Source organism: Phaseolus vulgaris, chromosome 11 (genome assembly GCF_051622355.1).
Source record: "Phaseolus vulgaris cultivar YP4 chromosome 11, ASM5162235v1, whole genome shotgun sequence".
NCBI classification, from domain to species: Eukaryota; Viridiplantae; Streptophyta; class Magnoliopsida; order Fabales; family Fabaceae; genus Phaseolus; species Phaseolus vulgaris.
This window is the reverse complement of record NC_143508.1, coordinates 9,985,216-10,129,394: the sequence shown is the minus strand read 5'-3', so window position 1 is coordinate 10,129,394 and position 144,179 is coordinate 9,985,216. Positions and strand designations below refer to the sequence as shown.

Here is a 144,179-nt window from a genome sequence, read left to right as displayed (position 1 = left end):
ACCTACCCAATATAAACCACAAAACAAACCTGTAAGGAAAATTATAAACTGGCTAATAAATAATTTCATTGCATCATTTGGTTTAAAATCTTAATTTATGTATAAAATTCTATTATATTATATATTTACCATCATCTATTTAAAAAAATTCATCTTTTAATGAAGAAAACTCAATTTAGCAAGCCTAAGTTAAAAAGCATATTCAAATTTAATCATAAAAAAAGTTAATTATATATTAAATAAAATAAACGCTTAAATATTGTTTTTAAACATATAAAAATATATTTTTGTTATTATAGAATTTAATTAAAAAATCTCGATTTCTAAATATATAATAAATAAAAAATAAGAAAGTTTAAGTCTTCATTCCTAAGTAAGTCTTAATTTGAAAAAAAATTGTCTCGTGCAGTCAGACTTAAAAAAATTAAAGGTGACCACTTCTTACCAACAACAATAAAAAGAAAATCGTCATTTGGAAATGACTTCTTAATAAAATTTTATACCCAAATATGCTTTATCCGTTTTCCTAAAATTTTAAAAATTTATCCAAATCTATAAACTAATATCAGATTTACACCGTTTTGATGAAAAATCCAATAAAACACGGAGAGGGGATTATCCGGTGCGGTGAAGGTAGAATAAGAATGGAAAAGTTAGATTAATGAGATGATAGATTAACATGGAGGATTATTTTATCAATATAATATAATTTCATAAGTTTTTTATAGAAATTAATAAAATTTTAAAAAGTCATTGAAATTCTTAGATAATGACAACATAAAACAATTTAATTATGGAAAAGTAATGTAAGTGTGACATCACTTTAAATTGGCAAGTCTAATCAAATTTTAATTAAAGTTATATTAACTTCACACAATTTACTCATTTAAGTAATTTTTTAAAATTTTACCTATCCAACTAATTAATTTGTAGAACTACACCACATTTGATAAAGCAAAATTGGTAAAAAAATCCAATGTTGTGAATATCACATCATTGGTCATGTTGGAAATGACATAATAACATATTAAAAAATTAAAATACTGATTATTATTTTTAATTCCTATACCAAAAATTTTAACATCATACAAAATGAAATATGGAATTGAAAAAATAATAGTTATTAAATTATTGTTAAACTTTATATTAAACATTTTGAATTCTGAATCCATTAACATTAATCTGGTTTTGTTTATATCAGAAACATTAGAGAAAACAAAAGTAGAAAAGTAAATAGAATAAAGTTATAATTTCACTGTAGTTTATTTTCTTTGATTGGGATGCAACTCTAGACATTTTGATTGAAAGCATAGCCTTGATTAACATAGGTATATGCCAAAGGGAGCAGAAGCAGTGCATGCAGCAAATCCAGAAGTTCTTGTCATTCTTTCTGGTCTAAACTTTGACACTGACCTATCATTCATAAAAGAGGAGGCATTGAAACTGAGCTTCAATGGAAAACTAGTGTTGGAGGTGCACTGGTATAGCTTCAGTGAGGGTAAATCATGGACCTCAAGTAATGAAAACCAAGTGTGTGGGGAAGTCACAGAAAATCAAATGAGAATTGCAGGGTTCTTGTTGGACCAAGGATTGCCATTGTTTGTCAGTGAGTTTGGGCTGGACTTGAGAGGCTCAGATGCCAATGACAACAGATACATAAACTGTTTCATGGCCTTTGCAGCCCAACTTGACTTGGACTGGGCCCTATGGACACTTGGTGGGAGTTACTACATAAGAAAAGGAGTTGTTGGAATGAATGAGTCTTATGGTATTCTCAATTCAGATTGGAGTGAGGTTAGCAACCCTAGTTTCTTGCAAAGGATCTCAGCTATTCAAATTCCTTTTCGAGGTATCACAAACAATTATAATCATTTTTCATACATTACTTCATCTTTTTTCTTCCAAGTTTTATGAAAGCTTTATCAAAATGTACCCATTGATAAAACAACACATCTTAATAAGAAGAAATATCATGTGCATGATTGCAACCAATTTTCGTGTGAGAGAGAATTAAGTTCTATTAGTAAATTGAAGATCTGTAATAATTTCTCATTAACAAAGATGATCATGTACTGTAATGTATAATTAAGTATCATACTATTTTTTCTTACAAACTGAAAAATGCCTCAAAAAAATTAGTCAGAACTGTCAATAATTTCATGCGATTACTGTATTACTCACATTTTTCATTTTCATAACACCATATTTTCACAACTCTTGATCCTATATATATAAGCTTGTTCAATGTAAGTGTATTTGTCTTGACATATTTCAGGGCCAGGTTTATCAGAAGCAAAACCATTCAAAGTGATTTTTCACCCCTTGACAGGTTTTTGCATCATAAGAAAGTCACTGGTTGAGGCATTGAGGTTGGGACCTTGTTCTAACTCTGATGGATGGGAGTACACAGAGCAAAACATACTATCAATAAAGGGTACCAATTTCTGTTTACAAGCAGAGGGAGAAGGGAAGCAAGCAAAAATTGGGAATATATGTTTAGCTCCCAATTCAAGATGGGAAATGATCTCTGATTCAAAGATGCATCTATCAACTCAAATCAATAACTCTTCTGGTCTTTGTCTTGATGTAGACAACAATAACATCATTGTCACCAACACTTGCAAATGTCTAAGCAAAGATAACACTTGTGAACCTGCAAGCCAATGGTTTAAAGTTGTTGACAGCACAAGGAATAATTAAGTCAGCCTCTACATTATATATTTTTTTATTACGTTTGTTTTGTTGAGCTTCTTTGGGAAACGATATTTTCTAGAAATTAAGCATTGAGCTCAAGTACTCAACACAAAAAGTTGAACTCAACAATATGAATTGTAGATTTATCTTGACCATGTATGTATTCTTTAGTTGGGTGTTGTGCATGTACCTCTCCTTTGGCTAGTCAAAACACATTTAGTTCTTTGCTTTGCAGGAAGATGATATGCAAACAAATTTACTGATGCACACTGAACCATAAAAGGATGTAATCGTTTTACTGAATCAGAAAAAAAATTAATGAAATGTACAAAGAAAACCTTGATCAAGCTATTTACATGGGATATTCAAGTACCACGAGAATGGAATTTACACTAACTCAATCGTCCTAAAGATATTAGTGTGACATCGCATGCATGGAATGGAAATCCATGACAAAATACAAGAAAAATTGAAAAGTAGAATCAAGATTCAAAGCAAAAGAATTGCTCAACGAGGAGTGGAACTGGAGCTGCACTCACAAGAAGAAGGATCAACAACAGTAACACGCCAAGCCTAATCTTGTGAACCAAGGCACTGTAAACATCACACGATGCAAGAAAGGATGGTGAAACATTGATGGCATCATAGGAAGTGCATAGTTCAAACTTCACCTCACCACAATGGCCCTGCAGCTTGTCCCTCTCAGCATCAACGCTGAACCACAAGTCCAAGTAGGCAAAACCACACGATGATGCTCCAACAGCACCACCCCACTCATCAACTGTCAAAGACACATTGTGAAACTTGGCTTGTAGAGGTGGTGGTGGTGGTGTGTCTTGATGGAAAGAGAAACTCGAGAGTCTTTGTTGGCGGTGGAAGAGTGAGGCCTTGAAAGAAGCGTAGTTGATGGTGCCACCTAAAGAGTTGGTGTGGTCCACGAAGAAACTCACACCCAAGTTGGCTGTAAAGTTGTTTTGGGGTGTTGTGGTTTTGAGAAGGGAAGTGGAGGTTGATTGCAGAGTGAAGGAAGATGTGAGGGGAATGAAGAACAAAGCTATTGAAAAGGTGATGAACAAGATCATCCATTCACCAAGAAATGCAAAGAAAGTAGTGGCTGCAGTTTTGGACGTGAAATCGTCCATGGTAGAAAGATTTGGTGCAAGAACCAAAAGGAGATTAAAAATTCACTCAAGAAGTTCTCAAAATGCAAGATGAAGATATATGCACCAAACTGTTTGATACAAGTCTAAGGATGGAGAAACTATCATTTTCCTTCAACTATTTAAATATATTATCTCATAATATTTTAAAATATCTCAAATTATATTTTAGAATTTTTTCTATTTTCTATTTTAATTTGTTTACTTATATAATGTGACTTTTAAATTCCTCAAACGCTCTTTTTAATATTGTCATGTGCGTTTTTCTAGCCAACTGGATTAAGAATAAATTTTGCTTCTGATTGGTGAGTCTCTGTAATTTGATGAGCTTTCACTCCAAACAAGAATTTAGAAATTTATATAATTTTTTAGTATTAATTTAATTAAAAAAAATCTTTATAAAAAATAACTCAATTTTTCAAATAAGCTAGCTAAGTTATAATAACTTTATTTAAACTAATTCAAGACATCAAAATAAAACTATAACACAATAAAGTTTTGTGAGAGAAGTGTAGAAGTGATGTTTGAGTAATCATTCTAAATTCGCTATTAAACTTGTATACAAGTTAATTAATTTTGGTGAGACCAAGTTTAATTCAATTATGAATAAATCTTGATCAATTTAATTGGGTTACATTGAATAAGATTAAATAATTGGTTAACTCGGCCTAATTTATATCTTAAAAAATATGAATTCAAAATTATTTTTCTTTATTTTATTTATTAATTTAACTCAATATTTCAAAATCTAAATAATATAGTATCCCAATAGAAATGATGATAGCTCCATAAAAAAATAGAAATAGTTTCTCTCTTTGATGTCAATTGTTTTCATGAGTTAACAACTTATTATTATTTGATTAGAGGAGAAAATAACAATAAAAAATTGTTGAAATTTAAATTAATTTTAATTTACTAATTTAACTTAGATATAAAATTGTATAGTGATGTTTTAAAAAAAAAAAAAAACTTAGTAGTTTAACCTCATAGCTGTATTTTCTCCCAAACTATTCCATCTTTGCAGGGGTGTGCAATTATTTTCCTGTGTTATATATGACGATCCAACATGAATACAGTGTTCTTTCGATTTCTTGAAGGTGTTACAAGTATATTGATGAAAGTTTTTTTTTTCAAAATGGAATGACCTATATGTGATAAAAAAAAATCTTCAAATATTTAACTCAAATCCATACTTAGATTCAAACTCAATACTATTTATTAAATTGAAAAAATTTCGTGTTGTGTTTGGTGTTATCACAGTTGCAACTTTTTTCCTTTGCTAAAGGAATCTATACATAAAACTTGTTTATTAATTACAACTACGAGATATTTTATTTAAATTTTATTTCTAAATATATTTCAATTTACTGTATTTTTATTTCATATTTATTCCATTTATATATTTTAAACCTTGTTCGTATTTCCAACCTTAAAAAAAATCATACTTTTATAGTTTTAAAAATAATAATATGTATATATATATATATATAACCCAAAAATATGTAAAAGTAAAATTATAAAATACCCATTTATAAACATCTTTATTTTTATAAAGTTATATTTACAAGGGCTAATAAAAAGAATGTTTCAATGATTTGAAATCGATATTGCTAATACTTAAATTGTGATCATATATATAAGGTTAAAATTCCAAACTCTTGCAGATTTTCATCAAAAAAATCAAATATTTATTTGATTTGAGTGTCTCATATATAGATACAATAATCTTTCAAGAATTTGGATTGAAAATATTCCTTACCTTCTCTTTTATCATATGCTTTTCTTTCCCTTCATTGGAATCTCACATCAGTGTGTGTGACTGTGTATTGCTTTATTCCAATATGGCTTTTGAATTTTGTCTGTTCCCTTTAATTTTGAATCATTTTGTGAAGAGCAAAAGATCTATTATCTTTTTGTGGTGTTATGGGATATACAAAGTGTAGGATCCAAGAAAATTCCACTTCCCCTTTTCTTTATTTGTAAGATTCAATGACATTCAAGCAGAAATTAAAATAGACACAGCAAGAGAAATATGATGCATACCTCAAAATATTTAACTTTGCTTGCTAGCTCTATAGGCATATCCTTAGCTTGTGTGAACCAAAAGTTCATCATCTTTTATTATTCAAGATAATGATTTGAAATAAGGGAGTTAAAATTTGAACCCATGCATATAAAAAAATTATTGTTTCCAAAAAATAAATTAATTTATTATTGTTAGTTTTTAAAAATTAAATTTCTTTTAAACGTAACTATATATAATAAATTTGGGAATGTAAAAGTATACCGTAACAAAAATATCATGTAAATTGTTTTGCTTCTCTGGTGATGATGACCCTTACCAGTAATACTGGTGGATAATTTGGTTCTTAAAGAAGGTAATAAGGAAACATTGATTCCAAAAAGAATATTTAGATATTAAAATTTTATTTATTATCATTTTAATTTCTATAATTAACAAAAATTTAAAAAAAAATTGTAATTCACCGTCAATTTTAACCTAAAATTTCATATAACATGTAACTTTGTTTATAATATTATTATGTATAGCAATTTTACAGGACTCAAAGCTTGTGCTATTCTTAAAGAAATTATTCATGGGAACTGTTTTTGGGATTCTAGATCCAAATATCATATTGCATTAAAATTCTATAACCAGTGATTTTTTTTTACTACAGATGTATGAATAATAAAAGATATATATTCATCAGTTGAAATCTTAGTTATTTATGTCTAACATGCATGCATTAGAAAGAGAGAGAGAAAGACAAAAAAATAATAATAAATAAGCAACAAGCCACATAAAGCTTAATGGTGGATTTTGGTAGCCACTACATTCGAAGAAATGTTAAACAAATTTGGACATGATTCGATTGAATGGGATGAATAGATAAAATTAAATAAATAAAGTTGAGTGAAATAGATAATAACGATTAAGTTTAAATAATGATTAGGATTTTGTTGGTATTTAATTTGATTCGAAAATGGTATTCTAATATTGATAAATTTGTAGGTATATTTAAATTTTAAATTTTATTTTTGGTATGATTTTTTTAGAATTAATATAAAATTATAGTCCATTATAAAAATAATTATCAAAATCACACGTGTTATAAAATAATTGAGATACGATTTTATTATAAAAAGTTGTGTTAATATGAGATAATTTTATTATAATTAGTGTGGGAAAATTAGGTTTAGGATTACTCGTATTTTTTGTGAAGGGAATGCGTGTGCTGATAAGTTGGCTAATTTAGAATTTATTCACAAAGAATTATTTCATTGGTATAATAGGCTTCTATCTAGTCTGTTCTTATAATTCTTTATGAATAAGTATAGTTTACATATTTATCGTTTTTGTTGACATTTGGGTATGAATTTTAGTCTTGTCTCCCCATATTTTTTTATTTTTTTTTTTAATAATATTTTTTTCATGTGATGATAGATGATTGTTGTTACTTGAAGTGTCAGTCTAGCTGAGATGTCAAGTGCATAGTGATATCTAATATATATGAAAGCATTTTTATAAAAAAAAATTGTATTAAAATAACACGATTTTACCTAGATTAAAAGTAAAGTTGTATTAAGATGACACATTGTATTGAACTATCAATTTAAAAAAATTTACAAAATTAAGAAAGTTTTTGTAAAATAAATTGTGTAGGAAACAAAATTTGTCAAATTCTACAAAGTTTTGTGAGAAATTTTTTAAATAGTCATAACTTTTAATAAAGAATTTTCAGTTAAACGTGAAAATTGTTTAAAATAAGGTAAGAAATTTAATGACCAGTATCCAAAACAAATTGAGTCTATCAAAATTTAAAAAAATCAATTATTTACTAATAATTTTTAGTATTTTTGAAACATTTTTGTGGGTTATGACTCACCTTTTCGTTTTCTTGTCATAATTGGGAGGTTATTTGTCACACTTAATTGCAATCAAAGAGAGGTTACTCACCACAATTAAATTGTAATCAAATGGAGGTTTCTTACTACAATTAATTGTCATTAAAGGGAGGTTAATTACCATTAATTGTACTTATTATTGTTGTCTCCTAGAACCACTATATATAGTGACTTCCTTCAAGCAATGTAACATACAACAAACAAGCAACACACACTTGCTTCCTCTCTCTTTTCATATACTCTCTATTTTTGTTATTGGGTGTAAGCGTTTGACCCATATAGAGAGAATTTGTTTTAGGGCTATTTATCTATTTGTTTGAGAGGAATTCATTGTACTCCCAGTACCATTATAGTGGAAGTTTTGGCTATCTCGTTGGTGGTTTTTTACCTCTATTTAAAGGGGTTTTTCACCTAAAAATTTCTGGTATCATTCTCACTTTACTTTGTTACTTTAATTTCTCATGATCTTTGGTTGAAATTATTACGCTTTCGCACACGATATCCCTACAAATTGGCATCAGAGCTTTTTCGATAATTCAACCAGGATCTGTTGTTCAATAATGTCAAAATTGGATATTGAGAAATTTGATGGTAAAATCAGCTTTGCTATCTGGCGAGTCCAAATGCTAGCTGTTCTCACCCAAAATGGTTTAAAGAAAGTTTTGACAGGTAAAATGATGAGACCATCCACTATGACGGAGGAGCAGTGGGATGAGATGGATGAAAAGGCATTGTCTGCAATCCAGTTATGCTTGTCACGTGAGGTGTTGCGTGAGGTCATCAACGAGAAAACTACAGCAGACATATGGAGTAAATTGGAGTCTCTATACATGACCAAAAGTCTTGCAAACAAACTCTGGTTAAAGGAGCGACTCTTTACACTCCAAATGTCCGAAGGTACTCCCATCCAATCTCACCTTGATGAATTTAATTCCATCATAATTGATTTGGAAAATTTGGATGTTAAAATTAATGATGAGGATAAAGTCGTTCTACTTATTGTTTCTCTACCACCCTCGCATCGACAATTCAAAGAAATTATGTTATACGGTAATTATCTTACCTTAAGCTTTGGTGATGTCAAGACTAATTTACTAGCCAAAGAAAAATTTGATACTCAAATTCATTCTAAAAGTTCTGGTGAAGGATTAGTAGTTAGAGGGAGAAATCAAGAGAAAGGTAGGAACAATAAGTATAAATCTAGGTCAAAATCTAAAGGCAAGAACTCCAAATATTGTCGTTATTGCAAGAAAAAGGGACACAAGATCTCTGAATGTTATAAATTGAAAAATAAGCAAGATAGAGAAGATAAGGGAAATGGTAAACAACCAGAAAAATTTGCCGAAGCTAGTATTGTTGAAACTGAATCTGATGGGGATTGTTTTGTAGCTTCCAACACTGAACAAAGGTCTAAAAATGAATGGATTCTTGATTCTGGTTGTACTTTTCACATGTCTCACAATAGAGATTGGTTTACCACATATGAACCAGTTTATAATGGTCTTGTTTTGATGGGAAACGATGCTCAATGCAAAGTTGTTGGTGAAGGAACAATCAAAATCAAGACACATGATGGAATTGTTAGAACTTTAACAGGTGTCAGATATGTCTCTGAGTTGAAACGCAATCTCATTTCCTTAGGCACCCTTGAATCTCATGGGTGTAGATACTCAGCTGAAGGTGGAGTTTTAAAAGTGTCTAAAGGAGCTCTTGTGTTACTAAAGGCAATTCGATGTGATAGTTTGTATGTGTTGCAGGGTTCTACAGTTACAGGTTTTGCAGTTATTGCCTCACCCAACAAAGATAACACCAAGTTGTGGCATATGAGATTAGGCCACATGAGTGAGAAGGGAATTCTAATCCTCAAGAAGAAAGGTCACCGTGGTAACCACTGTACTGGAAAGGTTGATTTCTATGAACATTGCATTTTTGGTAAGCAGAAAAAGGTTAGTTTTTCTAAAGCCATACACAGAACCAAAGGTACTTTGGATTATATTCACTCGGATCTTTGGGGTCCGTCAAAAGTTCTCTCCAAAGGTAAATGTCGTTATATGATGACAATTATTGATGATTTCTCATGAAAACTGTGGGTGTATTTTCTCAAACATAAGAATGAAGCATTTTCCACTTTTAAATAGTGGAAATTATTGATTGAGAATCAGACTGGCAAGAAGATAAAGAGGTTAAGGACAGACAATGGCCTTGAGTTCTGTTCAAATGAATTCAATGATTTCTGCAAGAAGGAAGGCATTTCCAGACACTTCACCATCCCAAGTACTCCACAACAGAACGGGGTTGCAGAAAGAATGAATAGAACTATCCTGGAGAGAGTTCGTTGCATGTTCTCCCATTCTGGTTTGAGCAAATCTTTTTGGGCTGAAGTGGCTTCAACGGCATGTTATCTGATAAACCGCTCTCCTAATATATCAATTGACTGCAACATTCCAGAAGAAGTTTGGTCAGGTAACCCTATTGATTATTCTAATCTTAAAATATTTGGTTGTCTTGCTTATTCTCATGTAAACGAGGGAAAATTAGAACCTCATGCTAAGAAGTGCATTTTCTTGGGTTATGACTCAGGGGTTAAAGGCTATCGTTTGTATGACTGATGACTTTTTTACGACAAGTGCACCGCGTCAGAAGTAATAATTGTCCCTAAAGACGGATATTGATCCCACAAGGAACAGTGAATTATCGAGTACAATATTCGCTAAATATAACAATAAAAAGAGTTTGAAGTGATGATGTTGGCACTGATCAATAAGAAAACAAACAAAGAATTAGTTGCTTCAATTGGAAAAATAGGATTAGGTTTCATCTCTTCCACTCTCATGTATTTTGATTAGCATGTTAATATTAAGCTCTTTGATTGAAATTGATGCCCGTAGAAAATTCATTTATATCGATCTCTCCCATATAAAATCCTTAAGAATGTTTCCTAAATATCGATCCCTCGCATATTTATAAAAACAACTTAGAATCACACTCAGACGTTAATGGCAATTAACATTTCAAGTCTATCCCTAACACTCAAATATGCTAAGTATTGATGTTTAGGTCCAAACCCTAAAAATACCTCTCGGTCAGATTTAAGATTCTCAATATGTCACGGAAAGTTAATAGCAAAACAACAATACCAATAATCAATCAAGAACTAAATATTAATATATAAGATATCACCTCAATACATAAGAGTTTGAGCATATTACTCTCAATCCCAAAGGGTAGAATTAGCTACGCATACTTCTAGCACCTTTCATTCTCCCAATTGATTACAATTCACTCTATGGTGTTTTCCTCTCAATCTGGCACACTACAATTTAGCCTCTAGCTCTCTATTTATCCTAGTTTTCTAGGGTTAGGTTGTTTCCTATGTCGCGCTAATGGGCTAAATGATAAAACATAAAAAAAAGTCCAATCTTTCTTTCCATCTTTTTCCATTCTAAGACCTTCTATCTTTATCTTTTTAGCTCAAATCATTCATCTTAAATCCAAATCTCCAATCTTCCTTAGAAATCTGCAATTAACACCAAATTTGGGAATAAATTACTCTTATTCAAATAAAGATCATAAAAAATATAAAAAGGTATAAATTCATAAATTAGAGATTATTTTATATGTAAATTAGCAATATAAAGGGCTAGAGGGCTATATCTTAAGTGCCTATATTTTAATATGAAATATTACTGAAATTAGACACTTATCAATGACCCAGAATCTCACAAAATAATTCACAGTCGGAATGCGACCTTTAATGAAAATGTTATGCTCTCTTCTGTAAAAGATACTGTCATTTCCTCAATTGATACAGGTGAACAGGAAGATGCTCGAGAGAATGTGGAGTTTGAGATTAAAACACCCGCTCATGAGGAAGACGTTCCCAATTCCTCTAGTACTCAAGGTGATCAAGTCATTGTTATTGATGGTACAAATAAATATTTGAGTCCACATGAGCAATGTCCACTTAAACGACGAGGGTTACCACAACCGTGGTCTATGGCTCAAGAACTTCCACAACAGAGACCAAGAAAACCAACTCAAAGATTAATTGCAGAATCTGCCAACATTGTTTATGCTTTAACTATTGCAGAAGAGATGGGTGAAGAAGGTGAACCCAAGAATTACTCTGAAACTATCTCTAATGACGACTCAACAAAGTGGATTGCTACTATGCAAGAAGAAGTTGAGAGTCTTCTCAAAAACGAAACATGGGAATTGGCAAAGTTACCATAAGGAAAACGAGTCATTAGTTGCAAGTGGATCTTTAAGAGAAAAGAAGGGATCCCTGGTGTTGAGAGTACAAGGAATAAAGCAAGATTTGTTGTAAGAGGTTTTGATCAAGAGAAAGGTATTGACTTTAATGAAGTATTTTCTCCTGTTGTTCGTCATACTTCAATACGTATATTACTTGCTTTAGTTGCCTTGTATGATTTGGAGTTGGAACAGTTAGATGTGAAAACTGCTTTTCTTCATGGTAATCTTGAGGAAGAGATTTACATCCAGCAGCCTGAGGGGTTCGTTGTTCCTGGAAAGGAGGACCATGTATGTCGTTTGAAGAAATCTCTCTACGACTTGAAGCAATCACCAAGACAATGGTATAAGAGGTTTGATTCTTTCATGGTTGGACATGGATACTCCAGAAGTAGCTATGATAATTGTGTTTATTTTCAAAAGACATCTGATGGGTCATTTATATACTTGTTGTTATATGTTGATGACATGTTGATTGCCGCAAGAGATAAATCTTTAGTTACCAAGTTAAAGGCCCAGCTTAGTAGTGAATTTGATATGAAGGACTTAGGTCCGGCCAAGAAAATTTTAGGAATGGAGATCAATAGAGATCGTCAAGCTGGAAAACTTTTTCTATCACAAAAGAAGTATGTTCTTAAGATGCTTGACAAATTTGGAATGCGAGATTGCAAAGCTGTTAATACTCCAATTGCCGCCCACTTCAAGTTGTCATCAGATCAATGTCCAAAATCAGACGAGGACAAAAGGCGCATGTCACATGTCCCGTATTCAAATGCAATTGGAAGTCTCATGTATGCTATGGTATGTACTATACCTGATTTAGCTTATGTTGTTAGCATTGTTAGCAGGTTCATGCATAATCCAGGCAAGGCACACTGGGAAGTCGTTAAATGGATACTTCGTTATCTGAAAGGTTCTCCAGATCTTAGTTTGGTATTTGATCAACATATAACGATCCCGGAGGAGTAGTTGGCTATGTTGATGCTGACTATGGTGGTGATTTAGATCGGAGAAGGTTACTTTCAGCCTACATTTTTACCCTATGTGGGTTTGCTATCAGTTGGTATTCTTCACTTCAAGCCATTGCGGTTTTTTCCACCACTGAAGTAGAATATATTGTTGCTACAAAAGGTATGAAAGAGGTTATATGGCTTCGAGGCTTGGTAAGTGAACTTGGTCTTCAACAAGATGTTTTTGTTATATTTTGTGATAGTCAGAGTGTTGTCCACTTAACCAGGAACATTAAGTATCACTCAAGGACCAAGCAAATTGAAATTAAACACCATTTTATCCGAGACATTGTTGATACAGGAGATATAATTGTTGAAAAAATTCATACGACCGAAAATCCTGCAGACATGTTGACCAAGCCACTTCCATCGGCTAAGTTCGATCATTGTCTGAACTTAGCTGGTATTATCTATACTTAATCAAGGCTTCATGGCGAGAGAGTGTTCCAGTCAAAGGCAAGTCAAGGTTATGACTCACCTTTCCGTTTTCTTGTCATAATTGGGAGGTTACTTGCCACACTTAATTGAAATCAAAGGGAGGTTACTCACCACAATTAAATTGTAATCAAATGGAGGTTTCTTACTACAATTAATTGTCATCAAAGGGAGGTTAATTACCATTAATTGTATTTATTATTGTTGTCTCCTAGAACCACCATATATAGTGGCTTCCTTCAAACAATGTAACACACAACAAACAAACAACACACACTTGCTTTCTCTCTCTTTTCATATACTTTCTATTACTGTTCTTGGGTGTAAGTGTTTAATCCATATAGAGAGGATTTTTTTTAGGGTTATTTATCTATTAGTATGAGAGGAATTCATTGTACTCTCAGTACCATTATAGTGGAAGTTTTGACTCTCTCATCGGTGGTTTTTTACCTCTATTTAAAGGGGTTTTCCACCTAAAAATTTCTGGTATCATTCTCACTTTACTTTGTTACTTTAATTTCTCATAATCTTTGGTTGAAATTATTACGCTTCCGCACACGATATCCTTACAATTTTATATATTTTAGACTTTAGTTTTCGGTTAGGACTAGGATTTCAATACCATGTTTTTAGTTAAATTTTTAAAAATAACTAAAAAATTCTTAATTTTATAAAATTTAACAAATTAATAATTTAATTAGTTATTCCAATTATTTTAGAGCAAAAAACAAATAATTTTTTTCAAAAGAATCCACCTAGGCACTTGTAAAAATTGTTGATCAAATATCTATTTAATATTAAAGTAATATCACTTTAGTACAATTATATCACTTTTACACGATTTCTTTTACAAAGTTGTGCTTCTCTAATTTGTTTTCAGGATGATTAAAAAAAGCGAAATTAAATCTCCTTACAACACATGGGTCCGTATCCATTTTTCGCAAAATCTGAACCTAAAATTATTACCAAAATATAATATTGCATATACATGTTTGAGTGAGAAAAATGGAGAATGAAGTTGCATGTTTATTGGAAGTGACAAAAAGTTAGCTTTGGTAGTAACTGAATAGAGAATGTTGAGGAAGCAGTGGGTGAAAATTTGAAGTCAGCAAAAGAGAAGTACTTGTACGAAAAGAAAATGTTTTCGGACTTATTTTCGGAAGTTAAAACTTACACATTAAGGCAAAGAAATAGGAGTACAATAGTTGGATATAAATATTAAATAATCTTATATTTTCTCCTTGTCATTTATTATTTTTATTTAATTTTGATTTGACATGTAATTCTTACCGATTAAAAGACACGTGCACGTGTACTTGTATCAAAATAAGTTTATTGTGTCATTGTGCTAATGTGATGGTCAAAACCAGTTTCTAGTGTAAAAGATTATAAAACATTAATGGATTGTCCGATAAAGAGGAGGGAGAAAAAAGGGTTTAGTTTAGGAAGAAGACGAAGAGAATTTTTTTTTTTTTTATCTAATACTTAAGCTATATTATTTTTAAAATATTTTATCTTTATTTTTTATTTATTTAAACCAAAAGCATTGTCTCGCGGGAAGACTTGAGCAAAGGTACTAGGAGCTTGAGTATATTGATCTTGTAAGTACAAGTTCTATTCTATTTTTTCCACATTCATAGATTAAGTAGTTAGAGTTATACTTAGTTATTTTTCGTATGTTGTAAGATTTATTAGTTAAGCAGGTCACCCAGAGGATGTGTGTGCGGTATTGGTGGTTCTTAGGAACTCCTCAATTATTTTGGTTCATAACTACAAATAAGTGTCGACTCTAGTAGTCAATAGCCCTTACATAAGATGGAGATGCAATTTGAAGAAAAATTAAATCAAATTTGACAGTCCTTGCAGTAAGAGTTTAACGAGAAGTTAGAGTCTCTTACTCGTTCCTAATAACAGACTCAAGAAACACCTTGTACAATTCTCGAGGTTATTCAAGTGAGCACTAAAGGAAGCTGTGTTGTTGCAAATCCTTAAACAGATCTTACTCGCATTGATGTACCAAACTAGTGTGAGTTATATGTTGAAGATAACCCCTCGCGTCTAGTGGCAATTGGTTGACAAGGAAGGTTAATCATTCATAGTGTCCCTCTACAGTCCAACGTGTAGTGGCTGATAGAAGCTCAAGATGCTATTGTTCGAGTGCCCCTTCCCAGTACAAATATTCAATTGGTGGGAGAGGTTTTAGTAACTTTTTTGGCTTGGCTTAGACCTTTGGTCCTACCAATCTCAACACAGGCACGTGTATTACATTGTATTATTTTTTGTTTAGTTTTTATTGTTATAATTTTTATCAATGTTGAACTAACATTTTGCCTTTCGTTGAAAAAATGTTCCATTGTACTAAGCAGATTCTGAGAGAACCTAACCTATTATTGTTGATGATCAAATGGTAGAAGTTGAGGATGATCTCATATCTTAGCTTCTAACCATATTATCTAGGTTGAGGAGGAAACCTTTACAGATACAAAGACCACAAAGTATTTGAAGTTGATACTATTATTTTTCCTCTATACATTTCCTTACCATACATATTGGAGGTTAGGTTACCTCCATATTAATCATTTCAGTGATACAACTATGGGTCATATAGGTGATCATTTTATGTTTTTCTTTGTTTTTCATATTATAATAATTACATTTAACTTATAATTCATTGTGTTATGTATATAGACAAATTGAGTGTGGAGTCAGGAAAATCATAAATATATGAATTTGTTGAGCCTCAATCCATGCAAAAATTTGGGAAGATAAAAGTCCAATACATTGATGGGTTAGCTTTCTAACTTGTATTTATTTTAAACTAATTAGGTAATCATAGAACTAATTGTTTATCATTCATTGTAGGTCTCATTGGCAGTTAATTGTAATTGTATATAGGGATTACATAGTGGTGTGGTCTTGTTCACTTAAAAGAAAACAAAGTTAGGAAATTATATCACAAAGGTAAATTTAACATTTTTCATTACATTTAACAAGTATAATTGTATTATATAACCTTACTATAATTAAAGTTGTGATTGAGACATATTTTAAGTGGAAGGAGGTCATTGCAATTCATATACCCTAAGGTTAGACAACTTTTAAAACATTCAATAGTTATTTTATTTAAAAGTTGCATGAAATGATTTTGTCACTTGTTTGTCATTTTAGTGTAATAAACAAGTTAATTTGTTCAAATATAACTATTACATGATGTATTGGATAAGAGTCCTCCTGAACAAAAATAACAAATAAAAGTAAAGTTCAAAATTACTTTTATGAGTATTACATAATAATATGATAATAATATGAGTCAAATGTGATAGGTCTTTAATGATCGAACTTCATTATCCCAAATCATATCTAATAAATAAATAAAACTCGTTAAAAACCTTCTTTTTCCTACAAATATAGTATAGTTAGATTTATTTTCTAATATTAATTAAATTTTATGTTAAATTATACTTTTAATTAACTTTTTTTACAAAATGATTAATTTCTATTTTGTGTATACGCCGAACATAATTTTCTATATTTCTGATTAAGTTAATATTAATTAATTTTTTAAAATAAATATCCAAAATTTACATAGACTAGAGTGCATGATCATCTTAAATTTTATAAATACTTTTTTACAAATATGGATCAATTCACGTTGATTGATCTATAATCTAACATCAATACATCCTTTCTTACATTAAATATTGTATTTATTATAAATTTACTTCTTCTACAATCACGTTAAACGTTTCCTTGATATAAATAATCTTAAATATCTAATATATAATATAAAAGATCAGTATTATAAAATAAATAAACAAATAAACAAAAACAATACCTATAACAAAAAAGGATTCAGATTCATTTAAATAAATAAATATTAATTTAAAATATAATATAATAACTCTGCATTTCAGTATAACAGTGTAGCCAAATTATTACTGAATATTTAAAGGTGGATGAACTCAGTTCTTGATACTTTTAAACATGAAACTAGGTTAGGTATTTATAGGTAGTTTGATAGATATGGATAACGAATGACCAAACCTAACAAATCTTATTAAAATTATATTTAAAAAAAATTAAGTTTAGAAATTTTTTTATAATATAGTTTGAGTTAATCTGCTCTCAATGAGTTCCTGTAATGCAGTTTTGAAAGAGAAAGATTGGTTTCTTACGTATTAATTAGATCCACCGACTGAATAGTTGAAATGAAGAGTCTATTCGAAATTATAGCAATGGCTCTTCACTGTTCTCGAGATTTCTAACTATAGTACTTGTATGAATGCACATCAACACATATGGCATAATAATTAATGAAACCATCTAACAGGTTTAAATCCACAGACAACTTCTGACAACTATTTACTCATAAATGTTCCAACAGTAAAACACTGCAACTCTCTGGTTATATCAACTTCATACAACTGAATCATAGTTTCGGAATCTGTGAGCCTTGTAGCATAGGTGATACCTACATTAATAGTTTTCATTCTCATTTATTTATCATTGCAAAGTTTCATCATGTTACCTACTTCATACTGCTAATAAGGAAATATAAAACTATAAACGAATAATAGGTTGGCAGATAGATTAAAAGTAAGGTAAAAAAATGAACCAAACTTATATTAATCTTTTAGGCTGCAAAAAGAATTTAAAATTGCTTTTACACATTTGTAATTGTAGTTTTTTATTAGTTTGTGATTTTTGAAAAGATGAACCGCAAGTTAGTCCTTCAAAAACTATTGATATATTATTTGTTTCGATCTAAACTATTGATACGTTATTTGTTCTGATTTCAACTAATGAAATAAAATAATTAGGTTAATTGTCTAGAAGTATTGTTGGTTTGAAGTTTTATTATTAGAAGGATTATTGGTTTTCGAGTTTCAAGTTTTATTATGATTTTGTTCTTAACATAATATTTCTAAGGGAATATGCATTTAAATTGTTATTGATATTGTGTGGGATTATTAAGAACAAATTTTCCTTCAAGATTTAATGGGAACAAATTTCTTCTAGTTGAGGTTAAAAGAACAATGATTAGTTTATTTTAACTTTTGGAACCTTTTCGATTTTCTCAATCAACATTAATGTTTCGACTTCAAGTTCATTGAGATGATATTACTATGATCAATCATTGCATCTGAAGTATTGTTTATTTTGGAGCTTGAAACTTCATTAGGAATTTTTTTTAAAAGGCACCTTGAAGGGTTAAGAAAATTGTATTTAAATTATACCATCGATCTTAACTCCTAAATATTAAACATGTCTCATATTTTTTTAATGACAAAGAATGAATTAATAAAAAAAATGGAGCACTTGAAAGGTGTTACAACCCTTATACAAAATCATGTAAAAGACCATCAAGTCTACTTAACAAAGCAAACGTAAACTTCATAGCCAAAAAGGAATAGCAAAGCTCCAAACAACATAACACCAAAAAAAGAAAACAAACTCATAAACCACACAATGTGGTATGTTAAACCTGAACAAAACTACTGCAGGTGCAGGGGTTTTGACCATCATGAGGTCTTTTTTTTCGTTTTTACCAAAATGTGGTCGCTTTCAAAAATTTACAAATATGGACAAGTCGTGCCAAGTTGACACAACTTTGTCACGTTACGCCAACCCCTGAAGTCGTGTCACGTCATATATATATATATATATATATATATATAATTTTCTTTTTTTTTATATTGAGTAGTAAGTTATGTAATGTTTAAAATTAATTTGATACATAATTTTCTAAGAGTGTTAGTTTTAAGCAATAAAAAAATGAATAATTGTGTATGAATCATGTTTGACGGTAATATAATATATTAATTTGGTTATTAGATTAATAAAAAATATGAAAAACAAAAAAAATTGTTCATATTGCAAAACCGAAGGTCACAATAGAAGCAATTGTCCGCACAAACAAGCTTAATAATAAAATTCAATTTCAAGTTTGATTATTAATTTCCTCATTTTCTTTACCTAAGTATTTATTCCTTCATAAAAAAATTATTTATCAAATTAATTTCAAATATTATATAACTTATAATTTTAATTATAATTAAATAATTATAATATATATTTATTTAAAAACAAGAAAATTTAAAAAAAAAAATGATGTGGACAAAGTCGTGCCAACTTGGCACTACTTCAGGTTGACGTGATAGAAGTCGTGTCAAGTTGGCACGACTTCAGGCTGACGTGGAAAAGTCGACTTCTATATATGAAGTCATGTCAAGTTGACACGACTTGCCTCAGATTTGTAATTTTTTTTTTACAACAACCCTATTTTGGTAAAAAAAAAAAAAGAGTCTCATGATGGTTCAAAAACCGCAACTGCAAACACTCTGACCAGTTCCTACCTCACCATCTTCTTACCTCCTCTTACCTCATAACATACCCCCTACCTAATTCTTCCCATACCACAAAAAACAAGACTTAGGATCAATACACCACTGAACATAGGTGAAAATAACTAACATTTTCTTATTTTCACTCAAAACTAGACTATTAATTGTGCTAATGTAAAAATCTCAATGTGATCAACTTTACATTTCTCGAAAATTATTATATTTCTCCTTTCAAATCTTACCTACCATTGTAATCTACATACAACCACATATCCCATTCATCTTTTGGTTCGCGCAAGACAAGCTAAACCCCAAAAGGTGTTCTTTGACACTTCTTGGTGGTAGATTGATTCTCCCCAATCCACTAACAACACAAAAGGTATGAAAAATCTTTTCTCATTAGTACTTGAATGTTGAAGTCCATCAAAATCTTCAATTACATCATCTATTCTTAACCACATTTAAGACATCAGCAAAAGTTAAGCAAATGTTATTATGAATCCTAAACATGATTTGCTTAACTTTATTCATCTCTTCTATGTATTCATTTTCCACATCTGTAGTATTCCTACAATTAATCTTTCGTATATTGTGATTCTTTCGTATTCAACAAAATAATAAAGAAGACCATACTTGATTATAACTTTCACAATTAATCTTCTGAATAATTTTCTGTATGTCAAATTTTCATCTTGATTAAGATTATCATCTACATTTAAGTTTGTAATACTTTTACATGCATAAACATACCAATTTAAATGTGAAGTCTCATAACTGTTCATGACTTTAGGTTGAGTACTTACACGAAGTTTTTTCAGTGTCATTCTTGTCTTTCTCTATTTTTTTAAAAAAAACTCTAAAGATTTACTTGTTTCTTGTATGTGGTAGCACTTTCACATTATACAAACTTTTTAATTATTGCTCTTCTAGGGGCACCATACAAATTTATTCTTCATACTACTTTTTCCCTTAAGCACTTCATTCATCTTTATTTATAAATGAAAATGAATCTAATCGTAAGCACTATTTTTTTTTATCGGCAAATCGTAAGCACTATAGTAGCGAGTATGCTCTTCACCAGCAATACCATGGGAATCTTAAAGAATGACACCAATTTGAGATAGTGTGAAACCCTTTCTTCACAAACTTGCTAATGTTTTCTTCCACCTAAAACAATTAGTAACTAAAATAAATTACATCATTTGTGAGGAAAACATATTACAAGAAAATAAAATAAATCTCCGAATATAAATACAAATATTAAAGAGAGAAAGATACATCTTAGGAAGTGATCTTAAGCCAACTCAAAAGAAACCAAACAAACTTGGATTTTCAAGAATGGAAGAGAAAATATAATGATTAAAGAAAATGAAAGTATTGAAAACACTCACTACAATAAAATCATCAAATAGAAATCAATTTTTAGATACTAAAATAATTAGTTACAATAATAACTAAATTAGAGACCATTTTATAAACTAAAAAAAATAGTTTCTAAATTAGTTTCTATTATTGTTAAATGGTTTCTAAATTGGTAACTAATTAACAATCAAAATTTTAACTACTAATTATTTAGATTCTAAATTTGGTAGCAAAAACATTGTTTTTAAATACTAATTTAGAAATCATTTAACAATAATAGAAACTAATTTAAAAACAAAAAATTTATATAATCTCTAAAATTATCTCTAATTTAATAGCAACTAATTATTTTTAATGTCTAAAATTAGTTTCTATTTCATGATTTTGTTGTAGTGACTTTCTAATGTGATTTAACGTTAAATTTAAATTAAACTTTAAAGAGATATAGACAATTCGTCAAACACTTTGTAAACAAGTTAATCTTTCAAAATGTTCGGAAAAAAAAGTATTAAATTTTATTAATTGTACTTATTTAATATTTTATAAAAAAAAATACTCATATAATATTTTTAGTATATTATCATGTTATAATTTTATTTTATTTTACATTTTTTAATAAACTCACAAAGCAAGTAAATATATATATATATATATATATATATATATATAAGTCAATTATGTTTTGAAAACAACACTTAAAAGATAGAGATAGACTTTAGTTTTTCAAAATTATTTTTTTGTAAAAAAAATTATTTTAATATTGTATTGAACCAAAGTCACTATCATTTTAACTGTAACCCACTTTATCTGCCGAGATTTTTTTTTAAGTCTAAGTAAATGAATAAAAACAAAGTAATATGTTAAGAGTGAAATTGAGAAATCTAGCTCAAACATAGTTTTCTTTGGGTAATGATAATTTTTTTAATCACCAAAGAATAAAATAATTTAGGTAATGATTACAAAAAGAAATACTTATACTCCCACACCTTCATTTCTCAAAATAACTTTCTCTGATGATAATAAAAGAAATACTTATACTCTGACATTCATTTATCATTCACTATATTTCTATCTTATTTTTCTTTTTCTACTATATCACCTATGTATGATTAATTCATCTAAGACTTCCTTCAATGCACCAAATTCCCCTTTATAGCATCAATGCAATAATATAAAAATAGTAATAAGGGTAAACATTTCCGCCCTCTAAACACATTGTTAGTAATCAGAGTCTCTTTGTTACAACTTTTCTCATCAAAGAATCCAGACAGAACTCATTAATCGTTTTTTAGCTTTATAAAATAATTTAAAAACTAAAAAATAAAATTTGGTTAACTCCTAATTTATTTCAAGTAGCTTCTTATAAAGATTTTTGTTTTAAAAAATAATCTTTTATTATAAACAAACACAAAAGCAACTTTTACTTTATTTAAAATCATTAAAATATCAACCTATAATAGTAGTGAATTTTTGAAGTCCTTAGATACTCTTATGACACAGACATGTGTACTTCTCTTTCTTCACTCTTCTGCTACTAGGTAGGTCTTCACCAATTATTTTTTGCATCAAAATAATTTCTCTTTCTCTGAATTCGGCATTGCAGAGTGTACAGCATAAGAAACACCTACATTTACATCATTATTATTATTATCATCACCATTATCTTTATTATTATTATTATTTATTTATTTATTATTTTATTATTATTATTATTTATTTATTTATTATTTTATTATTATTATTATTATTATTATTCATCTTTGCATTACATATATACTCACTCAGACTCACAAACACAGGTCCCTCTCCAACCTATTATTCCTCCAAGTAATTCTCCAACAAGCACCATGTCCACCAAGGACTGCGGCCACCACCACTCTTCACACCGCCGTCTCCTCCGCCTCATTCTGATCGGCGCCGCCGGTTTCATTCTCCTGGTCCTCTTCGTTGTCTTCCTCATATGGGTCATCCTCCGCCCCACCAAGCCCCGCTTCACGCTCCAAGACGCCACCCTCTTAAACTTCAACCTCTCCTCCCCCATCCCCAACACCCTCTCCCTCACCATGCAGGTCACCCTCTCGGCCCACAACCCCAACGCCCGTATCGGCGTCTACTACCACGCGCTCCGCCTCCACGCCTCCTACCGCAGCCAGCAGATCTCCCTCCCCACCGCCCTCCCCGACACCTACCAGGGCCACCACGACTTCACCGTCTGGTCGCCGTTCCTCTACGGTAACACCGTCCCCGTCGCGCCGTTTGTTCTCGCCTCCCTGCAGCAGGACCAAAGTTCCGGCACCGTTATGGTCAACGTTAAGGTCAACGGGAGGGTCAAGTGGAAGGTCGGAACTTGGGTCTCTGGAAGGTACCACATTAATATTAACTGTCCCGCGTATATTAGCTTCGCCGGAGATCGGAGCAATGCCGAAGGAGTGAAGTTCCACCTCTTGCAAAGTTGCAGTGTTGATGTGTAGAAGAAGATTTCAGGTTTTGCTCTGCTGCTTCAACCATCTTTTCACCAGTGTTTTATCTTTCTTTTTTTCTCTTCTCTTTGTTCTTAGTTTTGTATTTAATTTTTTTAGGAGTGATTACTTGGATAAAGTGTACTTGAGTTTTATATATGAAATAATTATTCTATATTTTGTACCTCAATTTTCAACATTTTGGTTTTTCTTTTTTACTGTCAAGAAGACACTAAAATTATAGATCTTGATATTTTTACGTCTGCTTGACAAAATGATACTATTATTTTAATAATTTTTATATTATTTAATTATAAATTTATCTTTTATTATATTTTATTTTCTAAAACCATCACTGTATATAATTTGAAGGGCCAAAAATTATATATGATTTCGTATCAAACATGATGACCATGGTTCTCTTGCTAAGATTGCATCTTGGATCCTTTACTTTTACGATTTTTGTTTTTTGTCTATTGACAAGAGATTAGAATTTGGTACCCATTTTTCAGACATTTTTAATTGTACTTTGAATTTGTTTCATCAATGTTTCCATAGCTTTAGGATCACGTCCTCTGTTTACGCAACACATGATCACATTCCATAACCTAGTATTTAATGTTAGATCGACAACACGTCCCTCACTGGTTAGTTTAAATTTTTTTACTCATAGCAAGTATAGATAAAATTTAATCATTTCCATAAGAATTCACTTCACGATCTTCATTTTCAGAGAAAGACAAAGATGAAATAATTATTTTTTTTCCTTTGGGGGGACCTCATATGCATGTGGAAATAAAATAATGGAAGGAGTCACTTTTGAAAGACAGAAGTGTACTATTTCATTAAGATGGAAAACAGTTTTTTTATTTTTATAATTTTGTGATGATATTTTTCAAATTCATCATATACTATTCATAACTTGTAACATATTACGAATCTAAGATGTGTAATACACATGATTAAGTGCATATGAAATGAAGTGAGGAAAAATAATGGTGGTTTCTTTGATATGGCTTCAACTTTGTGAAAAGTAAATTCAAGAGATTCTAATAAAAGGAAAGATGAATTAACAAGTTCTACCAACTTTCCACTCCCTCAATGTATGGTGGGTCTTAGGTGGCAAGAGGGAGGTTGGAACTTTAAAGCATTCTCCATTCCCTTTAAATGCATGATCATTTATGCATCATCTACCCTCCCTCCTTTCATCTTCACTTGTTTCCATTTTTATCAAATCATGGTCTTTTCACTCTCATCATTCATAGAATAAATAACATGATTTTGTACATACAAAAAGAAGCTTCACAGTTGCTACTTCTTTCAATACCCTAATTATTGGTATAATCATCATGTAAGAAGTCATTTGTTCTTATATATTTTGTAGATGAAAGCATTATCTTCTTATTCTATAAAGTTAGTATTAAATGTAAAGGTGAATGTTATTAATATTTTGAAGATATGAAATATATTTATTTTTTATTTAACAAGTACGAAGACTTATATATAAAAGTATTAGAATTATTCTATCAACAATTATTTTTTTCATCAAAATAAATAAATAATTAAATAAATAAAAAGTATTTGAAGGATACTTTAATCCTTATAAAAAAATTAAAAAACTATCTAGATCTAACCCATGTTGTCATAATCAACGATAAGCAAAATGTATACTTAATTCTTTGTGCCGAAAACTTTACAAAAATATAAGAAGTTGAAGTTCTCTTTCTTTCTTTAATTTTATATCAGCACGTATGGAAGGGCCCAAGATTATAGTAAAATTTAAATAAATTATACAATAAAATATTAAAATTATGCACATAAAGAATTGAGAGAAAGCTCATTTTGAAGAAATAATATTTTTTAAATATTTGTAACTAGATAAGAGGGTTACAAGGAATTGAATTGTAATTCTTGACACATAATTTAAAAACTTTTGATATTATTTTTTTCAAGATGAATGCTTACGTGAGAAGATGTTTTTCACTCACTTAAATAAGTTAAAGAATATATATAGATAAATTGTTTAGAAGGTAAAATTAAAATTATATATGAAAACATACTTTAAAATAAAAATTGACGAAATTTTTTAGATACTTGAGGAATGTTTTAATCTTATATAAAAAAAAATCTCAAATCAATCTTTTTAATGTCCAACTAACTGAGGATTCATGAGACTCTACAAAACTACAACCATAGTGACAAAGACATGTCAAGAGTGATAAAGGCATGATAAAGACATTATCACAACAGAATACAAATACATCATTCTTCCAAAGAAGTCATGTTCTCACACAGGAATACAAAATAAATAAAACTCATCCTTCTCTAACAACTGAACATGATCTTTGCCAGCAAGTAGAAGTAAGCCAAACACCCAAGAGCCATAAATATCAATCCAAACTTGTGAGAAACCTGCACTGAAACTCACTGAATCTCCAAACTTGGACAAGACTATAAGTATAAATCACCGAGTACCAATTTCTCAAATACTTCATACAACATAAAGGTTCCAAACACTGATCCAAACACTAGTACAAAATTTGAAAACAACGACCATTTATTTAGTGCGGCTTTGCGTTTAAACGCATTTGTAAAAAACGCGGTGGCATTTTTGTAATTAAATTGATTTACAAATGCGGTCTTACCCTAGAACCGCTTTTGTAAATCAATTTTACCCTAAAAATAGAAGCGCGCCACTGGTTTTCACTTTCACTTTCGTCTTCTTCGCTCTTCGTTTCAACGTTCTCAGCTCTCTCTGCTTTGCATTGTAAGTTTCAGCTCTCTCTGCTTCAACGTTTGTTTTCGTTTTCGTTTTTGTCATTGTCATTATTCACTTCCTTGGCATTGTCATTTCGTTTCCTTACTCGTTTTCTGCATATAGGTGGTTACTGTTCTATTGGCTCGCTAGTTTTTTCTGCTCCGCCACCGCCACTGCTTCCGCCACCGCCTTCGCCTACGCCTTCGTCTTCGTCTCCGATCACCATCAACCTAAAGGTTAGTGTTGTATTTATTTAATATTTTGAATTTATATTTAAAATTTTGAATTCATATTTAATATTTTGAATTTTTATTTTTCTGTATTATAATATATATTTAATTAATAACTAATACAACTTGGAATGTATAACTAATAACTAATAATTTATATATTTGTGTGTATTTTGAATTTTTGTATTATATAATTTCTATTTTCTTAAATTTATATTATATATAAATTCTATTTTTGTAATTATTTTTATTTTTTGCACTTTCTCTTTGCATATCTTTCTTTTTTTCCCTGGCATCATTTATTTTTTATAATTGTCACTTTAAACTACTTTTACTTAAATAAAAATGAATATGATATTAATCTTTATGGAATTCTATAGTGTATTAAACTTTGTTCTAGAATTTTAATTTTAGAAGTGAAATATTTAGTTAGTTGTTAATTACATTTTAATAAAAGTTTTATGTTATGTTAGTTATTGTTACTTTTAGAATAGAAATATCGTGTTTGGATTGAGTCCGGGGGTGTTCGACCCTCGGCAAATGTGTGAGATTGAAGAGAATACTAATTATTAGAAAATCCTAACTATATTCCAGAATATATAATGGATCGAAGTTGGATTAATGTTGTTCGTATAAGTGATGAGTACGAAAGGGGAGTAGAGGAATTTATACAATTTGCGCAGCGTAACGCGATTATTAGTGGTCATGATGGAGCAAAGATCAGGTGTCCGTGCGTTAATTGTTTGAATGGAAGGATACTGGATGTGAATATCATGAGGGAACACCTGTTATGTGATGGGTTTCTTCGATCTTATACAACTTGGACATGGCATGGTGAATTATTAAATTTACCACGTGTTTCCGTAACTAAAGAATATGTGGGTTCTACCATGGATGAGGCAGTACACGATGATGGAGATGATGATCGATTGGAGGACATGATTCGTGATGTGGGAGCTGAGTGTTTTGCAAAAGCGCATGGATATGAAAGTATGTCAAAAGATGCAGAGACTCCTTTGTATCCTGGATCAACTAACTTCACACGGTTGTCGGCGGTGTTAAGATTGATGAATTTGAAGGCAATAAACGGATGGACTGATAAAAGCTTCACGGAATTGCTCCAGCTGTTGAAGGATATGCTTCCAGAGGGAAATAGTCTACCTAATCGTAATTACGAGGCAAAAAAGATTCTTTGTCCAATGGGTATGGAGTACAAAAAGATACATGCATGTCCTAATGATTGTATATTATACCGGAAAGATTTTGAATTGTTGAAAAGTTGTCCGAGGTGTGGGTTATCACGTTATAAGTTGAAACAAAAAGATGATGATTCTATTGATGACATGGAAAAACATGGACCCCCAATGAAGGTTATGTGGTATCTTCCCATCATTCCAAGGATGAAGCGTTTGTTTGCAAACCCAGACGATGCTAAGAATCTTAGATGGCATGCAGATGAGAGGAAATGCGATGGCATGTACCGACATCCAGCTGATTCTATTCAATGGAAGAAATTTGATGATGACTTTCCAGAATTTGGTAAAGAATCAAGAAATATCCGACTTGGTTTAGCTACAGACGGAATGAATCCGTTTGGTAATATGAGTACAAATCACAGTTCATGGCCTGTATTACTAGTTATTTACAACTTACCTCCTGGATTGTGCATGAAGCGAAAATACATGATGTTGTCTATGATGATATCCGGTCCGAAACAACCAGGGAATGATATTGATGTTTATCTAAGTCCCCTAATTGAAGATTTGAAGTTAATGTGGGACCAGGGTGTCGAAGTATTTGACGGATTTGCTAATGAAACTTTCAAGCTTCATGCCATGTTATTTTGCACCATCAATGACTTTCCGGCATATGGTAACTTATCAGGTTATAGTGTTAAGGGTCACAAAGCGTGTCCAATATGCGAAGAAGACACTGCTTCTCAACAATTGAAACATGGAAGGAAAACAGTATATCTTCGGCATCGGAGGTTTCTTAGAAGTCATCATCCTTACCGGAGGTTGAAAAAAGCCTTTAATGGACACCAAGAGGGTAGTGGTCCACCAACTCCATTAACCGGTGTTGAGGTTTACGAAAAGGTAAATAACATAGACCACACCTTCGGCAAGTCCAAAAAAAAGTCATCTGTGACAAATATTTGGAAGAAGAAATCAATCTTCTTTGATCTTCCGTACTGGTCGAGGTTAGAAGTCAGACATTGTATAGATGTAATGCATGTTGAGAAGAATGTGTGTGATAGCTTAATTGGTACACTTCTTAACATTAACGGGAAGACGAAGGATGGTGTAAATGCTCGTTTAGATTTGATTGAGATGAACATACGCGGCGAGTTGGCACCCATACAAATGGGTAAGCGTACATATTTGCCCCCAGCCTGTTACACAATGTCAAAAGATGAAAAAATTAGTTTTTGTCAATGTCTAAAGGGTGTGAAAGTGCCACAAGGACATTCCTCAAATGTGAAGAGTCTAGTGTCAATGCAAGATTTGAAGTTAATTGGGTTGAAGTCTCATGATTGTCACATCTTGATACAACAATTGTTGCCGGTAGCTATCCGTGGGATCTTACCAAAAAATGTTAGACACACCATAACCCGTTTGTGCTCATTCTTCTCTTCCATCTGTTGTAAAGTCATTGATCCCTCAAAACTAGATGAACTTCAAAATGAAATTGTTGTTATCTTGTGTGAATTGGAAATGTTTTTTCCTCCGTCTTTTTTTGACATCATGGTTCATCTAGTGGTGCATCTGGTAAGAGAGGTTAGATTGTGTGGACCAGTGTACTTAAGATGGATGTATCCTGTTGAGCGGTATATGAAAATTTTGAAAGGTTATGTGAAAAATCATTATCGTCCAGAGGCTTCAATGATTGAAAGGTACATAGCTGAAGAAAGTATTGAATTTTGTTCAGAGTACATGACAAAAGCAAATCCAATAGGTGTTCCAGCTAATTCATGGCACCACAGGCGTTCTACAAGTAAATGTTTACATGGTGTGAATATTGTAAGCAAATCTCGATCAGAAGTCTTGCAAGCACATTTGTACATATTGAATAACACAGATGAAGTTGTACCTTACATAGAAGCTCATAAAGCCATTGTGAAGGCAAATAACCCAAGACAAGCAGAGAAATGGGTCTTGATGGAACATAATAGAACTTTCATGCCTTGGTTTAAAGATGAGGTGTTCAAGGATTCAACGGCATCAGAGACCTTGACTTGGTTGGCTGCTGGATTGAAGTTTGATGTCATTTCATGTACAGCGTACGAAGTGAATAATTGTATATTTTACACGAAGTCCCTGGATGAAAAGAGTACAGTTCAAAATTCTGGTGTTACTCTTGAAGCCGAGTCAATGCAGTTTTCGACTTCGAAAGATACAAATCCAGTACTTGGATCAATGGCATACTATGGGTTTATAGAAGAGATATGGGAGATTGACTACACTAAGTTTTCCGTTCCAGTTTTCAAGTGTAAATGGGTTGATAATAAAAGTGGGGTTAAAATTGATGAATCAGGATTCACACTAGTGGACTTTCGAAAGATAGGGTATCGAGATGAGCCATTTATAATGGTTCAACAAGCATCTCAGGTTTTCTATGTGAAAGATCCTACGTCAGAACATTGGTATGTCGTTTTACACGGGAAAAAACAAGGGGAAGCCATAAATGATATTGAATATGGCGAAACTCGTTCATTCACACCAATGATAACTAATAAAGATGACGATGTACTTGATGATGTACATGCAACCCGTAAAGACCACAGTGAAGGAATTTACATATAAACATTCAACCCACATGCAACATGTAAATAAACATTTATAATTTTATGTATTATTTTTATATGATTTTAATTCGATGCACATTAACTAATGTTTGTTACCTAATTTTTTTAACAGAGACATGGATGACGACCAGACTCCAGTCAGACCTCGATCTGGGCGAGGTAGTAGAGGACCTACTAGATTGAAGCGTCTTGCATTGAGACGTGCTGCTGGTGAGAAGACACATGTTGACATTGACGTCAACACTGGAGTGGCTTTTGGTCCTAAGGCAGATGAGTTTATGAGCTATCTTGGAGTTGTTTCTCGTGAGAGGCTCTCCATTTTGATTAATTCATGGGATGAGGTTTCAGAGGTTGATCGGAACATGCTATGGGAGGATGTTCTGGTAAGCTTTACATTATTATTGTTATCATATAATGCTTTTTAATATTGATTAATTAATTTTAATTTCATGATGTTATTTTGCAGGCAAACTTTGACATTCCTGATGTGGAACCGCTTCGATCAAAGATATTATCCAATATCGCACTTAAATTTCGTACCTTTAAGTCAAGACTGACATCGAGATACATTTTTGGCGACCTTAAAGACGAAAATCCATGTTTAAAGTACCAACATATTGATGAAGAGACATGACGTCTTTTTAGAGAAAGCCGTGAAAATGAGGCTTGGATGGTAAGTGAAGTAACTTTTTTGTTTATATAACATTAATAAGTTTATCTTATTTACTTCAGTTTGTTTATTTCAATTATGACAGGATCGTCGGAAGAAAGCTCAAGAGATAGCTTTGAAGAATCTTACCCCGCACGTTATGTCTCGTTCGGGGTATAGAAAACTTGAGCAAACACTGATGGTGGAAAAGGAGAAATCTCAACAGGGGACGTATTCTGAGAATGTGGAAACAGGGGTCACTTCTCCTCCACCACCTTTTCGCCATGAAAAATGGAAGAGGGCCCGAATTAAAAAGTCCGGTGCACCAAGTTCCGAGCAATCCGGGGTTATAATCGAAAAAATTGTAAGTTATTTTTGTTATTTTCAATTTTTTTAAAGCATTAATTATATTAACGATTGAAAATATGATTTTTGTGTACTCTTGCAAGATTCCTTGGAATCCGACGGTACATTTGTTGTTGAAGGTCGTCACGATATCCTGGTTGAAGCAATTGGACGACCTGAACACTCTGGTCGTGTTCGTGCCGCTGGACAAGGGGTCGGAATTAAACTTTATTTTGGAGTTTCAGAACGACAGCCATCCTCCTCCTCCAAGAAGGAAACTCAAATGAAGACTAAGTTACGTGAAGAAATAATGGAGGAGATGAGAAAGGAGACTGATTTGATGTGGCTGGAGATGAAAAAGGAGAATGATCGAATGCGACAAGAGTTTCTATCGGAACAAGTTTGTGCTGAGCCGATTGAACCCCTTGTTAGTCCCACTCCCAAGAGCACAAAGGGGAGTTGTGTGGCTCCTCCAACATCAGGGGATGATATCAATGGGCAGACAGAGGATTGTGAGCTACTGGTAGTGGGCGGCAAACTTCCTCGGGTGGTGGCACTTGGAAAAGTCTATAAAAACGCCACCACCTTACATAACGTTCCTCTCTCCCCTGATGTGGCGAAGGTAACTGTTGAAATAGTATGATTTCCTGATGCTCGTGTTCCACTACCTTCAGATGAGGTAACCACTGTGGCCGATGCATTTCAGACATTCGTTGCCTGGCCCAGAGAGCTCATTCGATCTATGCCCGAACCTCATGTAATAATTTCGTTTCATTATATTATTTTTTATTTATATTTATATATTACATATAATTTAATACAAATGTTGTTTATCTTGTAGGAACCTTTTCAGCCACCAACTCCGAAAAAGAAGCGTGAGGTTCCAGTTTATGATCCTATGGCTTCCCTACGTCTCATTGCTAGTCAGATTGGCAATGATCCTTTTCCAGTTCCGTGGGATAATACATTTTTTCAAATCAACACTGAACTGCCACTGATGATTTACAACACAGATTTATCAGAATTTATATCTGGGAACCAGGAGCTCAATATAAGTATAATTCAATTTTTTATGATGTAAGTATCTTTACCTATTATTCAATTTACTTTATGTTAAATTATTATTGATTATGCTTTAACTAAAAACTTGTAGGTTTTTGCATAGAGTCTGTATCACTGAGGGGAAGGAAAATATGTATGGATTCGTAGATCCTGCATATACTAATCCCGTTGGACCAAACTCAACTGAGACTCAAGCATACATCACTAACATCCTGGAAAAAGAGGGAAAACAAATTTATTTATGCCCTTACATTAATGAGTAAGTTTAATTATATGTCATCAATTATTATTATTTCATGTTTTAAATATTTACTAACTCTTTTCAATGATCATATAGGCATCATTGGCAGTTACTTGTCTTATCAATGGTTGATAAGACTGCTGTGTGGTTCTGTTCCCTACACAAGAAGATGCCCACAAAATTTAAGGATATCATTGATACGTAAGTATAGTATAAACTTAACTTTGTATATGTTACTAATTAACCATCTACTAACGAGGTTTTTTGTATTAACCAGTTCATGGCGTGGATATAACATCCTAAAAGGTCGATCCAGTTCAAATAATTTGAACTACATAAGAGTAAAGGTTTGTAATTTTTTTCTTTCTCTATTATCATTGTTTATCAATATACTAACATATTACTTTTTATTGAATTATATAGTGTAATAAACAACCAGGAAGCTATGAGTGTGACTATTACATTATGCAATGGATGATTACCATTATAAGACTAGGTGTTAAAACTGGTTGGAAGGAGGTATATGTTAAATCATTTTTATAATTCTTGAACATATATATATCTAGAAACTAATTTATGTCAACTTTGCAATGCAGTTATTCACAGAAGAAACACCAATGAGTGAGGAAGGCATTTCATATGTTAGAGATTCTTGGTCCACATACTTCATTAATTTTTATAACTCTAGCATAAGTAAACAACATTAGTGGTTTTATTATATGTAATTTGATCACTTGTAAATGTACATTTTGATGATTTCAATTGGTTACTACATTTTTGTATTTGTCTGGCTGGGTTTAATCATTATGCAGGTTATTTAAATATATGGTTTCTGCACAAAACAGGATGTACCAAAAAAAAAAGCACTATTTACAAATGCGGTCATTTACCAAGACCGCATTTGTAAATAGTGAATTTGCATTTACAAATGCGGTCTTAGTAAATGACCGCATTTGTAAATAGTGATTTATGAATGCGGTTTTTACCAAGACCGCATTCATAAATCCTAAACCCCAAACCCACTCCCTAATTCAGAATAATATACAAATGCGGTTACCTAAAATGACCGCATTTGTAAATGTGATTTATGAATGCGGTCATAGGACCGCATTTGTAAATTCCAGATTTACAAATGCGTGTTGATCAAATGCGGTTCTATGACCGCATTTGTAAATTTAAAATAGCCGCATTTGTTTAACTTATCTGCACTAGTGGAATAAGAGAAATCAGTCAATCATTTCTTTACCGTAATCTAAGACCAAGTCTTCCTTTGTACTATAGTAAAAACCTCAACTAGATCAACTTGTCCATTCTTAAAAATAACCATATTCCTATGATTTCAAATTTCTCTTATAATACCAACCCAAATTTCCCCAACACCTAATAGTAACATGTTTCAAACCTAAAGGTTTAAACATCTTAAAGCGCATTTGTGCATCACAATGGAATACCGAAGAAAACTCTAACCACTCAAGACACAATCCCTAAATTCTCCAAGAAACTTACACTCAAAGAAGATATGTCTTACCGTCTCTTCATCCACACCGTACAGAGGATAGCGATCACACAACTAAAAAATAACACATCTCGAAAGATTGTCCTTAATTGTATTGATTAACAACTTCCAAATTATAAATTATGATTTTGACGAAGTTTCTGAATGAGTAGAACATATTGAATTCAAACAAAACTTTGATTCAAATATCAAAACTTAGTTTTGTTGTAAAATGAAAAGTTCAAAACTTAGTTGCATCCCATCATTCCATATTAAAACTATTATATTAATATCACTCTTCCAATCATTCCATCTTATTCCTCATATTTAATTATCTTCTTCCAAAAATAAAAATACACAATCATGTATATTATTCTTTGTGTTAATTTTCTTCAAAAGACACAACGAAGTTTAACTACCATTTTTTGTTGGGAAGAAAGTTGCCGGTGGGAGAGAGAAAGATAGACAAATTCTCTCTTCACCTTAGTACCCTCTTCTTGCACCTATATATTAAATGTGAAAAAGTCGATTTTAACATGTACCTGTGTAAGCAGAGGGGCCTAGGCAGTACTTATGATTGGACGTACAATCACTGATGTGTCGCTGGTCTCCTGATTGCTTCAACTCTCCTTTGTCAAATGTTGATGCTCGATCAGTCGGGGGGTTACCTACAAAAGGTACTCTGACGCTCAAGTAAGTTCTCTAGTTTAAGAGTGTATTTTGGTCAGATGAGAAAAATGTACCTCACTCCTCCACAGAGGGTTCTATTTATATAGCCTTGGTTTATGGGCCCTGACCATAATATGGGTCGGACACCAGTTACTAACTGACATGCATTGTGGTCCCCTATTACTTAGGGATGTGTATCTTTCAATTAATTCGTTTTAGCTGGTTTGTCAGAGACATTCCCGTATATTTTGGGATACTCCTTAACTCATTCAACGCTATTGTAACTTACCATTATTTATTGCATGCCTTGAGTTGTTCTTGACTTGGGCGGTTGGTCACCGAGACCAAGACTGGTTCGTCTAGAACAGATCGGTACATAACCTTTTTAAAAATTTAAATATAAATAAAGTATAATCTCACATTTTTAAATAATCTTAGTTGCACTCCTTACCCTTATAGATCCTTTTCAGCTACATACCTCCCTTTTACCCGCATATCAGTCATAGCGTTTGAGAGAATAGTTCCATCATTTGAACATGTGTGAGAGAGTTGGCGAGAAAATTCATTATATTCGACATTCTCCAGTACGAAGATAATTTTTTTTAAGAGTTTTGTACTCCATTATTGCACATCGTTGGTTTTTTTTTGGGTTTATTTGCTTCCATAAAAATGAAAAAAAAAAGCAAATGAAAACACATCCACCATTAATAAAAACACCACAAAACTTATCTCAACGACTAACTTTCACCCCAGTCACTACAAACAATACCACGACTTAAAAATGAAGAAGAATGCAACACACTTTTTATTATATTGAGAAAGATATTGTTGATATTAAAAAAAAAGTATGAAAGTGAGGGGAAAGGTATGGAGGCGCAAATAAACTTTTTTGAAAGAACGAGATGAAAGGAGTTTATTGAGAAAGATGATGACTTGAGAGAAAAAAAAATAAAAGAGAAGGGAGAAGAATATGTTGGTTTAGGGTTTAGGGTTTATTATACTAGATTCCCCTAGATTATCACGCTCGATGTCCTCGACATGAACACATAACATGAATGAGTGTATTGGAGATTCCACACCGGTTAGAGATAAGAGCAACTGATAGTACATAATTGAGGGCAATCTCACCTAACTCAGCCAATTTTGTGAGGATGAATTAAACTTAATTAGGGTTTCCCCTTAGGTGTATTATAAATAGAGATTACCAGACAACTAAAGAGACACCCTCATATTCTAACATCACACGGCCGAAACTCATTCCCTAAAAGGGATTTTCGAGCCTCTCATCTCTTTGTCTCTCTACTCACATAATTTCATTCTAAGCGATACACCCTAAAGGGGAACCCGATCAAGATCATGTCTTCGTCCCTCAGCCATACGATCACGGGTCTACCAGGTATTATTTAATCATTATTCACGTTTCATTATATGATTAAGGAATCCTAATCCAACATGTGGTATCAGAGCTTATGTTGCTTAATCGATTCTTCTTTCGTTTTCCCTAAATTTGGAATAAACGAGGATTTTGATTCAACCTATTGATTTTCGATGTTTTTATTTTGGTATATTATTGAACCACTTATTTTCGAAAATCCACCTTGATATCATAAAATAAATTTTAATTTTTTCGAGATCCATAATTATTTTAAGATTTCAAAAATTAAAATTTAATATGAATGTTATGTGTTCTTCATAATTTTCGTGAGTATTCCCTTATTTGGAATGGAATTAATTTGGTTCTATGTTCATCATCATTATTTGTTGTTCATATGAATTTTCGAAAATTAGGAATAAAGAATTTTCATAAATTAATTATTCCCTTAATTAGGAAATTTTGAAAATAATATTTTTCCTTAATTAAAATTTTCGAAATACAATTGATTCCCTTAATTAGGAATGGATTTGATTTGATTGTGTTTTCCTAAAAAAAATAAAATTGATATCTTAGTCTCCAAGTTTTCCCTTATTTAGGATAGTATATTCTTGCCTTATTAATTTTTGGGTATTATTATTATTATTACTATTTTCGAAAATAGCAGTCGTGTCAAACTTGGAAACATATCAATCTAATTAAAATTTTGAAGACCAAATCTAAAATCAAATCCCTAATATTCCGCTACTCATCTTATCGGGTTTACGAGTAACATTTTTACGCGTTTCCTTTTATTTATCAAATTAAATATGGTAAATCTCATGATACCGTAATTATGTTTAAAAAAATACTTATTTTGTTAAACTCTTAAAAAAATAAAAAAAATATTAAGTTTGACAAAATTTAAATTAAATTTTTTTGCTTAAACTTAATAACAGGAGTCTCCCTTCTGTCCAACGATGATGGGTTATGTCTTGTCATTTGAGTCTAATTAAGCACCTTCACTTACTTGTGAGTACACTTAATTATTAAATATTCACATGACATTTGCCTAAAAACACAATTATTTCTATTCTGTCTAACGATGTTTGTTGCACTTGTGTTTTGCAAACTTAATATGTGCATAAGCTTAAATGTTCACTTCTGTCCAAAGATGATGTGTCACATTCTTATTGTACATACCTTACTTATAATTGTTCATTATGTTTAAATAATTGATAATTAACCAAAGTGAAAGCTGATTGTTTAAGTAGAACCTAATCTAGTCTATTATTTTGATGTTATAATAGATTTTATCACAGCTTCATTATCATAATGGTTCTTACTTATGTATGCTTTAGATCTAAGTTTCCCTATGTCACTCTAACTTTTTCCTTAGCCTAAGTATCTTAATTCGTCGTCTAACCAGCCCCTAATATGGGCATTGAGACCTTGACTGGTGAAAATCATTCTTCTTGGAAAGATTCCTTAATGCTGACTCTTGGGATTCTGGATTTTGATCATGCACTAATTGAAGCTGCTCCTCTTGCCCTCACTGATAAGAGCACTCCTGAAGATAAGATGGCTTATAAGAAATGGCAAAGGAGTAACAAGATGTGTCTTATGCTTATCAAGAATTCCATCAGCCCAATCATCAGAAGAGGCATTCTTGATTCACCTAACGCTAAGGATTATCTAGCTTCTGTGGAGGAACAATTTCAAGGAACCTCTAAAGCGCATGCTAATACTCTTATCTTGAAGTTGGTGACTACAAAATATGACGGGCGCACCGGCATTCGCGAGCACATCCTGATGATGAGCGACATGGCCCGTAAACTTAAGGGATTAACCATGGAGATCAGTGAAGGTTTCCTAGTCCACTTCATTATGACTTCTCTTCCTTCTGCGTTTGAAGCCTTCAAAGTCAACTATAATACTCAGAAGGACAAATGGTCCATGAGTGAGTTGATTGCTATGACTGTTCAAGAAGAAGAGCGCCTGAAGCTGGAGAAACCAAATGTTGCTTACCTCATGGCTGCTGAATCGAAGAAGCAGACGGGCAAATTCCATAAAAAGGAATCTAATAAGGTCCTTAAAACTGATGCAAGTGCACCCTCCAGCTCTAACAAATCCACTAGCAAGTCCTACTGCAAGTTCTGCCGCAAGGTAGGACATAAGCAGTTTGACTGCTCAAACTTTAATGAGTGGCTAGCTAAGAAAGGTAATCATCTAAATATGATAATTGAGTCCTTTAATTTAAATGTTCCAACTAATACTTGGTGGTTTGACTCTGGTTCTATGGTTCATGTGACCAATTCAATCCAGGGATTCCTTACAATCCGAAAGTTGGAAAGAAACCAAAGAACACTTAAGATGGGGAATGGACAAGAACTATTTGTCGAAGCTGTGGGAACCTTAGAATTACTTATGAAAACTGGAAAATGTATTAAACTTTATGATACCTTATATATTCCCGAGATTACTCGGAATCTTGTATCAGGACCAAAGTTAGACATTGATGGTTTTTATGTTTCCCATGGTCATGACAAACTTACTATTTCTTTAAATTCTCAATTGTTTGGTACTGGTTTTCTGGATAACGGTCTCTATAAGTTAGAAGTAGATGATAGCTTCTCCAAATCTTTGTTATCATATAATATTAATGAGAACTTAACAAAGACCAAGAGAAAACGAGACTTAGAAACTTCATCAATGTTGTGGCATCAACGTTTAGGCCACATTTCACGAGATCGTTTATCTCGACTTGTGAAGGATGAAGTCTTACCATCTCTCGATTTCACTGATTTTGGAACATGTGTCAAATGCCTCAAAGGCAAAATGACATCCACGACTAAGAAAGGTGCCACTAGGAGTTCAAAATTATTAGAACTTATTCATACTGACATTAGTGGCCCTTACAGCATCGTTGGAATAACAGGACATAATTCATTTATCACTTTTATAGATGATTATTCTCGTTACATGTACTTGTATCTCATTAAGGACAAATCTGAATCACTTACAACTTTTAAAGATTATAAAACTGAAGTTGAAAAACAACTTGATCTTCAAATAAAAGTTGTGCGATCAGATAGAGGAGGTGAATACTATGGTAGACATACTGATTTGGGACAAGCCCCTGGTCCATTTTATGAGTTTTGTAAAAGGCAGGGGATTGTGAATCAATACACCATGCCTGGTACTCCTCTACAAAACGGTGTTGCTGAAAGGAGAAACAAGACCCTAATGAACATGGTGCGTAGTATGTTAGCCAACTCCAATTTGCCCTTATTCCTCTGGACCGAGGCATTAAAAGCAGTAGTTCATATACTCAATAGAGTTCCTTCCAAATCTGTCCCTAGAACTCCTTATGAACTTTAGACTGGAAGGAAACCGAGTCTTAGATATATGAAAGTATGGGGCTGCCTTGCTGAAGCTAAAGTTTATAACCCTTTCTTAAAGAAGCTTGACATGAAAACAGTAACTTGTCACTTCATCGGGTATCTCGATCACTCAAAGGGTTATAGATTTTATTGTCCTTCCCACGTCACCCGCATTGTAGAAACCAAGCATGCTCATTTCCTAGAGGATTTCAAGATCAATGGGAGTAGTGACAATCCTTACCTGGATTTACTAGAAGTACAAGAGACGGGGGGAGATCTACATCGACTACTAATTTGCCTCTGATCACTCCTCTTGTACCCACTCCGCGCGTCACTGCACCACCTACTCCATGCTCAGAACCTGATGCTACTCTGAATCCATCCGAGAATGAAGGCACCCTAAACGAAAAACATCAGTACAATGCAGAACACGCTAATCATCTCAGGAGGTCATCTAGAACTAAAACTACTACTAATTTTGATGATTATGTAACCTACCTGACTGAAGCAGAAATGGATGCTGGATGGTATACTGATCCTACCTCTTACAATGAAGCCATTACTAGTGATCAGTCTTCTGAATGGAATAATGCCATGCTCGATGAGCTTGACTCCATGAAGAAAAACAATGTTTGGGATCTAGTAGAATTACCTGACGGAGTAAAACCCGTAGGATCTAAATGGGTGTTCAAAACCAAGCTAGATCAGAATGGAAACATTGAACGCTTCAAAACAAGATTGGTTGCAAAAGGGTTCACTCAGAAAAAGGGAATTGATTATCAAGAGACTTTTTCACCTGTCTCTCGAAAAGATTCCTTAAGGATCGTAATGGCCCTCGTAGCTCACTTTGATCTAGAGCTACATCAAATGGACGTCAAGATCGCTTTCCTTAACGGTGACTTGTATGAAGACGTGTACATGCAACAACCAGAAGGTTTTAAACCTGAAGTTCAAGAACACTTAGTCTGCAAGCTGAAGAAATCCATTGACGGGCTAAAGCAAGCCTCACGGCAGTGGTACATAAAGTTTGATGAAGTCATGAAGAAATAAGGTTTCCTTAAGAATCAAGTGGATCAATGCACCTACCTCAAGATGAGTGGGAGCAACTTTACTATACTTGCCCTTACGCAGATGATATTCTATTGACAAGTAATAGTATAGACATGTTGCATGAGTCAAAGCGCATACTTTCGCATAATTTTGACATGAAGGATCTCGGAGAGGCCGCTTATGTTATTGGCATCGAAATATACCGAGATAGAGCTAAGGGGATTTTGGGATTATCCCAAAGGGCCTACCTTGATCGTGTCCTCACTCGTTATAACATGCAACATTGCTCTCCTTCTGTGGCTCCAGTAATTAAGGGAGATGTTTTCGGTTCTTTTCAATGTCCGAAAACAGATGCTGAAAAAGAGCAAATGGCGATGATACCTTATGCATCTGTAGTTTGAAGCATTATGTATGCTCAAGTCTGTACTCGTCCGGATATCGCGTACATTGCTGGAATGCTAGGTCGATATCAATCTAATCTTGGTCTAGATCACTGGAAAGCAGCTAAGAAAGTACTTCGATATCTACAAGGCACAAAAGACTATAAGTTGACCTATAGGAGAAGTGACAATTTAGAAGTGGTGGGTTATTCTGACTCTGATTTTGCAAAATGAAAAGATGACAAGAAATCCACTTTTGGGTATATCTTTATGTTAGCAGGCGGGCCTATCTCATGGAAGAGTCATAAGCAGCAATTAACAACAACCTCAACAATGATGGCAGAATATGTTGCAGTGTACAATGCAACTTGTCATGGAATGTTGTTGTGAAATCTTATCGCTGGACTCAAAGTCATTAACTCCATTTCCAGGCCATTGAAGCTTTATTGTGATAACTCAGTTGCCGTTAGTTTTTCGAACAATAACAATTCGAGTGGTGCTGGATTATATCTTGATACAAAGTACTTGTTCGTACATGAGCGAGTTGAGGAAAATAAGCTTTGTGTTGAGTATATTAGTACTAAAAATATGCTTGTGGATCCGATGACTATATTCGAAGAACATGTTTCGAAGATGGGATTATCTAAAGACCTTATTTAGCATATTTGTACTTACTTATGTTTAATAAAATTTCCTCATTTACCTTGATTTGTGTGTCCTTAAATATGTTTATGCATGCCTAAATATACATAGCCACTAACTGTACAAATCAAAGTCTAAAGGGTTTACTTATCAATTGATCCTAAAATTTACTTTTAAATTTGTATTGTAGTATGATTAATGGGGGTCTTGAGTTGAATACGGATTCAAAGACTGTATTTCTCTGCTACAATCACGGGTCTACCAGGTATTATTTAATCATTATTCACGTTTCATTATATGATTAAGGAATCCTAATCCAACATCCCTCCATCCATAAATTGGTGTTGTCAAAAGAGGTCCTTGGTTATCTAGTCTAATCGTTGACAAATTATCCAATCATAACATATCTTTCAAAGTCTTTGCAACATATCGATAAAATATGACGAGCAAATTCCTCAACAATACCACAAATAGGACATAATAGTACAACATTCACACATAACACAATTGTTCTCTTTCTTAGCATATCCTTAGTGGGTAAAGTTTCATGGAAAAATCTAGACATAAACATAACCACCTCAAATGGGCCTAACAACTCCATATTGCCTTATACAAACTATCAACTTGACTATCCACCCTTTAATTATGAATACTCTTATATGTAGACTTCACAAAACATACCATATCCTTTTTGCACACCAAAACCACTTATATCATTAATATTTTGCATTGTACTTACTCCCCCAATTTATGTAATTAGGATGCCCAACAATTTTTTTTCTCATTTTAATAGTCTTCTTATGATAAGAAAACATGGGGGACCATTATGATATTCAGTTTGGGAAATGATATTGATGTCACACTTAAAAAAGATGAGAAGGTAAATAATAAGTCATGAGGTTGATCGCCGCAGGTTATCTTGTTAAGATCAAATTTAGGTTATTATAACTTAAAACTCCACAAAGTTTTCACAAAGAAAAAACTAAATTTTCCTTCAAAAAATTATATATTTTCTTATTACATTACATCCTTTTATAGGTCAAATTATGTAAAATCCTCTAAATTCCACATTAATCCTCACTATGTAACCTTTAATAACCACTAGTAATTAACTCCCATTAGTGTTTTCTTTAATTCTCACTATATGCATAACTATGAGAATATGAATGACCATTCAACTACTTAATTAAAAACATAATAAAAATTATAAAAAAAATCTAAAATTATATAGATCCATGAGGATCATATCATTAATACCAGGATCAAAGATCATCATCATTTTATTAGTTTTCCATTCCAAAAATATAATCCCTACTAACACTACTAATTATTGATACCAAATGATATGTTGTTGAGACTTCTCATGAAAAATTTCCCCCACATTATTGAATGAACTAAGTAACAATATCTAAATAATCATAAAAGACATTCTTATAATTATGTTTTTCTTCCTATTTGTTGATCACTTCTTTTTCATTTATTTCTCATTTTCTCCTTTAATTATTTATTTTTTCTCTCCAATCATTCTCTTTAATTTATTTTTCTTCACTAATTTTATTTTCCACTGGCTCTATTTTTCTTTTTTTCCATCTCTATCTCCCTCTCATCATAACTATAACATGTCTTTTTCAATACACATCAAACATTCTCTCTTCATCTTTATATATTTGCTCTTCTCTTCTTTACTTCTTTTTCCTCGATGTTCTCCTTTAATTTTCTTTCCATATTTGAAACAAAATTATTAATAAACAATTTGTAACATGCATTAAATTAAAAGTAACTTTGGAGGATGTCTTCAATAAATCAGTGTCAGCTGATTTCTCAAGGTGTCGTCCGAATTTCATAGGATATATGATGTTTCCTTATCTGTCATGTATTATAATTGTACTTTTAATGTAGTTAATCAACCGGTCGGTCACAAAGACCGAGTAATGTGTCTCACTCGATACTAATAAATACAATACTCAAAACATTTCATTAATAATGATTTATCTATAATAAATTTAAATTTAAAACTTGGACAAAATTTGACTTGTTCTTTGTTAAATTTACATTTTTCTAATTTTTTTGGTTTATGTTACTTTTTTTTTTTGGTACTTTTAATCTTGATTACGGGATGCTATTTTTTTATTAGTTTTCCAACTATTATATTACTCTTAGAATTTTTGCTTACTTATAATAATGAATTTAGTATGATGTTTTTCTTTGAAAAAACTTTTCTCAACAACGAATTATAAGCTAAAAGCTTTTTGATAAATTTTGGTAATAATTTATCGTCATTAATGTATTATTACAGAAACCCAAACACTAAATAACACGTGTCAATGCGTTGTCGGTATGAGAAATACTACACTTACTCTTTTATAAAAAAAAACAAATCAAAGTAAAAACATTAATATGAAATGAAATTGATAAAACTATCATGAAAAAGACTATCAAGCTAAGAAAATAAACTAAAATTTAATATATTAGCAAAAGAATATGTGAGTATTAAGAAGTAAATTTACCTAAATTCAATAAAGTTGAATTGAGATTGTTTAGATAATCTATTTTAAAGTTGAATATTTCGTCTACTACAAATACATTTGCAAAGAACAAATCTCTTCTCCAACTTGTGCTATTGCTATATACCTATTTTATATTTACGTATTTTTATTTTTTTAGAAATGGAAACTAAATATTAGAAAATAGCATTAGAATAATTGAATTAAAATCATGATATACTTTTTTAAGATATAGGTTCTTGCCTTCAATATAGGGTGATATTATGCAAAATTAATATCATAAAGAGTTTATTAGTAAGTTGTTTTGGTTATTTTAAGTTTCGAATAATTGTAATTTATGTTTTATTTGAATTGAGGAGTAAAGAAGGAAAACAAGAAAAATAAAAATTGAATTGTTTCAATTAAGAGAAAAAATATATATTTTTGATTGATGTGATAGAATAAATTTTTACATTAATATATTTATAAAAAATAAATTAAAATTAATTTGATGTAATTTAAAAAAATATAAATTATAATTAAAATAAATTTCAAATTAAAATAAAAAATTATTATAAAATCTTAATAAATAAAATATAAAAATTAACTAAGATTTAAATATTAATGAAATAAAGTATTACGTCACACAATTCCTTAACTTCTTTCACCTTTTTCTTCATTTTTGTGTAAAAAGGCACTATTTTTTATTAGCAATAAAAGTTAACTTATATTATAAGACATACCTCAACCTATATATAAAAAATGGCTGTTGTTGATAGTTATTCGAAAATTACACTTTATGTTCTTCTTTCTCCTTTCTTCACCATTTGAGCTGTATAAGTTGACCTACTTTTGTAAACATGTGTAAGGGTGAAATTATGTATAGTAGTATTATAAAACATTGCACGATTTTAGATAGAGTGGTGTATTGGAGTAAAAGTATTTTTAAAAATAATGAAATTTATTATAGTATTTCTTATTTTTATTTATTTACTCATTACACATAGTGAAGCAATGGTGGAAATATTTATTTTTCCATTTTCAATGAAACATTTTAGTATTTATTTCACTTATTTTTACTATGTTACTCTATTTTATTTTTCTTTTGAACCAAATGGAAGCTGTATGTAACTACATATTCTTCCCATCACGGTTCTCGACTTTTCGGAAACTGTATCATAATAATGAGAATGCTTCAGTTCTCTATGTTACCTTTTTTATTCTTTATTTTCTTTCCCTTTCTTAAATCTAAACAACAGTGTATGTTAAGATAGTAAGAGCTGATTTTTTACCTTTTTCTTTCTCAAGTGTTACTAATGCATTTTTTAATGTGTGTAGTTTTAAATCTTTTTATTCTTTCTTTATATTTTCATAATTCTTGGTGAAAATATCAAGATTAAAATTATATTCAGGTCTTGTAAGCTTTCTTGAAATTATACATAATCTGTATCTTGAAACACTTTTAGTTGATTCGTACGACTAATGATTACTCTATTCTCAGTTTTGAAAAGTCTATTTTGTGTGTGTCTCTTCATTTTCTTACTAAACTTCTTTGCTAAGTCATTCCTCAGAACTTTCCTTCTCACTGCAACTCAGGTACGAGTGAATCTTCTTGTGCAGAAAATATCTGTTTTGTTTATTGTTACTTTCTTTCTTTATAAATAACCATGTCATTGAATCAAAACACTAGCTTACCAATGTAACAATGTTACTGATGACCACGTAAAACGAGCATGTGCCATGCCATTTTGAGAACTTGTCTTTACTCAAAAGCGTTTCTCTTTGTCTGTATTTAAGCTATTCATCCATCAGAAACTACTGGGAAAGTAATAGCTATGGGGGTGCCTTCGTTCTATAGATGGTTGACTAACAAATATCCCAAGGTGGTGCAAGATGTAGACGCCGCCATGCAAGACCCAAATGGAGTGAAATATGATAACTTGTATGTTGACATGAATGCCATCATCCATCCTTGCTTTCACCCTGATGATCACAATAACAACGTTCGTTACTCACTTTTGTTCATATATTTCTCATGCTTCCTTTTCTTTATTCTTGTGCTGTTTATTTTTCACTTAATGTGTAAGGCTTAAGCTGTTTAATTTTGTTTTTGATGAAGTTTGTGTTGTCATTTAGATTCCATTTCCAACTACATTCGAAGATGTGTTCAGAAATGTGTTTGACTACATTGATCGACTTGTTGACACTGTTAAGCCTCGCAGGCTCCTTTACATGGCTATTGGTGAGTGAGACACCAGACTTTCACTAATTATCTCATCATTAACCCCTGTTGATACTTGTTATTATTTTCTTGACTTAGCAACTGCATTTTGTCTTAGAAATTGTATCTGCACAAACATCCCTCTGTTTTTAAGTGTCAAGACACCTTCACAAATGCATGCATACTAATACAATAATGATTACTTTTTTAACATTTAGATAAAAATAATATGAAACATAATATTTCTCACCCTTTCTTTGTGAGGATTTTTTATCTTGAAAAGAAAGCTAGTTTAAGAATGGCATATACTTGTTTTAAGAGATATATCTTCATTTTCTTATTTTGTATTTTTCTGTAAGGAGGTCAAGATTTTTAGTTGTTGTAAACTTATGTGCTTTTGTATTTTCTGAGGCTTGTTATCATCATATAAAGTTTATTATAAATCTAGATCATTTGTTATATTACTTTCATTGCATTTCATTGGTGTTTCACTATATGTCTGTGCAATGTTGTGATCATGCTTCATAGGTTTTGTTTTGAGGGCCTTGTTGCATATATGTTCATTACTAGTAGTAGTTGTATGAAGTGAATATTGGCTTAAAGAATTTGCCCCAACCATGCAGAGCTAGATAGTGTTTCAGTATCTTTGCTTGTCTTCTAATGAATAGTTGAACTAAAGAGGCTCTGTATTTCTAATGCATAGATGGGGTTGCCCCACGTGCCAAAATGAACCAGCAGCGATCAAGACGTTTTCGAGCTGCTAAGGACAACGAAATTCATGTGGGTTATTGATCAATTATAATTATCACGGTATAGTTAATGCCTTGAATTTATCTTTCTCTTGTATATGTGTAGGAAGCTGAGGAAGAGAGGCTAAGGAAACAATTTGAAATGGAAGGGAAACAAGTTCTTCCTAAACAAGAAACTGAACTAGCAGATTCCAATATTATAACACCAGGCACTGAGTTCATGCATGAACTCTCAAAGGCACTTAAAAGCTATATCTCTTCAAGGATAATTTGTAACTCATTGTGGAAGGATATTATGGTATGACATGCATAGTCCATATTCCAGAAAGTGCAACTACCACTAAGGATGCTTCATTCACCCATGCTTAATAATATTGTAAATCATTGTTATTGTCTTCTTTTATATCAAGCTAAATATTACTGTTTTTTACCTTGTTAATTTGAACTAGGTAATTCTCTCTGATGCTAGTGTTCCCGGCGAAGGGGAGCATAAGATTATGTCATACATACGCAAACAGCGTAGTCTGGAGGAGTATGATCCAAATACCAGCCACTGCTTATATGGCTCGGTAAGTAAATCATAGTAAAAGTTGTCTGGACAAAGTGATTATTTCTTCTGATGCTCAAAATAAAGATAAGATTTTGCATTTGGAATGCAGGATGCTGATCTTATTATGCTTGCAATGGCAACTCATGAGCCCCATTTTTCAATATTAAGAGAGGTTATTGGTTAAACTCTTGAAGATATACAATTTTACTTTTCTGTATAAAATAATTCCTCACATTCTAGGCATGTACAGGATGTCTCTGTGCAGCAGCACCAGCAGCATCCAAAAGTTGCTTCCAAGCCTTTCAAGGTATAGTAACCGATCTGCATTCTTCAACTACAACTTTGTTGTTTTATATTATCACTAGTCTTATGAATTTAACTGTGCAGTTTTTGCACATTTGGTTATTGAGGGAGTATCTTGAGTTAGACATGAAGATAGAAAATCCTCCCAAAACTTGTAGCATTGAGCTTGAGCGGATAATTGATGATTTCATCTTCATGTGCTTTTTTGCTGGAAATGATTTTCTTCCCCACATGCCATCTTTGGATATTCATGAGGTTTGTAGGATTTTTTTGTTAGATATGATGAATATAAAGTATTAATGCATGGTCAGCTATATCATTACTTGTTTTGCGCAATTTTTTCAGGGGGCTATTGATTTGCTAATGACTGTTTACAAGGAAGAATTCAATACACTTGGAGGATATCTTGTGGACATGAGCAGGGTAGCATGCTACTGTCTCATTCCTTCTTTTGTTTGTTCATATCTTTTTCGTTTTTCTGCTATATTCCATTAATCTATTTTATGAACAATAGTTGTGTATCTATGCTATGAAAGCAGGTTGGGGAGAAAAATGCTGCTTTTATGAAGTTATCAAGAGTTGAAAAATTTATACTTAAGGTTGGTACATATGAAGAGAAAATCTTTAAGAGAAGATCTGAAGTACGAGAACGTAAATTGAAAAGGCTTATTCAAGATAATCAGGAAGCTGTAAGTTCGTATATATTTGAAAAATGTACATATCTGTTAAGATTCAATGCTTTTCTGTTAGTTTTGAATCTTCTGTTTTTGTTTTTTCAGTTTTGCATAGTACCTATATAATGCTGGTGCATGTGTTCGTTTTGTAGGCGAAACAAATTGATAAATGTTTTTGTTGTTTTCTTCTTTTTGTGCTTTTCTCTCTCTCTCCATCTACGTTCTTTCATTCTTGCTTGGAGTGTGTGTAGTCTTTCGTTCTTTCCTTCTACAGTGTGCACATTACGAATAACAAAATCCAATGAATAACAAAATCCAATATAGTATCAGAACTGAGGTTAATCCTGCTCTTTCCGCTGGATACTGTTCCTCTTTGCATCTAACAGCAGGAGCCTGGATGTTTCCCAAAACCCATCCAATCCTTATTATCTACATCCTTGAGAAAACCCAGGAATAATTCGGATCAATTCACAATACCATGCATGGAGCAGGGCAATGAGACTGACACTGCCTTCAGAAAATACACACAAGTTCATCTATGGTACTCTTCCTACTCCTCAATCTAGTATGTAGAATCATAAAACCTAGGAAAGATGAAAGATATAACATGATGGTAATATCATGGATAATGGGGACTATGAATGCTCAAATCAAATTGCACAAAGCATTGTGTTTGTTGAAAATGCTAGGGAACTCCCTAAATAGCACAAAAGGAGATCATTTCAAAATATGGGATGTGTTAAACTTAATAAGACCGAGTTCTTCACCGATTTAAAAACGTTGTGGGAGGAACTCGAATCTTTGATACCAACTCCTGACTGCGTGTGTAAGATCAAGTGCAGCTGTAGCCTAACCAAGAACCCTTTTTTTAATTTGAGTATGTTATGTGTTTCTTAAAAGGTCTCAACGATTTGAGACTGGAAATGCTATGATTAATAGCAAGTTTTGCATAGTTCTCCTAGTAACCAAGGGAACTAGAAGACGTTTCATAATGGAAATTGGAAATCCAAGGTAGAGGGAAGAATCAGAATTAAAACAGTGGTAACAAAATTGTATCATATAGTTGATGAGCGCTACTCCAAACATCAATCTCCTCCATGGTACAAACGAAAGGTGAAAGTTATCATTAATACTGTTGCGGATGGAATTATTAAGGGTGAAGAATTTTTTCAGGAGAAACAACAAACTACTGCACATGAAGGTAGTCAATTTACACAGGACAAGGTGAACAACTTTGTAACTTTGTTGGTGAGTCTACTAATGAAAATACTGCAAGAGGTAAGAAAAAGGAAACTTCTGGATTTTAGATATACGGGATAATTTGACTTTTTTCCATGAATAATTTCATAACCTTTCGCAAGATAAATCCAATACATATTAAACTGCCAAATGGATTATATGATGGAACTGTGAAGTTATTTGAAGCATTCTTTATATATAATGTTTTGTACATACCAGATTGAAAATTGTTAAATCACATAACTATTAACTAATTTTTTTCCTTTGAGTACTGTCAGCAGTTTTTTCGAAGATTATTGGACCTGTTAGATTATGCAAAGGATTGTATCTGATGGAAATACCAAAACCTCAGGCTAGAACACCCGGACACCCCTCTGTTAAAGTTTTACAGTATATTAGGAACAGTTTTTCTTGCATTCAGTTCAAAGAAAATAAACCCGTGAAAGCTAAATCTTATATAGTAAATGATCATAGTAGATTTACTTGGGTTTTTCAATGAAAGCTAAATCTGAAACCAGGGATGCTTTGTGTAGGTTTCTCATAACATAATCAGTTTAATGTTACTATCAAAACCATACGGACAGGTAATGGAAGTGAGTTTTCATGTACTAATCTTTATGATAGTCCAGGCATTATACAGCAAACTAGCTGTACATAAACTTCTCAAGAAAATTCTATTGTTGAAAGAAAATATCAACACAATGTCCGGAGCTTCTTGTATAAATCTAAACTTCCTATAGTTTTTTGTCCTGTGTTGTGATTCATGCTACAAATCTAATAAACAGGATCCCTTCTGATGTTTTAGAAAAAAACACTCCTTAAGGAACAACCTAATTTACAAAACTTAAAAGGTTTTTGGTTCTTTATGTTTTGCTTCTAGCTTAGAGGGATAGATCTAAACTTGATTCAAGAGCAAGGAAGTGTGTGTTTCTTTGGTTATAAAACCGAGATGAAAGGATATGTGATAGTTCATGATAGAGAAATATTTGTTTCTAGGAAAGTGAGTTTTTATGAGCATGTGTTTCCCTATTCTAAAGATTACAACTGCAATCATGATGCAGAAAATAATCAATTGTCTGATATAGTTTTGACTATTTTTTTGAACTTGTTAACAGTGACAGTGTTAGAAATAACTATGACCATAATCAAGATAATCAATCCGAAGGAAATACTAAAATTATAATAAGACTTCTTAGACAAAGCAGAGCTCCTAGTAATTTGAAGGATTATCATTACCAATTGTCCAACCACATTGATATTGAAATTCTGAATGATTTTGATAAATTTATTCATTCTATATCTGCATATCTTGACTACAATAAGCTGACTACTAAATATCTCAATTTTTCATCTAATCAAGAACCTCAAACTTACAATGAGACTTTTAGAAACCCAAAATGGTGTGAGGCTATGTAGAAAGAAATAAAAGCCTTATAACAGAATGAAACTTGGAGATTAACTGAGCTTCCTCATCAAACATTTAGAAACTGACTGTCATGTTTTTAGTGAAAAACTTAATAGAAACTCTTCGAACCACTTCCCATTTCATCTGTTAGCTGGGGATGTCTTCACTAAACCTTGAACATGGCATTTTTGTCTCCGTTGATGGATATGTACCGCAAAGCCTGTGAGAATGTTAAGATTCAATTCTTTTCTGTTAGTTTTGAATCTTCTGTTTTTTGTTCTTCAGTTTCGCAAAGCGCCTATATAATGCTGGTGCATGTGTTCGTCTTGTATGCGAATAAGATTAATAAAGTTGTCATATTCTTCATTTCTCTCGTTTTGCTTTTCTCTCTCTTCGTTTACGTTCTTTCATTCTTGCATGGGGTGTATGGTTCTGCATGCAGAGTCTTTCGTTCTTTCCTTCTACAGTGTGCACAGTATGAATAACAAAATCCAATAATATCCATTCATATTTTACAGCAAATTTGGGCTCATGTGTTTCCCTGATTTTCCATGCAGAAGCGGGAAGAAACGAATGGAAAATATTTCTCGGATCTTGACAATGAAGATACTTCTGATTGTACTCTTCTGATTAAGAAGGCACCGGATTCAAAGAACTCAATTTTGGTCAATAACGTTTCTGCTACACATGCTGAAGTAAGTTGTATTGTGAATCAGGAGTTTCTGTCTTCATTTATACAGTTTTGTTGACACCTTTCATGAATTTTTTTACAGCAGCATATTGATGTTGAATTGTTAATAATATTTTTTCTCCTCATTATCAGATTGAGCAAAACACAAAGGATTTAAAAGATGAATTGAAGAGAAGTATTAGAAAAAAATGTGACTTACGTTTGAGTGAAGATTTCCTAATTGACAAGGTATGTACTGTGAATTAAATTATAATACATCTACAGTCTAATTAAATTACAGATTTACATGTATAATTACCTCAGAAGTTATTATAAGCATGATCTTTGTTTAGTAAACCATGTATTAAATTATCTTTCCACTTACATTGCTCATGAAAATTAAACTCGTAAACATGCTCTTTTTATTAATTTGACTTTTTCCTCTGATCAATGGACATGAATTGTGCTTATTTTAAAATTGAATACATATTAGTAGATGATATCACCTTTCATTACAGATAAAATTTGGAGCACCTGGTTACAAAGAAAGATATTATAAAGCGAAGTTTTCTGTGGAAACTTCTACTGACATTGAGGGGAAAAGAAAAGAAATAGTATGTGTTTCTACAAACAACTTTTTTCCAACTGCATTGTTTTTGGGTTTGGAAAATTTTTGTTGTTTTACTACCTTCTCAAATAAGTTGCACTAGCAGGGTCACATTTTGCTAGTCAACTTTCAATGGTGGTGGTGGTGATAGATTGCAATTTAATTGTAGGTCGAGAACTACACCGAAGGATTGGTATGGGTTCTTCAATACTATTTTTCAGGAGTTGCTTCCTGGAGATGGTAAGCCAATATGGTTGAATATATAACTTGAATTTTAATGTATAATACATTATACAAGTATGGGAAAATCCAAATATTTGACAGAACATTGCAACATACAGGTTTTACCCGTTCCACTATGGTCCTTTTGCTTCGGACTTAAAGGGCATGGGTCAAGTGAGAGTAAAATTTGAGAAAGGTGTCCCATTCTTACCACTTGATCAACTTTTAAGTGTCCTCCCCCCGGCAAGGTAACGTTCTTATGTTTTCCTATTGGCTAACCCATTTGATTATATATAATATATATTTCCATTACCTTGATTATGTCTAATTTTACTCTTGTACAGTGCTGATGCACTTCCAAAAGCCTATGAACAACTGATGCTAGATGAGCAATCTAGAATACTTGACTTCTATCCTCAGGGTAAGCCAGTCTATCTTGTTTGAAGCATTCTATTCAATTTTTGGTTCTATTTACTTGTTTTCTATTTCTTATCATTGTTTTTTTTTTTTGTAAGATTTTGAAGTTGACACTGAAGGAAAGCCCTTCACGTGGCAGGTTATTTCACTCATGTTTCTTGTATTAGTTAGTATTGTTTTTTGTTCATGCAGTGTAATAAGTACTGATGGATACAAACGTTGTGTCTTTTGTCTAGGGAATTTGCAAACTTCCGTGGATAGATGATGGCCGGCTTGTCGCTGAAACCAAAGAACTCAAAAATGAATTATCTGTGTGAACTACTTACTCAGTGCCATAGCACACCTCACAATTTTAAACACTTCATTTGCTAATGTTTCATGCATCTCAAAATCTCCTTTTGTGTTTTATAGGAAAAGGAGGCCATAAGAAATTCACCCAAGGCTGATAGCTTGCTTGTTAGAAGCTCTAGCAAATTAGCAGAGAAATTCGGTTCTCTATCTGTTGACCCAAATGCGCCTTGCAAGTTAGACACAAGAATAAGGTTCGTCAACACAAACTCTAGCACACAAAATCACAACTGAGACCGACTAAATAAACTTTCTAAATTTCGTGATTTCTTGTAAAATTTTTCGTGTCTTCTGCTTGTTTCTTCTTTGATGGTAATGGCAGCTACATTGCAACCTTGAACGTACTTCTTTGTGTGGGAAATAACGCGTAGTTCAATGTTTCCTTTGTTTGTGTTCTTTATACTTTTAGCAGTGATGGCATTGGGGGTACCATAAGTCTTTGCCATGAGTTTGTTGACAAACCTTGCTCTGACATTTGTGACAGCAAAGAAGATCGTGTCTTGTATGCTATTCAAATTCTGAACACAGTTTTCCTTTTCTTTATTGGCATTCAACTTGTTTGTGAGTCAACTTCCAATAACTATGACATCGTTTATGTTTCAGATGTGTCTATTACGAGCTTCCTACTGGTAGCAATCATATTCCTCGTTTACTATCGGGTGTGAGCCTTCCAGAGAAGGTAAATCTCGGTTGCTTTTTCAAAGAACTTTCTTTTCTTATAAAGAAAATGTATGTATGCGTATATTGTATAACATTACATGCTTAAAAATCTTTTCAAACTTTTATAGACAATCTTTGAAGGTGATATCATGGAAACTGAACTGTGGCATGAACGTCAGAAACATTTTAGCATTTATGGAAGGTACTTTTCTTTCCTTCTACATTAGAGCATGTGGGTGGAAGCATATTTTAGTTTCCTATATATAAATGCTTACAAGCATGTTTGGATTCATATCTCATTTCTTTTTTAGTTCAAGAAAAGCTTGTAATTATATAACCTTCACATCTCAGACAAAATTTCTTATCTTTTATTTGGTTTCCAAAAACATTTAATTGGCCAACTTGATAACTCAGGGTCCAAAATCAAGACTAATCGAGGAGTGAAGACAGAAGCAATACTTCAAGGTTTTCCTCAAATGCACCTTCCTTCATTCACATAAAAGGTGGTGGTGGTGTTGGATGGGGTTTAGGTAGAGGGAGAAAAGTAAATACAGTGAAAAATGAGAGAATTCCATCTCCTAGTCATAAACAACGTAATGATGCAGGCTCTTACCATGTAACAACTACACGTGACACCACATCACAACACTTTGTGAATGACTTTAGACAATTCAGAATATCAGAGTCTGGTCCCTTTCCGAAGTCTACTAGCAGTTTTCAGTCACGACGACCATATCATAATAATAGCCGTAGCATGAATCAGACAAAAAGTGCTCCTAATCAACAAGCTCCAGAATCTGAGAGGCCTTTTGGTCGGGGACGAGGTAAGTAGCAGTTCATTGTAGCCTCAATGGAGTGGTGGAAAGTCTCAGCAAGTGAAAGAAGATCATAATCGTTGTTTAAATATTGTTGCTATATGAAACAGAGGAAAAGAAACTGGTAGTGTGACATCGTTGATTACTTTTTTGGTTTTGGTATAGTTGCATATGACTATTTCAGGGTACAACTTTACAGGGTGTACTAATTCTGTATGTCATGTTCATCACTCTTGCCTTTTTTGTGGTGATAAGGTAACTTTTGCCTTTTTTATGGTTACTCCATTCTTGTCTTTTTTGTGGAAACATGCTTGCTCCCTTTGTCTTACACTCTGCTAGCACATGGCGATTTCTCAATATTATCTGGATTTGTTATTTTGCTGTATCTTTTTTATAATTAGGAAAGACTTGGTGGTGCAACTTTTTCTTGAACCAGAACTTGGACAAGATGCTACTTAAAGAAAATGTATAAACTAATTGTTAATTTGATTAAGAGTCACCACCAAAAAGAAAGTGTAAAAGAACTACTTAATAAACATAATGAAAATTTGAAATTGTATTTATTCTATAATTATAATAATGAATACAATTTTTTGTATGTATTTTATTTTAATTTTACTTCTTATAGTAATTATTTTTTCTGTAATAAAAGTTATATCAAAATTTGTAAAGATATTAATTTTTTTATCTTAGCATAAAAAGAAAATAAAATGTAAACATACAAATGTTAAATATACACTATACCATTTTCTATCTATAGTAACATTTTCATAGTTACATCTATTTAAAATGTAAGAATATATTAATTTTAATTATTATTTTTTTACATAAGTTGTCACTGTAAATAAAGTAAACTAAATAAATAGTAGTATTTCATAAACAAATGTTATAATTTGTAAATTTAAACTAGCAATATCTTTTAAATTTTTAAACTTAATAATTATTATACATAATCGTAAATTCGTAACTGTTATTATCTTAGTTTTCGTTTCGTTTGTTGTCATTCTTTACTCTCTTACATTCCTCTTCCTCTCTCTTAGTCCTGTTCCTCTCTCTCACTCTATTTCGTTTTATTTTATTTTTCGTGCTTCGTCTCTATCTTCCTTGTTTATTCGGTCTCACTATCATTGCTATTGCTACATGATTGACCACTCTCTCTATATTGTTTTCTCGTTTAATTATAATAAGGGTAATATTTTCTTCTCCACTTTACACTCATAATAAAATATTAATATTTATAATAAAAGATATTTAAAAAAATAAAACAATATTCTTAATGAAAATATAGACAAAATACAAAATATTAAAATAATTTTAAAATTAAAAAAATTACAAAAAATTAAAATATTAATATTTAATGGGATGTAGGGTGTAAGAAAAATTATTTTCCTTATAATAATGAATACAATTTATTTTTTTATAATTTTTTGTATGCATTTTATTTTAATTTTACTTCTTAAAGTAATTATTTTTTCTGTAATAAAAGTTATAAAAAATTGTAATGATATTAATTTTTTTATCTTATCATAAAAAGAAAATAAAATGTAAACATACAAATGTTAAATATACACTATACCATTTTCTATCTATAGTAATATTTTCATAGTTACATTTATTTAAAATGTTACAATATATTAATTTTAATTACTAGTAACATTTTTTTACATAAATTGCCACTATAATATAAATGACACTGTAAACAAAATAAATAGTAGTATTTTATAAACAAATGTTATAATTCGTAAATTTAAACTAGTAATATCTTTAAAAAAATTTAAACTTAATAATTATTATACATAATCGTAAATTTTGTAGTCCTGTTTCTCTCCCTCACTCTATTTTGTTTCATTTTTTTTTTCGTCTCGGTCTTGCTTGTTTGTTCAGTCTCATTGTCATTGCTATTGCTACATGATTGACACTCTCTATCTCATTTTTTTTCTCAAACGTTGGTAAGCTTTACTTTCTCTCTTTTACTTTATATATAATACACTTATTGAATAAGTGTATAATACAAATTAAATAATATAATACAAATTATTTTAATTAACTAAAATGTGTTTTAAATTAATTAATATTTTATTTTATTTATGCATAAGGGTAAATTTGTAATCTTATAATTTATACCATTAAGAATAATTTAAAATATTTTTAGTATTTCAATAAACTTTTTTCACACATTCACTTTAACATATCCCAATCCAAAGACACTCAACTTTCTTCACACTTTCTTCTCAAATCCTCACACTCTCGTTTCCCCCACCCTCAACTTTCCACTCTCCAATCCAAACAAAACATTAATGTACTGGAGATTCCAAATTCGTTCTATTAGAAGTTTTACTTAGTCATAAACAGCAACAACAAAAACACACAAAAATATCTTCCAACTACCTTCAAATCAATCAAAATTTGTAACTTCATTTTCCTACTGTGGGACTTAGCATATTAAATCTCATAAAGAAGGGAACAAATATCAAGTTATTATTGATTACTATAATCAATTTGCTTACATTTCTATTTATTACGAAATAGAACATAGATGAATAAAACACAAAGACAAAATAAAGGCTATTCATGTCTATAAAGAGAAACAACTAATAATTAGAAAAGACACTAAATTATTCTCTTCTATACAGAGAAACAACGTATAATTAGAAAAGACACCCAATTAATATTAGGATCCTTCTATAACTCTGGTATCAGTATCCTTTAATACCCCGCCACAAGCTGGGGAGCAAATATTGATGAGACCCAGCTTGGTATAAATATCAGTCAGTTGCTTTGTGGTGGAAATGGGAAGCAAATGGATGAGACCCTTTTTTAATTTTTCCCAGACCACAAACCACGTGACAATCTATTTCTATATGTTTTGTACCCTCGTGAAACACTGGATTTGCTGCAATGTATATCTTGCTGAGTCATTGTCACAGTATAAAAGAGATGGTTGCTCAAAAGGAACTTTGAAATCTTGAAGAAGATAAGTTAGCCATTGAATTTCACATGTAACAGTGGCCATTGTCCTGTATTCAGCTTCACAAGAACTCTTTGATATTGTTCCTTGCTTCTTTGATTTCCAAGATATGAGAGAATTCCCAAGATACACACTAAAACCAATCACTGATTGTCTTGCATCACTGCAGGTGCCCCAATCACTATCACAAAAGGCTTTGAGATGAACAGAGGTACTGGAAGAGAAAAATAGACCAAGACTTGGAGCCCCTTTGATATATCTGAGAATTCTAATCGCTGCATTATAGTGAGCAATTGTAGGCTTAACAAGAAACTGAGAAAGTTGTTGCACAAAAAATGTTATGTCAGGTCAGGTATTAGTGAGATACATAAGCCTTCCAATCAATCTTCTGTAGGCTTGAATATCTCATGACTATCAATAGGAGTGGGTGCAGGTTTGCAGGCTAAAAGATCTGCATCTGTTAATAATTTCAATGCATATTTCCTTTGATTTACCATTATTTTTGTCTTACTTCTTGCTACTTCTAAACCAAGAAAATATCTTAAATTTACAAGATCTTAAATATTGAATGTCTTATTCAAGCAATCTCTTCTTTATCATCTCCTGTCAATATTATATCATTCACATATACCAATAATGTTGTAAAAGATCCTTCAGAAAAATTAATGAACAAGGAATGATCATTCATAGATTGAGTATATCTCATAGAAAGCAAAAATGATGACAGTTTGGCAAACCATTCTCTGTTGGCTTGCTTAAGGCCATATAAAGCCTTTTTTAGTTTACAAACTTTTCCTGGTGGAATAGAAGTCAATCCAGGAGGAGCAACCATGTATACATCTTCTTTCAAATCTCCATGTAAAAAGGCATTGTTTATGCCTAATTGTTTCAATTCCCAATTATAAATAGAAGTTAAAGAAAGAAGCAACCTTATGGTGGTTATCTTTGCTACTGGAGAGAAAGTATCAAGGTAGTCAATGCCTTGTGTATATCCCTTTGCCACTAACCTTGCTTTATACATTTCAATTGTCCCATCAGCCTTATATTTTATTTTGAATACCCATTTGCAACCTATGACAACTTTGTTCTTAGGCAGTGAATGACTGCTAGTGTCATTCCCATGATACATGAATTGATTGTGAGACTATAGTTGTAGTACATGATAGAAATCTTACTTTTACTACATAGTAAACAAAAATGACAATTTATTGACAAGACATGTCTAAATTCACTCTCAAATATTAAAAATTCATTTAAATACTATTAGCGTTTATGTTGATAGATTTTTATTAGTAACTTGTTTATAGAATAAAAGCATCCAAACTAAAGTAATTTGTATAATTTTTTAATCAAACAATTTACTAAAAATTTTAATAACATTTTTGTAGTGTTACCTTTTTATTAAAAAATATTATTAAAAAGATTTAGTAATATTTTTTAAATGTCACTTCTTTATTAAAAAAAATTATTACAAATCTTTAGTAACATTTTTATATTGTCATAACATTTTTATATTGTCATAACATTTTTCAAATGTCATTTTTTTTTAAATAAATTACAAAAAAATTTAATAACAATTTTATAATGTTATTCTCTTTTTAAAACATATTACTAAAAAGATTTAGTAATATTTTTAAAATGTTACTTATTTATTAAAAAAAAGTTACTAAATAATTTTAGTAACATTTTTATAATTTTATTTTTTTATTAAAAAGATATTGCTAAAAAGATTTAGAAATATTTTTAAAATGATAAAAAATAATTAATAAAAAATTTAAAATTATTTTTTATTAATAAATGTTATAAAAAATATTTAATAGTATTTTTATAAATATTACTATTGATATTTAAAAATATTATTAAAAATATTTAGTAATATTGACTATAAGTAAGATATAATAAAATATTACTAAATGATATTAGTAATATTTTTTATTTAATTTAGTAAAAAAAAATTATGTTACTAATTCTCTCATATATAGTAAGATATGAATCTAACATAAATATCCTTTAGCTCCTGTTTGGATTGGGGGAGTGGCACTGTAGCCGCAGACGGATGTGGAGTGTCACCCCATTTGGATCCGGTCATGGTTTAGGGTGTGGGTGAGGGTGAGGTGAAAGTTGGGCCAAATGAGAGAGTATTCAGAAGTGAAGAGAAAGGAGAGGGTGAGGGAGTGAGTGCCAAGTAGGATGAGTGAAATATCATTTGTGTCCTCACTTTATTTTTGGACGTATGTGGGCATTGTACGTGAAGCATGCATGCGCGCATCTGTGAAGAGAAGCTTTTCAGCAGCAAACGAGATTCCTGACCATTGTTCAGGAATCTGTTTGACCAAGTTCAAAGCTCAATGAATGCATAGGCAAGTTGGTGAGAGGGTGGATGAGCGTAATAAAGAACTCCAACAATATATATGTGGTTCCCAAGCTCACAAACCTCACAAAGAAGAGGCAATTCGGTTGTTCACAAAGCACATACATAGAGAGCTTGGAGAGGGTCGTGAGTGCGCTTGGTTCTTCGTTTGTGACCTCAGGTGAGCTGTGTGTGAGTTTAGTTTCATTCCTAATCGATTATCACTGAAAATGAGCGTATGCCATAATCGATTATGTTCATGACATAATCGATTATCTGTAAAAAAAAAAATTCGTGAGATAATCGATTATGGTCGTTTTTGCACTGGAAGCATAAACGATTATGTGCCATAAACATTTGGATAATCGATTATGTCCTATTTTACACTGGGGTGATAACCGATTATGGTTCTAATTTTCCAGATTTATGATTTTATGTTTTTTGAACTAATTTTTAAATGATTTTTTTCAGGCACAGTTTGATCAATCTTAGACTTGCATTGTGTTGTGGTTTTGTTATGATCTCTAGAGTTATGTGTTTTTTTTTTAAATTGTGTTTGGATGTTTAGTTTTATTTTGAATTTATTTTGTTTAAATTATTTTAAAGTAGTTGTTAATTAGTTTTTAATTTTAGATGTGAATGTTTAGGAAAATTGATTATCTAAGATTGTATATTGTTAATGTAAAAATTTCATGAAATTTAAATATGTTATTTTTGTGATATGAATTGAATTGAATTTATTGATTGAAATTAGAGATCAATATGTTATTTTAAAATATTTATTAAAAAGATTATAAATTTTTTTTACAGTAATTTAAAAATAGAAAAACTAAATATACAGAAGATTTTTTTAATATTTTACAATGTTAATAAATAAATTTATGAATGTATAGATAGTAATTTTTTTTTAACTTTGAAGCTGTTAATAAATAATTTTTTTGATTTAAATTTACAGAATAAACTATTGTTTAGAAATTATTATTTTTACTTAATGTACATATAATTTTTTAAAACAAATATTGTATTAATTAAAAAAACAGAAAAAGATTACATAATAAATTAGAACTTTTAATAATATGTGTACATAGTTACATAAATTGTTAATGTTATTATGAAAAAATTAAAACAAATATTATAGTAATTAAAAAGAACATTACATAATAAATTCGATTTTTTAATAATATGTGTAGATAGTTAATATTTTTTTTAACATTTAATTCTTTATAAAAAAAACATTTATTTATTTAAAATGATTATTTTTATACAATGGAAATATAAATTTTGAATGTTATATTTATAATTTTTTTTCATTTAATGTTCTGAAAATATATATAATTTATATTTTTTATTATTATTATTATTTAAAAATTAATCAAATATTTTAGTAATTTAAAAATAAAATAGAAAAAGGTTACGTAATAAATTAATTTTTTTACTAATATGTGTACATAGTTAATATTTTTTGAACATCAAATTGTTTATAAAAAATAGATTTATTTATTTGAAATTTACTTTTACAGAATAGAAATAGAAATTTGGATTTTTTATAATATTTTTTAAAATTAAATTCTTTATAAATAATACATTTATTTATTTATAGTTAATATTTTAACATAATGCATTAATGCAAATTTGACATGTTCTAAATAATAAATGTTAACAGAAGTTTTTATAGAAATTATAATGTTATAGTATATAAATTATAATGTTATAGAAAATTTTATTGTTACATACTGGAAATGTAATTAAAAAAATTAATAATGTTATAAATTTTTTATTTTTTTATTGTTACAGAATGTGAATGTAATTTAAAATATTAAAGTACTAAAACTCTAAACCAAAAAAAGTTAAGAGAACATATATTTATTTCTTGATGGATTAAATTATAATTTTGTTGGTTTATATTTATTTTGTTATATTAGATAAATTAAATGATAGAGTCATTTACAATATAATATTTATTATAATTATTTAAAATTATATATTAGAGTTAGTGTATTGGTGTAGTTTTACACTGAAACGGTAACCACATTCGGTATGTTTTATTGACACTTATACATAATCATAGTTCTTGATCAAAGTTCTACATTTCGTGGATAACATTATGAATTCGGGTAGCCATTACAACAAGGCAGAGATGGTACATTTTGAGGAAACGGTTGCAATTTATGATGACCTTGTTGCGGTGAACATGAATTTAATTTCACAAATACAAGAACAACTTTAAAAAAATACGAAGGTGCTTCAGTGATGATCCTTTGTATGATTGGTTTTGGATTGAATTTGTTACGTACGGTGTGTACTACGAGGAACTGTATTAGTGAGTTCCAACCACAAAAAGAGCGTCGCAGACAAGAATTGATGGAGTACTTGGTTCACACTGAACAATGTCGTGATATTATTCGCATGGGACCAAAAGCTTTCCTTCAATTATGTCAATGAATACGAGGAACTGAACTTGTTAAAGATGCATATCGATCAACTGTGGAAGAACAAGTTGCAAAATTTTTGCACATTATTGGGCATAATGTGAAGAATCAAAGTGTGTCATTCTTTTTTCATCGGCCTGGAGAAACAGTTTCCTGTCACTTTCATAATGTTTTGAGTGCAATATTAAGGTTGGAGGGGGAATTCTTAATTCAACCAAATGGAACGGTTGTAGAACCGCACATCCTTAACAACAATCGATTTTACCCCTACTTTAAGGTTTGCTTATGATAATATTATTTTAAATCACGTATAATCTTATATTTATTTTGTGTTTAATAAAACTTATCAAATTTGGTTTACATTAGCATTGTTTAGGGGCAATAGATGGGACTCATGTACGTGTTAAGGTTTCACGTGGTGATGCACCTCGTTTTCGAGGGAGAAAAGATTGACCAACTTAAAACATATTTGCAGCGTGTGACTTTGACATAAAGTTCACATATGTTTTGGCCGGTTGGGAAGGAACAACCTCGAATTCAAGGATATTAAAAGACGCTTTGGTACGAGACGATCATTTGGTTATTCCAAAAGGTTAGTTTTAGGGGATTGGGTGTGCAGAAGAATAAATAGGTTATAGTGGTATATACTAACGCAACTTTCCAATATCTTTGCAGGAAAATACTATCTTGGTAGGTCTCAAGTGGAGGACGAAGGAGATGATGAAGAAGATCAATTGCCAGAACAACATCTTCAAGGTGCTCAACCTCAACCCGCAATCCTCAGTCAAACTGAAATGTTAACCCAAATTTGGGCGGGGATGCAAGACATGAAAGAAAGCATGAGGAACGTTAACATTCGTTTTGACAAGCTTGATGAAATGATGGAGCAGAATGATCAAAGGATGGACAAAATGGAGGATACTCTGAATCAAATTCATCGTCATCAAGGCCATTGATTGTCTATTTGCATTATGTTATTGTCATTTATTTTATTTCTATTTTTCACCTTGAACATTGAGAAATTGATATTTAACATTAAGCTTCATATTATTTTAAATGCAAGTTCTTTAAGATTTGAATTCTATTATGATTAAAGTAAATATTTCGGGTTCATTATCTAAATTGGAAAATGAATAATATTCATTACGTAGCCTTCAATGTCTGCGCATGACATGACATCATCCTCTAGTTGCACTGATTGTGGTGCAAAATCACGTGGTACTTTTACCCATGCTGTTGGGAGCACAAGTGCGTTCGTTGCTCCTATTTGTGATTGTGGACACTTTGTTGTTTTGAGAACAACAACAACTGAAAAAAATGTCGGAAAACGATTTTGGGGTTGTCCCAAGTACAAGGTAAATTTAATTCAATTCGATTTCATGTAAATTCGATTTTTCATTGTTGAATTTTATTCTTTTCTTCAAAACAAATTACAAGTGACATTGTTCTAGGTTGTAATTTTTTCAAATGGTACAATAAAGACGTTGCCGATGACAAAGATGCAATCATTATCAGACAACAAAATAAGATATGCCTTCTAGAAACACGTTTGAAGGTTTCCACCAGAAGGGTTAGAATGTTATTAGTCTTTTCTTTTTCTAATTAACATTATTATGTTTTTAAATTTTGCATAATTTCAAATTAACATGTATTTATCTCTCTCTACATCAAATGTATTGACTTTATATATTTTTGCAACTAATTAATGTTCATGACATCTTTTCTTAAATTATATTAATGTTATTATTAATAGTAATCAAAACCATAATTAATAACAATTATATATTTATATAACATAACATTTATTAAATAATCATTAATAATATTAAAATTATCTACAAACAAAAATTTAACTAATACAAATTTTTTCAATTAATAAAATTAGAAATGAAGAAATCATACTTCATTTCTATATTCTATTTTTTAATTCCTTTCAATTTTATATTATTTTTTAAATTATAATTCAAACTTACAATTATTTTAATTATCAAAATTATATACAAAATTAATAATTTTTTATTTTTTTTATACACATGGACAAAAGTATACTTTATTATTATATATAATATAACAATGTAATAGAAATTAAATAATATAATACTAATTATTTTAATTAACTTATATGTCCTTTAAACTAATTAATATTTCATTTTTCTATTTATTTATATATAAGGGTAAATTTGTAATCTTATAATTTACACTATTTAAATTATATTAAAATACTCTTACAACTATCACATCATTCACACTTTCTAATAAACTTTCTTCATATATCCCTTCTAACATCTCCTAATCCAAATATCCTCGACTTTCTCCACACTTTCACTCTCTCACACCCTCAACTTTTCACTCACCCACAACCTCTAATATAAACAAAGCATTAGAAAAGAAAATGCAATTTATTACCAATTTCATGTGAAAAATAATAACACTGGCTAATGGTTTATGTAACTTAAAAGAAAACTTGATTTTCTTAATTTCCTTTTTAATTAGTCGAGCAAAACAAATATCCAAACATAAATTAAATACCTTGAAAAACTCCTGTAAGCTTAATGTTGGTTTGACATAGGAAAAAGATAAAAGGAATAAAAAAAAAAAATCAATGAAACATACAGAAAATGAGTAAAAAAAAATATTGTTTGGTTAAAGAAAAAGATGAGAAGTTTTTTTGCTATTTTATTAATTTATTTCAACTTTTATTATTTATTTATTAATATTAACACTATTTTAGTCATTTATTATATATGAAAAAAATAAAAAAAAATCTTATAATCCATTATAAAGTTGTTTTACAAATATAAAAACTTAATTATGATACACATAATTGATAATACTACCATGCTATAACATTTTTTTGTTTTTTTTAAGGAAAGTTATATCTTCTTTTATGCGATGCTTTCTACCTTTTATTTTTCTTCTTTTCAATTTTATTTTTCTTTCTCTTTCTATAGTTATTACGTGAAACAAACAAAACATTAAAAAAAGTGTCATTATCATAAATTTCCTGGTATTTAAAATAAGTATTAGATACATTTTTGAATCATTCTTTACTTTGATTAAAAAGTCAACTCCACAAATTTAATTTTAGTTAGTTGCATAATCATCCTTTAATTATTTGCTATCTAACACAAGCTTCCATGTACTTAATGTTTTATCCGAAAGAAGTGGGAGGTGATATTTAATTTGTCTCATTAAACAATAATTAATTTAATCTAATAGGTGGGAAAGTTTTGAAGAATTATTGAAAACTGCTTAAGGAGATAACAAATTTCTTGCTCTTTTTAATTAAAGATAATTAAGAGAAAAAATAGAATTTACTTTAAACTGGATCATTCAGTGAATATAAAGATTATTTTTAATTATACTTAATGATGATATTAATTTTTATTGTAATAGTTCTAAAAATGTACAAATGGAATTTTTTTATTGGTATATACCATATAAAACAATTTTACACTACTAATATTAATATATAATGGTTGAACTTGATTTTTAATTCATTAATTGTCCAAATTTTTACGTTAATAATACATAGACATAATCTCTAAGAGAAACATTACTTATAAAAAGTATAACAATATATACAAAATAATATTTATTTGAGACTAGGTAATTTTGTCCAACCTGAATACATTCTCTTACTTATTGATATAATATAGTTATATATTATTTTTTCCTTAAAATTTTTTATGCGTTTATTTTATTTTTAATTTAAGAAAATAATGCATTGATTTATCTTGCATAGTATTATATTCAATTGTACATTTTATTACATTTTTAAAAATGAAAATCAATTACTTTGGAAGTTTAAAACAGTTATAAATAAAGAAAAGGTTTGCAAAAAGTTGCATTTCAATCATTCAATTCTATTTTAAATTGGTTTATACAATGATTTTGTTAAATTTTATAATGATTATTTAAAAAATATTATTAGTTGATGATGATGAAGATGAGTTGAGAAATCACAGTATTAATGATAACAATAATAATTGATGGTGTTTTTTCTCTCTCGGTGAAAGCAAATAAAAATAATTATAATAATACATAGTTTATTTATTTAGGAATTTATTGTAGCAAGTGCTTCCCTCCACATCTATATCCGAACCAAATTCCCTCCCTTCTCTTCTTCTTCTTTCTCTTCTCTCTCTTTTTTTTTTGTTCTTCTCTTTCCCTCGTTTTCCTCTCCCTTTCTCTCTCCCGCTTTTTTATTTTCCGAAACCAACAAACGCTCAGATCTCTGTTTCCCTCCCATTCCTTCGGATTCCCCCAATTCCCACTCTCAAACCCCGCCGATTCCCCTTCCGCGCGGCGGATGTCGGCCCCGCGCGCTCCCTCCGCCGCAGCCGCCACCGCCACCGCCTCCTCCAATCCGCCCGATCAGATCATGCACTCCATGAAACGCCAACTACCCTTCTCCTCCATGAAACCGCCCTTCGCAGCCGCAGGAGACTACCACCGTTTCGCTCCTGACCACCGCCCCAGCCTCGACGCCGAAGCCGTGGTCGTCAAGACTCCCGTCAGTGCTTCCCTAATTTCGTTTTTTATGTTTTTGTTTTTTTTTATTATTTTGGTGGCTGTTGAGTTGTTAGAGTGGGATTTGTGGTTCAGTGTTTGTGGCTAGGAGGATTTGTGGAGAACTAGAGATCTGCTCAATTAAAGGGTTTAATTAGTTACTGAGTTGTTAATTTGTTGGTGTTAGTGGCTGAATTAGTTTGTAGGTGACACTGGAGCTAGATTGTAACTTGGGGTTTGTTAAGTGGTAGTTGTGATTGAATTTTGATTTCCCAAGTTAAGGTGTTTGAGAATTGGAAATATAATGTGTATGTGATTTGTTTGTATACAGGGTATGAATTAATTGGTTGAGTATAGAAGGTGATAAACTGTTCCTTCTGTTTACCCTGTTTGGTGATATTAAGTTTTTGGGTTTGTGACTAGAGCAATGAGGAACTTGAGAGGATGTGCTTGTTGATTATCCAGAAGTTGAGTTCATGGTGTGATTGTAAATTGGTCAATTTCAGGAGGAAAGGAGGAAGTGGGAGGGGGAAATTTATTTGTTGTATTAGCTGCTTTGAAGTACTTGTGGACAGCCCCCATTGACTTCATATGTAATTATGTATACTTTTTTTACTTTTGGCCTGCTTATTTCTAATTTGAATCATTTTACTCAACCTGAGATTGGAGTTGGAGCCTGCCAATTGCATAGGTTATTGGGCATTTGATTTGACCACATATTAGTCACTTCATCCATATCTTCTTCAGTTAAGGATTATGATTTTTCTAGGACACATTCCTTTGGGGTGCCTTTCATACTTTCAGATGAAAGCAATTGTACATATTTGTGCATGTGCCATGCCTAGTCCTCTTGTCCTTGGGGCTCTGGAAAAAAAGATTTTCAACTGAATGATTACGAACTAGCAATAGATTTGATAGTGATCATGTTAAAGAATGAATTATGCATAATCTTGTGATGGACATCTCCACAAGTATTGAGTTATTCTTTTGTTTTCCTTTATGAACATTCTAATTAAATATTGTTTTGCAATTACTTCTTTCAATGTTTTGGACCCAAATATAGATTGTCCATGGTCAGATGATTATAGTATGTGAATTATTTGTGAAAATGTAATTTTTACTATTCTAGTTTGTCCTGTTTGTTTTCATTTCTATTGATTGCAATGTTTGTATTTTCACATTTCAGCAATTGAAGCGAAAGAGTGAAGCGGCTGATTTTGAAGCTGATTCTGGTGACAGGATGACTCCTGGAACCACTGAACCAGCTAATAGTCCTTTTCGTACACCTGTATCAGGAAAAACAGGGAAGGGTGGCAAATCCTCTAGGATGACAAAATGCAACAGACTTGGAACTCAAACTCCAGGCTCAAATATTGGTGAATATCATCTTCCAAACATTGTATTTTGTATACTAGGTTTATATGTTTTTTTATTTTGAATAGATTTCAGAAGAAAATTCAGGTAAATAATATTTTGGTTGCCTGTCAACTAACATACACCATCAAATACTTTACTTGTGTTTCTGCATGCAAAAAATTTAGATAATTTTGTTTTCTGTAAACTTGACAGGCTCTCCTTCTGGCAATAATCTCACTCCTGCTGGTCCATGTCGTTATGACAGCTCTTTAGGTATTATAGCTTTTGGTAGTTCATTGTTGATCTTCAAGGTTTTATTGTTATTCAATTCTGTATGGTGTATATTTCCCTTTGATCCCTTGTAGTTTCATCCTTCCTCGTTTAGTGGCCTCAACTTTCATTGTGTATTAAACCCTCCCAACAACTTGTAGTTTATACACACAAGATATTTTAAGTTGAAAACAATGATTTTTTCAATTAATATTTACACTGGTTGTCTATTTTACTCATTATTTCATTCTAGTTTAATATTTTCACCACCTATCCTCTAAAATTGTTTAGTTTATGCATTACCCTCTAGAAATAAAAGACACTTTAGTGGGTCCAAAGGGATGGGTAAAGAACCACTCAACCAAACTGAATTGCAAACTTAAACTAAACCCCATCTAGAAGATCCAAATTGTAAATAGCTTTCTAATAGCCTAACCAATTCTATCTAAAAAGCTGTTTAGATTAATCAATTTCTATCGAATAGCCTAACCAACTGAATTCAGTTCACCAGATTTAACTAAACTAAATTACAGCAAATGTTATCTCTCACACCCCACCCATCTAAAAGCTGACTGACTCCTTGTCGTTGTCCATACTTTCAATCTCTGTCACTTTAGCAAAACCTCCTAAAATGCCTTATTCCTCTGCCACTACCAAGTACCAACAGAGGCACAACCTTCTCTGTAATCCTCCCTGTCACTGCTATCCTCCATATTACATTACATTTAATACCATGCAGATCCAACAACATGATTGTTTTGATGCAGCATAAAGTATCACACCCACGGTTAGTTGATGAACTGGTTAACGAAATGACAGAAGTGGTTTTAATTACAGTTTGAAGAGCTGGTTTCTAAAAGTGGTGTCGTTCATAAACTGATTCTTTAATTAGTTTTGATTACAGTTTGGTTCAGTTTTTATAATCAAACCAACAACCCATACCTTAGATGGATAGGACAAGTAAATGTTGAATTGCCATTGAAGTTAGCTGAAGCTAATGTTTTCAAGTTAAACTAAAGTTGAGGAGATTTCAGTTACAAAAAACAGTTTGGTGGGTTTATCTGAAAGTGGGGAAACTACTGGCAGATAAAGTGTAATTTTTCATTTATTCAATATGTTTTACTTACAAAAGAAAGTTGCCATACTTTTTTTTTTTAATTTACTACATATATCATTTTCATAAAAAAATAGGTCTGTTGACCAAGAAGTTCATCAATTTGATCAAACAAGCTGAGGATGGTATCCTTGATCTGAATAAAGCTGCAGACACGTTAGAGGTTAATATATTTTCATATGCTCTAATGATTCCATGCTGTAAAGTTTGGTAATTTGATGTTCATTTTTTTTATATCTATAGGTGCAAAAGAGGAGGATATATGATATAACTAACGTTCTTGAAGGGATTGGCCTTATAGAAAAGAAACTCAAGAACCGAATTCAATGGAAGTAGGAATTTCTATTCATCTGTCCTTGTCATAATTGTTTTCTGAGGTATTGAAGTTTGAAACTATTTTACTGACCCGTTTGATGATTATTGGTCAGGGGACTGGATGTTTCAAGACCGGGAGAGGCTGATGATAATTTTGCTAGTTTACAGGTTAGAAAGGATTCATTTTTCTGCTTGGGATTCACATGGAGATGGTTTCTTTGGATTGAAACATTTAAAGCCTGATTATTATGTATTCAATTTATGGTTTCCTGTCAAGAAACTTTCATATTCTAACTGGAGGTAGCTGTTGTCAAATCAATTTATGCGAGATTGCCTGTGAAACATTTATTTTGATTGAGACAAATTACAGACGTTTGAATTTCAGATTTTTCTTTGCAATGGTATTGGGATTGAATTTTTGTATAATTTATCTTATATTATACTTCACAGATAATATTGATTCCTGAAATTCCGTTCGCATTTGATTTCTTTCTGTTTCTCATCTTCAGGCAGAAGTTGAAAATTTAACAATGGATGAACGCCGGTTAGATGAACAAATAAGGTTTGGGGACCATGCCTTGGCATATTCATCTTCATTGGCTTATTCATCTATACTGTTTGGGAACCATGCCTTGACTAGTTATGTTATCTAATTAATTATTGCAGGGAGATGCAAGAAAGACTGCGGGAGCTCAGTGAAGATGAAAATAATGAGAGGTAATATTCATTTTGCCTTTATCGTCTTTGTGTTATTTGGCCGCCATTTTGTTTGCATAACTATATTTGATGTGTTTCTTTAATCTATTTCCACATTCATAGGATGCTTTTTGTTACTGAGGAAGATATAAAAAATTTGCCCTGCTTCCAGGTAAATTTCTTCATCTATGTTCTTTGCGTCACAATATAAATTTTTGTTTTGGATGTTTACTGAACTCTTAGTCTTTACTGCCAGAATGAGACCTTGATAGCAATTAAAGCTCCTCATGGCACCACTTTGGAGGTCCCTGATCCTGACGAGGTAATTTGAGAGGGCTTGAAGAGTTAGTAGAAGTTAAATAATAAATATCAATTGCATTTTTCTCAACGTAAATCCCCCTTTTTCTTTTAGGCTGTTGATTATCCACAGCGGAGATACAGGATAGTCCTCAGAAGCACAATGGGCCCCATAGATGTTTACCTTGTTAGGTATTTTTTTATGATTCTAAAACTAGTTACCTCAAGGGTTTATTGCAATGGCCTGGTCAGATGACAGTGCCTGATATGAGGCAATAATGCTTCTCATGCAACATGTAATACAGTTAGATTCCTGACCTCCCCTTCTTTCTCTCTGTCATTTTAGTCAATTTGAAGAGAAGTTTGAAGATATTAATGGTGTTGATGTTGCACCCAAACTTCCATCTAGTCCAGATGTTAACAAACATCAATCAACAGTGGTCCCGGAGGATAGAGGGAAAGGAATAGATGTTCAGGGACCAGATTTTCACGGGCCTAGTTCAGAGTTTACTACCTCTCAGGATTTCGTGAGTGGGATCATGAAGATTGTTCCTTCAGATGTTGCTGTGAGTATCACCTCATTCTGTGAGACATTTGTTTTACATATTACGATTCTAATGCGAGAATACATCTATGGCAACACGGTCTCAAAGCTGTGGGGGATTATCTTTCAAATATTGTGCACACATCTATTTGCACATTTTGTATGAATTTTTGTAATGTTTCCTTGTTGTAACTTGTAAGCACGGAGTCAATATCGTTTCTGATAGAAGAAATGAAAGCGCAAGTGTTGGAGCTTATTTGAAATAAATTTCTCTGTGCAGAGTGAAGCTGATTACTGGCTTTTATCAGATGCTGATGTTAGCATAACTGACATGTGGAGAACAGAACGTATCCCCCTAAACTTCTTAGCCTCCATTTGATTCTTTAGATACGTCATGCACCCACACACACCTGGAGGGGGAGGGGTTTAGGAGTTTCACAAAAAATTAGGAATCCGGGCTTGGTGATATTCTAAATCTTCCTTGTTACATTTACAGCTGGAGTTGAATGGAATGAACTGGATCCGCTTCAAGAAGATTACTGCATCACTCGCGAGAACACTTCGACCCCAAGTCATCCTTCAAATGTAGGTGAAGTGTTGTCTTCTGCATCTAAACCTACTGGAGGTTGAAGCTTCCAAAGGATGCATTGTGAATATAAAAGTGAACGTGGTGTCATTTTCCTGCTGAGAACCTATGACATCCATCCATCATCCTTTTGTATCCTCTCTACATTGCCCTGGTGGTTGGATTGAAGGTTCCATGAAGATGTTTTCTCATGTTTCTCCAAGAAGCTTAGTCCGAGGAACTGAGTGACCTATCAATTGGCTCATTGTATAGTAAATATTACATAACCCATGGGACCTTAGTTCAAGAAAAAAGATCTTGATACTTTGCTGAAACCATCTTTGTATATTATTTTAAATCTTGGCTTTCTAGTACTTAGTTCAATGCCTTATGTTTTGCAAGCAATAAAAAAACTTAGGAATGCAAATTAGAAGAGTTAAGCTTCTAGGCTTTATCAGCTTTAACCATTCGTCCATTTCAATATTTGCTATGCCTGCAATTCAGCACACTGATGGTGAAACGACAAATTTCATCTGGGATTTTAGGATCATTCCGTTTCTTTGTAACTACTGTTCCTCCCTCGATTATCCAATGATTGATTGACTATAACCAAAATCTTATTAGTGGGCTATATTATAGCGATTCTACTAAAATGGTGGATGCATTCATGCAAGCGAATTATGACGTTAGTGCCATACAGAACTTATATCATTAAACATAATTTTCATTATAGTTAAGAAATAATAAGAATGTACATGCCCATAAGTGTGGAAACTAATGTTCATCTGGCTATAAAAATGGAGATACTATAAAGAGAAGCATGTTCAGGGGCACATTGTTTGGCATTTTGAAGGTATCACTACAACCTACTTATCTTTCTCCACTTTCTTTCCAATCCAACCGGCCACAATCGGGGTAAGAGCCACTGTGGGTGGAAACCTAATTGGAGATGCAGCTTTATGTGCAGCATATGCCAAAGCAAAGGTACCAACTTTTTCGCCATTCTCATCAGCTGAGATTCCAATCTGAAGATAAACACGAAATTTATTAATCCGAAGCAATTATTTTGTTTTGAATTAAACTGCAATCTACATTAGGTTTTGTTTTAGTGTTGCACCTTCTGCAGCACAGCTTGGACATCAACTCCAGCACTAATTAGTGCATAACAAAGTGCGAAAGATATCAATGACAGTGTAATTGAGGTGGCCAGGTATGCTCCTCCATATTTTGTTAGCAAATCCTTGGCTTGATCAGCCTTTGAGTTCTGTTGATCAGAATTATCCTTTCCTTCCTCTTTTGACGTGAAAATCTGCAAGAGACCATTTTTTTTTTTCATTTTAGATAAGAGTACAAAAAGGTACTGAATATTGGTTCATTACTTAACATTCTTTAAAGTAAAAAATTCACCCACAACCCATTATTTGCTCCCCAAAAAGTGGAGAAAATTAAAACGAGGCCAAAGGAAGAATGGAAAGAAAGTCTACAATTCAGGGATAAACACAGAAGCTTCACAGGCTATGACTAAATAGTTAAAAATTTGATCAACTGACACATCTTTTGTAGTTAAGGCAATCAAGGAAGCAACCCGAATTCAATTTAGACAAGCAAAACTAGTCCTTTTTGCCTCACTGTTTTGAAACTATTTCTTTTCAAGGTTTCTGTTTCCTTTGTCGCAAAATGTCAGCAACAAAATCATATCATGGCATATCCTTCGATTATACTTTTGACTTTCTCTAAGTTCAATCCAAATTGTGCTTCTTTTCTGCCACACATTCAATTGAGTGGGAACCAATACATACTTAGCACTGAAGCCAAGAAAAAGAAGCAGCTTATCAACAATTACACACAAACAAGAAACCACCCAAAAACAAGAAACCTACGATTCACGAAACTGGAATCTATTAGCAACCTTAAACTCCTAGATAAGCCAAAATAGACGAGAAAAAGAAAAGGGCACCTTCCAAAGTCCTGCTTCAAGGCCATACTTCTGTGCAACTTCCTCAGGTGAAGATGCCTGTGAAGGGTTTTCAATTTCCTCTGTTTTCTCTCTAAGAGCTCGCACTCTGAAGCCCTTTACATGAGACTTAAGTGTGTGAAATGAAGCAGGAGTGGAAATTCGATTAGTCCCTCTACTGAGTATAGAAGAAGCACAAGAGGGTGATGGGAGTAGCAGTGATGTGGTCATCATTGGCTCCTCACAAACTTACCTAATGCTCAAACAATTTTGCTGTTTGATGATCAAAATTGAAAGCAGGAAAAAAAAATGAGACAGAAAGTTTGATGTTATGTGAGCTCACTTGAACCAGAAAGGAGAAAAGATAGTAAATGATAACGATGAGACAAAATATCAGTTTGTTGAACTCAGTGGCATAATTCTTCTGTGTTCATTGCAATGGGCTTCCAAAAATAAGCCCAAGAGAAGGACACGTAGCAGGCAATACAAGCACAAGTTTTTCACCCTCCTCATCGTCTTCCTCAATTTGTGCACCTTCTTTTTTTCATTGGTTTTTCTTTTAATATTTATAAATGGGTTTTGTTAACGTGTATTTTCTTTTTCTTTTTTAAATTAATTTTATGGACTTTAATTGTAATTTACACCCCGCATGAAGAGAAATGTACAATTGCTTTTTACACCTCATGTTTCTTCTTGAATATTTATCTAGGTGTTGAAAAAGTTTAATATGTACATATTTTAGTTTTTTAGATTATAGAATTAAGTAATATGTTATATATTTCAAAATTCAAACTATATTTTTAGATCTAAAAATATATTTTAATTTTTTGGACTATACACTCTATTTTTGGATTTATACAATTAAAATCTAAAATTGTATTTTGAATTATATATTTTTGGGTTACGTAAGGTAGAATACATTTTTGGATTGAGAAATATATTTTAAATATTGCAATTTTGAAGATATTTTTTTTTATCAAGCTATTAGGAACTAAATAAATTTTTGGTTTCTAAATTAGTTTTTATTATTGTTAAATGGTTTCTAAATTGATATCTAATTAGATTTTTGCTACCAAATTTAAAATCTAAATAATTGATAGTTAAACATTGGTTGTTAATTAGATATCAATTTAAAAACTATTTAACAATAATAGAAACTAATTTAGAAACCATTTTTTTTAAGTTTCTAAAATGGTTTCTAATTTAGTTACTATTGTAACTAATTATTTTGGTTTCTAAAAATTGGTTTCTGTTTGATGATTTCTACATTATCCAACCAAACTTAGCATAGAAAACCTTTCAAGGAAATCCCTTACCCAATTTTTAAAATTTAAATTAGTCTAATCCTATTATAAAAACTATTTTAAGAATAATATTGAGATGGATTTTATTGATTAATAATGTAAACAAAATATAAGCATAAAAATAGTATGAGAACTTTTGATTTTAACGATTTTGAGAATATTTTCAGAAAATACTTTTTTGTTTCAAATTTCAATTTTTATTTTAAAAAACTATAAAAAAACATAGTGAAAATAAATTATTATCATTTTATTTTTTTGACTAAAATTTATATAAAAAAAAAGAAAACATTTTTTTCAAATCAAACAATCCATTACAAGTTAATGACTTCGTAGTTATTTAAATTTTGCCGAACATAGCCTCTTTATAGGAGTACTACCATGACTTAGACTATTGCATTCTTTATTATATGAGTTGTGTAGCTATACCTTTTTATAATTAAAGACGTAAACATTATTATCAAATCTGTATTTAACATTTTTTAAATTTTTTTTTTTATTGTTAATACTATTCCACTAAACTATTTGATTGATTTTAATTGATGGAAAAAAACAAGCGCAAGCAACACACATAATCACGAATCAAGATTTAACGTGATTCGATCGTCAACTGCAATCTACATCCACACGGGCAACTATTAGGTTTTCATTCTATTTTATTGCACACCAATTACAAGTACAATGATATCTTTAAATAGAGATTATAGAAAAGATATAATGATTAAGCTCACTCAGTAAACATGATGTCTAATCAGCCTAATCCAATTGGTCTTGGCTTCATACCCAACATTAATTACGTGTTTTTCCTAAAATATTCATTTTTACATAATGCTACTAGTACACACCTACATGAAATATCTTCGTTAAAAACTTATCTAAAATCTAAATATTTATCACTATTTTCAATCCAAAATCTTAAAACATCGAGAGTGATTTTTTTTTTCATATTCGATCTTCTAGACTTCTTCTTACTCAACCTAACACCAATTGAAAAGATTTGATTAACTCCTAGCATGTAGACTTTTATGTATGTATGTACACCAACTTGGATTTTATTTTGGTGTAAAATGATAGAATTTAAAAAAAAAATACATGTAAGGATTTAGGTTTTATTAACATCTTTTTTAGTTAGAATGACAACACGTAGTTATTGCATTTATGTATTATATCCATAACAGTACACATAAAATTAAAAAAAAAATTAGGCAAAGAGATGCAGTAGCACATGGGTGAGGTAAGTACAAGTACAAATTGACCATCACATCTTAATTCCTCCAAAGAGTTAGCTTAAGCCATGTGAAATTAATATAATAGTGTAAAAAGTTCACACAACTCTATTATCTTTTCTTTTTATACTTTTGTTTTCAAAATATACTTTAGGGTTTAAGATACACAATTATGAGAAAATTTAGCATTTTTAGGTTTGGTCGTGTAACTTTTTTGTAGTAATCTTTCTTTGATTTTAATTTAGGCTGATTCATTAAAATTATGATGGTAAAGAAACAATCATAATTAACATTTTTAACACTATGAAAAATGTCATAATTGATAAACTAGACTAAATTGAAACTTAAGCAAAAAGATAGAAAGTCAAAATTAAAGAGAAAAAAAAGTTAGAAGACCAAATAGAAAAAAGTTAAATGACTATAATAATAATTTTTGCCATCGTTTTATGGTTAGGATATACCAATGCACTGCCTTAATATTTTGAAATTAGGAACATCGTTAGGTTGATATTTAATATAATAAAATGGTTATTTTCGATCTTATTATAACTAAACATTAGTTTTTTTTTATATAAATGATCTTTTATTTAGTTTTCCAATGTTGCGGATAGGAAAAAAATAATAAAATATTTTTTTAAAATAATAATCAATTAAGATTTTTAATAAAATTAGGTTGACAAAATTAATAAATATTTTATATTAATAATATAGTCATTAAAAAAAATTCGATGTCTTTGTGATTTTAAAGATTAAATAAGATTTTTGGGTTGGTTTGTGGTAATACTCATCTATCCTGAAATTTACAAGTCATAGATGATTTTGCAAGGATTTCTACAAGAAAGGAAATATCAAATATCAAAGTTATAGAATGGGGAAATTTTGTAGCAATATTTATATATTTTGGAAAATATAGAAATCTAGTGAGAACCTATCTTACTAATGTTAATGTCATTAGTATTGTTCTATGATTATGTCTAACGACTTTCATGATAAGAAGGCAAAGACAATGAGTGGGTCCCAAAAATTATATTGAAATTGCTAATTTTTAACAAAGTGTTATTTCTAAATTATCTATTAGGTTAAAATAAATAATAACTTAAAACTAAAACATATTTTTTTCACTTACATTTATCAATAATTTTTAAAGCGTTAAAAAAAATCTCAAATTTTTTAATTCGTGGTAAATACAAATAGTGGAGAGGTTGTTTTAAATAATTTTGTTCCGATACATCGAATATAATCACATATCATTTAGGAGTTGAAACCAAAAATTTATCTTTAATAATTTGAAGTATCTTTTAAAGATAAAATTATGACTGGATTCTAAACTTGAAAACAGACAGTATTTCAAATGCGATGATTGATTCTATCAATACCATCTACCGAATCAATTTTTTTTTTTCAAATTATAATTTTTTTATTTTTTAAAATGAGATAATTAATTAATAAAAATGTCCCATTGAAAAATTGTTTAAAATCTCTCTATATATATTGTTCTGAAATTGCTAGACTAGGTCCAAGGGATTAAATCTAAAAGCTTAACATTAAAGATAAAGTTGGTGGCATAATTGAGATTGAGCTTTGCTGTCTAAGTTCCATGAACAAATGCTACATCATATGGTTTAGAAAGTTGATCTTCCAACAAGCACAATAAGCTCTTTGCATGACCAAATTGATTAATTTATTGACCCACCAATTCAATTTAGAGATTTTAGTGTGGTAAATCTTCAATATGCATGCACATCATATATAGGTGTTATGGAATGATGTTATGCACATCATATGTTATGAAATTTGGAATGATTTAGCCCTAATGGCATAGTCAATGAACTAGATGTTCATGCATCTAATAAACAAGTAAGGAGAAGTTAGTGAAACTTTAATGTCAAAACTCAAAGCTAATTATGGATAAGACGGCAACACCTATTATTTCTCCACAAAAAAAAGAGAGCAAACGATGGAAGAAGGGCCACATGTAAACTTACCATTATGTTGACCAACAAATAATCATCTTGGAAATTTAATATCAAACTCAACTTTTTTTAGTAATGGAAAAGTAAAAATTCTGAATTTGGCTTTGAAAGTGTACTCTAATTTTAAGTTGATTCTTAAATGAATTTGTTTAAAAAAGGTCTAAAAGTATTTTTTTTTTATATTTATTTATCGTTTAAGATAGCGATTATTAACATATAATTTAATCCTTGAATAAAGTTTAATATTTATACACACTGCAATATTGGGTTGGCTAACCCACGATAAAAGAGACAGAGCAAGTTGAATATTTTAGCCTACACAGGTTTAGGATTTAACCCTGCTATCTACACAAGTTTTTTTTTTCTTTTAATATTTTATTATTGTGGACAATTATTTATAATTTGACTAGACATTTTTATTTATTATTTAATTACTGATACATATTTTTACAAATTTAAATTATATTTTTTATTGTACTTCAATGTTTTTATAGTATGTTACACTAAATAATAAAATAATAAATAAATAATTTTATAATTTTTATTTTTAATAAATCTTTAATTTTATGAGAAACTCAAATTTAGGATAATAATTTTCTCAATTTTTTTCTCATATACGTTGACTAGACATAATAGCCCACAAATTTTATATGAGTTAATCCTCCTTTAACTTATTTTTAATAGGCTAATTAAATGCAATTGCCACTCCTAATATATGGTTATACTATATATCTTGTTTATTATTTATTCACAATGTTTTACTCATTTTTTTTCTAAGACTACAACTAAAACTAAATTCATTACTAATATATATATATATATATATATATATTTAGTTTGAAGATCATTAAAAATAGAATTTAATTTATGATATTATTAAATGTAAATACAAATATCAAATTACATGTTAGTGATAACATAAAAATAATTATTTGAAACAATAAATAAACGTGAAAAATAGAAACTGTTTTTAGAGAATTTTTATAGTTTATTGAAATGTAGGGGTTATAAACTATTTCAATTTAATTCCTAAATGTCAATAATTTAAAATGAATTATTTTGGGATGTTCTTCTTTAAAGGGTCGTTTTGGTATAAAAAAAGAAGGGGATAAACCTATAAAAAGTAATTCAAAGCTAAAATTAGTTTAATGAATTTAAGTAATAAACACTATTAAATATATGACTTACCTGTTCAATGTTAATTTATTTATAGGTATACTGAATTTCTGTACGAATGAATCTAGATAAGTACAGATGAAAGTTTAACTTCGTATTAATATAACAGTATAAACGGTTTTACATGTTTGATTTTGATTAAGAGTTAACATCGTATTTATTTAGGAGTTAATAATATCATATCTTATCGATTTTCGACACATCTTCAATAATGATTCCTAAATTATTTTGGTTGTACAACACCTATTCCTACTTCTTCTTGAAAACTTACATAAAAAAAATTCTACATGAATAAGTTATGAAAAATTTATATACAAAATTATAACACTATCTTTAATTTAAAATATTAAGATAGTAAATTTATATATCTTTTTCTTATATATTGCTCATTTATCTTTTTATTTAATGCAAACTTAAATTCTTAACAGTGAATCTACTCAAGTGCTCAGGTCCTCTGAATTGGTAGTGAGAATCCTATTTGGTTGCTTTCATTCTCTTTTATGTGCACCAAAAAAATTGAAAAGAATCGACAAAATAACTTCAATCTTTTATATTCACCTTTAATTTTAAATAGGTCTTCCTATCATTAAAGTTTAGTTTATAACTTTAAAATAAAACTATTTGGATTTTTTTTATATTTAACTATGATTTAGAAGTTAATTTAAAATTGTTATACAGGAAGTAAATTGATATTTTTTTATCCTAGGAACAATGGGTTATTTGAGTATGCTGTAGTAGCTGACGTATAGCTGGCACAGAATAATACAGCAGCAAGGGGCATGTAGTTGAATAAATGATGTCACAATAAAAAAAGACCTTTTATAATGTTATCCCATGTTACAACAAGCTATATCTATCTCCACTTCATTCTATCAGATAATTATTTTATAATAAATTATTATTTTATTATAAGATAAAGTTTAAAATATAGTTTATTCAATGTAATAATATTTACAAGTTATCTAGTTTGAGAATATTGGGACTCTAGGTTACTCATATATAAGCTATGAGAATTTTAAGAAGTTAGGTGAATAATTATTACGAAGTAGATTTTAAGCCTAACTCAACCCTATAAAACCGGTTTACGGATTGAGGTTTGCACTCACTTATATATAATAAAATACTCTAATCTCTAGTCGATGTGGGACTTCTAACAGTAATTTCTAGATTATCTCTCTCTTGTTCATTTTTTATAGAAATTTTTGTCTTTTATCTTTAGTCTTTTTATCTTTAGTCGTGTGTCTCTTGTAGTTTGGGTATGTTATTTTTATTATCTAGAATTATATTTTGTATTTCTTAAAGTGTCTTATTGAATTACTAATGATATATAATTTTCTTTTGATATCAAAGTAATTGTAACTAATCATTATAAAATTTCTATCCTCAAGACCACAACCTAATCGAGACGTTCTCCCAATGACCGTCCCCCAATCATGTGCATAGTCGCCCCACATATGGAATGATTCACAACCCTTCAACTTTGAGCCGAGGAGTGCAAAGGCTTAAACAACGATGTGTCATTACTACCATGGACATGTAGCTGCCCCACATCCAGGACGATTTACAACCCCAGCCTCAAGCCAAATAGGTGAAGAAGTTTATGTAACAAAAATAAATTATGCAAATCTTTTGAATAATTCTTCTTAATGTTCAACCAATTGAGTTTCCTAATTCATATTGACTCTAAGCTATTTTTATCAAGACTTGAATCCAATAGTTAATAAAAGAAATTGATTCATACTCATATTCTTAACAACCGTTCTTCACTTGTGGTTACTAGTGACTAAAAATCTTAATATCGTTATCAAACTTCTGGAAAATATTACGTCGTAATCAAATACTTTTATGTCCATGCAAAAGGATCAGTCTTAATACTAAAGTCTCATGTGACTATTATGGCCGCCACATAGGCGGTTTTACACTTTGCGACCACCATGTAGATGGACTTATGCTTTGTATGTGGTCGCCATGTAAACGGACTTATACTTTTGTATGTGTGCGACCGCCATGTAGACGGACTTACGCTTTTGTATGTGTACGACCACCATGTAGGCGGACTTACTCTTTTGTATGTGTGCAGCCGCCATGTAGACGGACTTACGATTTGTATGTGTGCGACCACCATGTAGACGAGCTTACGTTTTATATATATGTGATCGCCTTAAGGATAGACTTACACTTTGTATATGACCGCCATGTCAATAAACTTAAGCTTTGTATATATGTGGCCACCTTGAGGAAGGACTATGAGTTAGTTATTAGTAACTTATTAACTATTTTAACTATTAATTAGCTTATTTTTATGCTCCACAATATGAGACAAGATATAAAGACAAAACTTGAGCGGCAAAACATATTTTGGAAGAAGCATGTTTGTTTCCTTAGAAGGCAACTTTATTAAGAAAACAATGTTCCTTTTCAGTATAAGGTAATTTTCCTATTTTTATGACGCAAGAAGTTTATTGTAAATTGAAGAACGTAAGGACGGCACCATTACCATTTCAAATTTAGAGTTGTCGTTGAATTATTTCTCATATATTTAACAATTTTGTGCCTCAAAGATTCATCAAATGATTAATCTCCTACACTCCTACGTCAAGTTAAATACCTTGATAAATCCTCTCTTTAAACTCCTTAAACTCCACCCCATTTTTTCACCAAACATTTCCGAAAGAGACTCACACTTCCAATCCCACCTTCCTCTGCAAGGACACTACTTTAATTCACCACTTTATCTGCTTTGTACCTCAATCTGCTAACTCTCACCACAACCTTAGTTTGAAAAGCAATCCTACCAACACCCCCATTTACCTTCTCCACTTTTGTCCATTCTCATACTCATACCTCAAACAAAGCAAAAACATACTCCTCTCTTCTCTTTTCTCCCTCTATATATTTTACCCCTCTTTCTTTATCTTAACTAACTTTCCATGTTCATGTCTTCCACCAAGAAAAGTCTTCTTAGAACCGTGTTCACAGCAAACGGAAGCTGTGGTTGCAGCAAAACAAAAGCCTCTGAAGTGCATGACCCAACCCCAAAACCCAAAACCTCCCACTCTCACCAAAACCCAAACAACCTTAGCAGCATGGCCTCTTCCACCACTTCAATGGAACCCCTAGATGAAGAAGAGTTCACCTCTACCACAGTATCCGAATCCGAGACTTTTCATGATCCCAACAATACCAACAACGTTGTACTCAAACGAAGCCCTCTTGTGGATAGTGTGGCCGTTGAGAAGGACTCTTCCAACCCATATCATGATTTCAGACACTCCATGCTCCAAATGATCTTTGAGAAAGAGATCGAGTCAGAGGACGATCTTCAAGATCTTCTGCAATGCTTTCTTCACCTGAATGCACCATGTAACCACCACGTCATCGTCAAAGCCTTCAACGCCATCTGCGAAGAAGCCTTTCCTCGCAAGGTTAGTACCACTCCGGCTGCGTCTGAACCTTCTCCCTCTCGCCGGAGCCCCCTCGTGGTTCAAAAGAGCAAGTGATCGTGGCCAAGAGTAAATCCAGACCATATACAATCATATGGATTCAATCAAAACTGTTTCTGCAAGTTACTCTCAAACACTTTCCACTTTGTATCCAATAGACTTCATACTTGCTTAAGAAAGTTACATGATTTGAGATTTAATCGCAACCTTTTATGATTTGATTTAACAATGATGATTTATTCTTCTCACTTTTTCATGTGTTGATATTGATATTGCATTGTTTTCATTGGTGGTGTCTATGGAGCTTGTTTGTGGTTACACAAGTACTCCTTCATCACCATGGAAGCTGATGCTGATAGGCCACACATGTGTCTAGGCCATGTGCAGGCATTGAATTCACACGTGGGAAGAAGATGCATGTACACATCATGGTTTTTAATTTGGCTTCCTTCTTCATTCTTTCATAAGTAATGCAGAAATAAGTATGTGGGGTTGAAGTTGGGGACTTGGTTGATGAGTATAAAAGCTTGAGGAGCTTCAGAATCGCAAGTGGTTGTATCACTTTTCTCTATGATACTTTTAATTCAAATGATTAATATATATATATTGAAAGTTGATACTTTATACCTAATGCTTGAGAAAGTGAAAAATATTAATAGTATTAAGAGTGTTAGATACGTTCACAATCTTATATTAAAATTGAAAAATATTTTTTATTAATAATTAATGTCTTTCAATAATCAGTGAAAGTAATATTTTTTTCTATTTTTTTAAAGTTTTCAAAATAACATTTTTATCATGGAATGAAATTAATTAGTACCTAAATAATTGTAAATTACGACCTAAAATAGTTGTAGAGTGCAAATTTGTTAGAACATTTAACAATGCTGTACTGATAACAAAACCTGATTCATATATTATAATTGTGGTAGATATATTTGAAAAGTAATTAATAGTTAGTTAAAGTATCTAATCTAATAGCGTAAGAGGACGGATATGGGGCTTAGAATTGAAAGTTTGAAATGGAAAGTGTTAATTATAGTTACCCAAACTTAAGAAACACTGTACCTTTAATTTGATCTTTTGAGTGAAGAAAGCATTATTAGCAGATGGGTTGATGCAATTAGGACAACAATTCTTATCCAATAAGGACGCTCATCAATTTTATTAAGGGACCGAAGCTTCCTCTTTTCCTCCATCTAACACTTTTCTGAAACTTGGATTCTGAAAGCTCATAAATTTAGATTGTCTTTTTTATTTTATATTTAAAATAGCTTTGAAAGATGTTTTATTTAAAAATTAAGAAACTTCTCTAAAAGTTAAAGTTTACCAAACATTTACATAATCACAACATCGAAATGGGTCATGGCAAAGCATTTCATTTCTCCACATTGGTATAGTTTTCATCTAGAGAAATTGAACTATTAATTTTCACACTGTGAATCTATAAAAATAGCATGATATATTATACTAAGAAATAATTTTGTTGGAACGTATAAAAATTAATATACTAGAAATTGTAAAGTTTCCTTAAAATTCAGGGATAGTTACTCTATTTTTTCAGTTATGCTTTTTTTTTAAAAAAATTAGTCTTCCAAAAATTTGTTCATGTGGGTTTATTCTCCTTAGGGATAACAATCTGGGGTGAATCATGCGGGTCAGTTCACAGCCCACTATAAAAAATGTGGGGTGGGCTCACTAGTTTAGTCTCCTAACTTGCGGATAATTCACAACTCGCGCGAGTCAACCGTCGGGTGGGACAGGACGTGTTGATCCGCATAAATAAAAAAATAATTATTTTATTTTTTATTAAAAAAAAAATCATATCCTACTCATCTATTATTGTAGAGTGATCTTTATTTTATCATTAAAAAATTAAATTTAATGTAAAAAAAATGAATGTTTTGTTATAATAATCTAAAAGAGTTAATATAGAGTGACGGTGAACTTAATTTTAAGTAAAATTTTATATTTAAAATTTATTAATAAAAAAATAATATAAAGAAAAGATTTCAATAAGATACTTGTTAACAAATTAGTTATTTTCATTAAAATATTTTTATAACAAAACTTTGATTTGATAGGTATTCTGATATATATATATATATATATATATATATATATATATATATATATATATATATATATATATATATATATATATATATATATATATATATATATATATATATATATATATATAAAAAGGGAAAATAGATACAAAACAAAACTTAATTATTTGTAATCAAACCTTATAATCACCCTCATACTTGAATTCATATTTTTTTTATCTTAATTAATAAATTAAAACAAGGATAAAATTTTAATTTTTCAGCAGCAAAAATATGTTATTTTATAATTAATGAAAAATTAATTTTTTTAAAAATATTTTCCTTATGGAATGGATCGCAAGCCCACAGACTACCTCTTATAAGGGATGAATTAGTGAAATTAGCCCACATTTCTTATACGGAATATATTAATCAGACCCATACTTTATGGACTAAACACGGGACGGAACAACCCGCATTGCAATCCCTAATAATTCTCCTATTCAACTTTTTTTAAACTTGGATTTCCTAATAAATAATGACATGACTAACATAAGCTAGAAAATTGTTCTGATATTGTAATCGAAGAGTAAGTTTTAAATAAAAACTAATACAAAGGAAAATAAGATTTTTTTTAATATTTTTTTGGAATAAGGAAAATGAGTTATTTTTCCTATCTTATCCATAATTAAAAAAGTGAAGGAATTAAAAGGAAAATACTACATAGTATGAATCAACCATTTAATTACGAATTATATATTATACGTATTGGTATTGGTCGGGTGTTGAACGAATCACGTCACTCGATTTCGGTGACCGACCAACCGGTCAAAAATATATTTAAAGCATAATTGTAATAAACAATAGTTAAGGTAGTTGTGGAAACTCCCTAAGAATTAGGATCACATCCCATCAAACTTGGATAATGTCTCGAGAAATCAGGGTAACTGACCTAGAAATCAGCTAACACTGATACAAGCTAAATTTGACCCATGTTATAAATAAACCTTCTACAATGGAGTAAGTCACGCTTTTGATTAGTTCTCACTATATACTCCTCACGCAGAGTACTTACTTGATCGTCAGAGTACCTTTTGCAGGTCAATCCTAACCGAATGTTAAGGAATTAAGGAAAAGGAGTCCTGAAGTCTGAAGTGGAGTATTGAAGAACAAGGGAGCGACCAAGCGACTGACACCGCAAATTGTTATAGCTCTGATCTCAAATACTATTTAGGTCCACTTTGTCCATACAAACATTATACTTTTATAATAATATTTTTTCAATATTTTTTTTTTATTTGTGAGGACCATAGCAACTTTAATCCGATTATATCTTAAAAAAATATTTTGGTGGGACAAAAAGGAATTTAAATATAAATTATTATTAATCTCTACTTCTAACTATGCAATATAAAACTTTTTAAATATAAAAAATAAATCCTTAATATAGACCAAAGGAGTGGAGTGACCTGAACTTTCTCATTTAAAATGCCACAAACCAAACGACAAATATTTTAGGTTTAATTACCTTTTTCGTCCCTATATTTATAGTGAATTTGGTACAGTGGTTTTTAAAAAATTCAATTTGGTCCTTAATTTTTTTAAAATGTATTCAAAATGGTCCTTTCTGTTAAATATCACCAAACGGCGTTAAGTGGTGCTTATGTGGCAGACACGTGTAAGTTACGTGGATGGTGCTTATGTGGCAGACACCATTCGGAGGTGTGCTCCCCTCATTCGATTCTGTGGTGTGATCGTGAGTTACGATGGTGAGTTGCGTTCCCATGGTCGATTTGGAGGAGCGATTATGTGGTGCGGTCCAGAGGTGGTGAAGGGGCAGCGATTGCAATCCAGACCGTGGTGTCGTTTTGTGGTTGCTCCTTTATAAGGTTAGTAATTTTTGACTTAATTTCAGAGTGGTTCTGTTTTTTATTACTTTTAGAGAACATATACAGAGTTGTTTATGATGTAGGGGATCACAGAATCGAATGAGGGGAGCACACCTCCGAATGGAATCAAAGCAGGGAAGCGCACCATAGAATCCAACCAGAGGAGCAATCCTCATATCAGAAACCCTAAATCAGAAATTCAAAATCCCCAATTTGAATAACCTAAACCCTAATTCAATATTCACCAAAGTAATGTAAGCACAATCCACGTAACTTACACGTGTCTGCCACATAAACACCACTTAACGCCGTTTGGTGATATTTAACAGAAAGGACCATTTTGAATACATTTTAAAAAACTTAGGGACCAAATTGAATTTTTTAAAAACCACTGTACCAAATTGACTATTGGCTATAAATATAAGGACGAAAAAGGTAATTAAACCAATATTTTATTCTAAAATATTATATGCTTTATAACTTAAACTCGACTTTTTTTTTATAGTCTTTAACGACTCAATTAATTAAAAGATAAGGGGGTATATAAAATACCTTTTAACTTCTACATTTATGAAAATTTTAAACGTAAGTGCATTTACCACCATAGGGTTCAGGAAAACTTAAAGACACCATAAACTTAAAACAAAAACATAAAATATATTTTGTAACAAATGAAAGTGAATTATAAAAGTAAATGAAAGCCAGACAAAAATTATAAAACTACTATTAAATTACTACCGGACACACGTTATCATAAAGTGTATCCACAATTTTTAAATATTTATACTATAATATTCTAAACATATGTACAAAAATATAATACATTTATTAAAACAAAATTGGAAAAAAATTAGAAAAAAAATTAAATTTAATAAAAAAAATATTTTTGCAGAGGGATTAATCAAAATATTGAAAGAGAAATAGAAAAAAAAATGAGAATAAGAGAGTGTGTATATGTAAAAAAGAGAATAAAAAATTAGTGAAAATGAGAGTTATGTCTTCATATAGTAGAAAAGTTAGAAAGATAAAGAAGTCGAGCTTGAAACAAGTTATTTAATAATGTTGTAATTGATAGTTTTAAAGAAAAGATAAATGATTAAACTGATAAAAGAAATTATTAAATTGATAACCATAATCCTTCAACAATAAAATTAGAAAAAAAATTATTATACTGATATATTAAACTAATTATTATTTTTTATAGATAAAATTAAGAGAAAAAATTGAGTATACAAAACATCTGTTGTGAAAAAGAATTTTTGTTATGGACTGTAGTGGGAATACTGAAGCTAAGCCTTTTGACATGTGTTTTGAGCCTCTGAAAGGTCAACGACGGTGACTGATTCAATGAACTTTCATATGATTTAGCTGGTTTGAATGTTCAAACATGCCACTGGAATTAAGAAGCACGTGAAACATGGACATGTCGGATAATATATTTAGGATTGTCTTACTTCACTAAAATAAGGTTAAATTGTGTCTGGCTGCCACTAAATAAATATTATATCCAGCATCCACATATACTCATTTTTTGTTTTCAGACTCCGAGGTCAAACATTCCACACTTTGGAAGATGACTGTTATTCCCGGATATAACCATGGTTCTCCACAACAGTTGATAATTAACTATTTTCATTATTAAAAATAACTTCATTTTATAATATTCTTTCAGTATACTTTCAATTTGGGGTTTCAGGTTACCAGTATTAGGCTATGATAATAAAGAGTCATTCACTTCTAAATGCTTGCCTGCAAGTAGCAACAGCTTCAAAACTAATTATGCAACAATGGTCTTTACTAATTAGTCACCTCTCTTTCATTGAAGACTATTTTCGATACACTTTCAAATACAGTTCCTTAGGTCATATGCCACTAACGTTACACTTAAGTCAAATGCTAACACCTACACAAAAGCCAATTCAGAATTCAAAACTAAAAGAAAATGCATTTTAAATGCTGCAAGGAATCTCCAAATATTAGTTGCATTTTTATCAAAGCTTTTTAACTCCATATATACAAAAGGGGTGGGGTTGTGGATTGTAAGAACACAGACACCTAACCAATTTGACCACCAAACTCATGGCCTGAATGGAAATTATGATTCAATTCCCCTGTCATGAACAGCAAGTATAAGTATCAAAAGCGAATAACAAATGGAAGAGCAATACCTCTTCGCACCACTCCTTACAACACAAGTAAAGAGAAAATGCCTTGAGAATGACACTGGAAACCAGACTAATCAGTGACTAATTTTCCAAACATCTGCAATAAATATCTGCAGCCAAATCACCAGAGAGATCCCAGAATCCGTTATGTGGATATCAGAAAAGGAAGCAAAACTGACAGTATTACATTAAGAAAATAGGAGAGAATAAAATCCAATTAAAAATAAACCGAAGTTAGAAGTTGCAAAGTTCAAGAGGACCACCATAAGCATTACACAAAAGCTCATAACTATTATGCATATTATGCCACATTTTCTCATATCTTAGTCCATGAAACTAGGAATTCTTTAAAGGAAGCTTAAAAGTAACTTCAGAGCCCGCTTTTGCAATCGGCAGATTCTTTGGCTCATAAGCATAAATATCCTTAAGATCATAAAACAAACACAAGTATATTTGCGCAGTGCCACAACCATTTGGAAATAAGGGGATAATCAAATAAACGATTAGATAACTGCAGGTATGAACAACACAATCGTAAATACATAACATATTTTGAAAATAGCGACAGATAATAAACTTTTAATCTAATTTAACTTAACCAATAGCTAAATACCATACCAGTTTGAAAAATCGACATATTTAAAAAACATATTGTGGGTCTAACATTCAATTTTAACATTTATGTCTTATAAACAGATTACGTTCCAGAAAAATGGCATGTTGGTAGAATTTGTTTGCAAAATCTGTATCCAGAATAAAGTGCCAAAAAAATCAGTATCTGTAAAATGAATGGAGTTTACACACTATCATTCTACATTGAGAATATTTAACTGTTTATATCTATCAAGTAATGAGAAGAATTGCACTAAAAATGTAAGAACCTATGAACAAAAAACTCAGCACAATCTACTTACAGCCGCAGGCACCCTTGGATTCTGCGAACTCTACTAAGCAACACCAACTCGCAATTATGTCTCTGGCAATAGCCAATAGTAGGCTGAAACCAATGAAACAAATAAAAACAATTTCCATTAGCAGAAGCAGAGTTTTGTTCAGTTTATGGTCTGAAACATCATAAAAAGTTGAGCATAAACTCACTTTCAATCACAATGATTGTGTTCATGCATTGAATATATGATCATGCTGATAAATGAAAATCAACCCCTTAGAGAATCATAATATTCACCACTTTGCGTAACACTGTAAAGTACTTAATTGCTAAGTTTTCATTTTTTTGACAACTTCCCACATGCAATTATGCCACTGACAATACCTTGCTTCGCGCTGTAATTTGCTTAATTGTAAAGTTTTAATTTGCATTCAAACCACATGTTAGACATTCGACAACAACAAACGAATAACTAATCAATCAATTGAATCTTTATTATTTATGATTTATAAATTTGTAATTAACACAGAACTTCTAATCCAAACAACACACCAGCATGCTTTTGGTGTTCACCCTTAACAAAATAAATATCCACAATCTTCTGGAAGGCGTGCCAGGTCAGCAAGCTGTCTGACCCAGCCTGGTGGCACTTCCCTACAGCACGGTCCACGTTAAGCGTCCGAGCAACCCGGTCCAAACCACCGTAGAGTGTATCACAGAACCTCATCACGTGCTTCACATCATACACGTTATCTCCGAATAACACTTTCACAATATTTAAAAAATCCTCCAACCGGGTCGGTAAATCCTGTCGGGTAAGGATCTTAACCAAATACCCGAAATCGTAAGCGCTGTGGAACGTGACCCAGCTTACCGCGTCGTTGCACACGAGTCCTGAAGACATCAACAGCTCCGCGAAGCGCGTGGAGTCCACACCGTCAGCGGCGTTGCGCTCGAAGTCGATCCCCTGGCGGCGGAGGAGCGCGATGGAATCCGGCGCGTAGGCGTCACGCGCCACGTCGAAGTCGCAGAAGTTGAACTCCCAGATGAAGCGATTTCCGGCGTCGCTGGGGAGGTTTCCGGCAGAGTCAGTGAGAGTGAGGCCGACCTGGATGAGGTTGAGCGCGTCAACGTTGGACTTGAGGAGGCGGTAGTGGTCAGCAGGGCGGCGCGTGCGGTGGTTGTAGGGTTTGTTGGAGTCCACATGAGGCCGGAAAATCACACCAGGAAACTCAGTATCCATCGAGATGAAAGGGTAGTCATCGATGAGTTCGCGGATGAATTCGAATTCGGAATCTATATTGGAAGCCCATACTTCACGGATCACAATTGGATTCTGGTCTTCGCTGAACACGCCCATAGTTCGATGCCGTTTCAGAAAATTGAGAAGGTGACCTTTGGAAGTGGATCTTGAGTTTTGATTTTCGGTTAATGGGTTTGGATAAAGAGAGAGTGATGAGTGAGGTTTTATATGAGATGGGAGAAGGATGTGAAGATGTTGCTTGGAAAGTGGTTTTTGGATTAAAGAAAGAAGAGTGTGTGTAAGTTGAGTGTAAAAATGCGTGAATGTGGAAGAAAAGCGTCAAGATTCAACGCGTGAGAAACCTTGACCCAACAAACCAATGCTGAATGAATCAATGCCAGACTCGGTCAGATTAGGCACCTTATTTTATATTGTTTTTTTCTTTATTCTCTTTGGATTACAGCTAAAACTCATTATCTTGTCAACCAATAAAATCACTCTTTTTATTTAACAGTTTCCTTCTTTATTACTTTATAATGTTTTTTTCCTCAAATAAAATTCTTATATCATTCCTGATTTTATTTATAATTTTTACTCCTTTCCATAAATGCATAGATATTGAAGTGTACAGAATATTTTATAGATAATATATAAATAAAATCTTGAAAAGAAAATTGAAGGAACTAGATTTTATTTTATATACAGTACATAGATTTTCTCTTAGATATAGACTTATCACTTCCGCTAAAATCCAAAAATATGCATCTTTCTAGGCTACGAGGGTGGTGGCTATTAAAACGTGTGATTAATATTTACTTTATTGATCCAGAGGAAGACAAATATTAGGATAAGGCTTTTAGAATTATAATATCATATAATAATTGAGTATGAAGATGATAATTGCTGTCAAATTGAGAGAGAGATACCATGGGCTCTGCAACCTCTGATTTTTTTATCCTACATATATTTTTGGGTTTCTGGGTCAGTTTATAATATTGTTTCAAACTGATTTCTGTGATGAATTAATTAAATACATTCCAAAAAGTAATTTTTTAATGGTACATACAAAAGTTGTTTTATGAAAATAGTATATATATATATATATATATAAATGGTTAAGATGTTTCATGAGAAGAATATATATACAGTTAGAAAATTAATTATGAGAATAATATATACCATAAACTTTAAGTCACTTTAAGAATAATAATATATTTTCTTTTGTGTGCACAAAAACTAAAAAAACTAAAAGGTTGCTGTAATAAACTTATTATATTATAAAATTAATACATATTATTTTCTAATGAATCATGCCAATTCAAATATTCATAATAAAATTATATATGTATTTATATTTAATTACATAAATATTTAATGATAAATGAAAAAAAATCAAATGAGGACTTTATTTTTTAAGATTACATAAATATAATCATACAAATTCAAATATTTAAAAAGTTATAATATTTTATAAATATTTTAACAATAAATTAAGCATACAAATTCAATATTCAGGAATGGAATTAATAAAATTATTTATTCACTAAAAAAAATATAAAATAAAAATTAATTTTAAAGGTAAAAAATAATTAATTTCTATATAGACTATTTTAGAGACTAAAAATTATTGGTATTTAAATTAGTTTCTATTATTGATAAATAGTTTTAATTTGATATCTAATTAGGTACCTAGATTTTAACTATTAATTATTTAGATTCTAAAGTTGATATTTTGATAGCTAATTTGATACCAATTTAGATATTATTTATCAATAATATAGACTAATTTAGATATTAATAATGTTTTTAGTCTATAAAATAGTATATAATTTAATCAATATAACAATTAATTATTTATCTCTAAAATTGGATTTTATTTAATCTATTTTATAGTAGTAATTCCATACAAATAAAAGTATAAAATATTTTATATATTGGAATTTATACTATTTGTTGAATTATATAGTGATTAATAGAACTTGAGAAATAAGAGAATTAAGGAAAAGATATGTTAGTCTCTGAGATGGGAAATTGCTTCATAAATAAGTCAAAAATCTTTTAATGCATAAAATATTAGAATTCTAATTTTTTATTTAAAATGGATAATTTCTAATGTGTTAGGAAAAAAATAATTAAAGACTTTATTTTGATAAAAAAAAACATATATATAAAAATAAATAATTTTAAGACATAGTACAAATTATCATTCAACAATTAGCAGTATATTTAGATATAATTTAGATGATAATTTCTCTAATATTGATGATGTATCTTGAAGATGGTTGTTATATTTTCTACATCACAAGACTTATGAGTCCATATTTAGATACTAGGATATTTTTCCATTTGAATAAAACAAGACTTGTAAACAAAGTACGTGAAGAATGTAACACTGATAGCTAGTTCTATATGACAACACAATGTGATGTTGGAGCTGGGAATGTGTTTAGGTTATGGGAGGATAAATGAATAGACAATTCTAATCTTACAACTAGATTTCCTAAACTATATTGTATATTTGAATGTCATAGTAGCACTATAGAGGAAGTTGGGTTTTGGTCTGACAAGGGATGAAATTGGCACTTGCAGTGGAAAAGATCTTTGTTTGATTGGGAGTCAGAACAAGTGTAATAGATGATGCCTGAAATAGTTTTAATCTATATACATAAAAATAAGTTAGACTCATGGAGATGATTACATGAAGACGATGAGATGTTTTCTGTGAAGTCAGCTTATGATGCCATACACAATAATACTCATACTGGATTAACAGTTTCTTTAAGATTTTTTAGGAGGTGAAGGCCTCACCATCGGCTTAAGTGCTTGCATGGAGGGTGATTCTTGATGGAGTACCCACTAGATTAAGCCTGATCAGGGGAGGGGTTAATATTACCAATACAGTGTCCATTGTGCCAAAGGTGTACAAAATCAACACAACACTTATTTTTACTTTGTAAGGTGGCACTTTCAATCTAAATTTCTTGCCTCACCTAGGTGGGCATTTAGTCAGTTCAACAAAACAACATATATGCTCATTTTGAGCAGTTTCATTTACTTCTGTTAAATAAAAAAACAAAAACAGACATGGAAAACTATGTGGATAACACTCATATGGAGTATATGGAATCAAAGAAATTCAGCGTTGTTTAGAAACGAGAAAGTTGATTTTGGCTAAAATTCAAAGTACCTGCGATTTTATTTTCCTTTTCGGATTGGATTTTGTGTTATATTCAATGTCTTAAATCAATCTAACACTAAGAGGTGGTGGCATGGGGTCCTCATGTTCTTATACACTTTTTGGTGTGAAGTTGCTATATGCATTTCACAACTTTTATAAGAGTTATTTGTTCTGTTTGATTATGGTATTACGGTTTATTCCTTGATCAAGGCAAAGAGAGTTTTCTTGACTTTTATAACATGGAGTGTAGAACTTTATGGAAGTTGGGGTTCAGAGTAGGTGGAACACCATTGTAGGTGCAACAATGGTTTTTATTTGTATTAACATGTTCTATTTTTGAGGTTGTATTCCCAGGATGTCATACACACTTATTGTAGTGGATTCTACGGGGTTATGGTGATCACCATAGTGCATTTATAGCTATGTGTCACTAAGTAGTTTTCTCTGTTTTTTTAGACTAATAGTTCGGTGTAGTACACCCAAATTATATTCTTTGTTTTTTTGATTAATAGTTTGGTGTAGTACACCTAAACTATATACAGGGTGTCTAGATGGTCATAGTTTTTTATTCAATTGCTAATTTGTAGGTTATTCAAGATTGGTTTTGAGGTAATAGCCTCCTTGTAAAGGGTTAGATCATCCCTCTAATGCTCACTTATATTTTATTTATTTTTTGTCAAAAAAAACAAGACTTGTAAGTCTAATGTCTAAATTATTCAAAGTAGGGTTTATATTACAAAGTGTCATAATGTTTCTATAATTATAAATGTTATTTAATATTATTTTTTAAATTTTTTAACATTACTATTACATATATAACAATTAGTAACATAAAAAAATATTACTAAATCAAACAAAATGTTACTAAAATGATATATTACTTATATATCATTTTATATAGTAACATTTTATAGTAAAATGATATAGTAACATTTTATCATATATTACTTATAGTCAATGATACTAAAAACTTTTAATAACATTTTTAAATATCAATAATAACATTTATAAAATTATCACCATATATTTTTGGTAATATTTATTTAATAAAATAAAATTTTAAAATATTACTAAATATTTTTAGTAATATATTTTGTTAAAAAAGTAACATTATTAAAATTTTACTATAACATTTTATTAACTTTTTTTAATTAAAATATGATATTTTAAAAATATTATTAAATATTTTCTAATAAAATAATAACATTACAAATATTAGTAACTATTTTTTAATAAAAAGATGACATTTTAAAAATATTACTATATCTTTATTGTGAAACAGTAACATTATAAAAACTGTTACTTAATTCTTTTTAATAAAAATGTAATATTTTAAAATTGTTATTAAAAGTCTCTAATAATATTTTTTTCAATAAAAATAACATTATAAAAAAATTACTAAAATTTAAAACGATATTGCAACTAATATATTATATAAATTATGTTATCTTCATATATAACTAACTTTCATTTTTAGTTCTCTCCATATAATTTGTTTAATTAAGTTATCCATATGAAATATTTATCAATTTTTTTATAATTACTTTTTTTGGATGAATTTGTGGTCTCTCTGCTGTATAGGCTAAGAAACCATTGCAACACTAAAAACTAATTGAGAGGCAACAGAAATCATAAATTGAGAAATGAGAATAAAAAATGGATCAATTATCTTAACTTTGTGTAGATAAAGTTCTTTTGCTTATAATAAAATAAGAAAATAAAAGTAAGCCAAATTCTTTTATGAATATCAGCTTATAGACATCCAACCTCTGTTTAGGGTAGACAGAATTCAGCCAGAACATCACTTTGTATGAACGTGTAGCCTTCTTCATCTTCTAAAACAACTGAAATAATAACAAAATAACAAATAAATAAATAACCATTCACCATATAGCAAAGAAAACAGATCAAACATCATTATTATTACAATCTAACTGCTAATCAGAGAAAGAATAACTAGCATATTTTTTTATCATTCATGTCAAAAACTAAAGTAAAAAACTAAAGCAAAATAAAATTTAATTTAGCATAAAAAATTGGAAGTAATATGAGAAATAAAACATAAGAAACATCATCATAATAACAATAAAATACAGAGATGAATCCAAATATTATGTAATCAAAGAAAGCGTAACTAACATTTTGTTTTACGATTCGATTTGTATAAAATGTAAAGCAGAACATAAATGTTTACTTATTGAGCATTATCAATGGAAATTGAAAGGAGCAGAACGATGTGACATTTTAGATCGGTTTATCATTGACATAATACTGGAGGTACTATTAGGAAGAGTGTTAATGGAGATATAGTTCGATAGAAAAGATAGTTATAAGAAGAAGATTGAGAGAAAAGGAAAATGAGCGGTTCAACACCTAAGTCATTGAAGAAAAATGATTTTAGAAAAATGATTTTGCATAGATGAGCTTTGAAGGCATGAGTTTTGAAGGCCCGAGGATGAGTTTTGCAGATGTGCTTCATCTGCTGGTAAATCACAGCAGTTCTAAAATCATGGTCACTGAATCCTAAAAAAGCCCCAAATCGAACCTCATTCACTGAAATCGCGCCGCTCACACCCATCCCACTTGCGTCTCCGTCGCGCGCTGCTCATGTTCTCCTCGTCGTCAGCGACGCTGCTTCTGTTCTCGCTGATCGCGTTTGGCACTGTTGCGCCTTTGTTCAAGATCGCGCACACCGCTTGTCATAGTAATCGTCGTTGTCGTCGCCGCTAACACTATTCTGAAATCCCACGAACACCACAAAAATAGCTCTTCTTACTGCTGATTTGAAAATCTTAGCAGCCACAACACCAAAACCCTAGAGAGAAGAACCTGCATCTTCCCACTTTTTTTTACAAATTACAGATTTCTTGTCAATTTAATTAAAATACAATTTCTTACAAATTGTTATTAATAGCAAAATTTATAAATGTTTTCTAAAACAAATTTCCTAAAAATATAGACAAATTGTATTATTTTATTTAATTAATTAAAAAATTGTCTTTTAATAACATTTTAAAAAAGTTACTATACATTATCTTAATCTTATTTATAATAACATTTATTGACAAAATGTCACAATATTATGTTAATGTTATTTATAATGACATTTATATAAAAAAATGTTACTAAAATAGTTAAAATTTATATACACAGTAAATATTTTAAATAAGTGTAACTAAAAAATGTTACTAAAAATAATAAATGGTGTAGTGATTTACAAAGAAAGATATATTATATTGTCAATTAAACTTTAATATTTTGAGGATCATGAAATTCTTCTTACTTTGTCCAAAAATATAATCCATATCATACACAATTATAAGTTTCTCTATCAATCATATTCTTAATTTCACTTAAGGTCTCAAAACTCAACTTGACGAATTTTGGAAAACAAGTATTGAACACATTTATTAGTCTTGGATGAGTTCCTTAGCCTTCTTTTCTCTGGGCTTCATTCTACCTTTTTTGGTTGACTGTTTCTTCCTGCACCTCCATATCTTTTTCTGACACCTCCATACACAACATGAAAATACATTTTTATCCTTCTTGTGCCACCCCCATAGAATAACTTTCGGATTATGTAATCTGGAAACGCATTTGGAAAAAGACTTCCGGATTACATAATCCAGAAGTAATCATGCATCTGAAAAAAGACTTCTGGATTATATAATCCAGAAGCTAATTACAAATTTAAAAAATGACTTTCGGATTATGTAATCCAGAATATTACAGAGGGGTATTTTTGGAAATACAAAAATCTATGGAGGTGAGAAAAAAAAGGTATGGAGGTGCAGGAAGAAGCAGCCTTTTTGGTTCCTTCCTATTCATATATGAGATTTGGAGGCAAAGGGAGAGTATTTTGTAAGTGACTTGGTAAGCCAAAACTTGGACTTGTTGGTTGAGGTCTGTAAACAATGTTTTCATGCTATCTGCTTATAAAACTCATTGGGCTAGACTTAGTTCTTATTGGGCGAGACTTGATGTTCAAAACATGTTGCTATTTGGTTCATGTTTGGTTGAGCAAGGAAAAGGCTTACTTCGTGCAGAGTCAATTCTTCTCTAATCCTTTATTTTCTAAACTTTTATTCTTCACTATAAATCCTAACGAAAGAGTTTTATAATATTAGATATATCAATAGAAAAGTATATAACTCATCTCTTTTTTCATATAATTGTAAAAATTAAAAAGAAAACTATTAAAATCATCTTAAAGTGTTTAAAATAAAGGAAATAAGTGAATAGTATGCTTAATAAATTGAGCATAAAGAACATTTATCAATTGTATAGTCCATTCACCTTGAATAGTTTTGACTTTTACTCTAGTTGTGAATAGTTCTGACTTTTACTCTAGTTGAGATAAAAGTAATTTGACCTAGGCTCAAATAAACTGTATTAAGTACCATTACATTCCTTCAAATGGAAGTATGCAATTGTGTATGGAAAACAATTAATGTAATATGAGGAGAGACATCGCTAAAGAAAAAACAACTTCTCTTTGTCTCACAACAACAAAGGATTTGAAATGACTCTTTCATAAATCTCTATATATAGAAGATGCATTCGGAAAAAAGTGTCTACAACAATCAAGATGAACTTACAAAAACAATTGTATAGATATAAAATCTTACGCTTGCAAATCTAGCTCGTTGATAAACACTACTCTTTTCTTTAACTATCTATAAAAGTGAACTTTATGTTGTATATGTCGTAAAACACAACACCTCTTTTAGTGAGCGGTCCTATGATCATATATTCCTATAACCAAGAATGTTAGTTAGGATTGACGACATTCTAAACAATACTCAATTTTAGTTAGGAGTGTTGTTGCTCAAGCAATACTGAAATTTAACCAAGAGTGGTTGAGGTCCAAATTGTAAGACCCCCATCTGTAAAAGAAAATAAAGAAGAGAGAAAATTGTCTTTGTCTCCTTTCTTTGTCATTCTTCCTTTTCACTTCATTTTCTTTCTCATACCTCATCTATTCCAAAATCTGATCACATCATGAAATAGATGAGGAATCATGGTACATTTCTATTCGATCATATTTTTAAGTAAAGTTTATTTTTACTTTGAAGACCCTTATTCTTCCATTTTCCTTATGATTTAGCCATAGATCTTGATGGGAACAATTGAGAAAAATGTATATTCCAACTTGTTTTACATTAGACTAAAATTTGTTGATGTTTGGATAACATGCTTTAGGTCCTTAGATTCTGGAATAGTTTTCCTACTAGAGCTTAAATTTCCACTGGAATAAAGAATTTAAGGTAAGGGAAGCTAACTTTAGCTTTTTAATAACATCCTAGGCTAAAAGATCTAGAGGGAACATGGTCCCAAGCTTTAATTTTTCTTACAGGAATGTTATTTGATTATATGTTGTTTGAACTTGTAGAAATATTAGATTTTCATAGTTTACTATTTAAGTATTTTTTTATGTTAAATAGGTTTGTAAATGTTGTGAATCGTGTTATAATAATTTGGAGTGTTAATTTTGGATTAAGTTCTACGGTTTTTGTAGGAACTAATTGAAGGAAATAAGAGAAGACAAAAAGTTGTAGCAACTCATATAATGTAATTGCACAAAATTGCAAAACTGATCTTATTCATTTTGATTTACTCAATCATATATATAATAAAATTACAATTACTGGAAGCTATAAAATAGAAATACTAACAGGCCTGTAAACTGACCATTAATGCAATATAACGGTAAAATAGTTTAAGGGTAATAAAATTAGAATTAATAATAATAAAATCTGAATAACCAACATCCTCCCTTAATTCTAATTTGGAACAACCTTCCCAATTTGAGTCATGATATTGTTTTTCTCAATCGTCATCAATTCTTCATTCATAGCCTTTTGCCATTTGGGGTGTTGAATGGCATTGACAAGTCTCACAGGTTCTGATTCTGCAAGAAAAGCAAAGTGAATCAAATCTCCATTGTCATCAACTTCATCATCAAGATTTACTTCGCAATCTTGAAGGTGTACAGGTTGTCGCTGCTGCCTTCTTGGTCGCTCCATCATAGTTGCAATTGGAGTTGCAACTTCAGATTGAATTACAACTTCAGGTTGAACTGCAGGTGCTTCAAGAGTGACTCCATCTCCCACATCATCGTTCAAAACGTAAATATATCGTTTTTTCGAATCCATTTCAGTTGCTGCATTCCATTGTCATTCCTCATCTTCGGCAAATGTAACATCACAACTAATAATCACCTTCTTTGTCATTGGATTGTACAATTTGTATCCTCCATGCTTATATCCAATGAAAATGGTCTTTGCTGCCTTACCATCCAACTTCGATCTTGTTGACTTGGGGACATGAGCATAAGTAATTGACCCAAATACCTTCAAGTGTTGCACATTGGGTTTGAATCCACTCCATGCCTCAATCGGAGTTGTGTTAGGAACACTCCGAGTGGGTGATCTGTTTATCAAATATACCGCACATGTTACGGCCTCAGCCCAAAAATAATTTGGCATACCTTTCGCTTTAAGCATGCTCCTCGCCATGCCCATGATTGTTCTATTCTTTCTCTCAGCAACTCCGTTGTGTTGAGGTGTGTAGAGGCAAGTTATGTTATGTTGCAATCCAAGTTCTTCACAATGCCTCTTGAATTCATTAGACTTGTACTCACCTCCTCCATCACTACGCACCATCTTAATTTGTCTGCCACTCTCTCTTTCAACAAATGCTTTAAATATTTTAAAGCAGTGGAATACCTCATCCTTGCTTTTCAATACATAAATCCAGGTTTTTTTTTTTTTGAAAAATCATCAATAAAGGTTAAAAAATACTTACTACCTCCAATTGATGATATGTTCATCAGGCCACAAACATCTATATCAACAAGCTCCAAAGGAAATTTTGCACGCCAAGGCTCCTTAACAAATGGTATCCTGTGATTCTTTCCAAAAATGCAAGCCTCACACAATTGATCAGGGTGATGAATATGGGGTAAACCATTCACTAAATTTCTTTTGGAAAGATTTTCCAAACTCTGAAAATTTAAGTGTCCAAAGCGTAAATGCCATAACCACGATTCATTATTCACTATTGCATTCAAGCACTTGAAATCACCCATATGAATATCTACTGGAAACATGCGGTTTTTTGATAAAAAGGTTTTAAGAATCAAATTACCTTTTTTTTATCAAAAAGTGAGAATTTATTTTCAACTATATGCATCCCGTAACCCTTTCCGGCCAATTGTCCCACACTCAACATATTACTTTTCATGTCAGGTACATAGAAAACATCATAGATGTATCTGTGATCACCATTCTTCAATGTAATAAGAATTCGCCCTTTTCCAGTCACCGGAACGAACCTTCCATCACCGAATTTCACTTTTGTGCGAAATGAGTCATCCAAATTTGCAAACAGCTCCTTCTGACCACACATATGATTCGTGCAACCTGTATCCAAATACCAAGTCTGGTTGTTTGGAGTTTCATTTGATGTGGTTGTCATTAATACTTCATGATCATTTTCATCTTGTTCGTGATTACTATCTTCTTGAGCATAATTGGAAGCATGATTATCACCTTTTGATTTGCACTTATTTGCATAATGGCCACGTTTATGGAAATTATAACACTCAACATTTGATTTATTATAAATGCCTTCTCGTCCTCTGCGACCACGTTCCCCGCGCCAAGCGCCTCCATGATTCTGGCCACCACGGCCTTTGCTGAAATAACTACCATGTTTATGATAGGAGCTACCAATTGAGGCTTGTGCTTGTAAAGCCTGTCAATTGGTTTTTCAATCTTATTGTCATTCATTCGCTGCTCATGCGTTCGTAGAGAACCAGACAATAACCTTACTGTCATTTTTGAAATGTCATTGGCCTCTTCAGTTGCGGCAAAAACATGTTCAAATCTGGGAGTTAAAGATCTCAAAATCTTCTCCTGCTTTGCCTGCTCCGAATGTGTTTCACCATTGGTCTTCATCTAATTTATCAAGGAAAGAACTTTATTTATATAGACATCAATAGTCTCTGTGGTTTCCATCTGCAACAGTTCATATTGGCGTCTTAGGGTTTGAAGACACACCTTTTTGATCTTGTCATCACCTTTATAATTGGTTGACAAAATTGTCCAAGCCTCATTGGCAGTTGTTGCTCATTCTATCTGCTCAAACGTCTCGTCATTCATTCCTTGATGGATGAGATACAAAGCCTTATTGTCCTTCTTCTTCTGATCACGATGTGCTACTCGTTGCGCCTCAGATGCATTAGCAGCTAATGCAAACACTTCACTCTCAACGACATCCCATAACTCATGATAATCAAACAAAACTCTCATTTGCACACACCACCGATTGTAATTTTTTCCATCAAAGAAAAGGAATGATAATTGGGTAGAGTTCATGATAAAAGACTAGCTCTTGATACCAGTTGTAGGAACTAATTGAAGGAAATAAGAGAAGACAAAAGGTTGTAACAACTGATATAACGTAATTGCACAAAATTGCAAAACTGATCTTATTTATTTTGATTTACTCAATCATATGTATAATAAAATTACAATTACTAGAAGCTATAAAATAGGAATACTAACAGGCCTATAAACTGACCATTAATGCAATATAACGGTAAAATAGTTTAAGGGTAATAAAATTAGAATTAATAATAATAAAATCTGAATAACCAACCGTTTTCGCTCAAGTGATAGATTTTTGTTCAAGCGAATTATGACTGAAAATCTACCCTACTTTCAAATTTATTTTTTCTAAAGTGAGAATTTTTTTGCTCAAGCGAACCTATTCTCACTTAAGCTAAAAAAATTTCTTTAGAAAACCTATTCTCGTTTAAGCTAAAAATTCTTGATTGAGCTAAAAAAATTTCTTCTTTCATTTTTTCTTTTCTTTTCTTCTTTTTCTTTTCAATTATTTGAATTATATATGAATATAACATTTTAATGCAAAAATGGATATTAATTTGTATGATAAATTGGATTATGAAATTTCTTTTCTTTTCTTTTCTTTTCTTCTTTTGCTTTTCAATTATTTGAATTATATATGAACATAACATTTTAATGCAAAAATGGATATTAATTTGTATGATAAATTGGATTGTGAAATTTATGAATGGTATGAAATATATATATATATATATATATTATATGAGGAAATTACGAAATTGTATGATCAATTAAATTATGAAATTTATAAATGATATGTTTTATATGAGGAAAACTTGTATGAATTTAATGTCATACATTTGAGATAATGTATGAGATGTGATGTAATAGTACATTATGTTTGAAAAACATATGTTTTAATAAAGATCATCTATTTTTACTGATCATCTAAGTCACGTAAACTAAGGTATTATGTGGTGAGAAGCTTAATAGAGAGTTCATACACATAGAGTCCCGTTGTAGACACTCAATATTAAATGACTTATCCTTTTCCTAGATGTGTGGATTAGATGTTAGTCTCTGGTAGGGGCATATACTTAATGAGACTTCTAGAAGACGATATATCCATTTGCAATCTATGATTGAAATGAAATAAAAGTAATGGGATTGAAAGGAAATCAAGTTAATGTGAGGCAAATGGATCTATGAGTAGTCAATATGAATGAGATAAAAATGATTGTTATTGATAATTTGATCCATATGGTTGTTGATGACGATATTGGAATGTAGTTGGATTGTGGTGATTTGTATTGAGTATTATATAACTCTGATTGATGGAAAAATAAAAATGGAATTGTCTATTTGAATGATTAAGCTAATTGATTCATTTTACTTATATTTTTATATGTTAGTGTTTTATTTTCATTAGTTTATCTTTGCATGTGTTATTTGTGTATGAACTACGAACACTATACTATATACACAAGCAAATATATGTCTAGGTGCAGGAGAAACTTTGAAAAAAATAGTGGAGAAAATTACTTTATTTTATTCCCTTTTGTAAAATGTTTGAATATTTAAGGATATTACACAAATAGTAATAATACTCGTTTTGTATTTGTAGTGATAATCTACCTAGTGAAACTTGATCAACAAACTAAATATAGTCTTAATTAAGAGACAAACTAGTATAAAAACATCAAGTGTACATTTTCCTTTCCTCTCAACACTTTTAAATAACATGTTATTGAATTGTTATTTAACTATAAAAAAAAATTCTTTTAAATTAGATTTACAAAAATATTTTGTCCACTTAAAACTCCATCTAATTATTATAATCATATGTTAATATCAAGAAATCTGCTAAAAGAAATATTAATATATAATTCAAACATTCATTATTCTCGTGTATTTTACCTATTTTCATATTCTAATTAAAAAAAGAAAAAAACTTAGAGCTAATTTTTTTTTATAAAAAAGTGATAAAATTTTAAATTTTAAAAGTATCAAATGTTTTACAAAAATGAATAATGATTTTTTTTTATATTACATACAACCTTTATAACTTTTAAATAATAAAAATATTTTTTTTTTATATTTAAGTTAAACTTTATGTTTTAAACTTGAAAAACATGTCCTTACATATGCCATCTTTTTGTTCTACTCAAGGAATAGACTATACCACATAAAAAATCTCTCAATGATAATTTTTCAGAAGACTCATACATAAAACACTCTACAAGCAAGAAGAAAAACATTTCAAATATTTATATGCAAATCTTTATGAGTTTTATTGAACTTGGTAAAATTTGTTCTATATCATCTACTTTAAGTGTTTGATTAAGAAATCTATATAAAGATCAAAGATATTACTATATGTAAAATATTTATTTGGTCTCCTTATCTGTTTTTACCTTTTTAATAATACAAATCCTTAAAAGATATCTTTTCAAAAGAAAAGTAAGTCTTTAAGTATATTTTTTTAAAAAAAAACACGATTGTATCTTCTTACTCAGATCATGCAAAATAACAAATAAATGAATACTCAAATTTAAATTTCATTAACGAAACATTAAAACCTTATTATTGTTGATTTTGGCTTAATCCCAAGTCCCACATCGGTGGGTTCATTGTTTGGGAAGGAGGTTTGAGGGTTATAAATTAAACTCTCCCCTTCTTCACTGTTAAATATCCCAATTTGTAATATCTTCTCCCATAATAATAAAAGTGAGTTGTTTTTGCTGTGCTCGGAGATTAGGTTAAATTGGCCGAACTCCGTTAACAATTTTCTGGTGTGTTTTTTTCCTCTTTATCTCTTTTATTATTCCGCTATGTTTATTCAATATTATTTGTCGGGTAGCTCTGTTAGGGTTCTATTTTAGTGGGGAAATTACCCGTTTTTCCCAACAAGTGGTATCAAGAGCCGAAGGTTCGCCTTGGGTTGTTTGAAATTATTTGTAATATTGAATACTATATTTTGATTTTGTAATGGCAAATCAAGAAGAAGAAGCGAATGATGTATCTAGAGTGTTGGGCTCCTCGTCATCATGGTCGAGGTTCTCGGTGTCCACTTTGAAATTGGCAGTGGAAATTTTTGATGACACTCGACATTTTGGCATGCGGCAAGGAGAGGTCTTTGACTCTCTTTTTCAGCAGGGTCTTGATATTGCTATTGAAGGAGAGAAACCAGAAGAGGTAGAGGAGAAAGACTGAAGCATCATCAACCGGTTGGCATGCGGAACTATTCGATCCTGCCTGTCCAAAGAGCAGAAGTATGCTGTAAAAAATGAGACTTATGCACACAAACTGTGGAAGGCATTGGAGGACAAGTTTCTGAAGAAGAGTGGTCAGAACAAGCTCCTGATGAAGAAAAGGTTGTTCCGATTTGACTACCAACAAGGTACTACTATGAATGCACACATCACTATGTTTAATCAATTAGTAGCAGACCTGTTGAATTTAGATGTGAAGTTTGAGGATGAGGATTTGGCTTTGATGTTGTTATCATCTCTTCCTGATGAATTTGAACATTTGGAGACTACGCTCCTTCATGGGAAGGAGAATGTGTCGTTAGATGTTGTTTGTTCTACTTTATATAGTCATGAATTGAGAAAGCAGGATAAGATGAAAACCAAATCAACGACATCAGAAGAAGCATTGGTGGCAAGAGGTCGTCAACAAAGCCAGACAAAGGGGAGAAGAGGGAGGTCTAAGTCTAAAGGTCGAGCCGTTGCCAAAGATAAGTGTGCTTTCTGTCATGAGAAAGGACACTGGAAGAAAGACTGTCCAAAATGCAGAAGAAAGGGAAGACTCCACAAGATGCAAATGTTGCAGAATGCAAAAGTGATGTGGAATCAGATATCTCTTTAATTGTCTCGCTTTCAGTATCGTCGTATCCAGATGAGTGGATATTGGATTCAGGTTGTACCTATCATATGTGTCCCATTCGGGATTGGTTCTTTGAATTTCAAGAACTTGATGGCGGGGTTGTTTACATGGGTAATGATAATCCATGTAAGACAGCTAGGATAAGTTCAATCAAGCTGCGGAATCATGATGGATCCACCAGAATTTTGCAGAATGTACGGTACGTGCCAAAGTTGAAGAAGAATCTCATCTCATTGGGGGCTTTAGAATCTAAAGGTCTAGTTGTGACGATGCGAGATGGAATTCTTAAAGCAACTTCAGGAGCACTGGTGATGTTGAAAGGCGTGAGGAAGAACAATTTGTATTACTACCAAGGTAGTACAATGGTGGGGACAGTAACGGCAACAACTTCTAGCTCTAAGAAGGATGTTGAGGCAACGAAGTTGTGGCATATGAGGTTGGGACATGCTGAAGAGAAATCCTTGCAAATTCTTACCAAGCAGGGATTGTTGAAAGGTACGAAGGCTTGCAAACTTAAATTTTGTGAGCATTGTGTTATGGGAAAACAACGAAGAGTGAAGTTTGGCACTGCAATTCACAATACCAAGGGTATTCTGGATTATGTGCATTCAGATGTGTGGGGACCTGCCAAGACTCCGTCAATCGGAGGTAGGCATTATTTTGTCACTTTTGTGGATGATTTTTCCAGGAGAGTTTGGGTGTTTACTATGAAGAACAAAAATGATGTGCTTGAAATTTTCCTTAAGTGGAAAACTCAAGTTGAAAACCAGACAGGAAGGAAGATTAAGGTTCTCCGAACAGACAATGGAGGAGAATACAAGAGTGATATGTTCCTGAAGGTATGTCAAGATTGTGGCATAGTTCGACACTTCACTGTTAGAAAAACACCACAGCAAAATGGGGTGTCGGAGCGTATGAACAAGACACTTGTGGAGAAAGTTTGTTGTATGTTGTCTAATGCTGAATTAGGCAGAGAGTTTTGGGCTGAGGCTGTGACATACGCTCAACATCTCGTCAATCGTTTGCCATCATCTGCTATAGATGGAAAAACCCCGTTAGAGGTATGGTCTGGAAAACCTGCAATTGATTATGATTCTTTGCATGTTTTTGGTTCTATTGCATATTATCATGTGATTGAATCAAAGTTAGATCCACGGGCAAAGAAGGTTCTTTTCATGGGCTTTAGTCCTGGAGTGAAGGGATACCGTTTGTGGTGTCTAGAGGCAAAGAAGTCGATTATCAGCAGGGATGTTGTTACCTTTGATGAATCTTCCATGTTAAAGAAGGTAAATCCAGAAGGAGCTGATAGTACTCCACAACAGGTGGAGTGTGCCCGAAAGCAGGTGGAGTTTGAGCCGACAGTGGTGATCCCAACACGAAATACCACAAGTGACTCTCCTATGGCAGAAGAAGAGTCAGATGAGGAAGAGGTTCCTACCCAAGAATCTCAACAACAATCAACGTCAACTGCAGTTAGAAGACAGAGACGAGATATTCAGAAACCTGCTCGTTTCATGGATATGGTTGCATATGCACTTCCAGTTGTTGATGACATTCCATTCACTTACCCCAGAAGCCATTCTGAGTTCAGAGAGTGGTAATTGGGCAGGTGCGATGGAAGAGGAGATGCAGTCTTTGAAGAAGAACAAGACGTGGAAGCTGGCACAATTACCAAAAGGTAAGAAGGCAATTGGGTGCAAATGGGTATTTGCAAAGAAAGAAGGATTTCCTAATAAAGAAGATGTTTGCTACAAGGCAAGGTTGGTTGCTAAAGGCTTTGCTCAGAGGGAGGGAATTTATTATAATGATGTATTTTCTCCAGTTGTTAAACATTCCTCCATTCGAATTTTGTTGGCCTTGGTAGCACAGTTGAATTTGGAGCTAGCTCAACCTGATGTAAAGACCGCGTTCCTACACGATGATTTGAAGGAGGAAATCTATATGACTCAACCAGAAGGATACAAGGTTGATGGAAAAGAATATTGGGTTTGTAAACTTAGCAAATCGTTGTACGGACTGAAACAATCTCCGAGACAGTGGTACAAACGATTTGATAAGTTCATGAAGGATCAGAAGTACAAAAGAAGCAAATATGATCACTGTGTGTATTTGCACAGACTTGAATATGGTTCCTACATTTACTTACTCTTATATGTTGATGATATGCTGATTGCAGCAAAGGGCCAAGTTGAGATTGACAGGTTAAAGGCTCAGTTGAGTAAAGAGTTCGAGATGAAGGATTTGGGGGAAGCCAAGAAGATTCTCAGCATGGAGACAAACAGGGACAGGGAGAGGGGAAAACTTTGGCTGTCACAGAAGCAGTATTTGCAGAAGGTACTACAACGTTTTGGTATACACAAAGATACAAAACCTGTAATGATGAGAATCAAATAAAGGAGGCTTTTATTAATGGAGGAAGAGGACATCCACCCTCACATTTGAAGTTCTTCCTTCTAGTCTTCTCAAAATTAAAAGAAGACATAAAATAAAGATGAGGCCCAAGCCCAAAGCCCAAGCCCAAGCCCAAGAAGGCCAAAGCCCAAAGAGCCCAAGTCCATCCCATGAGGGGCAAGGCCAAGCTTTGAAATACTCTTGTATAGTTTTAGGAGGTGTGGTTATTAAATAAAGGAGTGTGAAAATGTAAAATAAAGTCACATTACTCATGTAACTTAGGAGAGTGGTGTAAGTGTAGTTTTTGGGAGGTGTCATAGTAGAAAAAGGTCACACCTCCCATGTGACTTGTTTTTGGTGGGAATTTCAAATGAGTTTATTTGAAATTTCCCACCTATTTTTCAGCACCTTAGGCTATAAATAGAGGTGCTTCCTTTGTAAAATTCAGATTGGAATTAATCTAAGAAAACTCTACTCAAATTCTGAGTGAACTTTGGAGAGCTTTGAGCCTTCTTCTCTAGTCTTATCTTGATGGATCAATGGAGTCCTCAAGTGGCGGCATCACTCTCATCTAGGAGCATTCCACACTTCTAGTGGCGAGATCATCCATCCTCCTTCCATCTTCATGAGCATTTCTTCTCTCCTTCCTTTCTCCTCTTTCTATTGTTTGTGTTAGCTTGTGTTCTTGAGTTTTGGTTAGATGTTCTTGCTGTTTTTATGAGTTTTTGGTTCGGCAGTTTTATATTTCTGTCCATTCATCTTGTTCCTTTGCTTTTCTTGCTCATTTGTTCGGTTCAATTTGACTACAATTGGTTCATCCAAATGAGTTTGGGATTTGGTACTAGTTTTTGGTGAGTTCTTGTCTTAGAACAATGATCCAACTCTAAGAAAAGTGCCTCTATAATGTCCAACTCAAGGTGATTCCTAAGAAGGTCAAGAACCTTTCTCTATATGGCTAGTGGAATCACATCATGTGGTATCATGAGTCTTAGGTTCTTCTTGTTTAATTGTTGAGTTGTGTGCACTTTAATTTCAAGAGCTCTTTAATTTTCTTGCAATTTAAGTTTCTGTTTTAGGTGTTAATTGAGTTTTCTTGCTGTTTTTCTTTTGTTACACCAAGTGCTTGTGAAAAGGTTTATGGCACTCATTATTCATATGAGTATGGTTGCTCTTTTGGAATGGCATTCTCCTTCCTAGAGTTTACCTTAAGCTTCCTTTCACTTGTTGTTATTTTTTGTCATATGTCTTTTAATTTTGTAATCATGTCAAGTTTTGTCTTAGTCATGTTATTCCATAATTGTCATTACTTCTAGTAGTACTTTTATTGTTTTTGATTGTTTCTTGCTTTAGTGTCATATAATTTTCTGAATTGATATTGATCCTTTGTGCATTTTCTTTTTAGAATTGAGTTCATACTTGTATTCTAGACCTATACAAGTTCCAATACATCATTTTCCATTATGTCTTTGCTAGTTCATAATTCTGTTTTTTGTTCCTATTAGGATTCCTCTGTTTCTGAAAAAAAGTGCTTACTTTTTTCCTTATTTCAATTGATTTAATCACTAGAAAATTCTGAAATTCTGGATTTGTGATATTCAAAGTGTTAGAAAAGAGTAGAAAAAAGAATCATTCAAAAATTCAAAGTACACAAAAAATGATAAATAAAATAAAAAAAGTGTACAATTCTGCCGAAAAGAATACGGTAATCTGGCAGCGATTTTTAAAAATTTATTTCTCTCAATTGACTTACTGTTTTTACTTCGTTCCAGTTCCATTATTGAGTTGAGACATTGAAGTTTCTGTGGTTAATTTTTCACATTCCAGTTCGCTTTCAATCGTTCCAGTTAAATCTGTAAACATAGGACAGTTTGCATAAAAAAAAATATTTTCCGGTAGCTTGTTTTTTTGTTTCTTAAATCTACTCTAGTACTTTTCTCTAGGACTCTTTTGGTGTGCCTTCTTTCTTCATTGAGTTCTTTATTTTCTTGCTTGTCTTTCATTCATTAATCTTTGAGTTTGTCTTACATATAATATTCCTTTTGCAATTACCTTTCTTTGCTTATACATTTTCTTGTTTGTCTTTATTGTTTCATTGGTTTTGTGGTGGTTGCTTTTGAGATTGGTGTGCTTGCTTTGACATCTTTCATTTGAGGATTCCAAGGCCTCAAGATCAGATTGGTGGAAGGACATTATTTCTTTGAGAGTGACCTCTTTTTTCTGCCTCCATTCACTTCGGCAATTTCATTGCCAAGCTCACTGTTTTTGCTAATTTTGTTTCTTAACTTGTTTGCTGTTTTTGTGTGTTTGCTGTTTTTTATTTGCAAAATGGCTGGCTATTCAAGTGGTGCATCTTACAAACAGCATTCTCCTTCCAAAGCTTCAGTCCTCGGTGAAGAAGAACATAGAAGAAGGAGGCATCACCATCATTCTCATGAAGAGAGCTATAACCGTGACCAAAGATATCACCAAGTGTTCAACATTGCTTGTAAAAAAGTCCCTAGTTTTAATGGTGATAGTGATCCTAATGTGTATTTAGATTGGGAGACTAAGGTTGACCATTATTTTCATGTGTATAGGGTCCAAGATGACGATAAACTTAGGATAGTTTCTTCATCCTTTTTGGGCTATGCCAAAGAATGGTGGCATAAAATTGTAATGGACATTATATATCGCAAGAAACCTCCCGTGGTTTCTTGGAATGCTTTGAAAGAGTGTATGCGCGCGAGGTTTGTTCCTCCTTCTAGGAAGGAACATTCCAAAGGCTTCCTCAAGAACATAGGATGGTAGAAGAATACATTAAAGATTTTGAAACAACTTTGACTAAAATGAATATGCATGCTAATGAAGAGTCAAAGCTAAAATGGTTTGTACGTGGTTTGAGAAGAGATATTAGAGAAATTGTAGAATTAAATGAGTACTCTTCTTTAAAGAAAGTGTTTCGCCAAGCCATCAAGGTAGAATCCTATCTTTTGAAAACAACTTTCAAAAATACTCATGATTATAATTTCTACAACTCTTCTAGGAAGGATGCCAACAAAATGTCTACTCAAAATTGTCCTTCCAATTTTTCCAAACAAACCATGTTTCCAAAGAAAGTTTCTACTACAAATCCTTCTAATCCTAAGTCACCTACCCAACCTTCAAATATCAAATGTTTTAAATGTTTAGGTTTTGGGCACATAGCTCTTCATTGTCCACAAAAGCAAATCTTAATGATAAAAAAGGTAAAACAAGACCTACCTCACCCACCTACCACAAGTAAAAAAGAAAAAGACAAAGAAGGCCAAGTTGACATGGATCTAATCCTTTCACCTCCAAGGTGTTTCCCTTCCTTATCTTTTTCCTTACCCAAGCTTCCTATTTCACCACCATCTTGGTTAAAAACTGTTAGGGATAATTTGTTCATACCTCCTAATGGTTGTCACCATTTAAGAGCTCTTTTTCCAAAACATCACATCATTCCCAAACAAATTTTTCCAACTTGGTCGATTTATAGAACCTCCTTTTCTGAAATCCCATTATTTACAAATGCTAAGTCATGTTTACATTTTTCTTCCACTTTTAATTGTAAAACTAAACTGACTTTGTTATATGCAGGGATTCAGAATTCGTGGACGAATTCTCTCCAACTCGAGGAGTATGATGAGAATCAAATAAAGGAGACTTTTATGAATGGAGGAAGAGGACCTCCACCCTCACATTTGAAGTTCTTCCTTCTAGTCTTCTCAAAATTAAAAGAAGACATAAAATAAAGATGAGGCACAAGCCCAAAGCCCAAGCCCAAGCCCAAGAAGGCCAAAGCCCAAAGAGCCCAAGTCCATCCCATGAGGGGCAAGGCCAAGCTTTGAAATACTCTTGTATAGTTTTAGGAGGTGTGGTTATTAAATAAAGGAGTGTGAAAATGTAAAATAAAGTCACATTACCCATGTAACTTAGGAGAGTGGTGTAGGTGTAGTTTTTGGGAGGTGTCATAGTAGAAAAAGGTCACACCTCCCATGTGACTTGTTTTTTGTGGGAATTTCAAATGAGTTTATTTGAAATTTCCCACCTATTTTTCAGCACCTTAGGCTATAAATAGATGTGCTTCCTTTGTAAAATTCAGATTGGAATTAATCTAAGAAAACTCTACTCAAATTCTGAGTGAACTTTGGAGAGCTTTGAGCCTTCTTCTCTAGTCTTATCTTGATGGATCAATGGAGTCCTCAAGTGGCGGCATCACTCTCATCTAGGAGCATTCCACACTTCTAGTGGCGAGATCATCCATCCTCCTTCCATCTTCATGAGCATTTCTTCTCTCCTTCCTTTCTCCTCTTTCTATTGTTTGTGTTAGCTTGTGTTCTTGAGTTTTGGTTAGATGTTCTTGCTGTTTTTATGAGTTTTTGGTTCGGCAGTTTTATATTTCTGTCCATTCATCTTGTTCCTTTGCTTTTCTTGCTCATTTGTTCGGTTCAATTTGACTACAATTGGTTCATCCAAATGAGTTTGGGATTTGGTACTAGTTTTTGGTGAGTTCTTGTCTTAGAACAATGATCCAACTCTAAGAAAAGTGCCTCTATAATGTCCAACTCAAGGTGATTCCTAAGAAGGTCAAGAACCTTTCTCTATATGGCTAGTGGAATCACATCATGTAAGTACCCCACTTGCTCCTCATTTGAAATTGAGTAGCCGTTTATCTCCGACGACTGATGAAGAACGAGAATACATGGCGAAAGTCCCATATACAAATGCAGTTGGAAGCTTGATGTATGCAATGGTGTGTACAAGACCAGATATTTCACAGGCTGTGAGTGTTGTTAGCAGGTACATGCATAATCCGGGCAAGGGACATTGGCAAGCTGTGAGATGGATTCTACGGTACCTCCAAAATACCTTAGATGTAGGATTGACATTTGAGTAAGATGAATCACTTGGTCAATGCATAGTTGGATATTGTGATTCTGATTATGCAGGTGATTTGGATAAGCGACGGTCTACAACTGGCTATTTGTTCACTTTATCAAAAGCGCCAGTTAGTTGGAAGTCTACCTTGCAGTCTACGGTGGCTGTGAAGGAAGCAATTTGGCTTCATGGGTTGCTTAAAGACTTGGGAGTTGGTCAGAAACAACTTGAGTTATATTCTGACAGTCAGAGTGCTATTCATTTAGCAAAGAATCAAGTCTTTCATTCACGGACGAAGCACATTGATGTTCATTATCACTTTGTGAGTGAGATTCTCGAAGAAGAGGAGATCGTTCTCCAAAAGATTCACACTACGGAGAATCCTGCAGATATGCTCACCAAGGTGGTTGAAAGGACCAAGTTTGAACACTGTTTAGACTTGGTTAATATCTTGCACATTTGAAGTTGGCGCCCGAAGGCGCAAATTTGAAGCACTGCAAAGTTTGTTTTTGTTATGTTTTTAGAAGATTTGTTTTAGGTGGGACTTGAAATTAAGCCAAGGTGGAGATTTGTTGATTTTGGCTTAATCCCAAGTCCCACATCGATGGGTTCATTGTTTGGGAAGGAGGTTTGAGGGTTATAAATTAAACTCCCATTCTTCACTGTTAAATATCCCAATTTGTAATATTTTCTCCAATAATAATAAAAGTGAGTTGTTTTTTCTGTGCTCAGAGATTAGGCTAAATTAGCCGAATTCCGTTAACAATTTTCTGGTGTGTTTTTTCCTCTTTATCTCTTTTATTATTCCGCTATGTTAGGGTTCTGTTTTAGTAGGGAAATTACCCGTTTTTCCCAACAATTATCTCTAATTATAAAGTGCGCACATAAGAAAAGCTAATATTTAATTATAATTTTATATTAATTAATAATTTATTACATAAATAAGAAATTAAAAAAATGTGTAAATTATTCTTAAATTGGGTTGAAAAATTTACAAAAGAACTAGTCTTTCATCGTTTATTTATTATGTACCGGTGTCATATAAGAAAAAAGAAAAAAAAACAATTCACTCATTAAAAGTATTAGTGAACATCATTTAAGAAAAAAATATTTTCCTAAAGTAATCTTAATTAGAATTAGAATTGGAACTTGGTATAAGAATGAAAAAGGTCATGAAATAAGATCATCATAAATTAGTTGACATTTGTATATGTTTAAAATCAACACAATATTTTAGTTCTATTCGAGACGGGAGGAAGTAAAATATAGTTAACAATAATATTTTATAAACACCTATACTTTTTTTTTAAGTTAAAACGGAGCTATATAGCTTAATTTGTAGTTTTGGTTTAGTAGCTTTTTTAAAAGATATTTTTTAATTTATATTTAAATTATTTTTAACTTAATTGTGAGAGAAATATTAAATTTTATTTTATTTTAGTTATTTTTATCTAGATGTTTAGAGAAAAATTACGTAAATAATTAGATTTATGTTCTATTCAATTTGTGGACATAAAAAAGACTTTTTTATGTGGGATATTTAGGATAATTACTTTAGTTAATAGTCTAAAATTATATCAATCACTATGGTCTGATGTAAATTTTGGACATTTTTTAAAATTGAATTGTTTTTTCTTCAAACTAAAACTTGAAATACTGAAAAAAATTCTCGGTTCGAATTAAATATAACATAAGCAAAACATTTCAACAAAAAGGTTATGTACAAAATGTCTAATCTAATCCAACTTTTGTGAACAAGAAAATATAACTATACTATCTACGCTGGATAGGAAGGTTGATCATTGTTCTCTTACTTATTGAATGTCATGCTAGGATAATGAAAATTGACCATTGAAGACCTTAAACATTTCACTCATGTTATTATGTTCTACTCATAAAAGTAGAATATACATGATCAAATGTTGAAATGTGTCACCTCTATCCTGGTGTGAGTAATACATGCCCAAATGATGACTCTCATGTAGTACATGATGTAGTAGTTACATTCAAATGAATCAAATTTCCTATTATACTAAAATGAGAAATAAGTGACAAAAATTTATTTCATGCAAATTGTACATAAAATAATTATTGTATACATTAAAAATTGTCTAACCTTAGGGTAAATGAATTGGAATGACTTTATTCTACTCTTTCTACTTAAAATATTTGTGTCAACACTAATTATAGTAAGAATATATATGTTAGCCAGAATAAAATTATACTTGTTTAATATAATGAATAAAATTTAAATTTATCCTATATTCTTGTTTAATATAATGAATAAAATTTAAATTTATCCTTGTAATAAGCTTTACATTTTCTGGTTGGATTTTATTTGAAGCGAACAAAATCACACTATTATGTAATCATTAGGCATAATTACAACTAATTGCCAATGAGACATACATTGAATGATAAAAAAATAGTTATATAATTACCATAATTTAAGAAAATGCAAGTTAGAAAACTAACATTTCAATGTATGGAGCCAAGTAAATATGTCTTAATGAGTCACTCATCTATGTTTGCAAGTATTGTTGGATTTGGACCTTTGTGTTCTCAAACTTCTGGATGGATTAAGGCTTAAGAAATTTTTATCTTTCTAATTTGTCTTGCTCTACGATCAATTTGTTCATGTACCTAACACAATGAATAACAGGTTAAATGTAATTATTATAATATGGAAAACATTAACATAATATGACTTACATGACCCATAATTGTATAACTGAAATGTTTAATATGGAGGTTTCTTCAACAATCTCCAATACGTATGCTAAGAAAATGTACAGAGGAACAACGGTCCCATCGACTCCAAATACTCAGTTGTCTCACTATATTTGCAATAGAGTTTCTTCCTAAACTTGGGTAATATGGTCATAATCTAATATAAAGATCATCCACAACTTTTTCCATGTCATCATCATCATCACCATCATCATCAATAACAATTTTGCTTATAGCTTGCTAATTGTGATGGACAGAATCCTAAACAAAGGGAAAACATTAGTTCAATATTGACAGAAATTATAACAATAATAACTAAATAAGAAATAATGTAATACCTCTAACACTAGTGTGACCAAATGTGTAGGCAAAGCAAAAAAACTGTTCCTAAATCCTCCCCTGTCAATTAAACCTCTATATTGGGTAGAGGTTCTAAGCAACAACAGCTCAAGCTTCATCAACCACTACCTACATCTAGTTGGATTGTAGAAGGACACCATGGATGATTAACCCTCCCTCTCTTTGTTGTCCAATTGCGACTAGACGCGGGAGATTATCTTCAATATATGACTCACTAATTTGGTACATCAATATGAGTATGATTTGTTGATGAAGGATTTACAACAACACAACAACCTTTTATGCTTACTCAAACAACTTTAAGAAGTGTATAATGTGTTCCTTAAGTAAGTTGCCAAGAATGAGCAAGAGACCCTAACTTCTCATCAAACTTTTATTGCAAAAACTACTAGATTTGATTAAGTTTTTATAAAAAAAATACATCGTTATCTTATGCAAGATATCTTGACTGCAAGAGTCCGCACTTCTTCGTGGCGGTGGACCAAAGTTATCATGGATTCCCTAAGAATCACCAATATCACGCACATGTCATGGCACTACAAAATAATATTGAATTACCGACAAAAATTTACTGATAAATTTATGTTTTTTCGGTAATTTTTCTATTACATGTAAAAAAATCTTGTGTATTCTCTTGATTTATAAATCGAAATTCAAAATAAACTTAGTTCTAAAATCAAAATCAAAATCATTAATATTATAATTTTTTTTAATAATATTAATATTACTATTATTATTATTATCATTAATAATATTAATAATTACAATAACAATATATTTTTATTATTCATAATAATAGTTATATATTAATTCAATAAAATTATAATTATTATAAATTTATAATGCAATATCTATTGTAAAGAGAACATAATAAACTTTTAAAAACATTTAAAAAATATGTACACACAGATGCGATAATGCTTGTGTTTCTACTAGTAATAAAAAAATTAATAATAATAATAACATTAATCATAATAAGAATAATGATAATAAAAGGAAATGAATCACTACAGTTAAAAAAAATGTGGCCTAAACGTAAATATAATAGTTAAAAACTGTTGTCTTTGAACTACACCCACGACAGAATACTCAATGGGTTGAAAAATGTGGTCAAAGCAATATTTTTTTACACTTTAGGCCACAGTTTTATTGATATTTCCTAAAGTGGTATTTGTTGTAGTGTTTTCATCAATGATTTGTGTAGACTATGAAGTCATCTGTCTATTTGATTTAATGTAAATAACCTTCCAAATTTATTGTAGGGAGGTGGAGATACAAGGGCTCAAGCCTTCATGAGACGTTTATCTAACAATGCATATTCCCCGTCCCCTCTCACTGTGATAGTAGATGGGTGCATCATTTAACTTTTTGTTGTTACTAGGCACGTATTCTTTTTTTTATAATGCAAATAAGAAAATGAGACAACAAAATATTACAAGTACAAATTTGTGTAGTTATACGACCCGTTAACAACTAACACAAATCATTAGATAAAGACTAATTTAAAAAAAAAAATTAGTTATTATATTAACTAAATTAGGTACTATTTAAAAAAAATTATCGGTATTTAAAATAATTTTATTATTAATAAATAGTTTCTAAATTTTGATCTAATTAGTTACCAAAATTTTAGTTACCAACTCATTTCAAACAACTTTCTTTTTTTAGGCAGCGAACTATCCAAAAAATCTAATTAAAGAAAAGAACTCTAATTAAACAAGCGATAAAAAAAGAATTCCTATGACAAAAATTAGATTTCAAAAAGACCAACAATAAAGCTTAAGTTGCTATAGATAATTGAATTAAAAAAAATTATTGAACAAAAATCTCAAAATTCATTGTGAAATCACAAAATAATGAATCCAAAAAACTCTAGCATTCCATTCGAAAGGCCACACTAAAGAAATACAACGAAGAAAATAAGAAAACTAAGGAAGATATATTGTTCTATTTTTTGAACACATTTTGTTGTCGAGACTTCCTTCGTTCTCCTTGAAGCGTACATATTTTTTATAGGATTCCTTGCTCCAAGGATTTCAGAAATATATTTTGTCTCTGATATTATTCACATTTTTTCAATTTTCAACTTTTTAGAATTTTCGAATTTTGTTTTTAGCTTTAAGGCAAACTCAGTTTTTTCGTATTTTTGCAAATTATTTTTTCTTTCAATTCTATTTTTGAGATTTTATTCTTTTGTTCTTATACTTAGGTTTGGTTTCCACTTTGATTAAAAAAAGACTTAAATTTTTGTTTAATCGAGTCATCCATAATAGTAGACGCAATAGTAGATGCTTCGTTCAGACTGTCTTTTTCTTCATATGAACCTTTATAGATATGTTGTTAGACCATCTACTTTATGTAACCACTAGATCATCTAGTGAAATCATTTTGAGTATTAGATTATCTACTATGCTTAAAAATACAATAAACAAAAATAATCAATTAGGTGAATCCTAATTAAAATAGTAAATTGATTTAAGATTAAAATAATAAATCTTACCTCAAAGATCAATATAAATTACATTTTTCCTTATAATTTTCCTACAATGTATTTATAAATTTTCTATTAATCTCTAAAATTATAAAATAAATAAATAATTAGTCACTGAGAAAGACTAAAATAATTAATTAGTGCTTATAGTTGTAACTATTTCTAAATTTTAAATTTTAATTTTAAACATCTAATAACTTTAATAATTTATATTAAATTAATTTTAATAATTAAATTCAATATTTAAAATTTAAACACCAAAATAATACGATTTTAATATAAAGAGTAACCATAACACGGTTTTAATATAAAGAGTAGTCAACAATTATTATATAATAGTATCTGTTAATAACTTTCATCATTTGTATTAAATTAATTTTAACAATTAAATTTAATATTTTAAATTTAAACACCAAAATAACACAATTTTAATTTATACGTGTATATATATATATAGAGAGAGAGAGGATTTCTCCTCGTAACCATTTTTTTTTCATTTTACTCTTATAACAACCTTTCATTCTATTATATTATTCTGGGCATTTCGTAGTTTCATAAAGAACCGTTTTCAAATAGATTTAAGAAGCGATTTTTAATTCCTCTTTACTTGGTCCCTATTGAATTTGAATATCTCTACTAAGCATAAACCCACGTACTCACCCTACTTCCCACTTTATTTTTTGTACCCTACTTCTCATTTTCTTTTCTTTTTTTCTTTCCTCTTTCATGCAAAAACATATTTTCAATAAAGTAACAGTTTTGGTAGTTTTGATAAATAAAGAAGTGTCTGATTTAGTTGCAGAGAAACCAAAGGAAAGGAGAGTTTGACTTAGCTTATGGAACCACGAACGTGGTGCTTGTTTAAGACCATATATTGCTTTGTGAAGTTTGCAAACTAGAGTGGGAACATTGTTGAAACCTGGAGGTTGAAGCATATAAACGGATTCTTGGAGGTCACCATAGAAGAACGCATTGTTGATGTCAATTTGATGGATGGGCCATTGTTTGGAGAGAGTTATGGTTAAGATGATGTGGATGGTTGTCGACTTGACTACAGGACTGAACGTTTCTGAGTAATCTATTCCTGCATGTTGATGAAAGCCTTTAGCAACTAGGCGAGCTTTGTGACGTTGAAAGGAGCCATCAACATTGTACTTGTTTTTAAAAACCCATTTACAACCAATTGGTTGAATGCCTTGTGGTGGCTGAGTGAGAGTCCAAGTATGATTATGCATCATACTCTTCCTTCATAGCAACAACCCAGTTAGGAAGTTTTAGGGCTTCTTTGACTGTGGAAGGAACAACCTCGATACCAACAGTAGATGAAAATACCCATGGTTTAGAGATACCAGACTTTCCTCTTGTGATCATGGGGTGAATATTTTGAGTGATAGGTGGATGCTCGGGTGGTGTGTCAATAGGAGATGGAGAAGAAATATGGGATGGTGATGCAAAAGAATGAGAAGAAATAATGTCTAAAGAAGGAGATGATGATGGAGATGCAGGGGAAGCAAAATCCAAGACAGTTAATGAGGGTAGAGATGAAGAGTTGTGCAAGGGTGTGGGGTTAGTATCGGGTAAGGTAAATAATTATGAATATGGAAAAAGAGATTTGTTGAAAACAACATGCCGTGTGATATATGTCTTACCTTCGTTGGAGACACATACATACCCTTTCTATTGAGGGCTATGACTAAGAAATAAGCAGATAGCAGAGCGAAAATTTAATTTATTTTAGGAAAATGGGCTCATTAAAGGATAACATGCACAACCAAAAATCTTAAAAAAGGAGTAATCAGGTTGTTTGTTAAAAAGCAAGTGATAAGGATTATCAAATTTAAGAATTGGTGATGGTAAAACATTTATGATGCATTATTTACAATTTAATTTGGAAAATATATTTATTTTTAAAAATTAAATTTATTTTAAAGAAATCATTTTATTTAAGTTTAATTATATAGTGTAATCTATTTTTTTTAAAGGATTAATTTTATTAATAATAATATTGTGTTATATAATTTTATTTAGAATTTTTATTTGAGCTGCTATTATAAAAACAATATTTAATAAATTTTATTTAAATTTAAGAAATTACAAATAGAATAGACACATATTTTTTAAATAGAAAAAGAAATTAGTAATACAACTAATTATTTTTTAAAGGGATGAGTACGCATTAATATTCAAAGTGTATGTGATCCTTCTATAATTTTTTAAATATAAAAATGAATTATTATTATTACTATTATTATTATTATTATTATTATTATTATTAATAGTACTAGTAAAATAAACAATTATATTTAGCGACCAAAAGAAATTCGGTGGCTAAAAAATAAACGTATTTGGTGGCTAATTCAAGGGTAAAAATAAACAATTATATTTAGCGACCGAAGCAAAATCGGTGGCTAAAACATAAATAAATTTGGTGGCTGATTCGATGGCAAAAATAAACATTTATATTTAGCGACCAAAAGAAAATCGGTGGCTAAAAGGTAAGAATATTCGATGGCTAATTCGGTGGCAGAAAAAAGCAATAAAATTTAGCGACCGAAATAACAGCGGTGGCTAAAAAATAAACATATTCGGTCGCTAATTCGGTCGCAGATATATTTTTCCTAAGTTATTCGAAACAGCCACCACTTTAGCGACCAATGGTTTTGTCACTCTCATGTTCGGTCGCGGATTTGGTCGCAAAACTAACTAACATAATAAATAATTCATTCGGTCGCTATTTCGGTCGCAGATTTGACACTACAGTTATTCGGTGGCTATTTCAGTTGCAAATTGCGACCACTAATTTTCGGTCGCTAAATTCGGTGACTAAATTGTTATTTCCTTGTAGTGATGGTTATGACAGTGGTGAAGGCTTCACCCCAATATTTAATAGGAAGAGATGCATGAGCAAGAAGAGTCAAACCAACCCCAGTAATGTGACGATGCTTTCCTTCAATTGAACCGTTTTGCTCATGGGTGTAGGGACAAGTTAAACGGTGATGGATGCCATGTTCAACAGGATATGGTTTAGTGCATAAAAATTCTTTTGCATTATTTGTTTGAATAGCTTTAAGTTAATACCCGATTTGTTTTTCAGCAAAAGTTTTGAAAGATTTAAAAATAGGTGCAGCTTGGGATTTACGTTGTAAAAGATAAAACCAAGTATATTTTGTGTAAGCATCAAGAAAGGCAATGTAGTAACATGATCCATTAGAAGGTGTAGTGGGAGATGGTACCCAAATGTCAATATATATAAGTTGTAAGGGGGCAGTGTAAATAGTGTGAGAATCCGAAAAAGGTAATTGACGAGCTTTACCAAGAATGCATGAATCATAGAAACCAGTTTTTGCAGAAAATGGAATTTTACAGTGTTTGATAATACGATGAATAATAGTGTCATTAGCATGACCGAAACGTGCATGCCATAGAGTGTAAGTGTCAGTAGTAGATGAAATAGTAGTGTTTCGGTTGGCTGACCGGGATCGTCTTCGTACGTGGCTTGTCCTCGCGGGCCAGGGCACCTTCGTTTTGCTCTATCTGTGAGTACCTGAAAAGAAATGAACAAAGGGGTGCCCTCGCGGCCGTTTGCACTCCGACGATCAAGTCAGCTAGCGAGAAACATAAAAAACTGCACTGAATGACTGAAATTGTGTTGCCCTAATTGCCTTGTGCTCACAGTGGGTGCGCAGCGAAAACAACTAGGGTTTGTGCTTTGTATCACTACGAGAATTAGGTCAAAACTCGGATCCCCTTTCAAATGTCCCAAGGTTCCTTTTTATACACATCCAGCATTTAAAGCGCACTAAAGCGCATTCAAAGTGTATAAAAATGCCCCCTGAAACATTTGATACATAATCTTAAATTAGCGCGTACCTTAAAAAACTTTCACTGAAACCTTTAATGGGCACGTGTGCATTACCACGTGGCCTTCTGACTTGACCGTTTATTCTGTGCAGAGGGTCCCACAGTGCCGCAACCCAACTTAGGGTTATTCTATTGCGTGAGCTTTCCTTCGAAGTACTCTCTGGCACGTGGGTTGACTTTCTGGGTGTCAACTCATGCGTCCCAGTCACTAGTCATCACCCTGGGGGACGTATCTACCTTGCTCTCGTGCCATGCATGTGGTTCTTCCCTGGTCATGGCCCTCTCATGGGTCGTATCTGTCCCAGGGTCTCCCAGCAGTGGCGTGGGTACTTCACGAGTCAGGTTGCCCCCTACTGGTACTAGAACCCATGGCCTTGAAGCCACCTTTCTCTTCTCCTCACTACTGCTCTGTATGGTCGAGGCCCGAAGCCTCTCTGGCGATGTCTTCACTCGGCGATGCCTCTCTCGGGCGATGCCTCTCTTAAGCGATGCCTCTCTTGGGGACGCCTCACTTGGGCAACACCTCAGCGAGGCGATGACTCGAGCGGTCAACCTGTTGACTTCTCTTCCTTGGGTCCCTTGAGGGGTCCCACCATGCGTTGACTCTGACCTTTGGTCAATGCCCAGAGATGGGACGGTACAAGTAGTATTATAAGCAGATGATGGAGAGTAAGGAACAAAATATGAGAAAACATAGAGACCATTTCTAAGCCTTCCTTGAAGAAGTATCTCCTTGGTGTCCTGCTTTTTGATAAGACAATGGTGAGGATGAAATTCAAAGAAAACAGCATTATCATGAGCAAATTGAGAGATGCTAAGAAGGTTTTTATTGATATGAGGAACATGTAATAGTTTATTCAGAGAGAATATATGATTATTTGTTGGATTAATGAAATCTGCAGAACCAGTATGTTTGATATATAAGCCAGAACCATTACCTATTTTGACAGTTTCGGATCCAATATAAGGGATTTTGTCATGGAGAGTGGAAGCATCATGCGTAAAGTGATGAGATGCACCATTGTTAGGGTACCAAAGAGATTCATGGGTAGAGGGAGGAGAACCAGAATGGATGGTTCATCATTGTCACGTAATGGAGGAGCAAACTGTGAATGGTTAGCAAAAAAAGAAGATGAAGGTTTTCTGTCATACCTATGCCAACAATCAGACGCATAATGGCTAGTTTTCCAGCAATTTTGACATTGAATCTTGGTGGAAGAAGTGAAGTTGGAAGAAGATGAAGAAGAGAGCTATGATGGTTTTGGTGTTGATCTGTCACCGGAAAACCGAGAAGACTTTGAAATGAACTTGGATCTTGAGAAGCCACGAGTGTTTCTGTGCGCATTTGGAGAAGATTTAGCATGATTAAAAGAAGTGGCATTAACTTGATAAAGAAGATCGTTGTTGTTGCGATATCTTTCTAAGCGTTCTTCTTGGGCCAAAAGGAGAGCCTCAACTTCTTCTACCGTGTACGGGTCTGTGCGAGATGTGACAGAGGTAATGAAGGCATCGTACTCTTCGGGCAAGCCATCAAGAATTATTTCAATGTGTTCTTCTATGGAGATGGGTGATCCAGCGACAGCCAGGGAATCAACAGATTTCTTGATGTCTTGAAGATAAACAGAGATGGAACGCTCTCTTTGGGAGTGCGTAAAAGCATGCGTAATTTCTTGACACAGACTCGGGTCTTTGATGCATAGTGAATCTGAAGATTGGACCAGATTTGATGTTAGGAAGAGAATCCCACCATGTTGGTAAGAAGAGGGGGAGAAATGGAAGAAAGGAGTCAGGTTACAATGGCCTGATCTTGGCGTTCAAAAGAAAGAAAAGCAAGAGAGAAGGTGGAGGTAGATTCATCTGCGACGGAGGAAAATTGAGGAGGAGTAGATGCAGCATTCAAGAATTTGGTGAGATTGAGGCTTCGAAAAGTGGCCATGACTTGTTGTTGTCAAATGAGATAGTTACCTTCTTCTAATTTGAAGTGAATAGGAGTGGTAAAGATGTGTGGAAAAGGAGTGGGAGCAGAAAAAATTTGGGTTGTGGTGTTGGTTGAAGATGCAGCGGCAACGGTGGGTGTTTCATCAGCCATATTGGCTCTGGATACCATGTGAGTAAAAGGGGAGAGAGAGAAAAAAATATAGTGAAAGAATAAGTGGGAAGAGAGAAGCTCTGTATTATTTCTTTATGTAAAACCAATTACACCAACACTGCCATGCATAGTTATATGGGTATAACAGAGTAACAGAAGCTATTACAGAGACTAAGTAACATGGAGGGAAAATGGACTTAACAAAAGGAGTTGCATTTCAATTTGTGAAACACTAATTTGATATTTTTCTTATGAAATTGTGATTGAAACATGTAACTAGAAAAATAAGAAAGACTCGACAAGAGGAGGCAAAGGATACACGATAAAAGTCATTGATCATAAGAAGTTTTTTGGGAAAAATTTTATGGACTTAAATAAAATCATACATAACAATGACTAAAATATATTCTCACTTTCTCATGTTTTACGCAAAAGTTACTTCTAATCCGATTTTCTGATTTTTTTTATCATCACCATTTATCTCTCCTGTTATTCCTCTATATTTTTCTTCTTTTAAGTTTTGCTTTTCGATAGTATAATCATCTTAACTTATTTTTGTGAATTTGGTCACCAGATAACATTATGTAGGGAAACTGATGTTTTGTTTGTTCTTTATTTGTTAATTATAGATGGTTAAATTTCAAAACAAAATAAATAAAAATTTTCAAAAGCTAATAAGAGTTCGTTTGCTTCTCACGAGATTATCTTTTTCTATTTTTTTTATTTTGAAAACTGTTTTTCTATTTTAAATAGATTTTTTTTCTCTATTTTTAAAATTAAAGATATTTATAAATTTATCATATATAATTAATATGTTGGTCATGTTTAGTGATAATTCCCAAGGTGTATTTCATATTTATTAAAATATACTATAATAAAAATATTAAAAATATTATTTATTTAAATTTTAATATTAAAAATAAATAAACATAAATAATAAAAATAAAAAATGCCATACAATGTTCCGGTATATAAAGAATAAGCGGTAGTATAAAGAATAAGCATAACTCGGTTTTAACATAAAGAGTATAGTCAACAATTATTTAATAGAGTCTATTAATAGAATCATTCATGCATTTTTACCTTATGATTGAGATGTTCAAAAACTACCACAGTATTAATTTTAAGAACAAAATGAAAGTTTATTACACCAATAAATTCAGTGAACAACGTTAACCCATAATTCAATCGAATAGAGACGTCTACCAGAATAAATAGTCTCAGAAACGGAAGATAAACAAGATTTGGTCCCAGAATATAAATACACCCTCGCTGCAACCACAGAAACGCAACCACCATATAAATTAAATTTGTATACCCAATCCTAGAGCGGTTCCACGTAAAACTTGATTTTAAATGGTCCCTCTTATTTTTTTAAATGTCACTGGTTTTTTACGTTATGTACATGTATACGGAACATCAAATGTTGCTCTTTTTTCTACTACCGATTATTCTCAAAACTTCTTTTTATGTCATATATCAAATCCCAAACCAAAATAACTATATTTGTTTGGATAAAATTGTCAATAAATATTAATAAGAGAAAATAAAATGATGAAGTTCTGAAGTTAATTTATACATAAAATAAAGCAAGTTTCTGAGAAGTTAAATAAGAACTATTAGTGCATGTTATAGAAAATCTTATTCAAAGCTCAAATCTATGACAAGAAGAACAAAAATGAAAAAGAAAAGGAAAGGAAATCTTCCCTGCATACCTCAAACTTAATTTCTCTTCCCATAGTTAGTCTTATAACGGGAATAGCAGCACAAAAAATTCACAAGAAAACTGACAGGAAAAAGCCGAATCTGTTTGTTTAACAAACAAAGAAAACCTAACAACAACAAAATCCTCTTTTGGTACCAGGTGAAGTCGTTAATGATTCTTCTTACTGTTCTCTTTGTTTTTGAGGAAGTCAAGCAGCACAGTACTCTTGCACTTGGGGCATTTGGGATCAACCTCCGACAACATAACATACATGAGACACCGAGGACAACCTACGAGAAGCATGGCCCTTGTTTCTTCAACTTCACAAGACACGCATGAGCTCTCCAACGATTGGACAGAAACCTGCGACGAAGTGGAAGATTCCGAGGACGGGTCGGAAGATGATACTGGTGTCCTTGGAGGGGACAGGCTGAGCCTCACTTCTAACCTTGGACTCCTTGCTCTCTTCTTCATCTTTCTTCACAAATCACACAGTTTCTAACTATTTAACCTAAAAACAGAAGTGGGGTTTTATTCCTCAGTTTGGCACATATATATATACTACAGAGTGAAGTTAAAGGGATAGGAGGGAATTGAAGAGAGGAGAAGCGAGCAGAGGGAGGTGATTGATGGTAATTGAATGACAAATTTAATGGTGTGTTGAAGTGGAATAGCATAGAACAGTAGAGATGAAAGAGGAGACATGTATAACAGGGAAAGACATCTCCAGTGTCATCATATATGGATGACACATGCACCCTACACTGCACCCTACACACCCTACACACACTGTACCCTGCGTATGAGTTAACTTCTGAAGTTGTATCTATGGCTATTCTCCAAATCCACACTATTTTTTATTATTATAAATTATACCTACACGTGTGAAAGTTTTGTTTTACATTGTCTTTTTTATATACTGTTGTGCATTATAAATTTATTGACTTTTATAATAATTATTTTAAAGATTATGTTAGTAATAACTTCTTTTATAATAATTATTTTAAAGATTATGTTAGTAATAACTTCTTTTATACCATAAAATCTTAACAATGATAATAGGTGTTATTAAACTTTGAATGTGTAATGCAAGCAATAGAGTTCTAACTTAGGAATTGTGTCTAAGTAGTTTATGAACCGAGAGAAATTAAAGGGTTAAATATATATTTTGTCAAATTGATTTTTATTTTTAATTTAAATTTTAAACCATTTAAGTATTTGCAGTGTGAAAATGATTGTAGTACAAAAATTATTTAATATACAAAATGACTTTTTCTAATATTTTCATATTATAAGCAGGTTTTTTAGTTTTAATATATTTGTGGATATTGGTTGGGATAATTAGAATTAATAATGATTGGTCTGCATATTAGGCTATAGAAAGATATGGATACATGATGATTTTGGTTTTTGGTGTGATTGGTTAAGTAGGAGGTTGATTAAACTTTTAAAATTGTAGGGTTGAACTATATAAGGTAGTCTATATTTATTAATTTTTTATTACTGATAAAAAAAAAATATCTGGATAATCTAAAGTTTGGACAGGACGAAAAACATATTTAATCCAAAATTAAAATAATTCTCAAAATTGAAAATTGATAATTTCGTATTATAAAATTTGTGTAATTTAAGTTTTTTTTTTATCAGCAAAAAATAAATATGGATCATTTCAGGGGGGTGATCCAATACAAAATAAAAAGAAAAAAATGATAAACCCTTACATTCCAACCTAAACCAGTCTCCCAACAAAATATGTCAACTAATCCAAAATCCAATAATATCGCCTAAGTGTGACTTAAGTGATACTATATATATTTTTTTAAAAATTATATAAATAAATTTTATTAAAAACTTATTTTAAAGTTTAAAGTTTTGTAATGAACCAAATAAATGTTTTAAAAAAAATTTACCATGTGAAGGCTAAGGAGTAAATTTACTCATTACAACTTTAATTTATAAAGATTCAAGTTGAATTTGAAATAAGTAAGTCTGAACACTACAATAAAATCATGAAATAGAAACCAATTTTAGAGACAAAAAATAATTAGTTGTTATAATGACTAAATTAGAGACCATTTTAGAAACTAAAAAAAAAATGGTTTCTAAATTAATTTTTATTATGATTAAATAGTTTTTAAATTGGTATCTAATTAGCTACCAAGGTTTTAACTATCAATTATTTAGATTCTAAATTTGGTAGCAAAAACTTTGGTGACTAATTAAATACCAATTTAGAAACCATTTAATAATAATAGAAACTAATTTAGAAACCAAAAATATTTTTACTCTCTAAAATGATCTCTAATTTAGTCACTATAACAATTAATTATTTTTTATGTCTAAAATTGGTTTCTATTTCATGATTTTCTTATAGTAGAAGTAATTCATCCTATCTAAACTAAAGAAAGAATCAAAAAGTTATTCATAACAATTTTTTTATCAACTAAGAATAAATCAATTATTTGGAGTATTTAAGCGATGTTCCAACCTTATACACAATGAACACCAACGCCTCTAAAAAAACATCAAATATGTGACTCATATAAGGATAATGTGACTATCAAAAGTAATGTCATACCCAAAATAACAACATAAAACATATCTCCTTAATCAAATAAAGTTGTTCATTAGAGTAATACTAAAATTGATATTCTTAAACAATATTTTGAGTTGGAGTTTTATAAATGAAAAAGTATTATAATTGAACGTTTATTAAAGATAATTAGTCGAGGTTCTTGATAGATATTAGTTATTAATAGTTAATACTTTATTTCAATAATATGATTAAAAAATCTTTAAAAGGTGGGTGAAGGATGGGCATGGAACCTCAAAAGTGTGAAACTCTCGGAAATAAAGAAAAACTATACCTAACAATTGGCACCAACTCATGAAGAAAAGAATTATGGTTCATTAAAACTGATGAGAAACCAAGGTACGTACTTAACTGTCTCCAGCAGATTCCATAATAAGGTGATCTAGATGCATAGAAACCAAACATAACCCAACCCAAAAATACCATATATATGGTGAAGAGTTCACCTTCATATTTTATTTAGTTGAAGATTTTCAAAATCAGTAGGTCTTCGTTATATTTATTAATGATATGGATAACATTGTTTTGCATAACAAATTCAGCCAAGATCATAAATAGGTACTTTATTGTGTTGTAACTAATTTGTACAAATTTTTACATGAAATGAAATTGAATATTTGTCATGAAAGTTTAAAACTGCCCTCTGTAATGCAATCAGAATGGTTAAAATTTAGTTAAAATTTATTGAAATTTATCAGAATGGTTATCCATTACAGGAGACATGTGCAGAAAAAATGAGTATTTTTAATTAATAATGAGTGTATTAAAAAAAGAGTGTAACTATATAATTTATCTATATATTTTGTTTGATTTAATTTAATTTATTAAAAAATTATTAAATATAAATTAATTTTAAAATAAAAAATAATTATTTGTTATATTGACTAAATTAAATACTATTTTAAAGATTAAAAATTATTAATATATAAATTAATTTTTATTATTGATATATAATTTCTAAATTAATATCTAATTAGCTACTAAGATTTTAGTTATCAACTTTAAAATTTAAATAATTGGTAATTAAAAAATTATATATCAATTTAAAAATTATTTATCAATAATAATCAACAAATTTTTATTTTTAGAATAATATTTAATTTAATTAATATAATAATTATTTATTTTTTATTTTTAAAATTAATTTCTATTTAACCATTTTTTAGTAGTATTTTGGATGTTTTACTTTATTTGCATTATGAAAAGGTAAATACTAACTAATATTTAAGAACATTGGTTAAAGAACTAAAAATATTTTATTTCAATTGGGATATGTAAAAATGCTTCTTCTATAATTTTTAATGCGTATCCAAATCATTTCCTATAAAAGTGGCATTCTTTTTAATTTTGTAAGTATCTTGAGCATTTGGCTACACAAACCTAAACAAAATGCTTTATTATTTTATGAAAGAAGTTTTTAGCAAATGCTAATTAATTCTCTAGAGACATATAGCATTTTTCTTGGCAGGTTTAAATGAGGGCAAAATATAATATGTAAAGTTTTTTTTATTGTAAGTGCAATAAAAGAAAATACAAAAACTTAAATAGTTAACATGAATTTTACATATAAAAAAGAATATAAAAACAAAATATAAGGCAAATTAAAAAAAAATGAGAGCATTTCCACGGCATCATCACAATCATTGACTCTTCTAAAAAAAACTAAGTAAGCTGGAATTAGACCAATACAAAATAATAATACTTCTATTAATTGCAATATATGGATTAACCCAAGATGAATTAATATTCATTGATACCGATCTAGCATGAGAGTAATGTTATGCTAATTACAGCAATTCTTGTATGATTCTTAATATAGGTGAAATGTACAATATTAATTTAATATTTAAATGTGAAAACTAACTAATTTTGATTTTGATTATTATATAGGTTCTAAAACTTCTGATTGTATCTACTTTGGTTATGTGAAATATAATGTTACCTATATGTTTTTTGTTTTTAACAGTGATATAATTGAGCATAACATTATAGTATAGACGAAAATGTCGAGTTTTTTGAATATATGTTTTCATTAAAGAGTAGTGGTATATTTTAACAACCTGTTGACACTGCTAGTGATGTTGTGTGTGAGGATGTTGAGAGAAGTAAAAGACAGAGAAAAGAAACCTCCTTTAGAGATTTTTTTTTTCACTTATCTAGTTGAAAATGATCCAACATGCTTTTTAAAAGCTAATGATGTTCTTGATGCTAAATATTGGGATAAAGCCATTAGGATTGAAATTGATTCAATTAAGCAAAATAATACTTGGACCATAGTAGATATGTCTAAAGGAGCAAAACTCATTGGTTGTAAGTGGATCTTTAATAAAAAAATATCATCCTAATGAATCCATAGAAAAATATAAGACAAGATTAGTAGCGAAATGTTTTACTCCCATATATTACTTTGATACTTTTGCCCCAATTACTAGGATTTCCTTTATCTGAGTGTTGGTAGCTCTAATAACATCTATCCATAAGTTAGTCATTCACCAAATGAATGTTAAAACAACTTTTCTAAATGGTGAGCTAGAGGAGAAAATTTATATAACTCAACTTGAAGGATGTGTAGTTCCAGGTCAAGAGAAAAAAATGTGCAAACTCTTAAAATCTATGTATGGAGGAAACAAACACCAAAACAATGTCATGAAAAAGTTGATAATGTTTTACTTTGTGATGATTTTTCTACTAATGATGCTGATAAATGTGTGTACACCAAATCTTAAAATGGTGAATGTATCATTATATGTTTATATGTGGATGACATGTTGATGTTTGGTACATACAATGATATAGTTTTTAAAACAATTTTTTCTTGTATCTAAGTTTGAGATGAAAGACATGAGTGAAATAAGTGTTATTCTAGAAGTTAAAGTCATAAAGAAGGAAGATAATATATTATTATCCCAACAATAATGACAACTGTCGTTTTGTTGTCAAATTAATATGATTCTAGCGTAGACTTGTCTAACACTAGAGAGATGATAGTATAATTGTGGTCAGATGACCCCAAGTCATCTCCCAACGAATCCAATAGTAAAATCAATAAATCAATATTTAGAATCTATCTGCAAGCAATAAAAGTTAACAATAACAATAAAGATAAAAAAAAGGGGGTTTGAGATAGTTGTGCAGAAAATATAAAAGAGATTAAAATAACAATTAAAAAGCGGTTGATCCCCAAGTTCTTCCACCATTGAATTCTTCACAGGTTTTCTAAAGATTAATTTTTTCTCAATCCTCCAACAGAGTTAAACTAGATTGAACATGTGTCAATCTAATTCAACTGAAATTCACCAGTAAAGCATGTGTCTATTGATTTAATCAATACCCACTTTGTTCCATGCGTATACTCCATGAGAATGCTTATCTCCTCTCTCTTGAATCATTCGTCCAAGAAATTAATTAGAACAATGCGAACTAACTAAGAAACCAAAGTTTAAGATAAGGAAGACTCTCAATCATGCGTTCAAGTACAACCTCTCACAAAAACTAGTTTTCCAGGAGATTAGACAATAAAAACAATTGTTATAGAGAATTAAAAATCGAAACTTTTATTGAACAAAACCTCATAACTCAATGGGGAATTACAAAAGAATCAACAAAAAAGGTTTAGCCTTCCATGCGAAGGAAAAATAAAAGAATTACAAAGAAGAAAATAAATTAAGAAAACCCTATGAAGCTCCCTTTTTCTCCTTGATGTTTGTGTCCTTTTATAGGCCTTTCTGCTCCAAGATCTCGGGAAAATATTGTACTTTAAATTTTGTTAACAGTTTCCAAGTTTCTAACTTTCCAGAATTCTTGTATTTTGCATAAGATTTGCTTCCAATTCTTTTTCTAAGATATTGTAGATTTTATTTTCTCTTTCCTCTCATCAGAATTTTTTTTTTCTGTTTTGGTTCAAGAAGCAACTTGGACTTTTGCATATTTGGCCATTCACAAGTAGATGCTTCCTCCGGATAATTTACTCTAAAAACACAAAATTAACAAAAATAATAGTTAAGGCCCAAATAAACCCAATTATAACAATATTAATTAAAACAATGGATTTATTTATTATTATAGTCCAATAATCTATAATTAAGGCTATTGAGTGTTAATAAATATGGGTGAAACAAGTGTTATTCTAGAAGTTAAAGTCATAAAGAAGGGAGATAATATATTATTATCCCAACAATAATACACGGAGAAACTTCTTAGGAAGTTTGGTTATTATGACTTTAAGTTAGTGAGCACCCCTTATGATGCTTCTCTAAATTAAAGAAGAACAAATAATTATTTATTTCTCAAACTCAGTATTCCCAGATAATTGGTAGCTTATTTCTTTTAATGACCTTTTCTAAACCAGACATTGTTTATGGAGTAAGTAGACCAAGTAGGTACACTCAATGTCCAAGTTAAGATCATTGGAATGTACTTACAATAATCATGAAATACTTAAAGAGGTACAATGGATTACGTCATTGAATATCGTGGATTTCTCGTTGTGCTAAAAGAGTACAATGATGCTAACGAGACCCCTGATTAAGATGAGACAAAATCTACAAGTGGTTATGTGTTTACACTTGAGGGTGGTGTAGTTACATGGAGATCAGTCAAGCAAACAAACATTGCAAGATCAACAATGGAATATGAGTTTGTTTCTCTCAGAATGGTTGGTAGTGAAGCTGCGTGGTTGAAAATCTTCTTAGCAAACATTCTATTAGGAATGAAATCAACCTCATCTCTATCAATGCATTGTGATTACCAATTGGCAATAGCTATATTTAAAAATAAAACTTACAATAGAAAGAACAAACATATATAATTGAGACATAATTTGGTAAAGCAGTTGTTAAAGAGTGAAACAATTTCCATTGATTATGTCAAGTCAAAGCAAATTTGGAAGATCCTCTAACAAAGTCCCTAGGGAGAAACATGATTTTAGAAACATCGAGGGGAATAGGACTCAAGGCACTTCTAAACAAACAACTGATGGAAACCCAACATTTATGATTGGAGATCTCATGAATAAGGTTCATATGGATAAAAAAATAAGTCACTTGTTAGTTCTGCTAGCACCATAATGGATTTTAATATCAAATTTGTCCATTCTTATGATGTGTAAAAGTGATAGATACCGCATTATGGAGAGAGTAAACTTTGTAGTTGAAATTCTATAAGGTATAAGAGTTTTGACTTCTAATAAAGTTTTTAATGTTTTTCATATCCCTTATGGATGATGTATGATTTACAATATAAACTTGATGAAATCACTTATATGAGTGTCAAGTGGGGCTTGCATAAGATCTTGGCAAGATTTATAGAGCATTCATGAATATCGAGCATATGCATGACCTATTAAGCGCAACATAGTGATAACAATAAGAATTGTGAGGTTGTATTGTGATTGGTAAACCGCTAACACATATTAAGTGTCTTGGTTCATATAGCTTGCTATATCAACTACAATTTGTGTTAAGTTTATTAATCTAGGAATGATTCATATAGCTTGTTATACCAACTATAATGTGTGTTTCATCAATCTAGGTCTGATTTATATAGCTCATTATACCAATTTTGAGGCACTATATCTTATACGAACTCAAAATTTTCTTCTTTCTTTTGCAATATATGGGGGATTGTTGTAAATCGAACGCATACGAAGATATTTCAAAAGTTGAAGTCAAAGAAGTTTTTGAAGATATCAGAACGTTGCTCTCAAATGCATCCAATGCCACCCACTGCCATCGAATTCACCCAAGCTCGATACTACCACAGTCGGGAAAATGCATGCATTTTTCTGCTCCCTTTTCTCCTCTACATTATAAATATGCGCCTCTAGTTTGCTCCAGAGACCCACATCTCACAAGTTTCTTCTCTCTTTTTCCACTTTTTATTTTCTTTCTCTTTTTATCTATTTTTATAGTCTTGGTTTTAAACTCTTAGGAGTTTACTTGCTAGTTCTTATCCTCAGTTTTATCCGAAAAAATTTTATTGTATCATGGAAGACTTACACAATACATTAAAGATAAGTTATTATACATAGTAATCACTCACAAGAAATTAACTTTTTTTCATTGTTTTCCACTATTATTTACTAGAAGCTTTAATTCAATAATAATTTATAATAAATTAAAATTTCATAAAATACTTAACACACTGTTTACAGAAATTTAAAATTATGATTTTGACAAAGTATAGACAAAAAAGAAACAATTTCATATTTTACATTTTAAGAGATTAAAAATCAAATTTTCAATAGTTAGAAGTACTTGAAAAATAAATAATTAATATACATAAGTGTGTGACGGTTTTATACAGTAGACAACGAACAACCAGATTGTTATATGGGGAATAAAACTACCAAACGAACCTAACGACAGATTTGATCAACAAAATTTCCATCATCCGAGGAACAATGTGCAGCCACATAGAAATGGAAATATTACAGTGACAGCTATATTAATTGCAGTATAGATTAAGTGAAAGTAGTTACCAATATATTAATGTTGTCTTCATTGATGATAAATAGTATAACTTGCAGTTTTAGGCCCTCTCAATATCTACCACATATTAAAGAACAAACAGAAAGGAAGAGGATCTCAGTGTCATTGAATTTTGAGAGTAGATCCAACGGCTATTTGTTGTAGATGACAGAAATGCACACAATTATGCAGATATTAATTGTGTTGAATTAAAAAAAATAGTAAGTTCATTTTTATTTTTTATATTAATTATCCTTTTACAATATTTTATTATGTCTTTTAATTATTATTATTATTAATAATCATTAATTATATCCTTTTACAAATTTATTTTTTTATTTTATTATGTCTTCTAATTATTATTATTAGTCATTAATTATCATTTATTTAATTTTATTAGGAATCGAAATTTTTCACACACTATTAAATGTTAAATTATATCATATATTCTTTTATTTTTTTAAAATTAAATTTATATAATAAATAAATGTTAAGTAATTATATCATATATATTATTTAAATTATTTTTATTAATTTAATTTTTTTTAAATTAGATTTATATAATAATCTAATCGTTTGACATAATTTATTTTTTATTTTTTACATGTTTTGTTAATTTAACTTTTACCTATATCATTTCAACTATCATTGTTACATCTAATTTTTATTTTTTCTGACTAATTTTTTTATTAACTGGATAACTGATATTGTATTTTATAACAACAGTTATAATTTAAAAAAATGAATACTTTTTTAAAATTGTAATTCAAATTTCATAGATCACGTGCGCGTTGCACGGGTAAATAGTAGTTAAAGAACAAAGAGAAAGGGAGAGTATCTATTGAATTCTGAGAGTAGATCCAACGGCTATTTGTTGTAGATGATAGAAATGTACTTAATTATGCAGATATTAATTGTGTTGTTGGTGTTTGTGCCATAAAATTTAGCTAATAATAGCACAACCATACAACGTATATTGGTTGGAAAACAATTGTATATGCAACCGTCATCCATCTGCTGTAACTGCAAGTTTAAGATTTCGATACATATAACTTCTGTCATAATAAAATACTTTTTTTTTCAGATAAAGTTGTATTATTTTTGTAATTTATTATTATTATTTTATTGGTTCGTATTTATCTTTGATTTTTTATTTTTTAATTCATAAAAATGATTTTTTTTTCTTATTGAAGTTATATATCACAAACACAAATACTATTTTTTTTTTTAAAAATTATTAATAATTGTGTTGATAATAAAAGACTTTTTTTATTGAGGTTGTGCATAAAATTATGACTTTTGTATATCTACTCTTTTTATAACTTTTTATGTTCTTTTTATAGTTTTAAAAATATTATTAAAGAATAATTAATTACTATATTAACTAAATTATTATATTAATTAAATTCTATATTATTTTATAGATTTAAAAATTATTAGTATAAAAATATTTTTTATCATTAAGAGATTTATAAATTATTTTTTAAATTAATATCTAGTTAACTATTATTTTTTTTGTCAATTTTAAAATTTAAAATAATTAATATAAAGAAACACATAAAAAGTTTAGTTAAATTCCTATATTAAACCTCCTTATTAATAAGCATACAATTATTAACAATATTTTAGAAAATTAAAGATTTAATAGGAGAATTAAACTTATCCAAATCAATCTAATCTAGTCACAAGAAGACGGAGAATTAAAAAAGAAACTCTTGTTATTTTCTGAGTCAACATTCTAAAATATTCCAAAGAACAATTAAATAATATGTATTTGAAAACTCAACAGAAATCAAATTTCTCTATATTATCGAGACTAGACATATAAGATGAAAGATGAAATAAAGACCAACTATTATCATCCCAAACCCGACAACGTTAATACTTTATTTTTTTTTATTAATATTTATTTTAAGGTTTTATGCATGCATATTTTTGTTTGTTTTGTTTTAATCTATTATACCCTTATATTGCGGAAAAAACAAAAGATTCCACAAAATGAAAGTGAAGCCGGAAATATATATATAAATAAATTATTAAAAATTTCATTCTTTTTAAAACCATAAAACCATTAAACAAAAATAACTACATATGCAGCTGTCCCATGCCGACAAAATTTACAGAAAATAAAAGAAAATAGAAATAATATTTGTTATGCTCAACTTTTTTTAAAAAATAGAATTAATTTACCATCCATTATTTTAGTTAAAAAAAATGTGATATTCATGCATAATTTCAATAAAAATAATTAAAAATTGTATTATAACATTGAAAAATAATAATAAATTATATAAATCAAAATCGAGTATGACTAACTTTGATAAGAAAAAAAAAATCATTCATGTCAGGTACGATTTCTTCACAGTTGAAAAAATGTTTCAACTCATTTATAAAAACGCAACGTTTTTTTTATAAAACACAACTTTGTTGAATATGAAATCATGTTTTATAACAATGGCTTACCTACTCTCATAATAAATTTAAATTTTTTCCATTTAATAATTTTTGTAAGAAGTTATAATGATAAAATTCACGTGATATATATAAATTCAGCTATTTTTACATATTTTTCGTTTTCTTTGAACTATATACATGTTGTTTAATAATTTTTAAATTTATTTGTCACAATAAGATTATCTTGTTTAAATTTGATTAAAATGATAATGAAATAGAAGATATACCTTGTGTGAAAAGTATTAACAAAAAATAGTATAATTTATTTAGGAAAATTTGAGGTAGTCATTTTGATTTATTCTTTTACATATTTTTTCACAAGAAAAACAAAATTAAGAATTAGGGGTTTGTTTCTAAAAATTAAAAGTTTTCTTTTAATTGTCAAAAGAACTTAACAACTTTAACTCTTAAAAAATAAGAGAGAGATAAAATATAAAAGAAGAAATATATTCATTGAGAACTTGAAATATCTCCCCTTGATTTAAAATGAATTAAAGTATAAAGATATTTAATTCAACTAAAAAAAAACCTTCATCGCTTTATAAGAATAAATCCATTTAATAGAAACTAGAAATGTGTGATTATTTCCTTGTAAATTTTAGTTTGAATGTATAGTATAAATAATTATCAAACACAATTTTTAATATCTTGGTGTTACAAAACATTCCAAACAAAAACAAGTTAATCATAGTGATAGAATCCCTCCTTAATTATTAATTAATGAGAAATTATAATTAATAAATTATGATAATTAATCTATTTAGTATATTTAATTATAAAAAAATTTAAAAGTTTGTAATTATATATTTCTTGAATTCTATATGAAGTTTAACCTAAAAAATTAGTATTTTCAAGATATTTTGAAAATGTGATAATATTATTTTTTATTTTTTTTATGAATAGACTTTCTCTCCATATAAAAAGAATTTGTGAGAAAATTAATATCATGATAGTGTAGCGAGAAAATAGAAAAATATTTATTTTTCATTCAGAAAAAGAAACATCGTAATCATACTTATATAATATAATGCCTAAATTTTTACTTATCAAGTTAAAAAAGTTTTTCATTTAAATATTCTCTGTATTATTATTTTATTTTGTTATATTTTTTTACTTATTTATTACTTTTGTAAGTAGCCATTTTATCTGTACAAAGAGGAATAACTAGTTCTCAATTTTTTTTAACAAGTGGGAAGAAAATTAAATGGTGCTGTACTCACTATATATAACAATTTGCACCAATTTGGCTCCTTTAGCAGAAGGACTTTTATATGTATGAGAATGGACAAACTTCACACTTAAAGGTTAAAGATATCAATGACAAAGACTAGAATGCAGATCCATTCTCAGCTTTAATCAGAGAAACCGAATACCTGCTAAATACAGTTTTATCATTAATACCAACAATAGAATCTGTGTCCGTTGATCCTTCACAGGATTTTAAGGGATAAGATTCAAATTTTCTTTCCGCAATTAACTCATTTCAATTTCTTTTTACAAAATATTTTGGCCCTTTCCAATGTTAGGCACCATTTTTTTTTTTGTAGTGGAATTCGACTTCCTAAATTTCGACTTATTTTTTATATCCAACAATATTGTTTGTAGTTGAAAATTCAACTTTCCAAAAATCGAATTTCGATCAAAATAATGTTATTATATTACGTTATAAATTTAACTTCTCAAAAATCGAATTTTTAACATGAATATTGGACATATTGAACATATCTATTTTAATAAATAGTGTTTGCATAAGAATTTTTTAAAATGAAGTTATTGAGAAAACTGTGAGTTGAAGTCATACGGTGTATAAAACAAGTTAAATGTACAATTATTACTAAAAGATATTTTGCATAGAAAACTTACTATTTTGTGGTCATGATGGTTTATGAGCTAAGCTTGAAGCTTAGGGATGCACAAATTTTGAGGCTAGTATAGTATCTCTGCCTGTACTTCTGGTTTAACTCATTATCATCAGGGAACAAAACGATGCCTCCCCTTTACGTCTTCTGTCCCTTCACGTGGGAGTATCACTTTATACAGAATATTACAATCAGTTATGAAGTCACCAAAATATACATATTTATTATTAATTTATTTTAAATTTAATTTAATTTTATAAAATTAATTTATAAATTAAAATTGTAAATATTTATATATTATAAATATTTTTATTTTAATTAAAGAAAGATTTTCAACAATTTTTTCTATTGAGTCTTATTAACTTGTTTTTGATATATATTTATGAAAAATCTGATAAGAGTACAATAGTATGTGATGGTGTGATGAATCTAACTTTTGTTAAAATATATATTAGTTCATAAAATAAATTTTTGTTGAGAATTCTTTCTTAATATAATGGAAATCATGACTAATGAATTTTAATATAATTGATTCATTGAATATAATGATGGTCTTTATAAAGGTTTGAAATTATATTTCTATTGAATACTATGAAGTTCAACCTATAAAGTTGAAGACAGTATTTTTAAGGTATCTTAAAAATATGATAAATATTTATTATCCATTATCGCTTTATGAAGAATTTTTTTTTCTCATTTTCTATATAAAAAGAACTTGTGAAGGAAATACATACAAGTGAAAAGAGCAACATAGAAAATAAATGTGAGAGTTGATATCCGTTATAATATGAAATTAGAAATCTTACTGAAATGGAAGAGAGATATTATATTTCATCATTGTTAGATGAGATTAACGGTTATCCTTAGAGTAAGAACCAAGTATTGTAATCTTACTTTTACAATTAAGACATTTTCTGAATTAGATCTTGTAAATTTTTATTTATTGATATCATAATCTTATTTTATTTTTTATTATTTATTTATTGTTTTCACAAATATCCATTTTATATTTATGTTAAAAAAGAAAAATTAATTCTGACTTTTTCAACAACTTTAAATATAATTTAATTTTACAAAACCAGATGTTAAAAGGTAAAACTGATTTCCACTTATGAAAAATCATTATCTTCAACACTTTTTTAGGTGGGATCTCAAACAATGTTACCTTTAAGAAGATGCAGGGCACTTAGGTTTATAAGTTAGTTCAGAAACATTGTCTAAAAGCACCCACCCTGTCAAATTTTGATTCAACCACTTTTAGTTTAATGCTGACCTTGATAAGTGCAGTTGACCGAAACCATTATCCCCTTTTGAATTCTTTTAGTGTTAGTGATATAAAAAAGAAAAAGTCAAGAAAAATAACATGTGGTGAATAATATGAAGAAAATGTATTTTTACTTTTACATGAAATAAAAAAAATATTTCATACATAATTATTACATCAATTTTTACTTTAGATAATAATAAATTAGTCCACATGTATACATACGTTGCTCAAACGTAGAAAAAACAACAATTTTATAAGTGTTCCTTAAAAATTATCGTTAATTAAGTATTGATTATTTATGGCACATTTTTATAGTTGTGGCCTTTAATATGTATGGTTAAACAAGAAAAAAGGTGACTTGATATAAGTTAAAAAAAAAATATATATATTTTAGAGAAATAAAATTATGCTAACCTCTAACCATAAGTGGAAAAGAGTTTACGTCCTTCCTTAGTACATATTTTCGATATTTCATTACCTTAACTTTTTACTGTTCATAATCCACACCTCATATAGTCTTTTCTCGGCATCGTTTACATTTTTGCTTCCATGGTCTCCCTTTTATCATTGTCTATATTTTTATTCTCCTACATCTCTCACACCTACCATCGATCATGTTGTCCCACTATTTGAATCTCAACATCTCACTAGTATATTGTTTTTGAAAATTAGATTGCTCTATTATTATTTTTTTCGATTCTTTTACGATGAATAAACATTATTATCAATACAGAAAAAATAACTTTAACAATGATTAATCATTTAAATACATTTTTATAATCATCGTTGATGCAAACGTTGTTAAAAAGTAAGTAATTTTAATGATAATTTTAAAGTCGTTAAACAAAAAATTATGACACATAAATTAAAATCGTCATAAATTTAGAAATCAAGAAAAAAAATCATTTTTAACAATGATTTTTAACAAATAATCATCATTAAAAGTGTTTTTAAATGGTTTTTAAATATGATATTAGGTCATAACTTTCATTAAAAGTATCATCAAAAGAGTATTTTGAAGATGGTTCTAGACCAGAACCGTCGTTAACCATCAAAAGAGGATTTTGAAGATGTTTTATACTAGAATCATAGTTAAAAGTACAATTAAAAGAGAATTTATAGTCTAGGTCATAACTGTCGTTAAAAGTACTAGAGTTTTTTTTTTTTTGTATTTTTTCAAATATTGCTACTTTTACCTCCTTCATAATATACACAATTTTTCAAACAAAAGCATGCGTTGTAACAAAATTATGGCTACATATAATATCATAATTTAAACAAGAAATTGTATAGATAAAAAAAACCAACAATAAACTTATAATGTCATTTTAATCATTCATGTAGACTAAGGAGGTTGATAAGTGTCATAATTTAATAATATTTCATGCAAAAAGATAGCCACTGATGGACTTTAATTGTTAAATAGAGTTATAATTCGACCTCTAAATTAGGAATTTGAATTTTTTTACATATTTTTGGATTATGAGATGAATAAGAATGATTTATTCTCAATTTTGTGTTAGTTTTAGGAATTTAAGGAAAGATGAAGAGAAAGGACTAAAGGAGGATGAACATGTTGAAGATAAGGAGAAAAGATAAAGTTGGAGCATTGAAAACTTGCCCAGGGCTCACTCACTCAAATAAAGTTGTTTTTTTTTTGTAAAACTAAGCAAGTAATATCTCACTTAAGCGAAATGTCACTTAACTTAAGTCCAATTAGGTAAAATAGAAGGCGTAAAGCAGAGAGAAAAGTGTGACCCAGAAGAGGAACCAAAGTAAAGAAACCCTAGAGAAGGTAGTCCGTCAGGGAGAAACGCTCTGGATAT

General features: G+C 30.9%; 8 protein-coding genes, 1 non-coding gene and 1 pseudogene across 10 annotated transcripts in view; 6 read left to right on the top strand and 4 right to left on the bottom strand.

The window, feature by feature from the left end:
* Positions 1 to 2,883, top strand: part of LOC137818042 (glycosyl hydrolase 5 family protein) — a 7,802-nt gene extending 4,919 nt beyond the window's left edge. Inside the window, exons 3-4 of the mRNA XM_068621264.2 lie at positions 1,329 to 1,849; positions 2,276 to 2,883. Of these exons, the coding sequence (XP_068477365.1) occupies positions 1,329 to 1,849; positions 2,276 to 2,700 (946 nt within the window). The 3' untranslated portion in view covers positions 2,701 to 2,883. The remainder of the gene's footprint in view (positions 1 to 1,328; positions 1,850 to 2,275) is intronic.
* Positions 2,884 to 22,961: 20,078 nt separating this feature from the next.
* Positions 22,962 to 23,811, top strand: LOC137818084 (NDR1/HIN1-like protein 1). Its single transcript, XM_068621307.2, has one exon. It carries the CDS (start codon positions 23,010 to 23,012, stop codon positions 23,631 to 23,633), a length of 624 nt encoding a protein of 207 aa, XP_068477408.1. The 5' UTR covers positions 22,962 to 23,009; the 3' UTR covers positions 23,634 to 23,811.
* Positions 23,812 to 26,413: 2,602 nt separating this feature from the next.
* LOC137818110 (uncharacterized) lies at positions 26,414 to 32,718 on the top strand. 2 transcript variants are annotated; one of them, XM_090297542.1, is made up of 5 exons: positions 26,414 to 26,615; positions 30,527 to 30,797; positions 30,881 to 32,165; positions 32,250 to 32,485; positions 32,562 to 32,718. In XM_090297542.1, the coding sequence occupies exons 2-3, from the start codon at positions 30,531 to 30,533 to the stop codon at positions 31,046 to 31,048; spliced, it is 435 nt and encodes a 144-aa protein (XP_090153668.1). In that variant the 5' UTR covers positions 26,414 to 26,615; positions 30,527 to 30,530; the 3' UTR covers positions 31,049 to 32,165; positions 32,250 to 32,485; positions 32,562 to 32,718. The 2 variants fall into 2 exon arrangements, with proteins under 2 accessions (XP_090153668.1, XP_090153669.1); XM_090297543.1 differs by lacking the exon at positions 26,414 to 26,615 and having other exon boundaries at positions 30,377 to 30,797.
* A 13,135-nt stretch (positions 32,719 to 45,853) lies between these two features.
* Positions 45,854 to 55,412, top strand: LOC137833941 (5'-3' exoribonuclease 3). Its single transcript, XM_090297887.1, has 23 exons — positions 45,854 to 46,167; positions 46,301 to 46,406; positions 47,089 to 47,165; positions 47,241 to 47,432; positions 47,584 to 47,703; positions 47,794 to 47,856; positions 47,935 to 47,991; positions 48,072 to 48,242; positions 48,333 to 48,410; positions 48,527 to 48,676; positions 51,863 to 52,000; positions 52,129 to 52,224; positions 52,494 to 52,589; positions 52,752 to 52,822; positions 52,924 to 53,052; positions 53,149 to 53,225; positions 53,320 to 53,360; positions 53,458 to 53,532; positions 53,633 to 53,763; positions 53,979 to 54,071; positions 54,173 to 54,248; positions 54,358 to 54,431; positions 54,644 to 55,412. Exons 1-23 carry the CDS (start codon positions 46,000 to 46,002, stop codon positions 54,660 to 54,662), a joined length of 2,298 nt encoding a protein of 765 aa, XP_090154013.1. The 5' UTR covers positions 45,854 to 45,999; the 3' UTR covers positions 54,663 to 55,412.
* An 11,452-nt stretch (positions 55,413 to 66,864) lies between these two features.
* Positions 66,865 to 72,887, top strand: LOC137818048 (transcription factor E2FB). The gene is made up of 14 exons (XM_068621273.2): positions 66,865 to 67,307; positions 68,490 to 68,679; positions 68,873 to 68,932; positions 70,121 to 70,206; positions 70,287 to 70,375; positions 70,472 to 70,526; positions 70,868 to 70,920; positions 71,025 to 71,075; positions 71,178 to 71,226; positions 71,311 to 71,376; positions 71,467 to 71,543; positions 71,698 to 71,917; positions 72,176 to 72,242; positions 72,392 to 72,887. The coding sequence occupies exons 1-14, from the start codon at positions 67,104 to 67,106 to the stop codon at positions 72,523 to 72,525; spliced, it is 1,401 nt and encodes a 466-aa protein (XP_068477374.2). The 5' UTR covers positions 66,865 to 67,103; the 3' UTR covers positions 72,526 to 72,887.
* Positions 72,888 to 73,163: 276 nt separating this feature from the next.
* Positions 73,164 to 74,933, bottom strand: LOC137818094 (FAM210B-like protein). The gene is made up of 3 exons (XM_068621318.2): positions 74,418 to 74,933; positions 73,578 to 73,769; positions 73,164 to 73,485 (listed from the first exon to the last, which is right to left on the bottom strand). The coding sequence occupies exons 1-3, from the start codon at positions 74,646 to 74,648 to the stop codon at positions 73,327 to 73,329; spliced, it is 582 nt and encodes a 193-aa protein (XP_068477419.1). The 5' UTR covers positions 74,649 to 74,933; the 3' UTR covers positions 73,164 to 73,326.
* A 7,806-nt stretch (positions 74,934 to 82,739) lies between these two features.
* LOC137818100 (uncharacterized) lies at positions 82,740 to 84,082 on the top strand. Its single transcript, XM_068621331.2, has one exon. It carries the CDS (start codon positions 83,021 to 83,023, stop codon positions 83,588 to 83,590), a length of 570 nt encoding a protein of 189 aa, XP_068477432.2. The 5' UTR covers positions 82,740 to 83,020; the 3' UTR covers positions 83,591 to 84,082.
* A 5,184-nt stretch (positions 84,083 to 89,266) lies between these two features.
* LOC137818067 (uncharacterized) lies at positions 89,267 to 97,876 on the bottom strand. The gene is made up of 5 exons (XR_016517608.1): positions 97,494 to 97,876; positions 96,716 to 96,792; positions 90,553 to 90,635; positions 89,642 to 89,748; positions 89,267 to 89,376 (listed from the first exon to the last, which is right to left on the bottom strand). It is a non-coding gene; the product is annotated as an uncharacterized LOC137818067 (transcript).
* Positions 90,997 to 92,672, bottom strand: LOC150023052 (putative CCR4-associated factor 1 homolog 9). Its single transcript, XM_090297570.1, has one exon. The coding sequence runs from the start codon at positions 91,885 to 91,887 to the stop codon at positions 91,048 to 91,050; it is 840 nt and encodes a 279-aa protein (XP_090153696.1). The 5' UTR covers positions 91,888 to 92,672; the 3' UTR covers positions 90,997 to 91,047.
* Positions 97,877 to 127,627: 29,751 nt separating the features above from the next.
* LOC150023051 (protein GL2-INTERACTING REPRESSOR 1 pseudogene) lies at positions 127,628 to 128,292 on the bottom strand (annotated as a pseudogene).
* Between the last annotated feature and the right edge of the window lie 15,887 nt (positions 128,293 to 144,179).

Bases quoted from the DNA above. Each gene is read 5' to 3' on its own strand.
- LOC137818084 (XM_068621307.2), top strand. From the start codon at position 23,010: ATGTCCACCAAGGACTGCGGCCACCACCACTCTTCACACCGCCGTCTC.
- LOC137818110 (XM_090297542.1), top strand. From the start codon at position 30,531: ATGGATGACGACCAGACTCCAGTCAGACCTCGATCTGGGCGAGGTAGT. The intron at 30,798-30,880 runs GTAAGCTTTACA...GTTATTTTGCAG, and splicing joins TGCTATGGGAGGATGTTCTG to GCAAACTTTGACATTCCTGA.
- LOC137833941 (XM_090297887.1), top strand. From the start codon at position 46,000: ATGGGGGTGCCTTCGTTCTATAGATGGTTGACTAACAAATATCCCAAG. The intron at 47,433-47,583 runs GTATGACATGCA...AATTTGAACTAG, and splicing joins CATTGTGGAAGGATATTATG to GTAATTCTCTCTGATGCTAG. The intron at 54,072-54,172 runs GTATGCTATTCA...TTTATGTTTCAG, and splicing joins AGCAAAGAAGATCGTGTCTT to ATGTGTCTATTACGAGCTTC.
- LOC137818048 (XM_068621273.2), top strand. From the start codon at position 67,104: ATGTCGGCCCCGCGCGCTCCCTCCGCCGCAGCCGCCACCGCCACCGCC. The intron at 70,376-70,471 runs GTAGGAATTTCT...ATTATTGGTCAG, and splicing joins AAGAACCGAATTCAATGGAA to GGGACTGGATGTTTCAAGAC. The intron at 71,377-71,466 runs GTAATTTGAGAG...TTTTTCTTTTAG, and splicing joins AGGTCCCTGATCCTGACGAG to GCTGTTGATTATCCACAGCG.
- LOC137818094 (XM_068621318.2), bottom strand. From the start codon at position 74,648: ATGATGACCACATCACTGCTACTCCCATCACCCTCTTGTGCTTCTTCT. The intron at 73,770-74,417 runs GTGCCCTTTTCT...GGTCTCTTGCAG, and splicing joins TTGAAGCAGGACTTTGGAAG to ATTTTCACGTCAAAAGAGGA. The intron at 73,486-73,577 runs GTGCAACACTAA...GTTTATCTTCAG, and splicing joins TCCAAGCTGTGCTGCAGAAG to ATTGGAATCTCAGCTGATGA.
- LOC137818100 (XM_068621331.2), top strand. From the start codon at position 83,021: ATGTTCATGTCTTCCACCAAGAAAAGTCTTCTTAGAACCGTGTTCACA.
- LOC150023052 (XM_090297570.1), bottom strand. From the start codon at position 91,887: ATGGGCGTGTTCAGCGAAGACCAGAATCCAATTGTGATCCGTGAAGTA.